At 44.3% G+C, this 144,179-nt stretch overlaps 3 protein-coding genes across 6 annotated transcripts; all 3 read right to left on the bottom strand.

The window, feature by feature from the left end:
* Window positions 1-22,800: 22,800 nt before the first annotated feature.
* dhrs13b.1 (dehydrogenase/reductase (SDR family) member 13b.1) lies at window positions 22,801-25,738 on the bottom strand. Its single transcript, XM_029000397.1, has 5 exons — window positions 25,551-25,738; window positions 24,426-24,544; window positions 24,208-24,331; window positions 23,774-24,100; window positions 22,801-23,372 (listed from the first exon to the last, which is right to left on the bottom strand). Exons 1-5 carry the CDS (start codon window positions 25,675-25,677, stop codon window positions 23,113-23,115), a joined length of 957 nt encoding a protein of 318 aa, XP_028856230.1. The 5' UTR covers window positions 25,678-25,738; the 3' UTR covers window positions 22,801-23,112.
* An 858-nt stretch (window positions 25,739-26,596) lies between these two features.
* Window positions 26,597-35,642, bottom strand: phf12b (PHD finger protein 12b). Of its 3 annotated transcripts, XM_029000016.1 has the most exons (16): window positions 35,618-35,642; window positions 34,243-34,465; window positions 33,894-34,072; window positions 32,725-32,797; window positions 32,263-32,650; window positions 32,067-32,187; window positions 31,845-31,977; window positions 30,907-31,062; window positions 30,659-30,811; window positions 29,417-29,936; window positions 28,972-29,091; window positions 28,708-28,866; window positions 28,512-28,610; window positions 28,016-28,098; window positions 27,814-27,943; window positions 26,597-27,702 (listed from the first exon to the last, which is right to left on the bottom strand). In XM_029000016.1, exons 2-16 carry the CDS (start codon window positions 34,294-34,296, stop codon window positions 27,419-27,421), a joined length of 2,652 nt encoding a protein of 883 aa, XP_028855849.1. In that variant the 5' UTR covers window positions 34,297-34,465; window positions 35,618-35,642; the 3' UTR covers window positions 26,597-27,418. The 3 variants fall into 3 exon arrangements, with proteins under 3 accessions (XP_028855849.1, XP_028855848.1, XP_028855850.1); XM_029000015.1 differs by lacking the exon at window positions 35,618-35,642 and having other exon boundaries at window positions 34,243-35,585; XM_029000017.1 differs by lacking the exon at window positions 35,618-35,642 and having other exon boundaries at window positions 32,263-32,647; window positions 34,243-35,585.
* Window positions 35,643-38,213: 2,571 nt separating this feature from the next.
* Window positions 38,214-141,820, bottom strand: sez6b (seizure related 6 homolog b). Of its 2 annotated transcripts, none has more exons than XM_029000014.1 (18): window positions 141,522-141,820; window positions 93,639-94,259; window positions 92,578-92,705; window positions 73,281-73,470; window positions 59,863-60,048; window positions 57,887-58,055; window positions 56,974-57,140; window positions 53,726-53,920; window positions 52,995-53,133; window positions 44,913-45,109; window positions 44,008-44,202; window positions 41,731-41,922; window positions 41,044-41,238; window positions 40,929-40,967; window positions 40,277-40,385; window positions 40,094-40,193; window positions 39,816-39,819; window positions 38,214-39,423 (listed from the first exon to the last, which is right to left on the bottom strand). In XM_029000014.1, exons 1-17 carry the CDS (start codon window positions 141,598-141,600, stop codon window positions 39,817-39,819), a joined length of 2,904 nt encoding a protein of 967 aa, XP_028855847.1. In that variant the 5' UTR covers window positions 141,601-141,820; the 3' UTR covers window positions 38,214-39,423; window position 39,816. The 2 variants fall into 2 exon arrangements, with proteins under 2 accessions (XP_028855847.1, XP_028855846.1); XM_029000013.1 differs by having other exon boundaries at window positions 39,816-39,824; window positions 141,522-141,819.
* Between the last annotated feature and the right edge of the window lie 2,359 nt (window positions 141,821-144,179).

Below are 144,179 nucleotides of genomic sequence, written 5' to 3'. Positions count from 1 at the left end.
CAGGGGTGGTGGGTGGCACACCCCCTCCGACGGCCGGAACGGCACCACACTGCCGCAATACGGCCGTTGCCCTGTGCCGCTGTCGGATATGCAAGCCTGCTTTACCTGCTGCGATTCCATTACCAGCCTGCCTGTTCCGCTCTCGACTGTTTCTGTGGCATATTAAACAGATTAACAGAACAATGCTCCGGGGACGGAGCGGGCCTGTCAATCCGAGCTAAAAACACAAAAGCAGAAAATTAAAAAAGCCCATGGCTGAACTCCAGAGCTGATAAAACACGCTGGAATCTGGTGTGTGCGGAGGTGGGGGCGGGGTGGGCGCGGCTGGTGCGGGTGAGTGGTTGCGGGGAGGGGCACAGATGGTAAATATTTATTCTCGGTCGCTTGCTGGCCGCGAACACGCACACAGTGCACACGAATGCGCTGCGCACACGAGAGGCAGAAAAAAAAAGGCTGCTCAGGCCAGGCCCAAAAAAAAAAAAAAAAAAAAAAAAACATTTAAAGGGTCAAGCAAGCCACGGGCACCGACGAAGCACCGTGCCGGAGCAACGTCTGCATCAACGTCTCCAGACCCGGATGTGATGCTGAAACAGATGTGTTAAAACGCTCCACGCTGCACCTGCGGCTGCGACTGGGCCGACTGTGGCGAAGCATGTAAATGCAATCTTCACTCCGCGCGGCCCGCGGTACGACCTTCCAGCCATAACTCTAGCGCGTGGCCACAGGGGCGGGACCAAGAAAGCGTGATATTCACAAATGCACGGCACGATTTCTCTTTTCCGGAAGAGCAGTCATCCTTGGATATTTGTTTTTCGGCGGCGTAGCTCGGTGCCTTTCCCATGTCCCGGGGCTAGGAGCTCAGGAACAAGGCAGTTCAGCGGCCGAGTGCCTTAGCAGGTTAATTGCCCTGTTGCAGCGCCCGCAGGGTCGCAGGAGAAGCCTGCGCTGCCTTAATAGCAAACGTTGGCCGGTACTGTAAACCCACCTCTCCGGGGCAAACGCTGACGCTCCATGTCCGTAGCGCGGAACGCCGGAGTCCAGTGGTCAACGTACAGCACTGCTGCACCCCCCCACTAAATCACTACGTATGTACCTTCAATGTTCATGTCTTGGTTATACATGCATATTCAATCATATCTTATCCCCTTTTCCAAGTACAGGCTCCATCACCGGTAGGCTTGTGTTTATTAGGGATGCAATGTTCATCCGTGGCATTCAGACAACTGTGTGGGTCGGGTGATTGATGGCAGAGTTTAGGCAAAGTAGGTTACAGACAAGCTAAACTGTTGGACTGAAAATATACAATATAATACGTTCATAATATATGAGGACAATATTTTCATGTACTGATACTCAAAAATGTTCCGAATATGTTGAAAACGTAAAAAAAACTTGATGTAGTGCTTAAAAATGTCAGGGTCTCATGTATCACTTTGAACCAATGACATACATTTTTTGTCATCGGGTAAGATTATTATAAGTTTTATTGCAGCTAAGCGATGGTTTTTTTTGAGAATACAAAAGAGCAGTGAGAATGGTCCACCGCAATATCTAAAACTAGAATGTGTAGCATGATCGCTCTGACACTGTAGATCATAGCCGATGACATCGTGCTACATGGACTTATCGTGTCGAGATATGAGTTTATTCAGCCACAACAGACCCCCCCCCATAGTCACTACACATTTTCACTAGAAGATTGGTGTCTTTAGAAATTTAACAAATCGCTGAGAGATGAAGCTTATAGTCCTTGAACTTGTAGTTCGCTTGGATGTCTTTATTCCAGGATCAAAAGAAGAAGATTTTAGAGAAATGAATGCCATGGTAGTGAGTGAAACGTATAAGAAAAGGTAAATCACAATTCAACCCAATACGCTCGTATTATTAGAGAATCACTGGATCCATTTTGAGGGACCAGGCTGGAGGTCCTCATTCAGTCCAACCTGTCAGAGTCAGGAGCTCCACTCTCAGCAGTGACCGTCCACAGCTCGGCTGGATGTGACCTTCGCAGATGCCCTTTCCCTCCCCGTCGCAGCGCTGCGTCCACCCCCCACCCGCTCCTCGGCAATCCTCCTCCACTTCGCCCCGTCCAGTCGTTTGCATTCCTCTCCTCCACCGCTCGGATCATCCTCCACTCGGCTGCAGCCCGCACTGTCTGTTTTCATTCCCCTCCGAGAGGACAAGTAATTTGGGAGAGAGGAGAGCAGATGACCACTGGCTTCTGACCTTTTCTCCCTCAATTTAACTCCTCGGTGTAGCGCGGAGAAAGTGGCAATCAGACTAGGCAGAAGTGACACCCTCATCTGAGCATGGCGGAGCCCCGCACACAATCACAGTGTCACTTTCCATCACCGCGCGTTCGCCGGGCAGGGTGAGAGCAGGGTTACAGCCAGGACGGGCCGGCCGAGCCGCAGCCACCTCCCCGCCAGGGGCGGCCATTAATGAAGCTGCCGGCAGACAGGGCCAGAATTAGCACAGGGGAATTAGCACAAGTGCTGCTGCATTTTTCCGGGAAAAGTCCCGTCTGCCTGTCTTCTGCTTTGTTTTGCCAATGCAGGAGGACGTGTCCAGCAGCTGCAGTCAGGAGACCCGGTCTCCTCTGTAAACTCCACCTGGCGGATGTTTAGTGACAAACGTTGCAAACGTTGGGGCAGTGGTGGCCTAGCGGTTAAGGAAGCAGCCCCGTAATTAGAAGGTTGCCGGTTCGAATCCCGATCTGCTAAGGCGCCTGTCATGGCTGCCCACTGCTCACAAAAGGGTGATGGGTTAAATTTCACTGTGTGCACCGTGTGCTGTGCTGCTGTGTATCACATGTGACAATCACTTCACTTAAATTCATCATGCAAGAGAGATCCAAACAGCAGTCCAGTTCGGGAAATTGAGGAAACGTGTAGGAAAGCAACACCAGTCGTCTTCAGGCAAGGGTTTATGTGATTTAAAAAAAAACATTAAAAAAGGAAGAAAAAAAAAAATTAAATGATGATATGCCTCTGAGGGGGTATTATCATTTGAAAAGATCAAGTCATTGTGCTGTTGGTCCCCTCTGTGCTGAAAATGAAATTGTCTGATGTGTAAGATTTACCTTTGGTGCGATTGGCCCTGATCAGGCGAGAGGGTCAAGGCTCAACGTGTCATCCGACTGCGCCATTGCGGTGGCTCCAATTTACACACAGAGCCGTTCTGCATTTCAAAGGAGCTCGGCGCGAACCTCCTGTTAGAGATCGCTATCTGGACCCCGCGGAGACAAGATTAGGCCAGCTGGAAAAACCGCTCGCTGCCTCCCCCATTTACATTTTCATTTTCATATTAGATTTTCTTTTTTTTTTTTCCCCCTTCTTCTTCGGGGCCCCCCTCCTCTTCACCTCCCTCCCGTTCTCTCCTGTAACTAGCCCCTCCACACACCTTCCTGCCCAGCCGTTCTCTAAGCAGGGCCGGCCAAACAGACGCCAGCTGTTCCCAGACCCGAGCCTCGTATTCCAGCCACGGTGCTGCCACTAATGGAATAATTAATGGAACTTTTGATGTAAAAACAAATAATGACGGCCGGTCACTGAGCGGCTTTCAAGTGTTAACATCTCGGGGAAAAAGAACGCGTGTTTCAGAACAGAAATAGATCAAAGACATCAAGGCAGAGGGGGAAAAGAAGAACAGAACGCAGCGCATTCAAACAATATCCCAAAATTAAACCAGTTGCAGGTTTCAAAGGATGAAAGAGGATCTACAGTTAACAGGGGTGTGCCAGTGGTTAATAATAATATTAATAATAATAATAATACTGACAGTAATAAAGTAACTTTAAATACATAAACAAATACATAAGGAACAAACATCATTAGACATGTTATATTTATTCTTCATATGTTAAAGATGCTACTTCATTTACTTCAGATGTGCAATCATTTTGGAGACCACAAGGGGACAATATAACATATATAGATTTAAAATACCAAGATATCTTACTCATCCAGCAGCTGGTTTACACGTTCATTAGATTCAACAAGTTCACAAGCTTGAAAGAGAAGAAATTATAATGCATCTTTGCAGCTGAGAGTTCAAATTATTTTTGACAACTAATTTGTGTTGGAAAAATAATCATGATCGTAAAAAGTTATCGTACAGACACAACTAAGTAAAGAGTGGAGAACGTCTAAAAGCCATTTGAGATTCCTTCTGTAACTCATATGCTGTGCTCAGGAAGCCAACGAGAAGAAGCAAGCTTGAAAAACGGAAGGTAATACTAATACGAAGAAGCGGAAATGTGAGAACTGGAGGGAGATGCGCAGTGGAAAAGCATGGGGGCATGCGGTTGCCCCCCCAGCATGGCTGGCTGTGCTCACGCCGGGGGCCTATTCCCCCAGAAATTGGCTGTGCGCTAATGGAGAAGAGATGGCATTATTATTTGGGCTGGGGAATGCTCTCGGCGATTGGCTCTGTCTCCGCGGCAGATCTTGTTTACCCTGCCCAGGCGGCAACCTCATTCAAAGTGACGCTCAATGGACTTAAGGGCCAGAGAGGTACAGTGATGCATTGTACACATAAATGCCGGTGACTTTCCCTGCATATTAAGGCCAGGCGGCCACACACACACACACACACACACACACGCCTCTGCATCCCCATCACTTTTACCTTCAGCCAACAGTGGAGGTAGCCGGGGGGGAGGACCAAGCCAGTCCCAGTCGTGCCATAGGAGGCCATGGAGCACCATGCACTCTGACTCTATACAAGTAAGCCCACTATGTGATTAATGCAGAATAATAACACGATCAAGGCCGATCGAAATGGCTGCGAAGTAAAACTAATGGCACCCAGAAGGGCCACCTTTTTGGAAGTAAAGCTTCTTTATGTTATTATATCTTAAATCTCAATTAGCTTTCACTCCTAAATAAAAAAATTAGGATGCAATCCAGCACCTTCATCTTTCACTTCTGGCTAAAATCAGATGGCATAGGCTCCAAATAATAAAAGTGTTTACATACCACTTTTTCTGCCATACACAAGTTCATTTCTCCAAAACTATGCATCCAAAATGTATTCATATATTTTTCTGAGACAGCAGTACAGGCAATTTTTCATCTTTATTGATATACACATTAGTTTTTACTTACTTACAGTTTTACCTTCCCTGCGAAAGCAACTCATATAAAATCAAATTCGGTGTGTGTTTGTTTGCGTAAGAGAAGCACGGGCTGGAGCCAGGGAAAGAGACTAATTTAAAATTTTCTGCATGTTCCCAGTGGCAGACAGCTGACCTTCAGCACAACCACGCTTGGGTGGGTAACAGCGCTCAAATTACGTCCGTTCCAAAGGAGTACATGAAACAGGCGCGGTGCTTTAAAGTTGTTCAATTAGATTATCCTTTTCATTTCTTTCTTCTACTGTGCAACCGGGAGACAGACACACCAACGTCAGGAAAACACGACAGTTCAGATGCTGTCTGGCATGGGAGCTAGACAGACAGAGACAGACTGCATGAGTCCACCATCCAGAGATGAATCTGTTTGTATTATCCTGCAAATGGCAGAAATATAGAAATAGCAAATGGAATATAAATGCACAATTGTGTTAATTGGCCGGATTGAAGCAGTAGCCTATGGAGACCACAAGGTGGCGATATATTTTAAAGCATGTTTAAAACTTGACATCTAGTGGCGCTTCCTTGAATTACACATAGTAACAAAAGCGTTCGAGTTAGGGTACATATATTTATTTGCACCTATTGCTTTCTGCCTGAAAAATACTGATAGATAATGATAAAAAATCTATCCATCTAATCTAAATGCCTTCCTTCACCCCCTGTTTTGACTTTCCTCTGCACATGAAGAGCGCAGTGGCCCACAGGAGGAGCAGAAGCAGATCGCACATTAATATTCAAACCGGCTTTGTGCGTGTGGCTGCAGCAGGGGACGGGAGGGGGTGTATTTTCAGGGGATTTACTATAATTATATGACAAAACGCTTTGCAAATCTCGCCGGGTGCAGGACAGAGGCACACGGGTCAGGGGAGTTGAGCACTTTCGGCTGGGTAATTTGTAAATGTCATTCAGGTGGGCTCCTCTGTCAAAGCCCCGGCATCCACAGCAGCGTTTCTCATGCAGATTATCTTAAACAGGCGGCAGCTCTGCTTTCCAGGGGTTAATTCTGCTGTGCTGGGCTCTCCTAACGCGTGAGGGGTTGGAGAAAAAATGGGCTCAGTTTCCAGAAATATCATTACAAGACGTTACACTCATGCAATGATTCATTCATACTTGATCATGCAATAATTTAGAAATAAGAAACATATAAACTATTTAACTGAAAATTCAACAATCCACAAAATTTTAAAGATAAAGAATGAAAATGGACCCAGACAGGTGCTCGACGCAAGTGCCCATCTACATAACAATGAAAAAACAGCTGAAAGGCAGGAGGCTCTAATTCTGCACCACAACCATTGTTCACATGGAGCGTTTTGGAAAGGGGTGGGGGGATTTAAAAAAAAAAAAAAAATACACCATAATGGTAAACCAAGAGGAGGAGTGTAATATGATGGGCAAAGTGGCCCAACAGAAATACAGAACGCCTAGAGTATGTTAGCTACTTCACGGCACAAAATCACCGTGCCGTACGGCTGGCCCAATCGATGTTCTATTACCATTATCTTTTAAAAGAGCCGGCTCATTTTCCCTTAAGTGGCCGATCAGCGTCACCTCCAAGCAATCCATTAGGAAGGCAGGCCCAAGTTGGAGTCGACCCGGCTGAAAAGGCCACGGGACCCCCAATGCATTCCAGGACTGAGTTACACTCAACACACATGAGTGTGACAATCACTGTGGTTCCTCCTCAAAACAAAGGGTCAAGGATTTAAATTTGATTTTCTGCTGAGTTGCTGTGCCAAGGGGACGCCGAGGCAACATCTATTCATGGATATTTTCAAAAAGCATACAAAGAGCACAACCACGCAATGAGAGGCTTGATGAAGGAAGCTTTAATCAATGCCCAACACAATGGCCGAATCGTTTCTTAATTAACGTTTAACACAAACAAAAGCTGGGACGAATGTCATAGCAGCGAATTTGACAAGAGACGACTGAACCCGCTGACTCTCAAGCTTTTAGCCGGGTCTTTAGGGCACCGATGCTGGTCAGCTGCAACAACAGTATCCACCAAGATCAAGGACAAAATGAGAAATGAACCAAGCGTCCCTCAGTAGACAAAAGCCCAATCCGACAAGGTGGCAGCCCCAATGCAAACGGCATCTTTTGCTGGATAGGAGAAATGCCGTGTGGCATTCCTTGCATCGTTCCAATGCGTCCCTCAGGGCAGTAAGTTTAATTACCATCGTCTCATTCAGTGTGTGTGAGTGTGTGTCGTCGTCCACCCCCCGCCCAGGAGGCTCCTTCAGATAATGTCCAGGACCTGGCCTGCGTCGCGGTTGCCTTGACCACCCGAACCGACTCCAGGTTGTGCAGTCAGGCTTGCCTCCATTTCATTCGGCTCCTGTAGAAACATCCACTGGTAAATTACCCAAAAAAAATTTTTAAGAGCCACTTCAAGTTAAGAACACTCAAATTAACCCCGGGCTAATTGGCAGTTGTCACCAATATTTACACCGCAGAACTCCAAAAACCCAACACTCGACAGCTTTTCAACCAGGAAGAGCAGCGTGCCGCCATGTTTTGCCGGTGTTTACTCCAACTGTTCCAGTGTCAAGGGGGGGGGGGGGTTAAGCCCTCAACAAGCGGTGGTCCCCTCCCCAGCAGCAGCTCTTGCTCACCAATGCCATAAGAACTTAATGCCATCAGAGACCATCCCATTTAAATATAGGGCCTTTTTTTATCAGCAGCACTAGCGATGCAGACAAAATTGGCTGGGATTAATTTGGGTGCCGGTGAAGTCACGGCTGGGATCGGCGCTCGTGGCTTTCTCCGGAGGCGCTGCTTTAATGCCGGGCTTGTGTGCCGCATTTGTTGAATACGCTGGGGCTCCCGTCGACGTTCTAAGACTCGGACAAGTCAGTGGTTCAAAAGGCATTTGAGGGGTAACAACATACGTGTACAAAGCGATAAGAAAATGAAGCCTCTCCGTACCACACGAAACTAGAAGAATTTGGCTTCAGCCGTGTCCTGCCGTCTAAGCTTGGCCGTATCTGCATGGAACACATGGGATCATCACGTGGCGAGGTGAGTGCCTTATAAGAAAACGGCATCGGAAGAAGGCCACAAAATTCCCTCCCCGGCCTGTTTGTATTTATTTAACTCAGCACACTGGCTTTAGGTAATGCGGATAATGGCGCGTAGCGGCGCTCCCTGCCGCCGGAGTGGCCGGTGCGCTTTGAGCAACAGTCCACAGCACATGGCTGAGCCATCGTCTCTGTCCTGCTGGCCGTCTTAATGCTGATGACATCAAATCAACGGGAGTAAAAGCGCTCGATGGCCGCAGCTATATGGACCCTCGTCGCGGACACACTTGAACAGTCCCTTCCAGCAAATGTGGAATGCTATGTGGAAAATGATATCGAGGAGCGAATCAAACACGCGACACCAGCGAATGAGGGGGTAGAAGAAAGTTTCCCATTTCAAAGTAATTTCCTCAGTCAATGTTATTCCAAAGGAGTTTATGGCGGAAGCTCTTTTTATGCCATAACAGGACACTAAGCCATCTTTAGTGAGCCTCCCCGAGGGTGGAAAAAGACACAGCGAGTGTCAAACCCCCCGACAACCCAGCGCTGTCACACCTCGCAGCGTTATTGCCGATTGGAAAGGTTACGTTAAAATGAGCTTTGCATTGGTCATACACATGCATGTACGCAGGGAAATGAGAGGGAAAATTCCCAGGGCAGGACACCGTGTCGTTTTTTACAGCACATCAGTAAACTGCATATGGCTTAAATCGGCCCAGTTCTCCCAGATGCTGAGTTTTTTTTAAGTGGGGGAGGAAAGAGGAAGAGCATTCTTGACAAATTGTTGTTACAGGTCGGTTTCATGCACTAAATTCACGTCACAGCACCCGTTCACACAATGTCTATAGCAGTAGCCACTACATCATCAAATACATATTCCAGGAAGATGGCCTATGAATAACTGCCTGAGGTTGAGGTTGAAGTTTAAGTACAGCGTACAGAGCACAATTAAATTCTTACTTGAAAACCCCTCCCACGTAGACAGAACATAGAACATGACAAACATAGAAAAACATAGAAGACAAAGTGCAGCAGCAATAAATAAATTCACCTGCAAATGAAGTTGGATCACAATTTGGGTGACAAGGATCTCAAAGCTTTACAGGACTGTGGTTGTGTCACATGACTGTGTGAGATGAGGTAACATGACTCCCATAAATTGGCACGATGGTTCTGCCAGCTGCTCAGTCATTGATTGCTCGGTGTTTGCAACCGAATAGGCGGAATCACCTCTTACCAAGTCAGAAATATCCAGTTTTGTCTCCTCACCTCTCAACTCTTTCCTCTCGCCCTGTCCATTACCCGATCCTACCAAAAACGCGAACGTCAACATCCGTGGGGTGTTGCGACTCATTCGCAGATTAAACCCACACTTCTAACCACTCATTTTCTGGTCCCACGCTGGTGAAACGGACCGCTGGTTCTCATTGATTATCAACATTAAATCACATTTTCTAAGGGGCCTATATGGTGCCACAATCACTCCAACCCTACCGTTATTAGGCTCCGGTGTTCATTATCTGCCTCACAATCAACGTGGCTGGACGTAAAACCAAAAAAAAAAGAACAGGACGGATACATCCAGGTTCATGAAGATCAGTGGGACAAATCAAATGATCCGTATGAATATGCATCGTTACCACTTGTCGGTTTCATTTTCTTTACTTGCTCCATGGTTGACATCAAATTTAGTTTCACTAATAATGCCATATATGGCCTCCAACACCGAGAGCACAGATGCAACGCTGAACACCGCTTACTCTGTCCAATCTGTTGTCATATAAGCATCACTCTTATGAAATGATACTAATCAATTTGGAATTTGGTGAAATTGGTAAAACTTGTCAACCCTCAATATGATCAAACGGGCCAATAATGAGTAGTGACGTTATTCTACTTTTTACTATGGAGGAAAGTAAGGTGGTAGTAGCCTGGTGGGTAACATACTCGCCTATGAACCAGAAGACCCAGGTTCAAACCCCACTTAATACCATACGTATAACTCTGACAGTGTCCCTGAGCAAGACACATAACCCTGAGTTGCTCCAGGGGGGGACTGTCCCTGTAACTACTGATTGCAAGTCGCTCTGGATAAGGGCGTCTGGTAAATGTTGTAAATGTCAATGAAAGTTGTGAAATTGACCAAAAGTCATGAAATTCAGCATAAAGCGTTATCATGATGTTCCTATCGATTTTACTGGGATTTCTGCTTCTCTTCAAAGCAGTTAAGACAGACAGAGAAGAGACAGTGTGAAAGGAGTGAAAACAAAGGTAAGGGAAGAGAAGCAATGGCAGGCGTGTTGTGGCGTGCATCCTGGATAAAGTAAATGTGTCTGAGAGGAGAGGGCGTCTCCCTCCCGTCTTAGACAGGGGCCTGGTTCATTTCGGTACGCCGCGCATCGTCAAGTGAAAATTGGCAGAGTAAATAGGAACTGCTGTTTATTTCCTACTTCCTCCCTGTCGCATTCGGGCTAAACGCTGAGTAAAAGAGCGCGCCATTAGCCCGGGCGGAGTCCACAACCGCCGCAGAAATTACTGTCAGCGGGCAACCGGCGGCAAACAACGGAGGCCGTCCAAATTAAACTGCAATAAATCACAACGTGTTTAACTGCGCTCCTCTGGGGTGGTCAGGGGACCTGAAAGGGGGGACGAGTCTGCTGGTGGAGGAAGAATAAAGGCATTTATTGTGGCTTCGTGTCAGAAGACCAGAAATATGAAATGTTCCCAAAACGTGAGCCAGTATGAGGAGAAAAAAATCAATAAATTCATCTGTGGGCCAGAGTAATCACCTGAGTTTATTTTAATATGTTAATTAGTTATGCCCTTGTTGTCATTGTGATGAAGCAGGATTGCTTAACAGTGCAAACCAATACAGACTGTGGCGGCGCAATACAAGTTGGATGGACAAGATGTCAGTCTTTGAATTAAAATTCATCTGTGATTGACACTATTCCAGACTGCCCAGCCCATTTAGTTTATGCTGCAAAATAAAACTTCATAATCTGTCTTCTATTATCAATTACACACATGATTATAATGTATTAGAGCATGCAGTTTTCGAATTGGGCTGTATATTATGATATAATATATCGTATTGTGAGTATGAACATTCATTCTCATCACTTTGAATCACTTAGGCCAGAAATGTATGGTACATAAATTCCATCAAAATATGGACCATCGTTATCCCGACAAACATCTATAAGTAAGACAATTCATCATCAAGTTTATCAGAACATTCTGATAAATATGAAAATTGTGAAAACATCAGGTTATTGTCATATTGCCGATTTCATTTCAAAATGTTATTTGATTCCAAGAACACTAAATAAGACAACAGAGAATGGAAGACATATGGAATAATAAAAATGATCCCTCAGCCCACTGTTAGAGTAAATCAGTGGCCGGAGCCAGTAAAGCTGCCATTCCCCCGTTCTTCTGTACATAAAATAATTGCGTTACGAGTTTGGGTGTAGTGAACCGCCAACGTGTAACAGCGTTTTGACAAGAAGGACAGAGGAGCATTTTATATCATTTTCCAGGGCACTTCTGTGTTTTTACGAGGGTCCTTGTGGTTTTTCAATCACGAATAACAATGTTTTTTTGCTTGCCACCATTCACAGAGAGGCTCCAACAATGATATTTGAACTCAGGGTTCAAAAACCATTCAGCCTCACTTTTTTTCACGTTGCATGTTCACTCACTAACTGAATTCGTCAAATGAGGCTGAACTGAGGCCTTTCACCACAGGCCTGGCTGCTATTTTTAAAAATGATGTCTTTTTACTTAAAATATATTGTCTTTTAAATCACAAAGCCAGTACTTCAGCTTCTGCACTTGCTGGAGAAGATGGGCAAACAATTTTGGAGTCTTCAGGATGAAACTGTCAATTTGAAGGCGTGATTGTGGACTGGATGTTGGGGGTGAAAAAATTGTCCTTTATAACACAGACCCTCAGCATCGCCAACCTGATGACATCCATGTTGCTATAGGTACACGACGCCTTAAAGAACGTTGAACATCTTTCAATAATCTGGCTTATAATGATGTTACATTGTAGTATAATGTAATCACTACTGACACAACATGGCATGAATTGTGAAAATAGACTTAATTACTCTGTTCAACACGGGTCATATCAGAGCATTTCTACTAAAGAGAAATTCCCGCTGAATTGCCAGCACCTATTTTTTTTATCCAAGAAGTGCAATAAAGGCTGAGAGTAATCAAACTCGGCCAACATAAGTTTTGTGAGTCCTGGCTGCATAAACACAGGACCAGACTCATAAGAACATGTCCAGATCCACAGAATAATGCATTGACTACAAGTTAACTTTTGGTGCAGTGTGTGTGTGTGTGTGTGTGTGTGTATGTGTGTCATCTATTCTTTGTTTATAATGAGATTTGTTTATAACAGATTTTTTACTTGATTTATTAGTTTAACTAAGTTATAAATTCATAAGGAAACAAAGTTCTACAACAAGGTTGCACTACTGTTTTGCATCTGAAACTGTGTCTTTAAAAAAAAAGACAAAAAGTAATCACAGCTCCAAAACCCAAACAGAGGTATTTTATTACTGCCGGCATCAACGTGAAGATTGTAACTCATTATACCATCAGTTTGCCACCCGCTCTGATTAAGCAAACTGCGGCTGTCAGCGCTGTGGCTGTTTACAGTAAAATGTCTGACAGTGATGCATCTGATACATAATGCAGGCTCGCTGATTTCAGACAGGTTTCCAGGAAGCTAATAATGCTTTCAGAAGAAATTCTAAATGATGACTTTGTAATTTCTAATCTGCCATTACGATGACAGCCGGTGAGGACGGGCTGGTAGCTTTCCCACTCACACCAGTGGACAGGCAGTTAAGTCTCTGTTGTTTCAGATTGAAAACCATACAACCCATGTGGAGTCAGGAATTAAGGGAGTCCATTCATTAAAAAATTAATAATTCAACTTTTTTTTTTTTTTGACGGAAGGGATTTTTCCCCCACACAATAGAATAGGAATGGTTAATGAAAAAAGTGTTACAACTTTGAAATTTTACTTTATAGCAAACCAACCAACCAAACAACAAACCAAAGACCCCCCCGAATAAAAAATAATAATAACCTTGACTGAACAAAATAAGTTTGTAATAATGTTAGTATAGAAAGAGCTTTTTGCAGAATTCTATACTCCGTACAACTCTCCGCCCTCTGCTTATGTTCCAGCTGCAGATTTATATATCTGAAATGATGGTCCCTGTTCAAAAATTCAACTTGGGACTGTCTGTGAAGCTCAAGTATTCAGATTTTCCTTCAACATGAACACAGCGCCACCTAGTGGCAGAAAGAAAACAATATTTTTAAATTATTTTTTTCATCTCTCCAAGTACATATTTGTGAGCATCAGATTTTCTTAAAATCATGCAATTGCATGATTGCAAGATATGCAATAATTTTTGTGATCTGGGTTAATTTCCAAGAGAACAAATGTTTAATTGACACATTACTGCGCAATATGCATCCGTTAAAAAAAAAACTAGCAAAATGCATTCTAACTTGAGCAGCTGTCTATAAAGTGGACACAGTATGTCCTGACATGACCTGGAATGACACTGTTCCAGTTAAAATTAGCAGCAAAATGTTGCGACCAGTGCTACTTAACCCTGACCCCGAAATGACATTTCCCATTTTAAAAATGAGAGTGTGCATTACCTAACTGGAGGTAATGACTCTGAGCCTGGGGTCAGTGGGAGAGCGTGTTGCCATGGCGACTTCAGAGCCAAGGCTCAGGTCTTGGTAAGACACTAGTGGGTCTTGAGGAGCTGCCATCAACTCAGACAGGTGTTCTCAGAAACTACTGTATCGCCATCTGTGCCAGCAGCAGATTCAAATTGTACAGACAAGTCAATAGCTCTGAAAGCTAAAAAATAATAATAACAATAATAATGACACACATCAATTTTGAGGACAGCATCATTTATTGTTTCAGAATTCAAATCCCATGCCATTTTAGAACAGATCTTCAACAGATCTTTTTTTTCATTTTCATTTTCATTTTGGAAAGTGCCACATGGAGACACATGAAGTGCAGAAAAGTCATACATTTATAAAGATGCACATCCAAAACTATTAAACCAAATCCTGGAGAACATCTTCTATTCAAAGACAATAATGTCTCCCAACATGACAATAATGAATACAGCTTTTATTATTGACTGATTGGGAGCTTATCACATAATAATGCAATTTTTCTTGTTTAATGTTGGTCTGCTGTTTTATTTATTGAGGTATTTTTGTGTGTGTATGTAATTTAAATGTGTATGTAAATGGTATTCATGCAGTAATCAACAGCAGCCTTACACATTCAAATTTTCCCTGTCAAATTTTCCTGTCCAAAGAACAGGCCATGCTGGAAAATGGGACCCCATACATGCAAGTGCACACACACACACACACACACACACACACCCAGACACACACACCTCTCCACCAGCTGAGTTCCACAGTCTGGTCCTGCCGCACCGACAGGAAATTTACATTTTAATAGGCAGAGCTGCTTGCTGCCTCCGAATGAGGGTATATGCTCAGCTGAGCAGTGGGAAATGCACCCCACAGCAGAAGTTTCGAATGAACCCCAAGACAATTCTTGGTGCACGCAGACAGAAAATGATATTTTTACACTCCCTCTGTACACTGTGCAATATACATATATATAGAAATAAACGTATACATGCGCACATCTGAGTATTGCAGACGGGGCCTATAGGTTTAGTGCCGTGGGCTGGACTCACAGATGGTGCACAATGTCGGTTACTTTAAAAATCATCACAGGTTTCTGATCGTAGAGATTTTGAAAATGCAATTTCAAACCACACAAAAAAACTATTAAAACAATATTTTTGCAATATTCTGCAAATATTGTTAATGTTCATTTTACTTAAGGCAGATCTGTTATATATCTGTTGCATATTATAAAAGAAAAAACAACGGATGTTAAAAGTAATGAAGACCAATGAAAAAGGAATAATTCATGTAAAACAGTCTGAAATAATGGAACAATAAATCTTGCCCAAATGAAATATTCCTAATAAAATATATTTCATCATTTTGGGCCCTTCTGGGTATTTTCACCATCCCACGATCATGTGACCTTAATGACAGGCAGGAACGGGCAGTCAGATTATGATTGTCATTATGAATAGGTCATTGCTGTGACTGGCATGGTTGAAAAAACGAAAATACAGAACATTTTGATTGACCCTTTGACAAAATTATTTCAATTCAGTTTCAACTCATGTAATACATTTTTATCAAATCATCCTGAGAACACAAAGAGTTATGTTTTCATGAGTTCAGCCTCATTATATGTGTATGGCCTCATCGTTTTTGTAAACATAATAAACCCACACTCGTCCACCGCAACATCCCATCACATTTATGGATCGGTTCTACACCCTCCTGAGCAGGAGCGCTGATGGTGGAACGTAAGCCAGTATTACATCACTTTTCATCCATGCTCATAGGGAGCATATTTTAATCTAAAACAGCTCCATAAACTCGGTCTTTATGGATGTATAGAACAATTCAAGACCGTGGATAGTTTAACCGTCGTGATTAACCGGTTAGTCTTCTGCCATCTGATACAAACACAACATTTTGTAAAGCCATGAACGGGGCTCTGAAAGCTCCTCGGTGGCGTTACCATGGAAGTACAGCGCCGCCAATTCCTCGCAAACATCCTTCCGTATGAATCTTATTTGTTTAGATTAAAAGGCCCCACCCCCCCTCCCATGCTCAAATCTCCTTTTCTCCTCTCTGTTTTCCCCAAACGGCGTGTCACACCAGAGTGCGAAACAGCACGAGATGTCACAGCTCCAGGCAAGCAATCAAGTCGAGGGCCCCTCCCACCCCTAATTAATAACTATTGAACACGGTAACAACAATCAGCGCTAATTAAATACGCGCTTGTTGACACGTGCGAGAGGCTTATCAAAAACCCCAAAACAAGGGGTGCGGAAAAGAAGGGGGGGGGGTCGTCGGGCAACTTCCACTTTCCGTAATTAGTTAACGAAGTGCCCGAGGGCATGCTTTCCATTCACGAAGCCCGCGTCCTCACCCCGACACCATGAGCGGCGTGGGGGGACGGAGCTGACCCCCTCAGAAGGAGGTGCGCTATCCCCAGACGACGGGCCTTGCCCCCCTACTGCTGCCATTCATCCTCCTCGGTTTCCACCTCCGGAGACTCCGGAGCAGGCCGGACTGTGAAGCATTCTGGGTATTATCACGTTCCTCAGATGAAAATGCCAGGCCACTGACCAAGACAGGACAAGGTGGACATTGCTACGAAGCCTCATAGGCCTATTGGGCAAGCTAGTAACTGGCCACTTTATTAGACACACCTTAAAGGCAACAGTAGCAGCCTTAAACACACCTAAAACCTCATTATAACACCAGACTAAGTTTAATGGGGCAGTGGTGGCCTAGCGGTTAAGGAAGCGGCCCCATAATCAGAAGGTTGCCGGTTTGAATCCCGATCCGCCAAGGTGCTACTGAGGTGCCACTGAGCAAAAACACCGTCCCCACACACTGCTCCCCGGGCGCTTGTCATGGCTGCCCACTGCTCACTCAGGGTGATGGGTTAAATGCAGAGGACAAATTTCACTGTGTGCACCGTGTGCTGTGCTGCTGTGTATCACATGTGACAATCACTTCACTTAAAAAAAATAATAAATAAACTTAAATCTGCAGCTCGGTTCAAGACCGACAACACGAGAGTCTGTTCCACAAACAACAAGGTGCACCCACAGGGTAATCACATGGTGGGTGGGTGTAGATGCCCCACCTTCAGTGTGGCCGGCCGGGGGGTGAGAGGCCGTCCTCTCCCCTGGCCTACTGACCGCACCCGGGCGCGCACCTCCAGACCAGGAGTAATTGTGAATGACAGCTAGCACGGGGCGCGGCCCCCCTATCGACAGCAGCCGTTTGTTCCCATGATCGGCCCCTGATAGGCAATTGAATTTGTCAGTGACCCCAAACAATCGCTCGGACGGGGATCGGCAGACCTCCCTTCCCCTGGCCCAGCTGCCCAACCTGATCAATAATGCCGATCAATAGGCAGCGACCGATATTGATGACTCCTGTCCTGTCTGCTGCCTGCTTTCCGACATGGGGCCTTCTCACTTGTTGAGCAACCCAATTTCGGGGCTTGAATCGGCATGTAAATAAAAAGCGGGAAAACATGAACACCCCTCCTGGCGGAGGAGGGCATCAGGTGTAGCGCCGGCCGGGCGCCATGTGCCCAGGCCCACGGACACGTGAAGGGCCCGGGTTAATGGCACACTCGCTCCAGATGTGAAGTGGGGTGGGGGTGGTCGGTGGTTTTGGGGGACGCCGAAGACCTCGGTTGAAAAGCACATGGGACACTCGGTGCCGCGCTTCCCTGGCACATGTGGTCAATGGTGCTCCAGCCGATGAGTCCAATCCGGCAGACGGGCAGCGCTCCGCCAGGAGCAGCACTTGTGCTTGAAGATGGGGAGGGGGGAGCAGCTGCGCCAATTACGGCTGCTTACAAGAGTTGGGAGCGACGGACATGGAGAGACATGGAGCCTTATCGGTCCCTCCCGCCACGTCATAGCCGCTTAAACAGGAAACAATTCATTAAGAAAACTTTCAAGAAAGGCGGCCGGAATAATTTCGTTCCAGTTATTACACTTCGCATGCATGTTGGCAGCATCAGTTAGGTCAGTGGAAGTGATACACTGCAGCACAGCACACGGTGACGCGACAAAATGCGTCCTCTGCATTTAACCCATCACCTTAGTCAGCTGCCACTAGGCCGCCACTGCTGTGATGTGCTGGAAACAGGAAGGCAACAGGAGCGCTGGTGGTGGATCCCATATGAGAGGTTTTTCATTGAATGGACAACAGCAAACGCCCACAACAAAGGTGACCTGGACGTTGCAGGGGCCACATACAGACGTGAAGTGATTGTCATACTTTACTTTACTTTATACACTTTTTTTAGTGACTGCCTCACACTTTACAAATTCTCTAAATGAGGTCTGGATCAGAAATTACACTAATGTGGTTAAAAAAAAAAGTCACATCTGTTTTTTTAAGCTCATAATGAGCCTTTCAGATAATTCTGCAGTATACTTAAAAAATGAGGCAGGTCTTCAAACCCCTCGTTTAATTATATGTCTAAAGCTTCTGAAAGGAGAAGGTTTAAGGAAAGGTGAAGGCATCACTCCGCAAACTGAGGGTAAATGACAGCACCATGCCGCATCGTTCATGTGTCGTTCAGTGGCTGTACTCTTCTTTACATTTACAGCATTTATCAGACGCCCTTATCCAGAGCGACCTTACAATCAGTATTTACAGGGACAGTCCCCCCCTGGAGCAACTCAGGGTTAGGTGTCTTGCTCAGGGACACAATGGTAGTAAGTGGGATTCGAACCTGGGTCTTCTGGTTCATAGGCGAGTGTGTTACCCACTAGGCTACTACCATCCTACTCCACCCAACCCAAATGTGAACTTGATTTCATTTGGAGATAAATCGGTATGGAATTGTGCCTGGCCTAACCACCCTCGGCGCGTCCTGGTTACGTATACAAGTCTTGAACACATCTGTGTCAGCTTTCAGGATGGAGGGGGGGGCCATTAATTGGGCCACTTCAGCTCACCATGTAAATTCAGCCGAGGAGACGATTCATTGTTTGTCTTCAGTCAGCGGGGGGCAGTGAGCAGAGACGTGCATTGATTTCTTTGTTTTGCATTTTGCTGGCATACAAAATCGGTATTTGTTGCTTTGGCATGTTCCTCCCGTTGTGAGAGCCAAGAGGAGTTAGTTAAGCATTCTCATTAATTAACACGCCGGGCCTCTGGAGACCGCAGCGTGCAAAAATGCATTTTCAAAAGCACAGCTTTCCACGCGCCGGAGCCGGGCTGTCAGGGCCTCGGTGACATTCTCTCCGGACGCGGTGACGGCACCGCACAGGATGTCAGGGCACGTTTGAACGGGCAGAATATGGAGAAAGATTCTGATCCTGCCACTTGTGAATGGGACGCTAATTGCACCAATGACGGCCACTCCGGCCTGGCGGAGGCGGCACCGCGCCTTCCTTCGGCTCCACAAGAAAGGAGTGAAATTGTCAATAATCGCACTTCCTCTGTGTTTCTCTACCAATTTCCAGAGGATGAGCCTTGAGCTGTCAAAAGGAGCAGTGTTTACTTTTCCCCTCGACGTCAATGCTCATACGCAGCGGCCGGCCTGAAAGTTGTTTGAAGATAATTGAAATTCTTGCATTGTCTATGAATAACAAGGCAATCTGCAACCCGAGTGGACGCTCTGACAAAAAGGAAAGGGGAGAAGAAAAAAAAATGAAAAAGAGTATCTGTTTGGAGCATGTGATTGAGAAGTAAAAGATGTTTCCCAGAAAGTCAATTCCTATTCAGCTGTTTATTCCTTTCTTCTAAAGGGAGGGGGAAAAACCATGACAGCAATATCAGCTGTGGGTTTCTGTGACACCAACAATATATAAACACACACACACACACACACACACACACACACAGAGTGAAAGTCTCAGCAAGTGGCTCGGAAATCTTGCTGCGAAAGATGCCTCCAGGCTTCAGTATTGATGTTTCAATATATGAATGCATAAATGCATTACAAATACTGTTGCTTTTAAAAAGGGCCAGACAATCTTAAAAAAAATAATAATAATATTAAAAGGTAATAATGAGGCCAACATTATAACAGTCATTTTTACATCTAATTTATCTAAACATGTTCAGAATTTCCTCTGTTGCATTTTTACATGTTTATAATGGTTTTATGGGAGTTATTTGGGAGTTATTTCTCTACTAGTAGGACTATGACTGTTCATGTGCTAGAACTGTTCTTCCGAAATTCCTCTGGCGCCCAACATATGTTCCCTCAGTGGGACGCTGGGACGTTTTATATGTCATATTTGCACAGCCAGACGCCCCATTTGAAAGCAGAGGACCATCACCACTGTAATGACCTTGATGTTTTTTTTTCCGATTTAGTAAATTCACCCTGGATGCTTGATATCAAACAAAGTGATTTTCTCGTCTGTACCTAATTGGCAATTAGTGGAACAATGACTGAGTGTTGTGGTAAAACTGCATAACTGATATATGCTATAATCGCAGAAATCTTCCTGTGAGTCTGATTTCATAAAGCTTTTTTCACAGCAAGCCATGGCTCTTTATTAGACTACAGCAAGTTGTAAAAAAAAAAAAAGAGGTACATTTACTGTCCCCGTGCAGTGCGAGCAAGCTTTATGTTCACAAAGCATTAACATGTACTGTGTCTGATTATTGTTGCACCAAACCCCCCATCCTGGCTTCGCCTGCCTTGCTGCCTTTACCGCTGCTCTTCGGCACATCTGCTTTATGAAGTGGGCAATTTATATGCATTGTTTGTAAATTTCAAGTTTGCACATCCTAAAATAGTGATAACCCTATGGGCGTAAGTGACATTTTGGCAAACAATGACCATTTTTTAATCTAACTTTGAGCGTGGATGTCATTTTGTTTTTAAACGCATTTTCTTTTAACATTTTATTTGATTTTTTTTTACTTTTTTAATTAGGTCACAACAGCCTTTTTGGCACCAACAGCTTCTCTGTTCTCAGCGTTTGATTTAATAACTCTAAAATTATTTTTTTTTTGCAAGTAAAAAAGAGTCAACCAAGAGCTTTCATTTGATATGTAATGTCAATTTCGCTCAAAATGTCACTTACGACCTCATGATTCTCACCCTTCGGTGTGTACATATGTACAGCCCATACTGTATACATAAATACCGTATGTATTTTTCTTATGTATATGGTACCTATGAGCAAAGTAATAATTAGAGGATTCAATAAAATCTGTCCCACGTTGTCCCCTCATCGTCTGTAAGTGACTGATAAAATGAATGGCATGCAATTTTAATGTTGTGATAAAATTTAAACACCACTCCAAGCTCACAAGGCGGTCCTAACTTCATTTCATGCATATTTATTGCCCCCAAAACCAAATTGTACCTGATGTGACCTTTGCATCCCGTCCAATGGAATAAATTTACAGTGAGTGAGTATTAATATGTTTTGAATTATTTAACTACATGTTTGACGGGAATCATTGAAGTGATTTTTTTTCTTTTCTTTTTCAAATCAAAACCCTGCATTGTTTTAACACACTTCAACTCTAATTATAATATAACGGCCATCAGAGAAAAAAAAAGTCCTCTAATTGGTAGTGGCATAATGCAAAAGTCTCAGGTGACGTTGTATATCTGGTGCAGCAGCTTTCTTGGGTGGTGCGAAAGAAAAGGGGGGTTTGGAAGGAAGGAGGTGTGATCAGTTTTCCCAACACCCCCCCCACACACACACGCACACACCCACGCCCACGGAAGCATATTTGTAAACATCGTTAATTACAGATTAGCAGATGGGGACGCTAATTGCACCTGCGGAAATAACGTGACCCACGCGAAGAACGAGTCTATTCGCCGGGCGCCCCGTTCTCGCACAGGCCCCCGAAGACCCCCCGGGAGACGGCGGTCCTGGGTGAGACGGGTCGTTACTCATCGGGCCGCGGCGTGGAATTATTAAAAAGAGTGCCGCGTTAATACGGACAACGCGCCGGCTCTCGTATTTCACAGCGGGCCGCGCCTCGCTGTAAAATAACTTGCGTGCGTGTGGGAAATTTCCCGCCCTGCGTGACTGGCCACGCCCCTCCCTCAGTTGCCGAGGAAACTGGCGCGACTCGGGGCCGCCGCGGAATTAGCATTCTGGATCAAACCACCGCTAATTGACGCGCTAATCCAGTCGTTAAGTAACTGCGCCGCGGAGCCGCGGAGGGCCGAGCGGGTAAACACGAGGCGGCGGCCGCCGTCGATGTGTTGATTCTGGAGATGGATAGTGGACTCGGGCCGGGGGAAGAGCCTCTCATTAGCGCGGAACCGAGGCCTAGCGGACTGGTGCTGATGGAGCAGACCTGTCTGGCGTCAGGATACCGCGCTGACGAGCCCATTTCGATTCCGATCGAGCTCGGACCCCGCGACTCGAGCCGCACACATCCGACCTCCCCCCCCGCTCCTCCATTACCCAACAGCTTCGCTGATACTTCCGACGGTGTCGATTAATAAACTGGAGATTAATAAGCTGCAAAATCATGCACGCATTCTATAGTTGTAACCGATGGTATTCAGAGGCTGGGCAGGTTGAGGTCCTGCCATGACGCATTAAAAAAAAAAAAAAAAAAAAGATGGACGGAATGAGACAGGCAGGCAACGGTGGGACACTACTGCCCTCCAGTGTTTAACACTGCAACAATAACCAGTCTGGGTGAAAAAAAGCCAAACGCATCTGACGAGAGCAAATTCTGCTAGAAAATAATAATATACATGCACGACAAATATAATGTGGAATCCATTTGTAATATATATATTTTTTTTGTTGTGTGGAGTTTTTCCTTGTGTGCAGAAGGGTCAAGTGTGGGGGTGGCAACTGTAGGGCCTGTCAAAGCCCATTGAGACATACTGTATGTGATTTTGGGCTACATAAGAAATAAATGTTGTTGTTGTAATATGGGCTCATTTCAGGGCTGGAGAAATGGAAGGATACATAGGACACTTTATTGAAAGCAGTGGACTTCTCCAAGACCATTTAATAAAAATGAGCAATTATGCAGATTCAAATGTTTGTAAACCTTCTACAGGAAAGGTTATTATTAGCAATTTCATTATGTAAGATGTCAAATTTTACGAAACTATATATTTGGCTTGACACTCATTAGTTTTATATATGAGAATAAATGGGGGGGGGGGGGGGGGGGGGAAGCTGTGTCAAAACAGTGGGAAACAATAAAAAGCTTCAGCATACATCAAGCGTCATGCATTTAAACAAAAAAAAGGCTGTTTTGCTGTTGAAAAGTCGTACAAGCTCCCGGTCAGGCCAGAGCGCACAGTCGCTCGCTGACCTCCCATAGCTTTTTGGCTAAAGCATCGTCTCGCCCGCTGGCGCTGACTTCCCGCAGAGCGCTTGCAGAGAAAAAACGGCCGCTCAGGGGCTCAATGCCCTCCTGCAGGGCACAGTACAGGGTGGTCTGGGCTCCGGCTTCAGAGTTGAGGAAGAACAGCTTGGCTATTGGCAATGTGAGCATCCTCAGCCATGGGCTCATGTTGCGGCCAAAGTCCGTATCAATCACTCCTGGTTGCAAAGAGATAAGACAGTGAAGGTAACTCCGGAATAGTTCAGGAAGGAACTGTCTAAAACTGATTAAAAAGTGAAAGTGGTAATAAATGTTCATGTTGAAGTGTAGAGATGTTCTAGAAGAACACGGTGTTGGTCTCTCCCAATTGGTGAATCTCCTACAAGCAAAAGTCTACAGACAGAGAACAAAGTCTCTTCTCTACACACACATTGTCATTGTTTCATGAAATTCTGTAATTAACACATTAGGTAAATCAATAGTTCATAAATGAGTGACGTGGCTTTTTTTTTTTCTTTCCATCAAAGCTGCTTAGATAAACACTGGTTGGTAGTGGTGTTTATGTACCAACCATCACCTTAACCAGTCTCACAGATGGCGCTGGGGTTACATGTCTTACCCGGGTGAAGGCTGTAGCTGGTGACACCGGTCCCCTCCAATCGGTTGGCCAGCTCTCGGGTGAAGAGGACGTTGCACAGCTTGCTGTGGCAGTAGGCCATGAAGGAGTGCCAGTTGGACTGACCGGTCACCAGGTCCTTGTGGGTGTTGAGGGTCGCGAAGTCCACAGAACCCAGTTCGTGGAGCAGAGCAGACACGTTAATGACGCGGCTCTCGCCAGCCTGCTTCAGCCGCTCGAGGAGAAGACAGGTCAACAGGAAGTGGCCAAGATGGTTGACCCCAAAGACCATCCCAAACCCATCCTCTGTTCTACCTGGTCCCATCAGACCTGGGTCAAACAAGGGGAAGATTTTATTTCATTTTTATATCAAAGGTTTGTGTCCCAGAAAGTGCACGTAGTGCCCTGCTGTGAATGCCACGGAAGAAAAAGCGGACCTGCGTTGTTGATGAGCAAGTCCAGTCTCGGTTCCGTCTTGAGAAAGGTCTCCGCGAAAGCCCGCACCGATTTCAGACTGGCCAAATCCAGCTGCATGAAGAGCACTTCATTGTTCCCAGTTTCCTGGAGATGGGGGGACAGAAAGGTGAGAGTTGTGGGATCTCTGGGCACCAAGCACCACGTAAGCTCCAAGGCACGTAGACAGAGACACCGTTACCCTTCTTATGTCGTACACCGCAGCTTCTGCGCGCTCCCTGCTGCGACAGGCCAAAATGACTCGAGCGCCGCGTCTGGCCAGGTCCATGGCAGTGGCTTTCCCAATGCCAGCATTGCTGCCTGATGGAAGGAATGCACTGAAATGATTTTTCTGATGGACTATTGCCAGCATTACTTATTTTTCTTTATTTCTAATTAACATTGAGGGAAATTATTTTGGAGGCAGTTCCATTTTTTTTTTGGTTGAAAAGCACACAAAAAAAGTCACTAAAAAGAAAAGGCTGCATAAAAAAATTAAAACCATGATCCCGGAACATAGTCCTTTTTTAAACTACAGTAGTTGATAAGAGCTTTTATAATGCATCATTCACAAATAAATGAATAATAGTTACAGTGCATAATATATGGCCTAGCGGGTAAGGGATAGGACCCATAATCGGAGGCTCCCCTTGATCAAGATCCCATCCCCTCACACTGCTCAAAATGCAGAGGACACATTTCCTTGTATCACCGTGTGCTGTGCTGCATGACAATCACTACACTTCACTTACATGAAATCAAATTAAATAAATTAGCTATAAATAACTAAAACAGATGTGAAGGTACAGAGTCTGCTTTGTAACAAAGATAATGATTTAACCATTTATTTTTAAAATAATTTTGTCTTGGTGTGTAAGAAGAAAAAAATATTATTAAAATGTAATAATAGATTCTTCTAAGATGTAACTTTGTTGCTCCTCATACCACCGGGGGGAAGTCGTTGCTTGTGAAAGTGAAGTGATTGTCATTGCGAAACACTGCAGCACAGCACACGGTGACACAACGAAACGTGTCCTCTGCATCTAACCCATCACCCTTGGTGAGCAGTGGGCAGCCATGACAGGTGCCCGGGGAGCAGTGTGTGGGGACGGTGGCACCTTGGATATATCGGGATTCGAACCGGCAACCGACTGATTACGGGGTGGCGTCCTTAACCGCCAGGCCACCACTGACCCACTCGTTTATGCTTGTGAGCATAAACGAGTGACATAATGACATTATAGTGACTTTAAAAGCAAAAAAAATATATTGTTTTAAGTTTTATCACGTTAGCATTTAGCCCTCGGGGGCGGGAATGTAAACGCACCGGTAACGACCGCGGTCTTCCCCTTCAGCACCGCCTTGCTTCGGCACCACGGAACTCTGAACAGCGCGTAGTACACGAACAGGTACAAGGCGAGCGCCGCCGCCAACAGCGCCAGGAAGGCGGACATCGTGCCAGCCGGACGCTCGTACACGTGGTTTTGTTTTTGTATGCGCACTTCCGGTAGGCAGCGTGCAGCACGGTCGGCTGCCACCAGGTGTCGCTGGTTCGGTTCTTTTTTTTTCAGACTGAACTGGCTGTACCCTGTCTGTACGTTACACAAGCTCTACAAAAAACCTCAGTTTCGGGCTAAGTTAAGTTTTAGACCTGGATTTGAGGTCTATACCTGAGGTTCTGTGTTTTTTGTATTTGAATGGACCTAATTACCTACAGTACAGGCCAAATGTCTGAACCCACCATCTCTTTCAATGTGTTTTCTTTATTTTCATGACCATTTACGTTTACGTCAAAACTATGAATGAACACATGTGGAGTTATGTACTTAACAAAAAGTGGAGATCTGGCCTCCACAGTCACCGGACCTGAACCCAATCGAGATGGTTTGGGGTGAGCTGGACCCCAGAGTGAAGGCAAAAGGACCAACAAGTGCTAAACACCTCTGGGAACTCCTTCAAGACTGTTGGAAAAGCATTTCAGGTGACGACCTCTTGAAGCTCATCGAGAGAATGCCAAGAGTGTGCAAAGCAGTAATCAGAGCAAAGGGTGGCAATTTTGAAGAAACTTATTATCAGTTATTTCACCTTTTTTGTTAACTATGTTCATAGTTTTTATGCCTTCAGTGAGAATCTACCAATATAAATTGTCATTAAAATAAAAATAAAAAAACACATTGAATGAGAAGGTGTGTCCAAACTTTTGGCCTGTACTGTATATATAAACACCTACATATTATAGTAATCTTATTTAGAATTGAAATTAGCTGCACGAATATTGTTTTAATTTATTTAGCAAATTCAACCTGCCATAGAAGAGCAACTGAACTGACTAGTGGCTCTTCATAACTAGTCAACACAACGATACAGGCAAAATCACAATGCATAATGATTTTAAGTTGCAGGAATGTCAAAGAAAACGAGAAACACAACAGATTTGAACATGTTCTTAAAAATGTTATGCATATTTACATTTACATTACAACTGAGGGCATGGCCCAACCCATAGCGGGTGTAAAACACTGGTGGCATTTACAACAGCTAGACACATAGAATGTGACAGACCACATTATACATACCCTACTGGCACAGAAAAATGACCTAGGAAGTGCTATTAATATTAAATGTACATATAAATGCTGTGCTCCGATTAACCAAAATAAAATGTTATATGATTGTACAGAATATATATTTAAATCACATGTACAGGTTATAATGTGCAGACATGACGTAACTTGCAGTGGTGCAAACAAAGCAAAAAAGAAAAATGCAAATAATGCATATTATATGTAACACAAAAATGTCAAAAATTGACAAAAAGAACGGACTTACGGAGGTTACTAAGAAATCCAGTACTGGCACTTTATCTGCCTGATAAAGACGTACGCAACTGAGTAGAAAATGTCCTATCTGGCAGCGTGGAACACTAACCCATTGCACAAATCAATAACAGTTTACATATTAAAAAAGAAAAGGTGAATTAAGGAAAAAAAAAAAAAAAAGCAAACGTAACGTGCAATATTCAAGGTTCAGTGTGCCTGAGCCCAGAGACTTTACATTCATGCAAACTGAAAAATAAATGATTGTAAATGAGCTTCCCTTGGTCTCCGAGGTGTGAGGTGAGGCAAGTGGACTGGAGCGCAGTGCTGGCACTTGGTGTATTTGTCCGTGTGTCTGTCTGGCAGCCCTGTCCCCCTCCTAGCTGGGGCCGACTGGCTCCTCCTCTTTGGGTTGCTTGGCAGATTTCTTCCCAACGCTGAAGACGAACTGCAGGCATCCCAGCTTGACGTAGCTGCCGTGGTGGAGGAGCGCTGTTCCCTCCCAGCCCGCGCCGCTGCCCCCTATCAGGCTGGAGCTGCTGGCTTTGCAGTTGCACGAAGCGGAGGAGGGTTCCCCCCGAGGAGCGCTGCTCATTACGCCCCCTGCTGGCAGGACAACTGTCTCTGCGTCCTGCTGCTGCGGTTTTCTCTTCCTGCAGCGTCCTGAGGGCAGATCGCATTTCTCACATCACCCATCCAGCTCAATTTGCATCACTGGATTATTAAGTGAAAGCACTATTGGCCACAGCAGTTGTGTGTTTGGGTGGCACTCACGATTTACACCCTGAACCTTGCCGCCTGGAGGACCGGGGTTGGGTTTCACAGAGAAGTCGCAGGAGTAGAGAACGTTGTCCACGGTGGTGCCATGTTCACTGTAGTTAAGCAGCTCGTAGTGCTTGGTGTTCTGAGGACGGAGAGAGATGCTTAGATGCGGGAGAACAACGTGCTTTATATTGATCAGGGAACATGAACTTGCCTCGTCATAAAATATGCAGGCATGTTTTGCCGAAATGTAATCACAATGACCGTATTTTGCGAGGCACACGTCCATGTCAGTGTCTGCAACAAGGGGGAAAAAATCATACTAGACATGTACTGACACGGTAAATAAATATCAGTGTATATAAAGTATACAGATATGCATGCTAATACAATGCATCTCAAAAAACAAAAATATTCTGAAATTATTTAATAATGAAAAAAACAAAGAAAATGACAACAGTACAAATTACGATTTTTAAGAAGTCAGCCATTTCTGTATCGTTAAACCGGCTTTCAATATTTACTAGATATCTGATTTCCCTGAGCTATCAGCCATAGTTATGAATATAATATAATCAATCAATACAATCCGTTCGTTTTTTTCTGTTTACTAGTGCCACAATATTACAGTTATTTTTTATATTAACTAGAAAACCCACATATTGAAATCCCAATAAAAAAATAAATAAAGTTTGTTTAGTGTGTCGTACCAGTTCCTATATACAGAGTCCTGTAGCGCATGCTGACAGCCGATCCGCCTCCGGTTATGGGGTAAAACGTGGCCCGGGCCTGAACGTCCTTTTTAAATGCTGCAATAGAGAAGGTGACACAACCAGTCGTTCAAAATGCAAGTTGCATCTCTGGCGCGGGTAAAGCACGTCGCCGGACCTGATGCTGGGGCTTCACCTTTAGGGTTTGATAACGGGAGACTGCCGGGGTCAGGGGTCAGCGGTCGCCTGCCACTGGTGCTGGTGGCCTGTGGCAGGCCGGATGACATGATCTGCTGGATCCTCTGCAACGCCAGCATCTTCACCAGATCCTCGTCCTGTTTACTCAACTCAGGATCTGGATATGATCGAAAATGCCACAGTAAAACACACACAACCTCTGAAGTCTGAATTCCACGTATTAAATGAAGCTCCTACAAGAGGGCTGTAGATTCAGACTCACCCCCGTTTCCTTCAATCGCCCTCTTCAGCGAGTCGGAGAGCTCAACTATAGATGAGGATCTGGAGCCGAGGAGCACAGTCCCACTTTGAGGAGAAACGGCGCCGGGGCTGGTCTTACCATCTGAGTGCAGAAGACAGTGGGTCAGGTACTAAACCTGGAAACTAACTGTCACCTGTGAACTGTCACCAGAGGCAGTGGTGGCCGAGACGGTAAAGAAAGGGACCCGTATACCGAATCGCCACACACATTGCTCCCCGGGCGCCTTTCATGGCTGCCCCCTGTTCACTAAGGTGATGGTTAAATTTTGTTGTGTCACCATGTGCTGTGAATCACAATGGCAATCACTTCAATGACAATGACACGTGAATTCGTGAAATAACGGACAGGGAATTTCAAAATAAATATTTATCAAACAGAGGTTGAAGCAATAGACAGTGTGCGCCACCTGATGGAGACAGCGGGGACAACAGGCTGCCGGAGGTGGAATCCTGGGACTCTCTGGCCAGAGTGAGGGCGCTGGCACCGGGTACAGGAGATGACACGCCCACAATCTGCCCCCCGGTGGTGGTGCCTGTGCCATGAGGTCGAGATGCCGCACTGGGGGTCTCTCTCTGCAAACGGGCCACGGGGCTGCTGTCTTCAGTCTTAACATCTGCTGCTGGTTCTGGAGGTGAAGGACGGGCAGGTTTAACCTCCAGGTCAGATTTCACACACCTGACCAGCAGGCCGCAGGGGGCTTGGCAGCTTTCAGACCGCCTTTCTGAAGTGGAGCTGGACCTCTCTGGTTCTGGCCCTCGGGGGCCAGCATGGGTACCGCTGGGTCGGCAGCAGCGGAGTGACGATGCCACCCCGGGCCCTTCACCGGGCTTCTCTGTCTGTTCACGGTCCCAAAATGAAGGTGGCCTCTGCTTGGCAGAAAAATGTCTCAGGACGCTGCACTGGAGCGCAACGACGCTGTGGAGCCACTGCAGAAAAATACATGCACGTTATAGAAAACGTGTTGAGTGTGCCATACAATTTATGTAAAACTTGCTTAACATGATCCTACCAACAATAGGTGTGAAAATCCCTTTATACTGGCATACGTTTGCTTAAACATTTAGGGACCTGTTGAATTTTCAGTGTAACTCATTTTGAAACTGGCAACTGCGCACTGGGCCAAATTTACATTTACGACATCAATCAGACGCCCTTATCCAGATCGCCCTACAATCGGTACTGACAGGGACAGTCCCCCTGGAGACACTAATGTCTAGTACGCAGTAGGGTTGAGGGTAAGTACCCTAGGGTTAAGTGTCTTGTTCAGGGATGCAAGGGTGGTTTGAACGGGTGACTTTGTGGTCTTCTGGTTCGTAGGCGAGTGTCATACCCACTAGGCTACTGCCAACCCGTTGGATGGTGAGACATTCAAGCCAAGTACATACCTGCTAACATTTAGGTTCCAAAATACCTGCGTTTTCCCACCGCTGCGCCCTTTATTCAACCCAATGGACCTATTACCCGACTCTGCTACAAATTGCAGGCATATCTGGGACGATCTGGTAGAACAGCATCCATATTTTACAGTAATTAATTTTAAAGGAAAAAAAAAAAAAGTGTCTAAAAGCTGCTTTTTACAATGAAGCCATCGCGAGGATTCTAAATTAGCGCAAGCGGAGGACTAACTGGCGGCCGGCGTGAAGCCTACCTGCTGCTGCTCCGCCTCGCTTGCTGAACGTTGATGTGGGGGGTGGCGGCGCCTGTCAGGGCTGCCCTGGCAGATCAGCTCCCCTCTGCGGATCCCTGCAGGCTCCAGAATGGCAGGGGGTCGGCGGTACTGACACTTAATAAAGTCTGGAACCTGCCGGTGTATTCGGGGTTAAATATCGTTTCCTTGGGACTGCCAATGAACGACTGAACGAATTAATTTCACATCCTGAACAGAAGTAAACAGACCTTGACCGTCTTTTTCCGAATGGGGCGGTCTCCATGGATGTCTGGCGAGGTACGCTGCTGGACCCAGCGGAGAAGGTCCACCTTGAGGGCGTGCTGGCACGTGTGGTCCTGAAACTGATCAACTAGCTGGCAGCGGTTGCTGAACGTCATCTGGTCCTGCAACACATTTACATTTACAGTATTTACCAGACGCCCTTATCCAGAGCGACTTACAATCAGTATTACAGGGACAGTCTCCCTGGAGTAACTTAGGGTTAAGTGTCTTGCTCAGGGACACAATGGTAGTAAGTGGGATTTGAACCTGGGTCTTCTGGTTCATAGGCGAGTGTGTTACCCACTAGGCTACTAGGCTACTACCACCTTAACACAAAGCAGCCCTCCTCAGACCACCATTCACGCAATTTTGAAACGGTGGATGACAAAAACTCTTACGTGGCGATGCGGAAACAAGTAAAATGGAATCCGTTTAAATCTGTTGAGGTGGGACTTTCGCGCACACACACATTTACATTTAAGGCTTTTATCAGATGCCCTTATCCAGAGCGACTGGGTGAGTGTGTTACCAACTAGGCTACTACCACACCAACACAATGTGAACTTGTGGCCAGCGACAGGGAAGGGAAAATTTGACCCTTATTGCCGAGCTTGGAGCTGAACATCATTCAAATTATCTTTATGAATCAGAAAAACAGTTACAGTCAAAAACTCATATCATGCAAACAAATTAGCCGATGCAAGATGTGATTTTATTAACACGGTTCCAGTTTATTATTCAAGTGGACACAATGTTTTTTTTCCCAGGCTTATTTTTTGCCATATTGCATTTGTCCCCCCCCCAATCCACTCTATAATCACACCGTTTTTAGTTGAATGGGCACATATATATAATGGAAAACATGGAAAAAAAATTTTATCTGATTTCATATGGGCCTACTTACTGCCGGGTACTCTGTGTGTTTTGGGCACATCCATTTGCCCGTTGGCATGGTGCTGAGGGGCGGCTCCACACAGTCCAGATGGAAAAGCAGGGGACAGAAATCGCACTGAATCAGCGGAGCCATGCGACAGCCCCTGCGGAGAAGAGAGGAGAACCGCATCTCTTCACGTTACTCCACGGCAACCTGAAGGAAGGTGGCCCTTGCTGCACCTCAGGTCCATACCTGTTGCAGGCGAAACAGACCCTCGCTGGCAGGGGGACCAGCCCGCTGCGATCCAGCTCAAGCTGTGGCCTCCTAACTGTCCATTCGGAAGCCTCTTCTATCCTTCTCCGCTTACTGCTTCCTGGACATCAGACATGGCATTTTAAACCCGTCGAATGGCCGCTGCATGAAAATGGCCTGATTTACTTATATTAACCTGTAAGTGACGTGCTGGTGAACTCCCTGGGCAGCTGGAACTGGGTGGGGTGACGCTCCATCGCGGCGGCAACGAGGAGCTGAAACGGCCTCTTCAAACACGGCGGCGCGCTGTCGGACTCCGAGCCGGGCGTGTCGTCCTCCGCGTCCAGCAGATCCTCGTCCACGTCGTTCTGCTCGGACGGCGTGGGCGTGTCCGTGGAGACGTTGGAGGTGGGCGTTCCCGAAGCCCTGCGGTCCAGAAGATGAACTTGGGCATTGGACGCCTGCAGATCTCCAGCCGCCGCCGGGGACGTGCTGCGCAGCCTCAGCGCGTCCAGCTCGGACGATGAGAGTGACGGCCGCTTGGAGAGTGGACGCTGCAGCCCGCCATTCACCGGCTCGGCCTTCTTTATGGAGAAAGATTCTTAAAGAAAACCGCATATAAACCTGCAAACAAGGGTTGAAAAGTCGCAAAATGTACCTTTGTGCGAGCAGCACAGCGATGGCACACCCACTTCCCATCAGGCAACATCTCCTCGCTGAGTGGTGGGTTACTGAATCAAAATGCAAGTAAAAATAAATATAAATGTGTGGTTTTGCATATCCGTATCAACCCCCACTTCTGTATTAGAGTAGAAAAAAAAAAAAAAAAAAGCAGTGTGATACCCTCTCAGGATGACACCACATCAGAGCTGGTAATGACAATGACAGAGTAATTAAGCTGCCAGGCGCACGCTGAGCGGGGAACACTTTGAAATAATGCACTTTTAATGATCTAACAGAGGCCGACACAGGCACCAGTACACAAGGCGGGGGAAAAGTGAAATCACACACTGCACGCAAACTGCATGGAAGAGAGATATGCAAATCGCAAAGCCATCAAGAAAGAGATGATTAAAAAATAATTAAAAACTAAAGCGATCCAATTCCTCGCATGAATGGCTGTCAAATTGCTATTCGTCCCGTCCACAAAGACCAAACACGACACTCCACTATTTAAAGCAGATTTTTTTACAAAGTTTCTTTAGAAGTTGAGTATTTCCGTGGACATTTCCACCTATGAAAAATGCAAACAGTTCAATGGGTTCATTGAAAGGTCCCCCTATTATGATTTTTTTGGCTTGTTCTTGTTGGTCCACTAATACCGTATCTGAAGCCTCTTTCCAAAATTCAGCCTCGGTGCAGAATTAGCTTTAAATGATAATGAGGAGGAGAGAGGGGCGGGACAAGGAGGAGAGCGGCCTGTAGAATTTGAGGGGGCACTGGCGGAAATGACATCATCAGCACCATTTACAGACCACAGTGTTGGAAGTCGTGGTAGCGTTTTTCCAGAAAAAATAAACCTACTGGTTCCTCAGAGTCTCATGTGACGGAACCAATAAAATTATTTGTGCTAATTTTTTTACATCCAATCACCAAGCAGCTGCAACGCTTTGCACGTTTGGAAGCCATGGTGGTCGGTCCAGTAAGCTATGAGACCAACACACTGCTCTCCAGGGGCATGTCATCAAGGGTGATGGTTAAATACAGAAGACATGTTTCGTTGTGTCACCGTGTGCTGTGCAGTTTCTCACAATGAGAACTTCACTTTACTTAAAATGGCAGACATGAAAGCATGCAGCAATGCCCTTCCTCCACGCATCATCTCACCAGCACTGCAGATGAAAGGCAGCGGAGCATCGGTCGCACCTCTGGAGGTCCCCACCCTCCTTACAGGCCTCGCAGGTTCCCTGCTTCGTGGATCTGCTGCCTCGTTCAGTCTCCTTTTGAGGATTCTCCTTCTCCTCATCATCCTCAGACTTGGGCGGGGCAAGCAAGGTTTTAATTTTCTGAAAGAGGAACATTGCTCAGAGGACGAAAAACGTTGCAGGAACGTTGTGTGATCAAAACATCTGGCAGAAGACGCATTGCCATCTTCACAACAGAATTACTGCCTGGTGATGAATCACAAGATTGGTGTGAAAAGGGAATTTCTCTCATGCACGCCAGCAGGCCTCACCTCCATCAGACCCCCAGACGGGTCCATGTCGTAAACCATGGCTGATGCCTCCATGCTTCTTCTCCCAGGTCCCCTCCTGGCCTGGCCCAGCTCCTGGTACCCTTTGCTTAAGGAGTGTTAATGCGAGCTGTTGCCATCAAGAACGAAAAATGGTTCCGCGTCCAGCTTGAGGAGGCGGTGGTGGGTTGTGAGCAGTCAAATGTTCTGGTTTATTCTGCGCTGCCTCATAAAACGAAGAGTGATACGATAAACAACGAGGCACACGGGGCCGATCGCGGCAAAAAAAAAAAATGTTCACAGGCGCCCTGCGGTTTAGACGTGCATTTCCTGGTCAACGGGACTTTTCCACGCGTGCTCAGCAACACACACAAAAACAGCCTTTCCCTTTATTTTTTAAAACGGAATGTTAGCGCCGATGGCCTAACCTACACGGTTCTTCTTGCTTCTGCAACAAGATCCTGCAAGGATGCTGGGAAAATGGGGTTCCATTTCCGGCTGCAAATGCGTCCGCCCCGGGAGACGCGGGAGCGACGAAGCTCATCCCAGCCACCACCAGCCCGTTGTTGTTGTTGTTATGAAGAGGCGACCATGATCGCTCACAAGCATGGCTGAATTCTCCTCCATTGACTCGGCGCAAACGCGACGGAGCTCAGTCTGAGCATGCGCAGTAGACTGGCATTGTTGCCAAGTCGGCTTATTAAAAACCACTCGACTCGACGTCTTTTGGGGATCTGTGTTGAATAATCTTTAAGGGTTGCGTCAACATTTTGTCTTGTTTTATGTATATCATGGCCGGCTTCACATAATTTATTAAAGTCTGAACAAGCGATTGACAAAATTGTTTTTAGCAGACGAGTATATTTTATCTCGCTACCTGGCAACGTTGACAAACAGTCAAAGGAGACGGCTCGCCTCAGCTAGAAGCGCGACAAACGCGTTCTGTACGTATGAGAAAACCTAATATTGAATAACATTCCGCAGAACTTCTCTTTAAACATACGTATACTTGGGAGCTGCATAACTCATGTCCCCGAAACGAACAACGTTCTCCCCATCTCCCGTTTTCTCGCCCACATGCCTTTGTTTACGTCAGACATAAAACATAAGACACCCGGCAGATTCTTAAACGTCGCGATTACAGTGTAACACGACGAATGATGGCGTAATTTCGTCGTGTAAAACTAAACTATTTATCAACCTTCGAGGAGTCGATCACGGAGACGATTTTTGAAAAAATAAAAACAAAGATCGATTCACAGACATTAATAATTGAAGGTCGAACTAAATTTACATTGTACGCAACATCGCTAATTTATGCTTTAAAAAACTGTCCAAGGTGAAACAATGACTCTCATACTTTAAATGCCACAAATACCTTGATGTGTGTTGCCAGATTTCACAGCGACCACTCCCTACTTTTAAGCATGGCGCACAAATTTCGAGCCCCGGGAAAAAGCCCCCAGAATGCCGATATCTTACACTTGACAGTGTAAGGGGCGTTTTAACAATAAGCGACGCAAAAACAGGATTGAACGCGAGTTTTAAGTCGTTTTCATGTGTTTTAAAAACGCTTCGTGAGCTCGGAGGCTATTGTCCCCGTCGTCTTGCCGTAGTGGAGAGTAGTAGCCTCACAGAAAAGTCACGTAGTATTATGTTACTACTACGACTTAATAGCCTTTACAAAACAGGTAAATTGGTGTGGCCATTCAGCCTCTCAGCATGCGGTAATAACGTAATGCCGCAGCCGTATTTGGACGGTCTTCCAGGCTCATTCAGCCGCGTTTCTCTGGCGGTGCGAGCATAACAATTTAGAAGTAAGATTTTGTTTTATCATCTTGTATGCTACGAAATAATGTTATTCATCCACCCCATAGGAAAGACCCAGCTTCTGTACTGACTGCAATTCTTGACAAATCTACAGTACAGGCAAAAGGTCTAGACCCACCTTCTCATTCAATGTGTTTTCTTTAATTTCATGACCATTTACGTTGGTAGCTTCTCACTGAAGGCATCACAACTATGAATGAACACATGTGGAGTTATGTACTTAACAAAAAGTTGAGACCTGGCCTCCACAGTCACTGGACCTGAACCCAGTCCAGATGGTTCGCAGAGTGAAGGCAAAGGGGCCAACAAGTTCTAAACACCTCTGGGAACTCCTTCAAGACTGTTGGAAAACCATTTCCGGTGACGACCTCTTGAAGCTCATCGAGAGAATTCCAAGAGTGTGCAAAGCAGTAATCAAAGCAAAGAAATTAGAATATAAAACATGTTTTCAGTTATTTCACCTTTTTTTGTTAAGTACATAACTCCACATGTGTTCATTCATAGTTTTGATGCCTTCAGTGAGAATCTACCAATGTAAATGGTCATGAAAATAAAGAAAACACATTGAATAAGAAGGTGTGTCCAAACCCTTGGCCTGTACTGTATATGTTCCTTTTTTCACATAAAATATATAAAGTATTTTCCTTGCCTGAACTATGTCTATAGTTCTCTACAAATCCATATAAATGCCTGTTGCTTTGGATAAAAGTATAAATGTGTGAGTGGTAAAGGCTACGGGGCTTAGCATAAGGATTGTCAGGGTCTTCCAGATAACCTGTTTTTTTTTTTTTTTTTAGATGTTTGTATTTGCATTATTCTGCATGTAGTGGGAGTGGAGTTTAAGTTAATTTCGAATGAAAAAATACCTATATGCAGATTACAGTTTGACCATAACATTTATTCGCAACTCGTAAATACATGTCTGACATTTGAAACGAACCAAGACAATAAACATTGCTTCTCAAATTTGCGGGTTTATGGTCCTTTAATTCTGTATTCAATGCAATGCTGGGTGGTAGTAGCCTAGTGTTAACACACTTGCCTATAAACCAGAAGACCCAGGTAGTACATGTGCCACTTACTACCATCGTGTCCCTGAGCAACTTATCCCTAAGTTGCTCCGGGGGGGGACTGTCCCTGTAACTACTGATTGTAAGTCGCTCTGGATAAGGGCATCTGACAAATGCTGTAAATGCAAATTTATTCCACCTTGGCCGTGATAGAACATTTATTAATTTAAAAGGAGTGCTACACCGTCACTCTACTCCCATTCACATCTAGTGTATATATCTATTTATGGTAATCACTCAATATCAAACACCACTTTTTGATAAGCTGGATTTTCTGCTGCTGGAGCCCATTTCGCAGGTTGCAATGTCGGTTTTTAGTTGTAAAAATATGTCAGGATCTGGTCCGGAAGGGGCTATTCCGGGTCCGGGGTTTGTGTTTTCCCTGAGTTTTTATGTTTGTTTGCACCTGTATAAATATGTCTGCCCGTATAAAGCTGCCCTGTTTGTGTCTGTTTGCCGTGAATAAAGTGAAGTGATTGTCACTTGTGATACACAGCAGCACAGCACACGGTGCACACAGTGAAATTTGTCCTCTGCATTTAACCCATCACCCTGAGTGAGCAGTGGGCAGCCATGACAAGCGCCCGGGGAGCAGTGTGTGGGGACGGTGCTTTGCTCAGTGACACCTCAGCGGCTCGGGATTCGAACCGGCAACCTTCTGATTACGGGGCCGCTTCCTTAACCGCTAGGACACCACTGCCCCATAGTTCATATAAGTGTATATAGTTCATATAAGTGTAACAAAGGGGCCTAGCGGGTGAGGAACTGGACCTGTGATCAGACGGTTGCGGGTTTGAATCCCGAACTGCCGAGGTGTCACTGAGGTGCCACTAAGCAAAGCACCGTCCCCACACAGTGCTCCCCGGGCGCCTGTCATGGCTGCCCACTGCTCACCAAGGGTGAACAGCGTGTGCTGTGCTGCAGTAACAATCACAACAACAATCACTTCACTTTCAACAAAGTATAGCCACAATTAATGTTTGCTGTGGATGTTAAATTATATTTTTTAATTATGTAATAAATTTTATTTTCTTTTTGTCAGCAGGCACTTCAATAAAGTCAGGTAGGAAAACGCTCATTAAAACAATGCTTTACTTTATTATATAATAATTTAACAATAACTACAATAGTTTAAAATCAGCATCGTCATGTAAATATGGAATCATGTGCATCCTGAGAGTGAAGGAAATGAATCTGCTTTGTTTCGTTGGCATTTTCTCAATCTCATGGACAATGAAGACGAGTGAGAGTGCACACTACATTGTGCTGATATTCGTGAAGATTTTACGCTTATTATGGCCACCGGAACCACGTAGACCGTATTGTATAAAACAGTATGGAGAGGTAACACCGCGAGTCGATCCTGACGTCCGGGTCTGGGAGGTGTGGACACGGTTCACATGGTTCAGTCGGTGCTCCTCCTCCTGCACTACTATTGGATCCCCTTTAAAAAAATGTACACTGTTTTGTTGTTTCATGTTTCGTTGAAACAAACCCCCTCATCACGAAATAATAAATCAATAAACACATGACACAATTGTTGGCACCAGATGGAACTTTGAAAGTCAATGATTTCCTGATTAACCGGGATGCACATATGAGGAGACACAGTATCAAATTAAAAACATCATCATGACAAATGCCATCTACAGAAAAAATGGCCATCAACTGGAGCTTGACCCATATTTATTTCATCCTCATGAACAGTGGTGGAGGCAAAAAATATGTCCAAGGATCATTTTAACATCCAGACTTTCTTTGAACAAATTATTTAAAAATTAGTTTTTGCTCATTTTTACACGGGGTGCCAGTTATAGTGTAGGGCACTTGAGCCATATTCAAAACGATCAAAAAAAACAACAGTCGCCAACAAGCTTCTTCAAAGCTTCAAATTAGGAAGAAATAAAGAACTGAAATAATCCTCTGGTCATCGTGTATATACAGTATTACTGGGTATTGTTCTTATTATCTGTTGGGAATAATCGCCAGATAGAAACTGTACAAACACTGCTGCTAGGTTGCTGCTATTTAAGCTCTACAAAAATAATATCCACACACTCTTTGCAGTGCTCGCTGAAGTCCTGAAGTCCCCTGGAGAGGACGGGGAGGGGGTTATTTACAGCAGGTTGCTAAGGAGATGTGGCTGAAGGGGAAATCGTAGAGGGGGTGGGCCACAGGAGAGAAGGAAGGTGCCAGAAAAACAGTTCCACAAGGCAAAGATAGGCTTGAGTCCCTCAGGGCTGAGAACGCAGCTCTATATAGACACTTCATACTCTCTTGTCTCCTGCAAAACACGAAGACAACAGCAGAACAGTCAAAGCAAAGTCCCTCTAGTTTCAGAAACCAACCGATTGCTGCTATTCTGTTTTATGCACATATGGTATTATTAATCTTTTTACTTATTACCTTTTAATGAGCGCTGAACCAATTTTGTTGTATTTATTGCAATGACAATTACAGGCCTTTAAATATATAAAACTTCATTAACTGTGATGACAATGCTCTAAAAAAGTTAAGACCAAACATAATTGTGTTCCTTTTTAATGAACAAATTATGTTTTACAAAGAGAAAATCCTCAAAGCTTATTATTGCCCTCTTGAGGCCGTCAGCTTTCATAAGATCCAGATTTGAACAAAAATCACTTTGCTGAAACTGTGTTTCAGAGAAAGACTCACCTCACTGTTCTTCAGGAACAGGCCAAAAGAAGGGAGGGCGACAGAGAGACAAAAAGTAATTAGTAATAAAGTTGAGAAATTGAAACAATGATGAAGAAATGTGTAGAGAGCTAATTTTATACTTGGATAAGCCATGTAAAACAAAAAAATATAATAGTGCAATGTATTGCAATAAATTTAAATAAGCAACATGCAATTTAATCAAATACTAATGTTAAATGGGACTAGGCACAAAAGGTGAAAAACTCCTGTTTGAGCAGCACGTTGGCAGTACTTACTGTATTTTCATAGGCAGGGTTATCGTAGGCTGCCTCTGCACCAATGTGCTCATATCGCGAGGATGTGGACACTGCAAACTGTAACGACTTCCCCTGTATCCTGATAAAATATGCAAGATGTGTGTTTAAATCTCCTGACACGCTAAATCATTCCATCTAACAAAAAAAAAAAAAAAAAACTACCTTGAAAAGTATAAGTAGATCCCTAAGACGACGATCACGACGATAGCGACAGGAATGAAGACCGCTATGGCCACGCTCACACCCTCAATGGTGACTTGTGTACTTGGAACTGGTTAAACACCACAAAAAGACAGAAAAAAAGCACCAGTACCTGTATTTACTTTGTGCATATGTAAATTCATGTAAATTCACCGTTCCTGCAGAACCAGTTCTAATAGGTAGACGTCCTTTACACGTGCTCTCTTCTTTCGAAGCAGCTTTGTATAATCATGTGTTTCAATTTGACAGCATGTGTCCATTAGCTTCAATAGTTTCAAGTGTGACTTGCTAATACTGTAAAATGGTAAACAGCATTCAGCTTCGGGTGCGGAAACTTAGCTTTGTATAAATACATTATAATTTTTCTTAGTCTAGCACCTAACAATCTCCGAGCATGCTCTTCACTGACAAGTCTAAGCCTTATCAGGGCTCTTAGTTTGTAAACTCAATATTCTATAGAAATCGAACGAGAATTGCTGGTGTCTTCCTCTTGTAAGTCGCTTTGGATAAACGCGTCTGCTAAATAAAGTAAAGTAAAGTAAAGTAAAGCTTTAATGCTATGATTTACTCAGATGACAGGTTCTATGGACTGTTGTCTGAAAATGGCACTCACCATCTAATCTGCGTTCATTTATGTACTCCTCCGGAGTCCCTTAAAGCAAATGCAGAAAAATCTATAAATATATCTGTCCAGAAGCACGGCAGGCCAAGTCCAAAGTGGCTCGTACCTTTGCAGACCGGAGGCGAGTTGCTCCACCGCGAGGGGTGGCCGGGGATGCAGCGCATTAACGGCTCCCCCATGAGCTCGTACCCCCTCTGGCAGGAGAAGCGGAGGGTCTCTCCCGCCTGGTAGAGCCGCTTCTGTGGACTCTGGGTGCTGAAGGACGGCGTGCCGGGGTTCTGGCAGGGATCAAATGTCTCCGCTGAGGGACGCAAAAGGAGCTGATATTATCGCATTCATGATCGCAGGCATGAAACCACTGCAGCATCTACTCAGGCTGGGAGAAGTTTAGATGCGTTGTTGTATTGTGATTATGAACATAATCCGTTTGAATATATGGCAAGGTCATATAACACAATCTTTCAAAATGAACAGTTATGATGTATGATTATATTTTTTTAACAAATTACGTTGAGCCTGTTGGTGTAACTTATTGTTATACTTGTCACATGATCATAACTATGTGAATTATACATTTATAATCTACATGTCACATTTTGCTGTTGTCCACGTGGGATTTTTTTAATATCGTTTTATCAATACTTCAGTGTTGTTTAATCCCATAACAAAATTCAATTACTTTGTCCAGAATCAAATCCAATGCTGGACGTCCGGATCAAAACCCACACACAGAGAGACTCGCAATCGTCTTCTACAGAATCGAAGAGGAAAATATTGCGAGAGTGGTACTCACGAACACATTTCGGCAGCTTCTCGGTCCACTTGGGCCCAGACGAGTCACGGTGGTAACAGGTCAGGAGACTGTTGCCGGACAGCAAGTAGCCTTTGCTGCAGATGTACTGGACGGTGGAGCCCACAGTGAGACGTGGGCCGGACATCACTCGTCTGCTGTGCTCCACAAGGCCAGGATCCGAGCAGGACAGCACTGGTGGAGGAAAACAAAATCAAACTCGTAATGTTCTGAAACGTTGTTGTTTTTTACGGTAAATCTTCCTGACCATAAATTCAAGTAAAAGTTAATTTAATGGTGCAACCACCGTTAGCGCGCAGTGGGCCGCAGTGTGTGGGGACGGTTTCTTGCTCAAGGGGACCCGAGTGGCACCTTGGCTCATCCAAATACTCATAAACAGCGATGTTATTTCAATCTGTGCAGTTTACATTTACATTTACATTTACATTTACATTTACATTTACATTTACGGCATTTGGCAGACGCCCTTATCCAGAGCGACTTACAACGTGCTTTCAAGTTACCATCGATGAACCATCGGTTTGAAGTATAGAGTTGTGTCTGTTCTGTAATCTGGAAAAGTCTAAGAGGGTGGAGAAGCCACAAATTGTATTTTTCACCTTATCTTATCTATCCCCCTTGGAAACACGGCCCAGGATCTTTCATCACGGACCTAAAACAACACAGTACGTTACGTATTTTACACGTTTTACATGAAGAGCTGACCTGGTGCGCTGAGACGATTATGATTGCATATCTAAAATCAGGCAAGCCATCGCAGGGGAGGGGTGTCACTCTGATTCTGAATGATCATGTGAAGCTTTTTTTTTTATAACGTCGGGGTCACTGGGGTCTGTTTTCAAACTGCTGAGCGCAGTTTGTTTTAGCCACCAGCAGGCGGCGCCCACATCTCACTGGCGAGGCTGCGGGCCCTGCCGTATTGGCATTCTCCTCGTTGTCTCGGTATGTTAAAAGGCCGTCGAAAAAATTAATCACGACTCGGCGCTGGAATGCTTGTGTTGTTTTTCCATTACGGTTTGACTTGTGTAACGAACTCTTGCGTAACAGAAATGCATTATTTAAATGAAAATTGGAGTGGCACACCACCGCTGACGAGGGCTGGCTCCAGTTTTTTTGGGTTCAAGTGTCAACATGAAACTCTTCTCGAATTTGAGGTTAGAAAACGAACGGGCGACCGAACGGCATGGCGTGAAATCCCAAGCGTCTGTGTGTTTGTGTGTGTTGTGTCTGCCCATCTCACTTGTGCGGCGCACCCTGCTTCACTTTGTTCGTCGGCCCCGCATCCCATGGGGACGTCTGCTCAGGGCCAAGCTTATTCGGCAACAACACAGAGCGGCGAGAGGTTCCACCGAGGTTCCCCGGCGCGCCACCACCCCTAAGCTGAGCCCAGGCGCCCAGAGAGCGGTGTAATAAAGAGCTAATCTCTGCCGGCGGCGGCAGCGACCAATTTCTCTCCCCGGCAGGAGAGGGGACGGGTGTATAATGAGACCACCAGCGCTGTGCATGTACCTCTCCATTCAGGTTCACTTAAAATGATAAAAAAGTAGTATTATCTGGGGAATGACTGACTCAACCACAGCAGAGACACTTTCATCTGGACAGGGACTGGACAGGGGAAGGGTGGGGAAGGGGAAATGCAGGGGACGGGTGAAGGGAGGCTGCCATCAGCTCGGAAGCCTCCCCACTTCCTATTGTCCTTGACTGCACGTGTACTGGGGGCTTAACATTTACATTTTACATTTACGGCATTTACCAGATGGCCTTATACAGAGCGACTTACAATCAGTAGTTACAGGGACAGTCCCCACCTGGAGACACTCAGGGTTAAGTGTCTTGCTCAGGGACACGATGGTTCATAGGCGAGTGTGTTACCCACTAGGCTAGTACCACGGAACTCAGAGAGCCCTTCTCGTCCCGGCACAGACCGGTGCTGCTGTTACACCGCCGTTAAAGCAGGAGGAGAAATGAGGACAAAAAATAAAAGATGAGAGCAAAGGCAAGATTGAATAATAATAACCATAAATAACAAAAACCTCATAAAAAAATTATATTTAAAAAGAAAAATGGTCTGGTTGTCCTTTATTGCTTTATTGTATTGGTTAATTTACGCTATTATATTCTGTGTACCATTTATCTATTTTATTGTTATTACTATATTTACCGTTATTACAATGCAAATTATTGTGTTCTCGGGCAATTGCTGTAAAAGACCATGAAGCATATAATCTTTTATACTGAATAAGCTAGAAAATGTCTCACTTTTCTCACAGCTTGGCAGGTCCCCGCTCCAGGTGAGATCCCACTGGCACATGAGCGTCTCTGTCCCCACCACCTCGAAGCCGGGGTAGCACTGGTACGTCACCACGGTGCCGTGAACCAGTTCAGGGTGGGAGGTGGTCTTCCAGCCGTTAGTTATTTCCGGAAGTTCCGGGCAGGTGTCATTTCGAGGCACCTCTGTCAGACAGAGACACACAGATGGACGGGGACGAGATTAGACAGTTGCAAGAAACCGAAATAAAAATAAATAAATGAACGTTGTGCCGTTATGAACGACAGCGTACAAACTCCAGACAACGTTTAGTTCCTGAAAGGCGAACCACGTTTTGCATGCTATGCAACGCCTTCACTCGGGCCGATAATGGAATCAGCTCATCAGCTCATTCGCCGCACGATAACGGGCCGAGCGGCTCTAATCAGTGCGAGCTCGCGCCGCAATTGTCCGAGCCACCGGCAGGCCGCACCTGCGCTATTTGGCCAGAATGCCTTTTCTTGTCCTGATAAAAGGCTTCTGAAACATCCTGCCGGTGCCGCGTGGAATTTGGTTCTGATTACCGGGTCTTTTTTTTCTGCAGTTTGGCACCCATGGCGTGCTGGCTGAGTGCCCCGCGGGTTTCGGGGAAGTTTTATCTTGGGGCTCTGCAAACCCAGTCCTCTTAAGTTCCACTTGTCCTGGCTTTCTGCGTCCCAGCTCTCTGTACTCTCTGTAACGGCATCATGTTGGGAGGAGAGCATCTCCCTGTGGTGCTTTCTGCCGTACCGCTAACTAGCCTCTAATTAATGTGCTTCGTTTTGTAATTAGTTTATTGAACGGGGTTGGACCACACCCGCTGAACGCAGAACGACGGAACCCGCAATGTAAAGAGGCTGAAAGGAAGTGGAGGTACCGAAGAAGTTGACCACGAAGCCGTTGTTGTAGCCGTAGATGTTGGTGGCCGGGTCGGACTGGAACTGGAGGGTGACGTCGGCTGTGGTCGTGTAGAGTTTGAAACGCGGCCGCGAGCCGCCGTACTGACCCAGGATTTTGGCGGTGAGGTCATCTCCGTCATAGAACGTGAGGAGATCGTTTGTTCCCATGTGGAGGCTGGAATTAGAGAGAGCGCGTTGTCAAAATCCAGTCATCGAAAGCAAAGTAATGCCTAAGTACTTCTTATCCTACCATAGCCCCATAAAAACATTTTTCATTTTTCAGAGCCACTTTCGTCAGTGCACCAACGGTGAATAAACTCGTTTATTTTGCTCTTCAAATCTAATTTTTAATCATGTTTGACATTGGGTGTGTACTAGAGAAACATTTTTGAATATGCAGCAACCTCAGCCGCTCATTTGTAAACACATTGCATTTGTTTCTGAGGATGAGCACAAAGCCGCCATCGCGCGCATGTGTAGGTTAAAGCAACATTATCGCTATGTCGAAGGTGAGCTGAGATCTGATTACTAGGTCAGGTCAAGTGATTTATTGCACCGTCAGACTGGCAAGCACAGTCAACCTGGGACCAAGTACATTCTGAAAATCTCCACCGGTTTGATCATGTTTCCTCTTAATATGTTACATTTGCCAGAAATAGACAGGAGGGGCACCGGGAAAGTAAATACAGCTTTAAATGGGAAATTCTTCAGTTAATAGTGACAAACTGCTGAAAAGAGGAAGGGCACGCCTCCGCGGCCACAATCGAACATCGGCCCAGCCAAGCCACCTTCTCCAACCACTGTTTACAAATGGCCAGAAAATCAATTACACTCGGTACAGAGCCCTGCAGAATCCCGCTTTATCGCAGAGATGTTGCCATCTGGAGAGGAGCGCCGTCCCGAAGAATGGTTTGTTGCTTTTCCTTTTATCCCCCTTGCTTTTCCATTTATCTTCGGAGACGCAGTCTGCTGGCACTGGTGTGGTGGCCTGAGCTTCTCTTCATTCAATGGGCATCACCACATGGCAGGAATCGTGGGCATCAGTCAAATCCATCAGATATAATGCTGTTCCAGATATAATGCAGCTGGAAGGCACATTTCATCATAAAGGAGCTGAATAAATCAAAACCATGAAAAAGGCAGATTACTTTCGAATCAGCAAATGGTCACTGACCTTCAAGGCATGGTAGAGACATCACATGTTCAATAGGTTTCACTGTCACTGAGAAGCAATGCATCCATTTTCCTGAGCCCAACCTGGGAACATGGGGCATGGGAAGCTGGAGAGATGGCAGTCCATCACAGGGGACACATGCAGGTCCACTCAAGCATCAGCATTTCTCCTAAATTCGATTGCGACTGCCCAAACTGCCCAAACTCCCAAGAGAATACCATGCAAACATGGCAAATATATTCAAAATAAACTGGGACACTTTGCTTCAGCACTAAACACTGGACCACCAAGCTGCTCCAGACGAAACAGTGTGTTTATATCCATCCAGGAGGTAAGAGAAGTGACCACCGGGGACAGGGTGTCACATTATAATGCTAATTCTCTGCGGGAAATGGACGAACTGTGGAATTAATGGAAATAGCAGTGGAGAAAAGGATATGGAGAAATGAATGGAAATGGCTAATTAAGCCCCAGGCCCTTTTGCACCATTTGTTTTGATGGCTTCAATTTGCTTCTCTCTACAAATAAAAAAAGTAAAAAAAAAAGGCTTTTAACTGAATAAATGCATTAGAGCACTTTATTGTGCTTTTTCTGAAGAGGATGTTTCAGTAAGACAAAGAGTCCACAACAAAGGTTGATGTGAAAAAGGTTCAAATGTCTTATTAATGGAACACCAGGGGCAAAAATGATCTCTGACTGGACAACTCTCACATGACCTTTATTCTGCAAAGACACATTTGCTTATTTGCTGTTTTTACTGGATTAGGCCTGGCATGAATGTCCAAAATGACAAAATTCAAAAGTCCGTATCTAACGTGAATATAACTGTAAATTCGTAAAAAAAAAAAAATAGATGCATAACACAGACCCCATGTTTTCCAGCGTAGTGCATTTCTCTAAGGTGGGCAGGAAACGGCTCGCTCAGACAGGGGGACTGACTAGCTCTATCTTGTCTGTAATTAATCACGAGGGGCCAGTGATAGAACTCATTATGGGGGAAAAGAGAATAATTAATCACTCCCTCCTTTCTCCCAGTTACAGCCGAACTCGCGCAAAATTGAGACGGGAGTCTCAGACGGTGTAATGCCTTGATGTCCAGGGATTCTAAAAATAAGTAGGCGATGGCAAGCCAATGTGGTTCTAGGACTGTAATGTGGGACAATTGTGCATGCTTTTAACTTCTGCAATTTATTATGATGTTGCTACTGTTTAGACCATAATGTCCTAGACTGTCCTAGAGAAACTTGATCAGAAATCTGTGGGAAAAGGTGGTTCAACTGACATATTGTACACACACTTATGGAACGTTGTTCATGCATTTAAGCATAACTGGCTTTTTTTTCATAAGCCGTATTCAAAAAGTTGAATTTCCTGCCATGATATCTCATTTTGCACCTAGCGTCAATTCATTTAAAATCATATCTTTTCTAAATGAGGGAATAATGTTTAAAGCTCAGCTTTTTTAAATGCGATATCAGTCACACATGGGCCTCACCTACTTTATGTCTTGAATATAACCGCATAACTAGTAATAAAAGTTAATCCAAATATTTGTGTTATAAAGTAGAAAAAAATTTGCACCTTCTTATTACTGATGATTTTCCAGAGCTAATATTTATCTTGTTAATAATAGTTAATTGTTAATTTCATATTTTATTTATAATATTTTTGGTAAGTTGCAGCAGTACTGACAGACGGTTCAGTAAATCCATACTCAGCAAAGCCATGCTTTACATAAAAAACACTATAAATCACTGTTTAAAAAATGCATTTATTTGTACTGAACCAAATGAGACTTCAGAACCAAGGTGATGTTGGTGTACTCCTAATCATTTCTTCTTCAGCATTTCTTGTTGCAATCACCCACGGCAGTGGGGTGCATTACTATAATAAGACCGTTCTTGATTGGAGAAAATCAACAGAGGAATAAAACAAGTGATAATTGAACTGCCCCACTTCCTCTTTTCTTAACTCTTGATGTGCAGGGGTCACAGGAAAGCCATCCCCTGTCACCACGACACATCCCTGCACACACATGATGCAGCACCGCCAGTGCCTCTGACCTAATTGTCTTCAGACTTTTTGAAAAATCAGCCAGCCTCATTTTCCATCATAAACCCGCCGAAGCCTTGAGCCCCGGGCCAGGCTCACCTGCGCTGTGGACGGGCTAGAAAAACTGCTGTCGGCTCATATTGAATTTGCTGTGATAAAGTTAAACAAGGCTTTTACGCGGCCACGCGCCGTATCTGCCGAGAAAATCAATCACGCTTTCCATTTGCCGGCAGTAATTTCATTTTGTTTAATCAAAACAAAAATGCATCTCCGCTTGACTCGGCCCACGGCACAGCTGCCACCTTGTGCCTTCAGAATGCATTAAATCTTCAAGCTGTGAATTTGGGGAGGCGTCTTACTGTCTTAGAGGCAAGAGGGAAGAAGAAGTCGGACATTTGTTCAATTTCAGCATGGCACACGCACACTGTGCCTGATATTTCTGAGACAGCTCGAAAGAAATAAAGGTAATTGAAGATTTTTTTATCTTATTTTATTTCTTTATTTTCACCAATCACCTTGGAGCAGGAGCCAGAAACGGACAGCAGGACATATTAAGTTTTTCCTCATCCCGTAGTGTGGCGGATGGGATAAGGTGTGTGAGATATGAGAACCTCCAGAGCATCGTGAGAGGAAGGCCAAATCCTCTCAGATCCATTAATCCCTCGTCCTTCAAGATTCATTCAGCCACCAAATTGCATTTGCACGGTGGTGCGTGCGACTTTCTGGGAGACGGCTTCCCGGGGGACCTTAACGGCCGTCAGAAACACTTCACCCTTCCTAATTCTTTGTGAAGCATCGGCCTGTCAGAACAGCCAATTTTTTTGATCAAGGCCTCTACATTCATATCATCTCAAGGCGGGTCACACTCATCTCTTCTAACACTGTCATCAACTGTCATCAACACCAACCCAATCAAATTATTCTCCAATGTAATAATTGTCCTTTTGCTAAATAATTGCCCTGTGTTTCGTAGCATCACTACCTGAAGTGTTGAATTCTCGACTGGTAACAAGTCAGAAGGTAAATTTTTTTATCCAAATTAGGCCAAAATGAGGGGAACTGAGAAAAGAGAAGGTCGAGTGGAGCCATCCTCTAGCCTCATGCACGTAATTCACCCCGGGCAAACAAGAGTTCCATCTGAATGATCAGTGAGTGATCAGGGGTGATGCATTAAATGAGTTTGTCTCGTCTGAGAATAATGAATTTTTAATTACAAAGTTAAATATTGGTCCAGCTCAGGGCCATGTTTTGGCCTGACGCCCGGAGCGAAATGAGTCTCTTGATTTATTACCGGCCAGCAAAATGCCAGCCATTTAATAACAAGAGTTGTCTCTGTGGACGCCTTGTCGGCAATGCCGCCCCGCACTAGGTGGCAGCCGCTGCCCTATTGAGGGCATTCAGGGCAGAAAAAATACAGACAAGAGCAAGGACAGCAAATTGCAAATATCTTTTTTAAACTCTTTTTTAAAAAAAATTCTGATATATTTGGAGTGAGGACAAAACACTGGATCAAGTGAAAAGCAGCATGGAAAATGCAGGGCTCAGGCAAACTAAAATAATGAGGTGTGCAAAGTACACCATGTCACCCGCAACTGAGGTGCAGCTTCTAATTATGCAATTTACATCCTGCCATTCTGAAGAAAAGAAGCTTATTGTGGTAACAGTCACAAAAAATAGATAGATGCATGAGAGATTCCGGCACATAGAGGCGTGGCATTTGGCCAAGAAGACCTTCAGAATAAGGATATATCTAAAGAATAGCGTAAAAATTGCATTATTGCCCACACATCTTAGAGATGTTGTATGCGGACGATTGGCAGGTGACGATGCATAAAAATTTGACAAATGCATTTTTTTGATCGCCTAACAAAAAGAGATGTTATTGTGAAAGTAACCATAGTTTGCACAATTTATTATAGTTCAATGATTTTCATCAGTCTGGATACAAAGATATGCTAAGGCTTCATTAAGGCAAGTATCCCCATAAATATTATGTAATAATCTGTCAGAAAAGTATGTAAACTGTGGTGAACTAAGGCAGTCTTTGAAAAAAATAGGTATTTATCCAAAAATGCAGTTTAGTCTGAACTCTAATATTAACCATAAGCCTTAAGAGTGCAGCTGTTATTCAGATGGGGTTATCGGACCATCGGTGCCCCTGTCTCTGCCAATAGAGGGCGCCAGCACCTCAATCAGGGGATGTTTGATGGCACCTCAGCTGCCTCAGGATCTGGATTAGACTGCAACGTGGGCCCGTGTGCAGGTGTTCAGTCTGTCACCTGCGCACCCCCACCCATGCAGCACCCGCCCCCACCCCCGCCCGGCAAACGAGATGCGGCATGAGCCAGAGTCGGGTGGGTGTTGCTGTTTCTGGCAAATTAATTAATCGGCTGTCATTACGTGCCATGTTCCCTCGTAATTGCAGATGTGTGGCGCACGTGAGATGAATGATGACAGTGGAGAGGTGGCGCGCTCATTACCACGGTAAAGAGTCCTCACATCTACATAATGAGCCTGCTGACACTCGACCCCCACCCGCTGAGACCTGTGGCCTAAGCAGCAGTGGGATCACAACCATGGCGGTAGTGCAACGGTGTCACATGACCCCGAGAGGAGAAAACGAATTTCCCCCTGGAGAGTGAAGATTATTTGCTATGTGAGCTCTGTCATAACCACAGTGGATCCCTCCCCCCCGTCCTCCACCTTCCGCTCCTCCTCCCTCTCTTATTCTCCGAGGAGAATCGGAGGCAGCCGGCCTCCCTCCCTCCCGCCCGTTTTCCCATCTGTACAGCTCATTTGATGCGCCCGGCTGATAATGTCCCGTATGCTGTTTGACAAATTTGGTAATTTACAGATGAAAGAGGAGGGCGGCTGGCGCGGTACAGTGAGGCGTGCTGACCTATTCAATGCCTCCTGCTCTTCAGCTGCCTCTGCCCGACCGCTTATTTGGCTCATTTCTGAGTGCACTGGTGCTCCACAATACCAAAAAAAAAAGGTATTAGCACTGACAGCCTAAAATATGTGGAAAAAATAGTCATAGAAAAATAGAAGTCTATTTTTAAACGCTGATGAAGGACAGAAAGGTGGCATTAAGCACCGTGGACAAAAGAAGTTCTCCTTTTAATGCTCCAGCAGGCATCACACAGGCTGCCGAATTGTCGTCGGCGGGGTCCGATAACAGGCGTAACGCGCCCAGCCGTCCCTGAATGCCATATCGGCCCAAATCACTTCTCCAGCAAACGAACGGGAAATTAATTATGTTGACAGCAGCTCATGCAAAAAAAAACCATCCAGCGTGCCATTTATTACAATGCTACGGGATGTGAAATCGGAAGAGAGTGGGGGAGAAAAAGGAGCGAGCGAGACCGCAGACGGCGCCAGGCAAATGCATGCAAATGAGCGAATCTTAATTAAGGGAACCAAAATTATTGAATGCATGAATAATCTACCAGGACCTGACACAGCAGGGCCTTGTGTTGCCATGCATCACCTGACAGAGCAATTGCAGCGAACACTTGTTTTGCTCCGCAGCGTAATTGATTTGGTGTTGAACCCCCTTCATTGCAAAAAAAAAAAAAGCAGAGGACAGAATGAAATGAAATAATTACTTTTCTATAGAGTTTGTCATTAACCTTTGTCGGTCTGGTACTTAAGTTGCCGCATCCGCGTGTGCTCGACTTTATTTTTCTCCACGCCGCACGGCCATTAGGCATTTTTTCACCCTCTCCAGCTCACGCCAAGAACAGAAGATGTAATGATCTCACTTCTGTGTTGCACAGCGGAGCTTCTGCCAAAAAATACAAACTGCCGTGTCCTTTGTACCTTTTATTATCGTGCTGGTTTAAGACAGTTGTGATAAGAACGGCCTTATAAATTAATGGCACGTCACAATGTTCGGGCCGAGTTCTATAAAATCCTTTATGGCCCGCTCGGGCAGATTATACGCAGCATGTCACATCCCGTGATAACGACGGCCTGATAAATCGTGACGACACCAGTCTGAGGCAGAGGGTCACAGGCAATTCAACACCGACCGATAAATACTCTGAGACTGTCGATCAGAATTTCTGACAGTTCCGGCAAAAGGGACATTGTGAAATGTGCCAGAAAGCCTTCTGGTTGTGCAATTCTGATTAATACTCCTGCATCCAAGTTACAGCCCATTCGCCCAAAGCAGCACTGTTCTTAATACTGAATACTAAATTCCTTTTTTTTCATATGCAAACTTTTCGCAAACATAGAGAGCAGCCACCCATCCTGTATGTAGGTCTACAGGGTACTAAAAGTTCATTCAAAGATGCGTTCAGAATGCCATCAGAGAGAAGAGGAAATGTACGCCTCTCGCCAGATGAAATGCAAGATAATAATCTGTCCAAATGAGCACAAAATGACAGGAAATGGGAACACGCATCCTATGTCCCAGTTATATACTACACACCAGATTCTGACTGCTGGGACAATATGCACAGTGACTATGTGGTAAATCAGACCCATTTAGTGGAATGCCGCCATGGCTTTTTTCTAAACTGGACGTTTGTGAGATTTGCAAGAAAAAAACCCAAATAGTTTGCAGTTCAAATTCACGGAATGGATCTGAGGGTGTACGTCACAACAGTGTCTGAAATTAACAAGGTCTGTCTTGTTGAACAGGAACTCCCTGCAGAGAAAGGCTTGCACTTACAGTGACAAGCAGAGCTTGGACTGTGAGAAAATACATATGGACAGACAGACAGACAGACAGATGGAGGGAGGGACATCACAGAGAGGAAAAAATGGCAGGCTAACGGGCTGAAAGACAGACAGATGGACGGAGAAGCAGGCTGCGTCCACATACACTTGAATGTCCAGCATGATCCTCTTGTCCTCCTCGACATGAATTCCCCAGATGCAGTCCTGGCCCTTGTCGTAGGCTTCCGGCCAGTTGGGTGACAGGACCACGCCGGCTGAGTCTGTGATCTCTCCACTGCAAACAGCTGCAGGCCGAGAGAGAATGGGCACCAGGTCTTAAAATCCACACCGGGTCACTGAGGAACTGGACTGCTTCCACACCACCACAGAATTATCTTATTTCTTTGGCCTTACTGAAAAAATAGCAATGGGCTAATTATTAAGACCAAGAACGAGACAATTCTTCACTTTTTAAAAAAAAACAGAAAAATGCCAGGTTCAGAGGCCAAAAACGATTCCGTTTTGAGCTCCGCAAAAAAAAAAAAAAAAAAAAAAAGTTAGGGGAACAGACACCTACAGCTCATTACGGCTGGAAAGCTGTGTGAGCAGAGACGAGATGCAGAGCTCCACTGGGTCTCTCTTTAACTGCAGCCGGAGTAGATTATCCGTTTATAGCGGCCGGCACCTCTGCTCATTACTGTACCACGACGAGGTACTTCACGCAGCAGCTATCCCTTACAGGTAAAGTGGGCGAGCTGCGCCCCGTGGGCCATTATCTTTAAAGCCACTTCGGTCTGGGAGTTGACGAACCTGTTGTCCATCTGGATTGCTTGGTAAAAGGCATAACGCTATTTTACATTTACTTATACACACACACACACACACAAAAACACACACCTCTGCAGGCAGGCTCTGTCTCATTCCATTGCGGGTTGTTGGGGTCCATGCACTCGATGATGACAGATCCCTGCTCCAGGGTGTATCCGGGGTCACAGGTGAACTCCACCACGGCACCCACCGCGTACGAGCTGTCACTGCTGGTGAAGTTGCCGTACTTGACAAATGGCTCGTAACAATGACCTGGTCCGAAGGCTGAAAGGACAAAATGCATTACCTGGAGCTGCAGGTTTGTTTTGACCCCTACTTAGGGTAACTTCGTTATTTGACATAAGCTGACTTTTCAATTAAGTGTAAAAAAAATCTGCTCATTTATGCTCATTTGACAGTTCCATCTAGTGGTGCTTCCTTATATTATCCTGAATGCAATAGTTAAGGTAAGTCAATTTATTTGCATCGAATTATGAATCATTGCATGAAGCTTAAATGTGTTGTAACATATTAAAAACATTATTGATGCATGAAAATGCATTCTTTCCAAGCCTACTAAAGAGTAATGCAGACTTATGTACAAAAGGTTACACTCACAATGCTAAGCACACATAAAAGTAGTGTGGGGACGGTACTTCGCTCAGTGGCACCTCAGTGGCACCTTGGCAGTTTGTGGCATGCTAAGCGAGCGCTGTACCATCTGAGCTAATTCCCTGTGTCAAAGGAATTGTAAAATAATGCAATTTCAAAGGAGAGCAAAAGGAGCACAGATGATAAGAAACCAGCGTTAAAGTGTCCAACTGGGTTTGATCTGCCTCCACATGCATATTTTCAATGCAGAAAATATGTTGTCCATGTTGAGCTTTTCATTCCGTCCTGCTGTACCACACTCAGACAAATCCTTCTCACTCTTGGGCAGTGGTGGCCTAGCGGTTAAAGGAGTGGGCCCGTAATCAGAAGGTTACTGTTCTGAATCCTGGTCCGCCAAGGTGCTACTGAGGTGCCACTGAGCAAAGCACTGTCCACACACACTGCTCCCCGGGCGCATGTCATGGCTGCCCACTGCTCACCAAGGGTGATGGTTAAAAGCAGAGGACACGTTTTGTCGTATCACCGTGTGCTGTGCTGCAGTGTCTCACAATGACAATCACTTCACATTCACTTTTGACTTTCTTACCATGGTATGCCTTATTCACCTCAACCACTCTTGGTCCACGGATTATTTCCTCCTTTTTTGGAAGCAAAATTCTTTTTTTTTTCCATATCCATGGTTGAATATGGAAAAAACTCATGACATTTGAATCATTTAGACTGATTGCTACTCAGGCAAATGTGTTACTAGATTTTGAATGAAATATGTATGATGAACTGTCTGTATTGTGAGCATAGCTAAATTTCATGACAGAACCTCGGCAAGGCTCACACAGAAAGTAGGATAAGCAAGCAGGGTCACTTCCAATGAACACAGGTGATAAAGCTCTGAATTCAGATGTGAGCGAATGTCTGAATCCCTTATCTATTTCACATGAAATTATGCAAATATAGATTACAGTTTGAACTCAGTAATTAAACTCAACACATAATCTTCACTGTGAGGAGACTGTTAAAAAACTCTAATGGGTTTTGTTGTGAAAAGTGAAAGTGAAGTGATTGTCATTGTGAAACATTGCAGTACAGCACATGGTGACACAAAAAATGTGTCCTCTGTGTTTAACTCATTACCTTGGTGAGACTACTTTTATTACATAATTCTTCAGCAAAAAAAACACACTCTTAAAAAATACACAAGAGAAATCAAATAATAAACAGTAAGACAGCCTCTCTCTCAAATAACCAATAAAAAATTACTCTGACTGAAAAGCCCGGGGCAACATTTTTTATCTAACAAACAATAATCAATTATCTCAAAAATCTTTCCAACAGTCTATAATAATTAAATTGCACATTCATCAAATAATAAAATAACATGATTTTAAACATTTATATTACATTGTCTTAGATTAATGTATTAATTTTTTTACACAGTTACCAGTAAATCACCCTCTGAACCAACAAAAGTTGGTAAACCCTTAGCTCCTCCCCGTCCCCATTACCCAAGAATCATTTAAAAGTCCCCAGAGACATTTCCTATTGATAAACAATGTTAGCTTGTTCTCAGCCGACAAACTAGCCGAATGCTTATTATCACATAATATAAGCACATGTGATAAGGCAATTAATTAATGACTAGACAATCAATTAAAGTAGTTACTGTTATATGGCTGTTTGCAATGTTTAGTACTGGTAACAGACCTCAGCTCTGTTACTATATATATATATATATATATATATATATACACACACACACACACACACACACACACACACACACACACACACACAAAATAGCACATAATATAAGCACTTTTCTTGTATAATCTGCAGGCCAACAGTAAATTCTTTGCAGCTGGAGGCCTAAAGATAGAATTTTTGCTACAGGTTCTGTGGTGTGCATGAGAGCAGAGTAAGAAAAACATAACAAATGGAAAGAATTTTGAAGATGAAAATCTAGGGGGGATCCAGTCGCACTCCCGTATCTGATTTACAATTCAATTAAACCCTGATAAAGGTCACTCCCAATTCAAAATGTCAGTGTCTTTGCCCAGGCATTGGAGAGCATGTTTTTTTAGCAGTATAGAAGATGGCCTGGAGCAAATCTTTTTGTCTACAGAAATGCCCTGGAGGGGTCCACAGGGCAAGAGTTTCTAAAAACCCGGAAGCCTGACTCGTGACAAACTTTGCTGAGCGCGTCCACTAAAAGGAGCAAGCGGTCCGTGACCCCAGCTCTCTACTCAAGGATCTACGGTTTCTCGCCATGCTCTGAGGAAGATCAGGTCTTCTTGCCTGCAGCTTGGGGTTTGTTGGGGCACACAACACAAAAAGCAGAGTCCTCACCCAGGAGACCAACACATCCAAGGCCGAAAATTGGCCAAGTGCCATTTCAAAAGCACCTTAAAAATGGCTCAAACATGGCAGGCGTCCAGAAGGACATGCTGTTCTCTGGCGGATTGAAAAACAGACCAAAACTCTGTTTTATGTACATAAACAGTATTAAAAAAAGCAAAATAAGTAAAAAAAAGTTTTTGGTGACACAATAACATGTGTGTTCTCTATATGTAGATGAGAATTCTATAAGAATACCGCCATGTTCAATTAATATAGAATATACAACCTAGACTCCAAAATGACAGTATGGCAGTATTCAGCTTTTATCATGCCAGCTTATGTTAATGTTGCTTACGTTTATGGATCTACCAACTCAGGGCCACATAGCTTACCTTCATATCTGAGGGCAGCGCCAGTGGAGGTGCCCGAGCCGTCTGTGGTCAGTTCAATGAAAAGGAACCTGGAGCTGCTGGTGAGCCCTTCGTTGGGCAGATACTCCACTTCGTACGAGTCGTACAGCGGTGGAGAGTCGATGTGGTTCCCGTTCTTGATGAGCAGCCTGAGGGAAAGGTGCAAACCGGTGACATTATTCCCATGATGGTCTCTTCTGTTCCTGCACAGCCACATCCAGCAGACGCCCGGCTTTTTTTTTTTTTTTTAATTTTGACATATGCTTGTCTGCGGTTAGGAAGACGCTTGTTCCATTATTGTGCTGTGATAAATCCAGATGATGTTTGTGACATCTGCGACAGGCAGGGAGAACTATTGAGCCAAATGAACGTTTAACATGAGAGCCCCCTGATTGCAGACATCTTTAACCGTTTGCGTAAAGACAAGAACAATGGCTGTGAAAGCTGGGCTGTAAGCAGGCTCATTAAAAATCCATTAGCTGATGGCGCTTTTCAACTTGGTGCACTCTGTTCGTAAAAATATGAAAAAAGAACCTAATCTCCGTTCCAAAGTCTCGAAAACTGTCGCTAATTACTCACTTCGTTTTTACAAGCAAGCTTGATTAGTTCAAATAATTTTTTGAGCGGGGCAGAAATATTCCCAGCTGACGGCTCACGAGCGCAGATGTTGCTTTCAGGGCTCCCTTGTGGAAAAGGGGGACGCCTCGTTCAGCACGTACTGTTGTGTTTGTGAGTGCTGATCAAGCAACAGCAGCCTTTAGAGAGGAACTTGTCCAACTGTCTCTCCCTGAAGCTGATGAGACTAATTAGTTTCCCACTGTAGTGGGGGTCTGTCGGTGGCGTCCCAGGTACCGCGCGTTAATGGGTCATTAAATGGAGCGTGGCGAGAACAGACCTGTCGTCGTCCTCGGCGAGGGCCACCTTCTCGAAGTGGATGTGCAGACGGCGTCCCTCAGGGCTCTCCAGCACCCAGTGGCACGTCAGGTTGTTGCTGTAATTCCCGGGGAAACCGGGAGACACGATGCGGCCGACGGTCGCGTTCCGAACGACGCCCCCACAAGCAGCTACAGCAGAGAAGAGGAGGGCACAGTAGGAGATGAAGAAGAATGGAGACTGAAGGAGATGGGAGACATCGTTTGTAATGCAGCAGCGAGATATCAGTTTTTTAGACTTCTTTTCTCACTCAGAGCTGCCTGGCTAAACGATACATTTAGAAATAAAATGAGCAGAGATAATATAAGAAATAAATAAATGTTTAGCTCAGCAGCGACTGTAATGTAATGATGATGATGTCGGCTTTCAGGAAAATTTAAATAAGAGGCTTCAAAAGAAAAAAGAGGAAGAATGAAACTGTAAAATACAAGTGTACCTTTCAGGAGTAAAAAAAGGCAGCTATGACTGAAAGAGAGATAATCTGAGATGTGAGCAGTGTGTATTTGTGTGAAATAGCCTGTGTTTAAGATATGTATGTGTACGTGTGTAATAGACGATTGGCTTTTAGTCTAAATGCATCAATAAAGTTCATACAATATTGTGTGTTCATGTGTCTATGGGTGATAATGTGTATAAATGTAAGTAATTACATTTACATTTACATTTACAGCATTTATCAGACGCCCTTATCCAGAGCGATTTACAATCAGTAGTGACAAGGACAGTCCCCTCCTAGAGCAACTCAGGGTTAAGTGTCCTGCTCAGGGACACAATGGTAGTAAGTGGGATTTGAACCTGGGTCTTCTGGTTCATAGGCGAGTGTGTTACCCACTAGGCCACTACCACCCATGTAATTAATTACATGCTTTTGAAGATGTAGACGTGTGTGTGAGAAGTTTTGTGTGTGTGTCTGTGCCCATATCACATCTGAACCGAGCTTAGTTAAAGTAGGAGGTAGGAGTGGTGTTGGTTGGTGGCGCGCCTGCTGTGATCGGTAATCAGGCTGCGTCGGACCCGGCCTTCTGTTGGGACCCGGCTTGACCGCAGCAGCGTGGCAGGGGGGTGTTTTTTTTTTTTAATGCCATGTTTACGCCGCTTTACGGCGCTCGATGTGCCCACTAATCCCCCTGCCACTCTGCACCGCCTGCCCCCGGCTTAGATGGCGGCTCGGCTATTCATCCGGCCTCGCCTCAGATTCACCGCACAAGGTCCCGCGTCAAGACCGCGGCTCTTCAGGGACCGGCAGCTTGTTCAGCGTCAAAGACGATGGAGGAGGAAGAGGAGGAGGAGAAGGCGGCGGCGGCAGAGTTCTTTCCTTTGATGAAACTGCGCAGTGTTTTACTTTGTACCATTGGGAGCGAGGGGACGGTGGACGGGGGCTTGTTTGTTTACATTCCCCACTTCCCCCAAACCAGCACCGCGGTTGACACCAGTAGAGGCAAAAATCGATGATTAAACCCCAATTAACTTGGGAGGAGGAAGGTGGACGTTGCAGTAGGACCTTATTCTAGTCAAATTTAATTGCAAGTGAGTGGACAGAGAATTTATGCAGCATTTGGCCTCACTTGTTCGTGAGATGAATCCCTGACTCCTGGAAAGGTGCACCGACTGACATGAAAACTGGCCTGTGTGTGTGTGTGTGTGTGTGTGTGTGTGTGTGTGTTTGTGTCTGTACAGCAGAAAAAAGAACAGCAGAAAACTGAAGAGACAAGAGACGAAAGTGAGAAAATATGCACATACGTGAAAGACGAGGTGTGGGTGTGCTTGGTGATGATGCATAGTCATTTGTTGTTGACAGTTTTTTTAAATTCATGTTGTGCGTGTTCTTTCTACACCACGTATGTAACAGAGGTATTAGCCTGCAAACAACTGAGTGAACAAATCTGAAATTAACATGAACAAATAATTGCGTGAGTGATTTAAGCCACACCCCCTCACCGAGACACTGGGGCTCCCTGCCGCTCCAGTAGGGCATGGTTGCGTTGTAGCAGGTGAGGGTGGATGGACCCTGGAGCTGGTACCCTGTGAAGCAGTAGAAGAAGGCCTCTCCTCCCGCATGCAGGCTGGTCACAGACACGTCGCCGTACATCGGCCGGCCCGGAAACGGGCAGCTCAGAATATACGCTAAAGAGAAAGGAAACAAAACGTTCAATGTGAATGTGGTAATGTCTGTGCCGGGGCGTGGCCACCCGTAACAGAGCTGTTAATCGTCTTTGGCACCTTAATATGTCTGTGAAGAATCTCAGTCATTGGCACCTTAAGGTGCTCTGGTCTAACTAAACTATTGAACTATTGACAGTTAGAATAACCCCACACACCCTTTTCCAGCATCAAATACTCTCCTTTCTAAAACAGGACATGAGACATTTTGCGCAGGTTGCAGTCTAACTGTAACCCAGGCAAAGTTGCACTGTTTCAGCGCCAGCCTAGAACCCAGTTTCAACACCAATTTTCAGGAGCAGTTAGATGAAAAGGGCTGAACGTGTCCATGTCTGTTCCTCCCATGTCTACTGGGATGTATGGAGGCAATCATCAGCTGGCCCATGTGATGGATTATGCCCACAGTGTGGCTAATGAAGGCCATAAAACAGCTTCCTGTCTACTTAAAAAAAAGAGCACTGTTCATATTGGATAGAAATGTGATGAAGGACCTTGCCATAAATCCTGCTCCAATGGAGAACGATACAGTGGTGGTAGCCTAGTGGGTAACACACTCACCTATGAACCAGAAGACCACAGGTTCAAACCCCACTTACTACCCTGAGCAGGACACTTAACCAAGAGTGTCTCCAGGGGGACTGTCCCTGTAACTACTGATTTATACACATCACTGCTCGTGCATAATTCAGACCAACAAAAAGAGATGTTAAACAGCAGCAGGTTAAATCCTCAGCCATGTTCGCTCAATAATGCTCTCAAGTTGTAAAGAGCAAAAAGGTTTTCGGGAGGAGGACAATATTTTCCACATCAGACAAAACAAATAAAAGACCTGGAAACAAGTAAATCCAGGAAGGCCCACAAAAGGCCATTTAACTCCGGCCTGTTTTACTACTGGCTGTCACCCCCAAGGGTGTACAATTTACAACTGAAATATTTCTACTGCTTGTTCTTCCCTGTCTTGCCGTAATTGTGCTCAGCTTTATTGTGGACTTAGGGTCGCAGGCGTCGGGGCTGTGGCATTGATTTTGTTGCCAAGAGACACCTCAGGCAAGAGAAATATGTACAGGATTAAATAGGACAATAAATCACAAGCTATGAGCGTCTTTTCACTCTGCAGAGCAACATGAGAACACGAGGTCGTTCCCAAAAAAGCCCCCCAGGCCCCAACAAACTGCATTTTGCTTAATGCAGCATCAACCCCTCACTGTCCGGTCACCACAAATGGCCACTGAGAGCCACTCTCCATCATTTGCACACCCGTCTGTACAGAGTGGTGTAAGAGGAGTAGTGAATTACTGGGCCAAGAGCCCTCCTCCAAGAGAAGAACTTCAATTACCTCAATGCAGAGTAAATAAGAGGCGAAACGCGAGTCAAGTATTATCATCGACACAAAAAATGACTGCAGAGTCTTCGCCTCACTGAGTACAAATAACCCCCAGTGCTCAGTAGAATATCTCTGTACTCATATCCCAATATGTGAATTTCAAATGTTCTGTGGTATTTAAAGCTTCACTAGAGTACTACACCAATGGCTAAAAAAAGATATACTAATTTTAGTTAACCCCAATCAGCCAAATACCTGAATGCAAAGCAAAGGAGCTTTTATTCATTGGAAGTAAAGTGTGATGATGCACTAATTTATATATATATCAACACTAAACCACGTTTATTTCTTATATAGCTCAAAATCACCTACAGTATGTCTCAATGGGCTTTGACAGGCCCTACAGTTGACACCCCCCACACTTAAAGTTTAAAAGTGAAGTGATTGTCACATGTGATACACAGCAGCACAGCACACGGTGCACACAGTGAAATTTGTCCTCTGCATTTAACCCATCACCCTGAGTGAGCAGTGGGCAGCCATGACAGGCGCCCGGGCAGCAGTGTGTGGGGACGGTGCTTTGCTCAGTGGCACCTCAGTGGCACCTCAGTGGCACCTTGGCGGATCGGGATTCGAACTGGCAACCTTCTGATCACGGGGGCGCTTCCGTAACCGCTAGGCCACCACTGCCCACACTTGACCCTTCTGCTCACAAGATAAAAAACTCCACACAAAAAAAAAACTCTAGGAGAGAGAAAAAAGAAAGGAAGAAACCGTGGGAACGAGTGATAAAGAGAGGGACACCCTTTCCAGGGTAGAGCGAGCCTGCAAATGGTGTCCGTGCAGGGTTTGTGTTTGCCACACTGCCACACTGCACTTTCATGGCCAATGAAAGTAAAGCTGAGGCAATTTACAATAATTGCATATAGACCAACATACAGCATTCACTATAGATTTTGTAATGAGTAAAAGTCAAAATGCAAAATACATAACATAGCTTTATTGCAAAGCTATTGCTAAGAGGAAGTTGGGTGCACGTTCCCGCTGACTGACCTCTCCACCACGGACTCAAAGTTTGTGTCACTGAGGAAAAGGGACAACAAGTGCGATCTCAGACACGCCCTCAACCGTTCATTTAATTTATGTTCTTTTACCACCGTATTAGCACAGCGGGGCCCGAGCATCGGCCCCGGCTTGTTGTTACAGCATTATTACCCCGCAGATTCTTTTTCAATTAGACTCATATGGAGGGGGGCACCGGAGGCTGGTTTTATACGTGGCCAGTCCCCGCGCTGTTAAATCACACACATTCCCATTCCGGAGTGGCCTTATTGCTTCACAGGACATAAAGGCAGAGTGTTTCGGTGTTGAATCTGATGATGCCATGGCAACTGGCTCCGAGGAGATTATAGCTGGTGAACGTGGGCAACAGATGCAAGTCTAATGTGTTCCATTAAGCACCCTGGTGGAGGCACCAAGGAAATGATGGCAGGCTGGTGGTGAGACTTGCCAGGTTATCATGGTGAGCTAAGCAACATGTTTAATGAGCGTTCAGTGAGATGCCTGAGGGTGGAGCCCATAATGACACCAGACAAGACACTGACACCAGAACCAGTAAAACTGCTGATGGACGAGTGAAAAACACCAGATTACACAGCAAAGCACACAAAAAAAATCCTGGAAGGTTACTGTGCAAAACGCAACACAGTCTTAAATTGAGAGCAGACTCCTGTACAACACGCATAAAACTAATGTGTCAAAAGGTCCAAAGACGTGTCAATTTTTAAAACTCCTGTTTTGCAAAAGGCTATTGCCATGTCCTGTGGAACTTCTCTCATATTTTTCTGTTGGGGAGTTATGCTATAGTGTGACCACGCCATAAGCATTCACTCCTGATACATGAACCAAGGGAACTTACTTACTGGGGCAGTGGTGGCCTGGTGGTTAAGGAAGTAGACTCGTAACCGAAAGGCTGTGGGTTCAAATGCCGAACTGCCTAGGTGACAAGGGACATTTTTACTATGGACAGGGGGGGATAATGACCTGTTTGGTCATTTACATTTACAGTATTTATCAGACGCCCTTATCCAGAGTGACTTACAATCAGTAGTTACAGGGACAGTCTCCCCCTGCAGCAGGGACACGATGGTAGTAAGTCGGGTTTGAACCTGGGTCTTTTGTTTCACAAACGAGCGTGTTAACAACTAGGCTACTACCACCCTAGAGTGATGGTCTCAGCCATATATGTTTTGTGGCATTGTTTTGGTCATTCTGGCTTTTTTGGTGTCATGTCCCCTTTTTGATTTCTTTTAATAAAAGTTTTTCACCTGCGCTTGTGTCCTCATCATTGTGAAAACTAGACAGAAAGTGTGCCGCATGAACTTGATGTGCACATGATGCAGTGGTCTTGTGGGATTTTTTAAAAATATTTTTCAGCCTTTTCAGAATGTGGGTCATCGTGAGTCCTCTGCACAGAACCCTCTCTGTGGATCACGCTTAAACAAATACACTCGGAGCCCGTGATCACACTCTTAGCCACACGCACACATCTCGGGCCTCACAGCCACAGATCCCTCTGTTTCTCTACGCTGCACATCAAAGCGGGTTGGGGACTGAGGGGCGTGACGACTGGAAGGACGAGTGCAGCGGGCGAAGAGAGATTAGGTTAATCCATAACTTTCGAGATCACACACATATATTTTCAAAGAGAATGGAGTCAGGAGGTCATAATTCTATCTTTGTGTGTCTTGCAGACATCCATCCCACTTAATAATAATCCATCCCACTTAATAATTATGTAATAATAAAGATGAGCTGGTGCAGAGTTCATCTTTGGTGTAACGCCGCATCGAGTAACCGAGATACAAGTGCATGACATGGGTGGAAACAAAAAAAAACGATACGTGGGCTGTAACCATTCAAAACCAAAGTAACACAAGCACTTCCCCCAACACATATGTTCATTTTTTTCACATGTCCGGCTGTTCGTTTGTGCTAAAAAAATAAATGCCTCACTGAACCCAGTCTCGCTGCGAGAACAGACCTCTACAAAATTGGACAGCTCAGCGCTGGTGTCCTATCTCCAGCCCTGCTGCTGCTCTCCCTTTGATAAGGCTGGAGGAGCTATCAGGGGCCTGTGTGTCAGGCCACTCTGACAAGGTGTCAGGGACTAGTGGAACAGATCGTCTCCTAAGTGCTCCAGAGCCCAAGATGCCGGCACCCGTGCGCATTCGCGGTCAGCCCGGCACGGGCAGATCTGCAAATCTGGTGATAAGCCGCATCTCATTGGCTTTCCGGACATGGAGGAGTTACAGGAGGAAGCCGGGAGTCCCAGGCAGCTCCACGGTGTAGCAGCGGGAGCAGAAGCTCCATTAGACTAAGCGAGGAGAATTAAGATCGCTGTATTTTACATGAACCGATGAAAAATACATCCTGGGCATTAATTATGAAACACGGAGGGGACTCACTTACGCCCCCAGTCATCAGATCTCATCGAGGATAATTGTGTGTGACGGCCTCCGTTTGAGGGGATACACGCTTGTGGGAAAACTCATTCACGCCACCTCCCATTAACCTTTATCTTACGATGAGAGCAGAAGAACCCAGGAACATTCTGACCAGGATTCACACATCACCTATAATAAAGGTCCTATGAACTACAACTTCCTAAATTGTAAAGATATATATGAAGAGAAGACGTACAGAACAGCCTGGTATGGACATGCCTTCCCTATAAACACAAAACGGGAATTTTTCCTGCTTTTGTTGAAAAGAAATGAATGCAAATAGCAACAGTGTGTAGCCATAGACACAGCACGTGTTCTTCATCCCACAGTCTTCAGATTCAGACAGAGGTCTGCCCGGTTCCCATGGAAATAATATCGGCCCACATGTTTACCATTTGATCTGTCAGCTCAGGTAACAAAAGAACGAGAACATCTTCTGCTTTATTAAGAGAGAGGATTATTATCACTCGTGTTCTTTCATAACCACATTAGGCCATGATTCCACTCTTATAAATGTCTCCCTCCAGCAGTCGCCCATAAGTCAGTTCATAAGTGCCGGCAAATTTAATTTCATCAAAGCAAATAAAGTATCGGCCGCCAGCCACAGCTAATGGCTGTGATCGCCCGTTTTCATATGTCTTGGCTAATGATGTGAGGGCGGTAGAGAGGTCAATAAATGACAAAACAATGGCGAGTCCGCAGGGGAAGCTCATTTACAGCCCCAACACCATCTGAAGTTCAGGGCTTCACTTCTGGTGGCTTCTAATGTGCCGGCAGGCTTGACAAATGTGGAGTTGTGCAGCTCGTTACGGGAGCAGAATCCACAGCAACTGAGGAGACTTGCTGCATCTGGCAACACACCACGGAGAAAACGCATGTATGGTGGTGACGCCCAGAGCTGGAGGGTGAAGTTTGGGCCATAATCCTGCCACTACAGAACCTGTCCCACTAATCTTTTATAGGGGACCACAAACATCACACACCCAGACTATAATGTAGAACTATTACAATTACTAACTTAGAACTATTTAGTGTCAAATTCATATATTGTTTCTTGGAAGAACAACAAATCATCTTAATAAAACAAGTAAACGTGAGAACCTGAGAAGAACGTGAGAAGAAAAAAAAAGCCCTCATGTAGAGACATGCTACACTCTGTACTCTTCCTTCTGTCAGGATCCGGTCTGGCAGGGGCTACTCCGGATGGGGAGTTCGGACCCCGAACGTGTTCCTCCTGTGCTATTATGTTTCCTGATTGTGTTCACCTGTGTCTGATTGTATAAAGCTGCCCTGTTTGTGTCTGTTCGCTGTCGGTCTGGTGATGTCTCCCCTGTTCTGTTCACCATGTATTAAACCCATGTTTGATGGCGCGTCCTTCTTCCTTGCCACGTCTAGCCATCGTTCCAGATCTCTCTTGCCATGTCAAACCAGCGTGACACCTTTACTTACAATGTGATTTGTTCATCATTTATTATTCCAACTCAGATCATTTCTGTGGTTAATTAAATTCTTCTACTACTGAACACCGTCTGCACGCTGCTCAGCTAACATCAGTTTATCACTATTAACATGCGTTATGCTAATATCTGCTGGTTTGAACAATGAAGTGGTCATCAGTTCATCATTTTACACCAGTTACATCACACGGTTACATCTCCTGGCATCTTTTAATAGAAACAAAAACAACAAACCAACGAATGTGGAATTATTAAATAAATGGGAACACTATAATCATAATTAGTCCTTAATTATTAATTACTAACAACAGGCATAAATTGGCTTAAGGACAATGTGACTGTTAATAGAAACATTCTGTTCCCCCAAGATTGTGATTAATGTTCTTTCAATTATTATTTTGAAACGAGTGTTAAACAGGATTAAATAAGAACTGATTCTGCAGTATTTTGCCATGTGACCTTGTGAAGGAGACTAATTGGATTTTTCTCAGCTAAGACTCACATTACCCCACAGCCTCAGCCAATTAAAACATTCTGGAACATTTTTGTCAAGTGAAAAGTGAAATGAATGAGATCTTCAGATGCTGATCTCATCATCTGTCTGTGGGAACGCTGCTGCGCTGACAGCTGCCCTGAGAGAAGGTTGTCCAACAAAGGCCACAATCCTGCCAAGTGTGTCCAAGACAATTCTCCAGGGCATCTGCAGGCCACGGGTGAAAAATAGAAGTAAGTCGTGTGATGCCTTCAGACAGCTTGACAGCATCCCAGCAGCCATCAGTCTGGACAGGATGTCCAAGGGACAGCACCATTTTACTAAACCCAGCATTCTAATCACCTTTCAACTCGGTTCTCTCCTCTCTTTCCCCATCCTGAAATGAAAATCAGTACCACTGACGCTGGGCAGGTCGTGTGAAAAACCATAAAAACGTGCAAAATCCGATCCTCCATCCAGGAAAAGAGCGCTGTTAAATAAACACACCACAGAAGGTTCAGGATCATCCCAAGACGAGGATCAATCTCCAGCAAAAGAGTTTGCAGGGAGGCAATTAATGAGAACAAAGTGTGAAACGTCCCGTGTGTGTCGCTGAGATCGGATGTGCGTATTGAACCGCTGTCAGAATTTATTCGGTCCCACTGAAGAAGAAACCTTGCACAACTGCAGAGTTAGACTAGCTGAATATGATGAATAAAAGAAACGAGAATATAAATGTATAAAATGCTCAGATGACCCGTGAGCAGACTGTGTAACGCGTGACTCAGTAAATAGAAATGTTCTGAGGATTGTGGAGCTGCACGTCTCTCATTAAAGTCGAGCTTCTGACTCATTACTGTTAATAGCGGCTTCAACCCACTGCTGACTGCATCACCCCGGCGATGGAAACAATGGCTGACGTGGCTCCGCACTCTTTATTCATCACTAATATCAGGCCGAGGAACGTTAATGCCGCTCGCAGCCCCGCTCTTGTTTTGGGCTCTGAAGTGAAAATGGCAGCGAGAGGCTCATCCGTCACTAATAACTCCACAGTCGTCAGGACGCTGACACGCGGCGGGCGTGTGTATCACCGTCGGCTGCTCACACACTCATTACGTTTTAATAAACAACAGACCGCGGCCCTCTGCACCTGCTTTCTTCTTCCTTTATCATCTTTATTAAATTAGGCACCAGACGTGAGAACACTGCAGATTCAACGTCTTTCTTCATTCATCGGGCCTTTTCTTTGCTTTGCATTCCCAGTGCTTGCAGAGAGGTTGTGTGATTTATAGTTCCTGTTATATAGCCGCCATTTATTATCAGACATGCTAATAAAACCCGCGTTACTTGATTTCCATGTTTATATTACAGCCACGTCTCTCTCGTTTCTTTAATAACTTTACCGACCTGAATAGTTGCCCGCATAGTGCATTTATGTATTTATATGGACGATCTGGTTGGCGGGACGAGGCTCAGGCTCGGGTCGATGAACAAGGGCATTTGGCAGCAGCTGAAGGAAATGGAATAAGCCTCACAGGGAGGGGGACAACGAATTAAGACCTTAAGTCGAGGTTCCTTTTGATTTCTGCAGCTTAAAAAAATCAAAGCTTGTTAGTACGTGCTCCTGCCCTTAGTGTTCTCTAACAGGAGTAGCAGTGCAGAGCTTTTATTTATTGCCTCCAAACACTCATGCAGCTCCTGCTCAACCAATAACCTTCTACAGTCAGACCTTCTACAGTCAGAATCAACTTTTTATTAAAAGATTCAAATGAGGATTACTGTATACACGTTATACAGTGCTGTTTCACACTGACCCCCCACGGTGCAACTGTGAAAGAAATACACATTCACCTATAAATATCTATACAGACTATACAAACTATAAATGCGGTTCTGACAGACAGGGTCTTGTGCCTGATGGAGACCCCAGACACTCCCATATCCACCTATCAGACCCTGGTGGTTTAAATGAAGGAGTGCAGCTGGTCTCCTGTGGATCCAACAGCTGATGTCACAGGGCGACACAAACAGATGCAACTGTCACTGCTGAGGCATCAGTTTGAGTGACAGGACACTGGACCCTGAGGAAGAAGTGGGTGCAGGTCACACACACACACACACACACACACACACACACACAGCCCAACACTCCATCCCAGCAGACCCCTGGACATGCCACAGAGGGACAGATAGAGAGAATCTCCACACTTCCTGTCTGTCTGGATGATGCCAAGACAACAGCTGCCAGAAGTGTCTGTTGGTGTGAGGTCTCAATCATCTCAAATCACCATGAAACAGACTGTCTACCACATTCAGTTCCCCTCTCATCACGAGATTTTATTGATCTGCTCCCCAGAACTGTGTTCCTGATGACATCATGGCATTATTTCCAACCCGTAAAAAAGTTGTTTAGAGCGACCACAGCTCCATCAACTAGCGGCCAAATGTAAGCTGTAGATCAGACTTTCAATTTCAGATCTTCTTCAGCGCCGGTAATGAGCTCTCAGAACTCTGCATCAGTGTCAGAAGAAGAGACGTGAAGCGACTTGCACCTTCCTCTAGCGACTCAGGAGGGGAGCGAAACACACACAAAAACACACAAAAATAGTTTATACAGAGGAATTGAGAGATGGGGGACAGCCGCTCTTATATTATTCAGTAGCTGTTATTAACTAGGACACTAGGAAAAAATACGGGAATAGGTGACCTGCGTCGGTCATCGTGGGTCAATCTTTAAAATACAAATAGTCCAAATGAACATTTTGTGTATTCATTTAATGATGTCTATGTGGATACCATGGGGAGAAGCACCACACATGACCAGAGTAACTCTGGTAATATCACGGTGCTTTCAGAGTGCTGTCTTTAACATTTGTACTCGATGTGATGCGCTGTAAAATCTACACCCGTCAGCACCGCGGTTTCCACTCGACTGACAGTTTCTGTTTCATCAACCAGTCGCCGTCAAGGAGAAAACTGATTAAGGGCGAATGTGTCTGTCTGTAATCAGATCTACTGCGTCCTCAACGCCTGTCTGATCAGATTTGTCACACACGATTACTCGGTACAAGGTGAACTTGTTAATCAATAAAACTGAAACGTAAGAGTCACCCCTTTTTAATGCGTCCACCCAGGAATGTGTTCATTTATAGGTTTTATTCATAAAGGAATAAAGGGGAAGTCAGGGAAGCTTCCTCATTGGATAAAGGTTAAATGGAAGATGAGCAGGACTGATACGCACACTGTAGATTGGAGGGGATGATGGTCTCATGGACATGCCAGTATTTTGTATTGTTGAGAGAAGGGTTTCCTGAAACTGAATCTGTTCTGCCTTTTTTTGGATCTCTAAAAATCACAAGTGCATCTGTTTCTTTTGCAACAGATTGATGGGAGAAATAAGGTTTGCGGTTCTGTGTTGTGCAGTCAATTTATTTTAAATCCAGCAATAAATGGTGACACATGGATCATACATTTTTACAAATGAAGAGCGGTACCGAAATGTTTAAAGACGTTTTGTCTTTAAACATGACATCTGTGCCTGATCTGTGTGTGCATTTGCATGTTTTACAACGTCAGTCTATATAACTAATGTGTAAATGTTTTTAAGCCCCTGCCCTTCCTGTGAACCTTTTTCCGCAGTCAAAGGGCTCAAACAGGCAAGAAACTTAACCCTGAGTTGCTCCAGGGGACTGTGACTGTAGCTACTGCTCTGGATAAGGGCACAGCCTAAATGCCAAAGAATGGTTTAGCTGATTACATAATACACATAAATTATACATATATTATGTATGTTTCTAATGCTTTTAAAAACTGAAGCATAGATTTATGTACATATATTCAACTGTGTTACATTATCACATAAAATGTCTCATGACAGTTATTCAGTTAAATATCATATGGTTGTGTATGCAGGTATGCTTGTATATGTTTTATTATGTATTAAAATGCTATTCCCACCTTCTCATTCAATGTTTTTTCTTTATTTTCATGACCATTTACGTTGGTAGATTCTCACTGAAGGCATCAAAACTATGAATGAACACATGTGGAGTTATGTACCACAGTCACCGGACCTGAACCCAGTCAAGATGGTTTGGGGTGAGCTGGACCGCAGAGTGAAGGCAAAGGGGCCAACAAGTGCTAAACACCTCTGGGAACTCCTTCAAGACTGTTGGAAAAGCATTTCAGGTGACGACCTCTTGAAGCTCATCGAGAGAATGCCAAGAGTGTACAAAGCAGTAATCAGAGCAAAGAAACTAGAATATAAAACATGTTTTCAGTTACATAACTCCACATTGAATGAGAAGGTGTGTCCAAACCTTTGGCCTGTACTGTATGTTTAACTTAAACATTTCTAAAGCAGAGCTGTAAGCGATGCGAAGCTGCATTGATAACAACCGCAACACTCTGCATCCCTAATTTTAAAAAAATGCAGAAATTCTTTAAAGCTCCAGTGATAGTCCCCCGTATAAAAGACTTATATCTGATTTGCAGCAGAGTAAATCTCCCAGGGTCATCTCTTGGCTGGAGGGGTTAATCCCAGCAGTGCTGGGGATCTGCAGTGGACTCCTGGTTCCCACTGATCACAACAGCACTGATCCCTGTGGTAATTACTGCTCAGAACATGGCTGCACTGAACTTCCCGTCATTATGCATGTGGTGTAGCCTCTTTACATTTAATCAAATTAAAACCATGCAACATGAATCCAGAAGCTCACGTGGCTCCTACGGAAACAATTTTTTTCCTACTTCTACTTCTTCAGCGTTTCCTGTTTTTAATCAAATTCTTAGTTTTTCATTTCCTCTCAACATCTGCTCCGTAAATGAACACATCATTTCTGTTTATCGGTCCTGGGGAAAATGCATCAGCGCAGCGAGCCTCCCCTTGACAGCCGCTCGTGGCATTTCAGCAGTAGGCAGACTTTTGGGGAAATGATGAGGGTGGACTCCTGAAAAGGCCAGCCTGCCCCACCAATTCTCATTCTGTTCAACCTCCCCAACCCCCCCTACTTCATCAATCCTGCGCAGATTCTATTTAACCTTTACTAAATCTGAATGGGTGCAGAGGGGGTGGCTGGGCGAACTTCTCATTTTGAGTTTGAATTATTGACGGCCTGAATCTTTAATGCGTGCCACCCGAGCAGGCTGACATTTAGAGCGCTCCTCTCCTGCCTGGCCTGCGTGTGCGGATGCCGTCGGCTGTGTTTTTGGGTAATGGACAGGTGGAGGGCCCAGCAGAGGGCCGTGCGGCTCCGTCGGTGCAGCCAGAGTGGCAGGAGGGACAAACAATGCCTCATTAGTGCCAACAACAGGATGCCAAGACACTACACACACCCCGCTATTCTCGCTCCCTCACACACACTTTACATAACTGTAAAACAAATCCGGTCGTCCGTGTGGTGCAGCACTCCAGTGTGGGAGGTTCCTGCTGACATTGTGACCCACTGATTCATCAGCTCATGTCTGCAGCGGCCAGATGCATGATGGGCCAGATGGATGTTCAGAAAACATCTGCAGATGAGGCTGAGAAGTGGAACAAGTGGGTGCTGGGTCCTTCGTTAGATTCAGGGCAGCTTCCGTTGGCCTTTTAACAGGGGCGAGATGTGTCGATCAGGCCTTTCAGAAGGGACTGTGCTGATGTCTGCTTCTCCCATTCATGAGTTTAAATCTCCACGGTGACACCGGCAGATCCCGCCCACACGGATCTCCATGCTGTGCAACTACAGACGTATTAAATTGGACAGGGCAGTGGAGGGGGGGTCGGCAGCGTGAGGTAATTGGGAGTTTGTAAAGAAACAGAAAGTCATTATCGGTGCCGCAGGGCTCTGTTCCGATGAAAGCCTCTCCTGTTAACCCCTGAGCTACTGCTCTCTGGTGGAAAATCAGTCACTACCGCCCACGTAACGAGAGAAGGAGAAGAGAAGAAGGACAGAGAGCAGAAAAATTCTGACCAGGGCCACATTAGGGCCCCACCAAGACAACATCATGTTGGAGATACTCACACACTTCATTAGCTAACCACTTACCTCCCCCAAAAAAGGATTTAACCTATGATTGTTTTCATCATTACACAGAGAATTTCATTACTGAATGAAATGACATCCTGAAATAAGGAGACATCCTCTCAAGAAGCCCATCCCACTTTTGAAACGTCTCTGTTAATAAGCAGTTAAGAGCTGAAATGTCTCGCCCATTTTTCTGCAAAGTGATTGTTGCCTATTGACATCAGTTGTCATTTCAGGCTGACATGAACATTATTGTGTAGACAAGAGATAAGAAGTGACATGCGGGAGAATAATAATATCTTAGAGCCTCACAATCATGCCTGTTTATCTAATTACTCCTCATTTACTCCATGCTCTGATTACTCATGTTACTTACTTATGTCTATATTGTATTTTTAAAAAAAAGCTCATCTGGGAACATGGGCACCTTACCTTGGTACCGGAGCTGGAAATGGCCAGGTTTGGGTCGGCTGCTGTGAAAACGAATTCCGATCTGGTTACTCCAGCTGCGGACCACCAGCCCCTTCATCAAGATGGACTCATTGGCAAGCACTGAGGGCTCTCGGCCACCAAGGTCCTCAAACGTCACCGTGTCCCCTTGGGCCAGACTCACATTCATGACCTAAGAGGAGGCACAAAGAGGAATTTGGATGCAAAACCATTACTTTAAAAGTTTAAATATGCATTTAATTTATGAAATTGGAAATCTTACAGTCTGTTGAAGAAGAAGATAAATTTGCACAATTGACTGTAAAAACATGAAGCCACTAAAGCTTTGAGGCGATTTCAGATTTTTCTTTGATTTTCTAATCTAAACTGTTGATGCTGGATGCTTTTTTAGGCATTTTTGGGCACAGATGCAAAAAAAAAAACCTGAATACCATTACTATATACAAATCTGGGCCCAGCTACAGTGCTTTCTATTTGAGTGATCTCAAATCATGTAGATTCATGGTTTCATTTGACATCTAAAAGGTGGGGGAAAAGCAAAGTAAACCTCTACATAAATATGGATATGAATGAAAATAACCAAGATAAATGTTTAAATGTTTCTGAATATAAATATTTCTGATTGCTGTAATGTATACTTTAACTTTCTCAAGATAATTATTGGATATATAATATATGTACATTATTTGGGTCTATTACAAAAAGCTAGTTATCCTTGTGTTGACTTTTTTGCCCCCTTATTCACATTATTTCACTATTATTCTACTCTTATACTGATAAGCTGGGGCAGGTAGACCAAGGATTACAAAATGGTGCTGAAATATTTGCGATTTTTCTGTAGATCTGAAGGCAAAGGAGCCAAAGTGTTTTTAACCGATGTTATTCGCACCAGGTTGTTCACAAATGCACATTACAACTTAACACACATTTGGCCATTGTTTTGTCCTTCAAACTCAATCTCTTTTCAGTCTGAGTTTCGTACAACGAGGACGTTTAAAAGACAGCCGCCTGCAGGAGGATCCAGCATCTCCTGCCCACTCCACAGCCACCTTTCTCTGGGCAGAGGCGCCATGTTGATTTATTTTTTTCCTCCCCTGGCTGCGCACTGATTGCAGTGGAGGACAGGCCTGTCACATCAGCCCACCTGTCTCAGGACGTCTGTTTACACTCAGCGGTGGCGGTGGCTCTTATCAGCCGTCACAAGATCACATCACTGCTCCTCCTCCTGCGGATCACAGCACCAGCAGCGCTGCATTCAGCCGGCTCACCTCTTCACACATGCTGTGTGGAGAAACATTCAGGCATGGCAGCTTATTTAGAGTAAAGACTGGCTGATGGATCTGAGTCACCATCAGAGGACAAGAAGTTGGATGCTGTAGCCATGGGAGACAGATGAGGCGGAAAATCTTCAGCAAGAAGATTTTACATGGATTTTACAGACGGAATGTCTTTAATTCTCTTGGGGTGACAGAGACCTTCAACAGGTTGATCTCCAAGATGGAGAGTAGCGTCCCTGAGACGTGACCTCCATCCTCAGAGATAATGAAAGGGCTTCCAATCAGACCTTGGCAAATTAAAATGAGTAGAGGTGCTCCCCAGATCAGAGAAGGATAAGAGACCAGTTCAATAACGTCTGTCTGCTGCCGCTCTGACTGAAAAGATCTTCAGACACATTTAAATATCATCTGGAAACTATAAATCTGAGCTGATACAAAAACGCTTCCTGCGTGCTTTTTATATAACAGGACAGGCAACAAAGCAACCAAGAAAATATCCACTTTTGTCAGAATGAGGACCCAATAAAACACTGCAGACTAACGGGTGAACTAAACTACCCAGAATTCTTTTCATGCAGTTGAGGAGAAAGCATGAAAATCAACAATAAAGCTTCTGAAGCGCATCGTTGAACTTCATCTAAATTCAGTTTTACATCTATGATCTGCAGGGGGTCTGATTTAAATTTAGAAAATGATTGACAAACTGTTAATAAACTGCATATGCATGCTTAATAAATATTACAGACAGACAGACGGCATGGGATAGTAACCACTGATATCATGAATTGGAACTGAGGGACTGAGATTTTTTTTTATACTATACTTTATTTATTTGTTTATTATTATTTTTTATTTTATTTTATTTTTTGCTATTTTATATGAGCAGGCAGAGGAGAGAGTACACAAAAACAAAATTCACTTTTTGTTTTATAATTCAGTGATGATTCTGTACATGTTTATCAACCATGGACATTTGTGAACAGACATACATTGGAGTGGACTGTGTTCAAAAACACCAAACACTCCATTTTCAAACACTTCTTGGGGGGAAGGGGAGTGACACATTCCAATCGGTCCACCATTTACAAATGAATGGGAGCCATTTGTCGGTGATTGAGTTGTTAGTTCCCAACCAAGGGGCCATTTGGCCTACCTCTGCTAGAGCTAAGGGGTCAGAAAAACATGGGACTTCTAGTGTTAACATGCAGAAGAAAATATTGTCTACTGTATATGCAGTAAAAAAAACCCACACCCAAACGCATACACATCACCCCACTCAGAGCCAAAACAGCGTTTCATAACCCCAGAGAGATCTCCACCTGCCACCTGGACTCTATTCTGCTGTGGAGCTATGAAGTCAGGAGGTCTTCCATCCACAGTTGCTCACCTGCAGATTTTCACGACATGAATGAACGTGATTTCCTGATATGAGACCCAACGCCAGCGAGCGTTTGTATCACTGCTATAAAACAAAGTGCTTTACAAACCTAATCACATTACGCTAAAAGGCTTCTGATAATAAAAAGCTTCCAGCACATTCCCATAATCCAATTATTGCTGGTGTAAGTCCCAAACGCCTGCTACCGGCCGTATGTAATCTCTTGCATAAACAGGCCTGTCATACACCTTGTTACTGCTACATTTATGTGGTGAAATTAATGCACTTAGGGTCACTGACAACGCAGCGCTCTGGTCTCCATGTTTTCCGCAGCATGCTAATGGGATTAGAACAAAAGGCAACAGCACCTGCACTTTCACAGTTTAAAGCATCGCTCACGAAAAAAAAAATGAAACTAGTACAATGCGCAGGGAATTTTAGGAATGAGCTTGCTTCCTGAAGAGCACAGAGACCCAAAGACAGCTGAAGCATTCGATCCATTTTGATGCAGCCTGAGCAGAACAATCAAACTCTCACAAAGCCACTATAACACCCATCCATATGATGGAGGCACCATCAACCAGAGGAGCTAAATTGGACTTTCCTTCTTCTGACCTGAAGCTCAAAAACAAGACAGATGCTATATGAACATAAAACACAAAATCAATCTGTTCATACAGTTGTACTGGCTTATATAGTTTCTGCATAGTGAGAGTGCAGCAGTCCGATCTGACATGCAGAGGGATGACAAACCCGGACAGCTCTGACAGGAATCATTTGATGATGGTCATGAAGGTCAGCGGAGACTCCGCCATGGTGAGAGCAGAGGGAGCGGATGTCAGGATTCCCATTCCTCTCGTTCGGGTTCTTTTTTTAATAGTATGGCAATTGTGAAGCTTTCTGACTGATGTGAACATTGTGTGTGTGTGTGTGTGTGTGTGTGGTTCATTAGTATAACTTTTGGAAGAACGCTGAGAGGAATTTGAAACATCGGCAGCAGAACATTGTTGTGATTACAGATTGTAGAAATTCACTGTGTTTATTTGTCAGCGTGTCCAAATGTCCATTTGTCAGCGTGTCCATGTCTATTTGTAAAAAAAAAAACAATTTAATTAAAATACTGAATGAGTTTGGGCAGGGTGGAGGAGGGTCATATAATAATGAAGAAAAAGAGGCATGAAGTCGTTTCTAAGACATGCAATTGGTCACTTGTCAGACATCTGCCGAAGAAAATGAAATGTCAAAAGAAAGATGAGTAAATGCAAACAATAAAAATAGGCACAATGAAATATTTGCAAAATACATCATATCAGTGACCAGACCAGCGCGAACCAATGGAGGCATCTGGATAAATTTAGTGGGAAAAACTTGAATTTCCATATGTTCCATACATATTGGTACAAAATGACTAATATTGCTAAACAGGGATGTGGCATTAAGTTTGTAAGATGGAAAATTCCAGGTCCATGGCATTTTGTGCTTCTGTCTTTGGTGAAGAACCCCCGCTTGTATCTTTATCAAACTGCAAACCTCCCCCAAGCAAGAGGTGTCAGAAGCCAGCGAATGGCTTGAGGTGCCGTGATGGGAAAGTCTTGCCAGGGGTGGATGACCACTGTCAAGGTGGAGACATCAAAGGCCAACCTGATTGGTCTGTGGCAGCTTTTCTGGTAGTCAAATGCAGAGTACAAAAGAGCTTTCTCTTTTGGGCTTCGGTCTCATCTCTTCCTCCTCCATCGGGGGGCTCGGGGGGGGGCCTCCATCGGTCCGTCTGGTTCTCCCCCAGCTTCTGGCCCTTTCTCTCTTTCCCCCTGTTTCTTAGGCTGCTTCTCTGGCCCTTTCTCTCTCCCTCTATCCCTTTCTCTTTTCTTTATTTCCTGTACCAATTTTGTATACAGTATTTACATGTAACAATAACCTACCTGTGTTAATCAATTAGAAACTGTTCATTCCTGTAACCTCAGTTGTGCCACGCCTCTTTATGTCTGGGTAGCATCAATTGAGTTTAAATACAGTGCTCTTTTTATGTCTTTCTTCTTTTCTGTGTTTATTACATTTGCGTTTACATGCTCAGGTCAATCGGAGTGTGTCGCATGAGTGGAAATGTCCAGGACAGAAACATGGGTGAGAATGCAGGGGCAGGAATGAATCTTATTCAGTCTCCGCACACACACCGTGTTCATGTCAGAGCTCTGGGGGCAGAACAACGGTTAATTAATCCAGAGATGCACGCTGTGTCACATTAAGAGAGAATTAGCACACGGACCCTGAGGCCAAGACCAAGTGACAAAAGGTGACACCTCCCCCCGTCACTGAGAGCAGAACCGTGCCGCTCCCACCCTCCATCGCTGCACACTGTGATTTCAGAGCTTAAACTCTGCACGTGGAGGCATTACGGACGTTCATGTGAATCACCGCCTCCAACTGTAACACAAACAGAGAGATGGAAAGTGAAGGATGTCGATAACGAGAGTCGATTTCGGGCGAAAAGAAAGCGGGTTTGAGTTCTTCTTCGCCCAGACTGAGAGAACAACTCCAATCACCATTGGATCTGCGGCTAATGTGAATGTGCGATCGGAAACTCACACCGGCAATGCAACTGGACTAAAGACGGGGAGAACAAAAGAAAAGTATTGACCAAGCAGCTGGGAAACGTACACTGTGGTAGAACAGAGCAGAGCGCTGCGCTCAGCGTGGGACTGATCATACAGCGTCAGTCTGCAGGTACAACAGTGAAGAGGAGAGCTGAGTAAACATTTTACACAATTGTTTCTGAGATCCTTTGTAACATGAGTGTTAATGTGATTGTTTTGATGACTGGCAATGCATACCTGCGCACAAAATAATGGCTTCTGGGACAATTGTCATGAACTGACTCGTGTGTGCTTTGTTCATTGTTATCCTGATTGTGTGCAGCTGTTGTGAGTGTATAAATGTCGCCCCTTGTGTCGCTTCCCAGTCGGGTCCTTGTCTGTAAGTCTTGATCCATGCTTGTACGAACCCCCCTGTTCGTGGAGCCGCAGCTGGATGTCATAGCGTTGTTCGCCGAGCGCCCGAGGATGCCTGCACCATGTCACGTTGCTTGTGGTGGGTGACGGTAAGGAAAAGCGGCTTGTCCTGGCGGGGTCTTTGAACCAGGAAAAAAACGAGCAGGCCGTGGCAGTGCCAAAGGGTTTCGGCTGGAAGACTGCGAGGGACCCGCCACCACTGGCCCACGACGGACCCTGGTACCTAAGGAGTCGCGCCTCTGGGGCTCAGGGGCTCTGTCATGAACTGACTCAAGAGGGGACATTCCGCCTTCGCTGATCGGGCCGAGCTTTGTTGTATTTTGTTCATTGCTACCCTGATTGTGTGCAGCTGTTGCGAGTGTATCAATGTCAGCCGCTTGTATTGCTTCCCTGTCGGGTTTTTAATCTGTAAGTCTCGTTCCTTGCGTGTACTTGTTCATTGTATTAACCCCCCTTGATTGTGAAGCCATGCAAATGTGTCCTTCCCTGCACCATACCGCTGTGACAACAATATACATGGGCCATGGTGGCCTAGCAGATAACGAAGCAGACCCATTATTGAAATATGAGGACAATTACATATGGGTCTAATGTGGGAGTAAATATCTTCATCTTCCCAGAGACCTTCTATGGAAGGGTGAAGAAGATTCTATTCCCTCTTTTCACCCATAACCTCCTGCTGTGATGGACACAGGCTCTTCCCCCTGGTTCTACTTCTTTTTACTATGGTAAGAGGAAGGAAATCTATGCTAATTAGCCGATGGGACAGGGAGGGGCAGGTGGATGTCATAGCGTTAGGCCTGCTAATTAAAGGGTGCAATTAAGAGAGAACAGAGGAAATTATGTATCTCAGGTAGCATCTGTTCCACGCTGCAGATCTAGGCCATGATTGTGTGTGTGTGTGAGTGTGTGTATGTGTAGGTGTGTGGGTGGGTTGGTGGGTCAGCTCACTGGAGCTAACAGCCCTGTAGTTGATGAGCCCATATGGTCCGGTACAGCCCCACCTGGCCACAAGACTTCCAGCAGGCCAGCTGCCCGACCAGTGACAGCCCACACAATAAGGGAAGCCAAGTCGAGACCCTCACCTTCACCACCTCAACCACCAGGGTTAGGAGCAGAGGACTAAGGCAGCAGCATGGAGAAAAAAAAAAAAAAAAAAAGTGAAGTGATTGTCACACGTGATACACAGCAGCACAGCACACGGTGCACACAGTGAAATTTGTCCTCTGCATTTAACCCATCACCCTGAGTGAGCAGTGGGCAGCCATGACCGGCGCCCGGGGAGCAGTGTGTGGGGACGGTGCTTTGCTCAGTGGCACCTCAGTGGTACCTTGGCAGATCGGGATTCGAACCGGCAATCTTCTGATTACAGGGCCACTTCCTTAACCGCTAGGCCACCACTGCCCCTTGGTGAAGGTGTCGATTATAACTCTTTTGCACGACTTTCATCAGCAGGAGACGATGGTGCTTGAGAATTCAGAGAAGCAGCCGCGGGATTCGCAGAGCTTCTGAACGTGCCGTCACTTGTTATTCCTTCAGCTTTTCAGGCCCCTGAATCCCCCACATTCCAGAGACATGCTGAATACAGAGCCTGTTGAGAGGCCTGGATGCAGGAGTGGGGAGATGCTGCACGACTGAGCCTTTACACACGATGTCAGTGAAGAGGAAGTGAAGCAATAACAAAACGATAATAATCATAATAAAAATGACCTGTTGTCATGGGTATAAATGCATTCCTGCTGCTATCACATGAACATGAAGTTCATTAGTTATTAAGAGTTATTAAAAAAAAAATTGTATTAAGGAAAAAAAAAAAACACACTTTAGATCATTTTAACAGCAGATCTGCGGTCAGGTTGAAGACTGGCTGACACCCCTCACAAGAATCTACTTCACCTGCACTGACCTTCCTAAAGCTGCCAAGGTGTGAGTTGCATCCTGCACACACACACACACACTATGTTTATCTCATTTTAACATTCCCCTCACCCGATTCCTTTTCATTATCGCCACAATCCCTACACGCCTCTCAGAGAATTGGTTTTATTCGCCGCGCCTGAGTAACACGGGAAAATTGCAGAGGAAGGGAAATGTGACGGCAGGAAAACAAGGGCAGGAAAATGGAAACAAATAAAACGCGCCAGACAAACGTGCCACATCGTATGAGGGAGAACACACAGAGTGTGCATAAAATGAACATATAGCGACGGCAACGTGAGAAATGTGAATTTGGAACAAGATCGGACCCTGATTTCCTCTCCAGTTCTTCATTTCCACTCTAACCCAAGTTGTCAGATAATTAAGGGGAGGTGTCAACTAGTGCTGTTTTCATCAACGAAATTTAATTCAAAATATCTTGAATTTTATATTCTACACGCAATGTGTAATCTTCATGTGACCAGCATGTATCATGTAATATTGTTGACGAATATTAAATTCGAAAGATAAAAAGAAACTATACAAAAACTTGTTATTTTCTTCTTGTTTAATCACTTTATTACATCACAGTTTCTGTTTCCTGTATCTCCCATCTGGTTTCACGGATGACGTCGCTACCAAAATACGCGATCGCTGCATTATTTCATCATATATTTCATTGTGTCAACATCCTGAGGTGGGCGGATTCTGCAACATCAAAGTCAGCGGACACCTCTCAGCATCACTCATCCCATCAGCCGCCGCCCTGACATGAGCCCAGACACCATCTGATTAGAGCTCAACTCAGACTTAGGGATTTATTACGTCTCGGTGTGAAAACATCTCCAGTCCCGTGAATTTGCACATCCAAATCTCCCGAAGTCCAGCCACTTTTTGGTCCAGAGCTGTTCTTCTGACAATATTTCTGGTTTGTAAGTGAATCTGAAGATGCTGTTAAATTTACTAAAACATAGCAGCTTCTTTTTTTTGCGAAAGCAGAAGAAAAAGTACTGCAGGTACTACAGCAAAGTTTACACTCCTCTATTTAACATCTTGGGGGGTTAAAGACTGAAATATCCTTAAATCTTTAATGATTTCAATGCATTTTCTTTAATGAAGCTAAAAATGTATGCAACATGTTCGTTCATGGACCTTGTTAGGGTTTTTGGTCACAGAAGACAGTAGCCGCTCATTAACAGACCCCTGTCTCCTGGACGTAAATGTACCGTTGACAGCAGATGTCCAGTGTAACGCCCATGTTGGTGATGACACTTGGACTGAAGATTGCGGCGAGATCGCAGGCCGCTGCTGCTGTAAACATCTGCAGGTACAGCTGCTCTCCGCTCCTTTTGCCCTCTGCTTAATGGAAGCTCATTATAAGCCGCCTATTCACCACCCCACCTCTCTCTCTCTCTCTCTCTTTTTCTCTTTCACTCTCGCTGAATGAGTGAGCGAATGAGTTGGCCCGGATGTGCATTTTATAAGTGGCAAGAAAATGGAGGCTTGAAAATCTACTAAAAAGGCGACCTCGGGAGGAAGGGCGGGGGGGGCGGAGCCGGAGAAATCAAAGGCAGCCTAGAGGGCTGCAGAGAGCTGATAGCTGACCTACTCGGGTCATCTGAAAAAATGTAAAAGGAAGTGGACAAAAAAAAGACCGTCACCTGGAAGGACGGTAAAGTGCGGCGCAGCTTTCTCCACGTCCTTAAATAAAGACAGTCGTGCCTCGGACACATTAGCAAACTTCAAATCCTCTCACAACAAAAGGGAACGAGGGAGCAGGGTGGAATAGCGGGCGGTAATGGACTCTCCGACTCTACAGAGCCGCAGCTCTGATGTCGTCCGTCTGGTGATGCGCGCAGCCGCACGCGTTTATTAAAGTGCTGCGGCCGTGTCGCATGGTCTCGAGGACCGGACCGCATGGAGCTGGCACCGGCCGGGCAGCAGGACCATCTGCTAGCCTGACAACGGGGATTAAGCCCATTTACTGAAATGAAACGAGCATCAGGCGGTGAACTGACAGGAAGGGCGGCCGCTGTCCAATGTCAACTGGTCCTGTTGAGCAAACGGTGGAAATCCAATCCTCCTTCAAAGGTCATGAGTCAATCATCCCATAATGGAGGACGATTAAATCTAATTTTCACCATCTCGGAAACATATTTTCAGTCTACGTCGTGCACGTAGATAAGATAAGACAGTTTTTACAGTACTGGGGACACGGTGGCACGTAGGCGTTCCCCAGCCGGAAAACACCGCCAGAAACGTTAATGGCATTTCAAACTGTGCACAGTGCATTCTGTTCAGCGACCTGTTGTGAGACCTCCCTTGGTACAGAACATTAGTGTCAAATGCAATTTTTTAAAATACAGGTGAGTGCTCTGCTAAACCAATAAGAAACAAAAGTTTTAATACAAATTTAAATATCACTTTGCCATTCACTTTAGTTTCTCTGTACTATATTTGGCCTTCCCTTGAAATTCACAAGCACTTTACGCTGTTAAAAGACTGCTAATGTTAGAGAGAATATAACACCATGAGGCCCTCCTGATCCAAGCGAAGGTCACGGAACATCAGCCACCATGTGCCTAAATGATTTTTTTACACCATCAAACAGGTACAGTGTACTTGCTCAGCAATTCTGACAAGAGAAACAATTACGGTGAGGCGAGAGCAGTGAGCGCACAAACCACCTTAAGAACATCTTCATGTTCTTGCTCCCTCAGCGCAGCGCTGAAGGATGCATCTTGTAAACTGCTAATTGCAACGTCTTTCTGCCGCCCCGAAAAGCCTGAAGATCTCTGGTGGAGCAGAACCAAAGCATGAAGATTGTGGGTTGAGAGAAAACTCATCTGACACAGCCTGGGAATGTTAAGGTTCATGAGGTTCAGGCAGCATTTTTGTTGAAGAAAGCTCATTTCGGTCTCTGCCTATATATTTGTACCTTTGTATATATTAGAGGTGTGAACCTTCACTGGTCTCACGATTCGATTCCATTACGATTAGCAGTGCCTAACGATCGATGCATCGCGATGCATCCCAGCCATTTTCTACATGGTCACATGATATTTCCAAATACCAGAGTCACGGTCTCGTACGCCTGTGTGGACGCTCTGATTTGCTCCTGAGCAGAAATCTTGTTACTTTTATTATATAAAAGTATTTTGCCTATCAGCATTGATCATTCACGGGAGGTATTCACTCCAATTTGCAGCATTTCCAATTTCATCCCAAGAGAAACAATCATCAAATGATGACAATTTTAACAGCCATTTGTGGAGAATATGATGGAAGGCGGTATTTCTCATTACGCGGTGACTTGTATTAAAACTCTTCAACTAACCAGCACACCGGTACACTGATTGAGGCGCGCTATGCAATGTAATGCATAGGCATCTGCATCCAAAATGAATAGTTCACACCTCAACAAAAGCACAATTTGTCCTGGCGATGATGCCAAAGACTGCCGTTTGTACTGCAACAGTGGAATGAGAAACAGCAAACAATTACTGAGAAACTGTAATTTCACAAATAACGGTGCCTGGCGGAGGAATGTGACAAGAAAATTCAGGCCTGTGAGGCCTGAGAGCCCTCCGCGCCATATGTTTCCAAAATCATCAGACTCGTTCGTCAATCTCTATGCTGCGAGGCATCGCAGGCTGCAGCGCCGGGTAGTTTTGGGTGGCGATAATTGGACATCAGTCTGTCTGTCATTGTTTGTTCTCATCCATTAGGGCACCTCAGGAACAACACAATGACAAGCCAAACGTGCGAAAAGCACTGCGTTTCGAGTGGATTTTCCAGCCACTTGTTCTGTTAGCACATTTACTACATGTAGGTACTGCATAAATAATGTACATAATAATATAGATGAAGTCTACTATGCTAATTCCTGATGTTCTAAGAAAGTTTGCCAATGTTGTAGTTAACCAAGTGACATCAATAACCATGTTTAGCTGTTTAAATAAATTTACAGTTGCATTTATCAGACACAATGCTAAGTGGGGTTTGTACGTGATAGTCTTCTGGTTCATTGGAGAGTGTGTTACCCGCTAGGCTACTACCCACCCTGAGTTATAAACTAGTAGCCTAGTGGGTAACACACTCGCCTACGAACCAGAAGACCCAGGTTCGAATCCCACTTACTACTATCGTGGCCCTGAGCAAGACACTTAACACTAAGTTGCTCCAGGGGGGACTGTCCCTGTAAATACTGATTGTAAGTCGCTCTGGATAAGGGCGTCTGATAAATGCTGTAAATGTTAATATTCAACTGTCAAAACCCTGATTTATTTTGGTTATGCCTGCATAATCTCATCAAAAATCTCAGTTGCATTAGTAAAGTCCATGCAACTCCAGACTCTCAGGTCATGGTGGTCAACAGTTGGAGTGGACTGTGCTGTCAGCCACTTCCCAGTAAGAGCCCCTTATCAGATTCGACACCCTAATACTTGGTTTTTAGAGCGGTCGATGGCACCGCACCTCACTCCATCCAGTCAGTGTTTCAGCCCACCAGCTGAGATCATAATCCAGAGAACAGCTGGCTGTTCCTTCCCTGCATAGTGGGAGAGCCGCCTTCCACACGGCAGATTTCTCGCCCACAGAATGACCCGTCACCTGGCATCATATTCCAACAAAATAACCCCAGACCAATATATAGTTTCACGAATAGTACAATTCATTGATCAGTCATCCAAAAGGACTCGTGCTTTTGCATATTTTTTTTTTATTCTGACCCGTTCAATGCTTATCAAAGCATCTGGATAAAACTTCTGAAGCACTGCATTAACAGAAATGTATAAATGGTGAAAATGCCTCTGGTCGCACCAATGTTTGAGGTTGATTGATGTTAGCGTGTTCTCAGTGTGATGCTATTGTCCATCTAAACCATGATATTGTGGGGCCCATGGTTTGCAATAAGCAGAAATGTGTCTCTTTAAAACTCATTGAGATGCAGCATTACCCCTTCTGGCTTCCACTTGTCAGTTATCTGCGACAGAAACGACAGAACCAATCAGTCACCGTGAAGAAAAACATCAGCAATAAGGCCAGAACAGAATTACATCGTCACACACACACACACAAACACACACACACACACACACACACACACACACACTAGTCTAGTATACACCTTACTCTGTTTTAGTCAGCCCCCCCCCCCGAGGACAATGACCTGTGCAGAGAGTCAGTCTCTCACATTCCTGAGCTGTAATTTATTCAGATGGACACTGATAAATTAACTTTCTCTCCCCTCTCGCATGCCCATGCATCCTAATGTGAGTGTTTATTGTGCACGAGAACATCTGCATTAATGAAGGTCACGAAGAACGAGACACCGGCGTCAGCAGTGAAGGGTGTCCCTCAACAGATTACAAGAGCACACAGTGAAATATTAAATTATTATACGGGCTTAATACTGCTTTTCCAGAGTTTGCATTCAAGTAGAGAATATAACTGAACAAGACCCTGAAATTGTAAATATGCAGTGTGTGTGTGTGAGTACATGAAAATGTAATTACTCTAAGTGGGAAAAATATTATTATTTCTCTTGCCGTAATCTTCTATAAAGTAAGACTAAAGCCATTGGCCAAGGGCAAAAATATGACACTTATTAAAATAATGATATCTAAACACTACGGATGCATGAAGAGGCAAGTGGCTCGGATAAAGTGGCTTCAGAAAAGTGGCCTCAGAATAATCTCACTGTCTTCCTCCTCTAAAGTCCCTCCCACCTGGATGAAACGGGAATGTTCTTTTGAACACGTTTCATCCTGAACCCAGAAGACTTTAAGAGATTAGGGGTTGAGTGCACTCCAAGTCCTGCGTTTTTTTCCCCAAGTGTTATTCTAGGACAGAAGAATGAAGAAGACACTCATTAAAAGCTTGTGGCACTTTAATTAGCATGGTGAGAAAGGGGAGGTTTCTTCTCCGCACATTCTGCCGGGCTGACGGGCTCTGGCTGCACAAATGCTGCAAGTCATCCAGAACGTGACAAGTAATTAACAGGTCCTTGTTTTCATTTACCTCTGGGCTCTGTGCTCTGACGAAGCCGTGGTTGATAGGAGACGGCGGTGTGCCACGTGAGGATGTGGCTGTCGGGGAGAATAATAACGGCCCGCATTACACTCTCACGCGTGATCTAATGATTTTTGCAGGACTCACTAATAAATATATTTTTTTGAGACTTTCAACTGTACCAATTTAATTTCAACCAATAAAGAAAATTTATCATTAGGGAAACCCCTAATATTTCTAAACATTTGTACATTATGATCATATTAGATCATACATTTATCTAATCCATTTTAGATTGTAAAAACCACATGAAGACCATGTGGTGTTGGGAAGAGAATAGAGTGTGTAGAAAAAACTCTTTCTCCCTCCACACAAAGCACTGTATTCAACCACTCCAATTTGATGTTACCTGGCAGAAAGAAGCAGTAAAACAAATGGGAAAAAAGTAAAAGCAAGAGGATTTGCAATAATCTTCAATAGAATATAAAAAAAATGTATATAGTATACCAAGAAGGTATAGTAACCGCTACCCATCCACTCCTGCACAATATATTCATGGTTTTAATTGACTGGATTTTCCAAAAATTTACACAGGAGGTGTCGTTCATGTCCTCAAACCGCTGATAATCATGTTGACGGCTCTTCCGGTCCAGCAGCAGTACGCAGGTTCCTCACGATTCTTCAAAACGGAACCAGACCGTTACACTCGGGAGGTCTGCATTACTCCTGTGCCTCCTTCAGGTAAAATCTTTATTTGGAAGTGTAAAGGGTATATTTCCTGGCAGCGGCTGACACCGGGGGGGACCCTGACATGTTTTAAATGCTGAAAGAACAAGGGCAGCGACATGCCGAGCCCCCAAGGATGCTGTTTAAATCTCGGCCTGGTTCTACAGCACCTCCGTACGTGAGATCCTGCATGACACCGAACCATCGATCCGCTGGCCAGCAGGGACAGCGCTGCACTGTGCAGTAATGGGTTTAGCCAACCTTGATTGTCTTCAGCAAACTCCATGCCTGGGTGAGATGCACGGAGTGAGACAACAGGAAGAAGAGCTGATCCTCAGTAAAAAAAAAAAAAAAAAACGTTCGATCGGGCTCTGCACATGAATGTAAAGTTTTCAATCATGAATCAACCCTGTACAATGGGACCAGAAGTCGTTCTAAAATCTGACAATCAAAAGCAATAATACTTATCATATTCCCATTTGTTGACTCAACATCCAGAGGTACTACTAAAATTATAACTGTACCATGATAAAAAAAAATTATATATGCAGCATTTACCTCAGAACAGTCTTTAACTTTTTATGATGACAGATGCATCGACATCAATCACCTCAGTCAGCCACAGGAGATATAACTGTATTTTACAGAGCTGTGCAGGCCATCACTTAACTTACGGTGGTTGAGAATATTGATTCTCAAGTCGATGCCTGTGCGCCATGACTGAGGTGAGCTGATTATACAGACGATATGTGAAGGTCCAGAGGACGATGGGCTAAAAGCTCACTGCTTTTCATGGACTCCTTCTGGCATGTGCTCAGACAAATACAGTTACTCAGGGGTACAGTGGCTTGTAAATGGTGCATAAATTATTGTTCTGGACTTCATATCAGCAGACTGCATCAGAGCCGATAAATACATTATAATTTTTCTTAGTCTAGCACCTAACAATCTCTGAGCATGCTCTTCACTGACAAGTCTAAGCCTTATCAGGGCTCTTAGTTTGTAAACTCAATATTCTATAGAAATCGAATGAGAATTGCTGGTGTCTTCCTCTTGTAAGTCGCTTTGGATAAAAGCGTCTGCTAAATAAAGTAAAGTAAAGTAAAGTAAAGCCGATGCACATTTACCATGTGAGTCTATACTGGTGTTCAAGTAATTGCTTCTGATGAGCTTTAATACGAACAGTCATGGCAACAGCCATGGCTGAGAGCTCTGCAGAGAGACCTAAATGGAAAACGTCTGCCATAACGCCTCCTCTCACCTCCTCTGAAGCTTAAGAGACAGGGTACAATGTGCTACAGGGAAAATGAATATAAAAGTCTTTCAGTGCCATTGTAATACACTGAAAGCTATAATATATATATATTTTTCTTTTTACTGTCAGGCCTCCAAACGTGCATCCATTAACACCCCCACATCTACAATCCTTGCGGAGCTCTCAGTGCAATTAATTTCAAATACACTTGTATGCTAATCACAGCATGAATCAGACAGTATTCCCATTCTAATAACGGAGGCTAAATGGTATCAATGCACCAAACTGTCCACTTTATTAAAATATCATAAGTACGAGCAGAAACGGATCAGTGGGACTTGAAACTCGAACAGAAGAGTACAGTAGTCACAGCCACAAAACTGGATCACAGCAAACTTTTTCTCAAACACGTTTCCAAGGCAACTGAGAGGCGAAGATAATAAAATTCTTCTGAAAGTGATGACAGCATTTTATGAGTATGCCTGGTTTTATGGAGCATTGATAATTCCCCCACTTGATTTGACTGGCATAGATTTTTTTTAAAATCTAATAAAATTAAATGGACATCACGGGAGCCGGCTTTTGTGTTGCATAACAGCTGTCTGCAGGGGGAGGTGTGACATTTCTGTGTGGATGGTTGTGCGTGAAGATTCGGCACCCCTGTTTTACATGCCTTTTGTCTGACGGCAACGTGTGAAGTGCCAGCCGTCAGGACCGCCCACCCTCTTTGTCTTCCCTAAATGGGAGGCACCGGGGGCGTGACATCAGAAACAACAGGTTCTGATTGGTCAGTGACAACTTCCTGTAGGCCAGGGGTATAAAGGTCTGCTCACATGTGGAAAAGGGACCTCTGAGCTTTCTTGCTCAGGGGGTTTTCCATCGGAAGCCGGAAGGCTTCTGAGTCTTTCTCTCCCCCTCTTTTTCTCTTCTCCCTCTTTACTATTTCTCATTTTTATTTTCTCTGTAACCTTGGTACCTTATTACATTCAATATTCACATGTAACTACAATAATTATTTACCGGTGTTAATAAATTAGAAACTGTTCATTTTTAACCTCTATTGTGCCATGCCTCTTTCTGCCAGGTAACATCAAATTGGAGTGGTTGAATACAGTGCTTTGTGTGGAGGGAGAAAGAGTTTTTCTACACACTCTGTTCTCTTCTCCCACACCACATGGTCTTTTTTACAGTACTGATCAAAGTCTATTAAAGGGCACAACTCCCAAAAGCTGAATTCAGTCTGTTCAAATCTTCAGCTGCTTTTACTATTGTAAAATGGGAAATTCTAGATCCATGACTTTAATCTAGACCCCAATGTATCTCCAAGATGTAGTTTCATGTTTGTGAGCAGTAAATGGCCTGATGGGTGCTATGATGGGAAAATCTTGTTGGGGGTGGATGACCGCTACATGTTCTGCTTGGACAAGGCAGACACATCAATGGACAATCTGATTGGTCTACGGCAACAAATGCAGAGTATAAAATAGGTTCTCCTGATGGCTTCATCTCTATCTCTTCTTTAGTTTGGATTTTTCTGTAACACTGGTACCATTTTACATACAATATTAACATGAATATTAACAATAGTAATCTACCTGTGATATTAACTTAAAAACTGTTCATTCTTGTAACTTCTATTGCTTCTTGCTTCTGTATGTCCACACACATAAGATTAGTTTAAATACATTGCTAACAATTAATGGAATCAGATAAACAAGGCCAACGCAATTCTCTGATGTCTACTACTTCTTCCCTTCATTGCTGGAAATTTCCATTGAGAGTAAAATGACTGAAAGGAGCATCAACGCATAATAGATTTTAAATTCAACATTTATCCTATTTAACTTGCTTCACGGCTTGCATGAGAAGATTAAAAGAATGTGACAAAAGAAAGTCCTCTCTAGCTCTCAAAGTTAAAAAATATCCAGTTTGAAGGCATCCATTCTGATGGTTATACTCCTGGTGAGTATAAATTTTGGTGGACATTATAATGACTATAACCAGTCATTTTCCCTCCAGAAAAAGAGCAGATAAGAGACTCGACCCAGAGGAAAACTGTGACCGAGGGTTCCCAGGCTGGCTGTTTAAAGCGGAGCAGGTTGTGACCCGAGCGTCTCTGTGGAGAGATGAGGTCATGGAGATGATGTATTTTGGGTCAGTAAGCCGGGCCTGTTGAGCGTTTCTGCCCCTACCGGCTCCCTGCAGATGGAGGGTCAGGCGTGAGCAGACATGACCATTAATGGAAGATCTCAGGCAATGATGAGGACGATGATGGGATTCTGTGTCTGACAGGTCCATCAGCAGAGAAAAAAAATACAACCAGCATGACTCAGAAATCCTCTTTTATCCAGCGAGGAATTAAATCCTGGAAGTGTTTTAAATCCACTGAAGCTCTTCTGAGTGGAGGAGCTGAGGAGCAGCAGGTTGAGCAGAAGCATCTGCAATCAATTATACACCCTTCTGAGAAACTTCTAGGTCAGAAGGACTTTTTTAAGGGACAATGTGACCAATTGTCTAAATTAGGTCATAAATAAGTAAATTCCACATTTTCTGAATTAAAGATGATTATTTCTGGTCTATCAGCACAAGCACAAGGCATCTTTAATTAAGTTAAGAGTTGCTTGAGAGACATTTTAACTGGGGGGCATTAAAAAAGCCCCGTAAACAAACATAAGGAGAGGACAGATAATCCATAAGCAATTAATTACAGAGCTTCCTCACATATCAGTCACTTTGAATAACTGCAGTGAAAAGTGAAAGAGAAGGAGGGAGAGGAGGAGAAGCAGCTCTGTGCCCTGTCCCACACACATGAGAAGAGACTGAGGGCTGAGAGATCGTCTCTCCATCTGCTTCTCTCTATTTCTCAGGCCTTTCTGACTTCTGTCTCTCATGAAGAGGAGCTCAGTCATGATGGATCTGATGCTGAAGGGTGAGTTCAGTCTGACATAAATAATTAAGTAATAATTTTTATAAAAGAATAGGCACGGCAATTAGGAATTCATCTACAAGAAACGTCCCTCTGAAACATCAAACCTCTGAACCTTCACACTTCAGTCCTGACTGCAGACAGTTTGACTCCCGTCTTCAATCAGAAAGAAAAATTGAGAGGAAAACCCACATGATTTTTCTCCCAGTTTAACCCCAAACTCATATTTGGCATCCCTGTGTCAATCTGTACTCTGTTGCAGGTTGTAAAGACTTCATAACCTCCAGATAAAAAGGCTGGCGCCTGTTCGTCCAGATAAGTGCTGGCAGGAGATGCTCTGGATGGGAAACGCTGCTGCCAATGCAGCCCAAACACATTCGTATTCAGAGAGCAGCAGCTTCCTCAGACGCACGGTGCTGGTGCGGCAATATTCACCAGCTACAGTAGCAGCACCTCGCTGTATGATAAGACCCCTGAACATGAAGATAACACACATCCCCAATTGTACACTGCGTATAGCAGCAAGTTTAATGAATTCTGAATAAAGAGCTTACAGCGCGTCCCATGCAGGGACCAGTGTAACCGGTAATTACAGCCCAGTATTACTGCCTTTATAATCAACGTGAATGTCAAAACTCTCTAAAAAAGCATCCAGGATGTCAACAAAATTCTGAAATTCTGAAACACAAATAGCCCATATTGGTGATCTATCGTGACCACTGACACGTCACTGTTCAGGAATAATAGCAGAAACACAGAAATTATGTGATTTTTGACTCTGACCTGTATCTCTACTCCATAGCCCATGTAGGCAGTGACAGAGTAGCTGCAGTCCACAGTAGACCAGGAGCCAGCCTGTGGTGGAGACTCTATCAAGCCCTCGGGTGCGGTGAGGTTGGCATGGCATGGAGCTGTGAAAGAAAAGCAGGAGATGATGTCAAGACCAGAGAGTGTCCCTCATTCCCTGGATCCCAGCTCTTCACTTTAATTGTCTTTCAAGGTTTTCTCATTTTCTGCCAGGATCAACAGAGACACTTTTGGCTTCAGCCCAGGGGAACAGATCAGGTGGACTGTGGGGCTGGACACAATTTTCCAGTGGCCTTACGTCCTTCCACTCGACTGGGCTCTTGAAATCCCTTCCCTGGTTAACAGGTTGGGGGTCATCAGGCCACAGGAGGACATCGTGGATGAGATGGAGGGACTTCTGAATCTACAGCGAGGAGGTGCCAGTCCAGTTCTCACCTCAGACCACATGAGTCTCACTCACTGAAACTGTGGCAATACTCCAATCTGCCTGTCAGGACGGACCCCAGTAGAGCTGCGATAAATTAAACTGGGACACAGACACCATATGGTCCGAGCTGTAAAAGGCCCTGAAGAAGACCACCAGCCCCCATCTCATCTCACATCCTCAACTCCATTTCAGAGCCACTTAACTGAGAGGGACCGTAGAAGGCAAAAATTGTAATGTTCTAATTAATTTAAACCCCACAGCAGGAACTGGAGAGGAGCTGAAAGTGTCAAGGGAGTCACTAATAAAACAGATTTGGCTGTTCTCAAGTTTTTATGTGGCCTAGTGGATAAAAAATCGAACCCGTTATTGGAAGGTTGCCGGTTCGAATCCCGGACCACCAAGATGGGTTGTAGTAGCCTAGTGGTAACACACTCACCTATGAACCAGAAGACCCGCGTTCAAATCCCACTTACTACAATTGTGTCCCTGAGCAAGACACTTAACCCTAAGTTGCTCCAGGGGGGGGACTGTTTCATGAATTTATTTTTAATAAAGTAACGACAACTGGTAGTGGTGAAAGCAGAGGCAGAAGTATTTACTATGCAATTACCTGGTGTGTTCATGGTGGGGAAGGTGGTGGCGAAATCACTTTCGTCATCCGAATTCCTGGAAAGAGACGCTGTCGCCGTGGTGACGTCACTGTTAGGCCAGTTGTGTTTCTCCACCTTGGACTCTTTTGTCTCCATATCTTTATTTTCCACAGGGGTTACTGGTGGTTTGAGAGTGGTTGCCTTGATGACGTCCCCCTGGCCTACAGGGACGACCACGTTGGGGCTGCTGGAGCAGGAAGGAGGGGTTGAGGTGAGTGTGACTGTAGTCAGGGATTCTGCTGAAGCTGGGAGGGTGGAGACTCTGGTAGAGGTAGCTGCAATGAACTCATGAGGCTCCTTGGTAGAGAGGCCCTCAGCCATATGGGAGATGGAGGCCGGCATTGAGGAGTGAGTAGTCACGCCACCACTGTCTTCAAAATAGTGCGGGTGGTCCTGCAGGTCCGTGTGGAAGGACTCATGGGGCAGAAAATCTTCAAAATGAGGATGGTGGTTAGGAACGTTGAAAGGTGACGCTGTGGTGACAAGCGTGGCGTCTCTGTCTGTGTCTTGTGTGGTGCGGTGGACGTGGTGCCCAACTTCTTCCTCCAGATAGTCTTCCCTTTGGGTTATGGCCATTGTGCCTAAAGAAAATGAACAAACAAAAGCACTTTTTTCACTTTTTTCTTGTTGGTATGTAAATACTTCTGAAACACTTACTGAAAGCATTCTCCATTTAATGATGCCTTAAGTGTAAAATGACACAAAGCCTGAAGGCACGACTCGCAACTCTAACACAACCTACTTTCACATTTCATCAGTTTTGACAGACCATATATACTCAGAATAAAAGGCACCACAATCCGGTTAAACCTGAGGAACTGCCTCATTAAGCATACACGATAACAGATAGCTACACCTGAACCTGGTGAGATCTAATCCAACAGGAGGCAGCAGTGAAACCCTGACTTTCTCACATCGCCCCATTTCTCCACCAAGAGCAGTCATATCCCAACAACAACAGGTCTTCCCTGCAGCTCCGCTTCCAGAAGACTCTATACAACAAGAGCAACAGGGTTTTAATTAAAGTTGGATTTCTCACATCAGACAGGATCCGATCTTCGTCCCATGTCACGTCTGTCAGAGTGACACATGAAAAGAGCTGCCAGAGGGAGAAAAGCCGCCGGTCCCGTCATCATTTCATGTCATGGTGTCTCAGTGTGACGCGATTGTATTGAAAATCATATGCTTCACAGTTCACGTTCACGTCTTTGTTCTTCTTATCTTATTTTATTTTATTTTCACTCACTCCCTTTCCATAACCTCTATTCATAACCTCTACCGGAGCCCATTCCAGGGATCACACATGCACACACACACACACACACACACACACACACCTACAGACAATTCAGAGTCAACAATTCACCTAGTTAACTTGCCTTTGGAGGAAACTGAAGAAACCTGGAGAAAACCCACGCCAAGATGGGGAGAACAGGGAGACCATTTTTTTTACAAGGTAACTGTGTTTTTTCCTTTGGTTTAAGCCATTTTTGTGACTGGTATATAAATGCACTAGTTCACAACTCCCCCCCACCATATTTCTACACGAGCCTGGAGGAGCATGCAAATAAACTTCGGGGGGAAAAGCTGTAATCATCTTGCGCCTCTTTGTGAACGTTGGTTCATTTAGAGCAAATGGAATAATAATAACGTGCAGCTCCACTAGAGAAATATGATGATGCTCTGGGCTAACTGGCCCACCTCGCTCCTTTTTACTGGATCCTGTAATTAAAGACACGTTTCTCAGTGAAGGGGACCTGCCGTGGCACTAAACACATCGGCACAGTTTGGACGAACACAGATGCTAATGGCTTCCCTGTGGCGCTTTCAGTTCTTTTCCGCAGCTCTGGAATGCATGAAACAATAAGGCTCGTGGAGTTAAAATGTGCTTATGAAATAACATCATTAAACAAAAGTAACATGAAGGAGGTCAGGATTTAAAGTCTGAAAATGCTGATGCATTAATATAGTAAATGGACACATTTTATTTTATAGAAATATGAACCACCATATTTGAGTTGGACTTTTTTGTAGTGCATCCTCCCCTGTGTATTCCTCCCCCGTGTTATCAATAGTACAAAAACACACATATGCACACATAGGCTGCATAGTAGCTAATTAATAACAATTAAAGTGTCAAAAGACACACGTTGTAGGCAAACAAACATATTTTAATAAGATTTGTCCAAAAGTTACTTTTTAAAAATCTTTTCTCTTTCTCCATCGCGGTCTTGGTCGTCATCAGTGCCTCCCTCACATTCCCCCTCACTCATTGTCAGCAGTCAGCACTTCCACCAACACAAAAGGAACGGCTGAATACGAGTAAATGGCCTCGAGGAGCGCTTTGATGTTTATCTCTTGGCTTTTCAAAGGCTGTAACAGAAAATGGGCTTATCTGGAACAAACCCCTGAAATCAGAATAAAGGCCACTGATTAAAGTTCTGAGAGTCCCGTTCACCGAGGCTACAGAACCTGCCGGACCGACAAACAAACCCTCAAAACTGATTTTAAAGGCTGGAAAATCACGGTGTACGACCTCACGGGGCAGTGGTGACCTAGTGGTTGAGGATGTGGCCCCGTAATCAGAAGGTTGCTGGTTCAAATCCTGGCCCGTGTGCACCGTGCACCATGTGCTGTGCTGCAGTGTATCTCAATGACAATCACTTCTTTTTTACTTTCACATGGCACCAGCAGAGCTGACATGCCACTCGTCGGGGCTTCAGACGATCATCTTAAGGACTCTTCTGTCACCTCATCGTCACAAAAGACGGGACATCCTGTCACGACTAGGTGCAGCTGGAGACTCACCTGGCACCAGTCTGCATGACAACAGGACGGTTTTAAGGCCCTTCTGAGTGGCCATTCGGAGGCTGCGACATTACTTGTGCAACTTACTTGTGTTGTTTTAAGTTAGTTTTTGTTCTCCCCTCTTGTTTCCCCTTTTTTTGGCCCTAGTGCCGGTGTACTTGTGTTTGTAATGAATAAAATCCCATTCCCAGTACGTGCCGCCTCTGCGCTTCCTTCCCCCATCAGCTCGCGGACGTGACACATTCAGACTGGGAAGAAGAGCAGCATCAAGGAGAAAAGAGATGATGAGTTACCAGGTACACAAATTCAAAAGGATCAAAAGGAGACAGGACCATTCTGCCTCAAACTGATGTTTCTATTACTTGCGTCTGTCACCAAACATGCATGTAGCAAATCCAGGGTCCCGTAATTAGTCTATTTGGAGGGTGTAGTTCTGGCTGTGCACCGCTGGTGACGTCCAATTACGTTGAGGAGGAGAGAGGAGAACACTGGTGAGCAAGGGAGCTGTCATTTTTAATGCCTAATACAAAACACACACACAATAGTTCTGTATGATTTCCCCCCCAAAAATTAATACATACTATACTGTTACAGCTGAATTATAAAAAAATGTTCTGCCATTCTGAAGATAAGAACTGAATAAGTTTGCATTATGGTCTACTGATTATGACTACCAGAATTATAATCTCATGAAAAGAATATGTATCTGCAGTGGGGTTTAACTGTGAAATTTCAACAAAACAAGAACAGTGTCATGTTTTTTGAACGAGATAATGCTGCCCCACTGGTGCAGAAATTAATTAGACCAATTCTTAAGTCTTAATACTCAGGGCCAATTAGCAGATATGATTAATTAATTAAACTTTCTGCAATTAATTCATTTAACTAAGGCACCATTTTTATTAAAATATTGTCAGTAAACATTGTAAATATTGTGCCCTAGACACTCAAAAATACATCTGTTTAGGAAGGTTAAATCAGTGCAAATAAAAAATGAGGACAATACAACATGACAGCAGCTTGGTGTTTGCAGGTCAGATGATGTTAGTCACGTCCACATGTCACTACAAATAAAATTTGTTCAAAGCAGCATTTCTAACAAAAGGGTATCAGTAAAGGTTGTTTTGCATTCTGTGCAGGTTTTAATCATTGCATGATTTCTTAAGAGCAGAAGAATTCGTGTCGAATTTATTTACAAGCTGCATTGATTTAGGACTTCAGTTTTAAAAAGCATTACATCAATGCATTTCATTTCTGGATCTTTTGCATGTGCCCAATACAGCTTTTACTCTGGCAAGTATTTATTTTTACTGGAAAAGCCTTCGGAGTAGAGCTATATCAGGCGGGAAAATTTAGGCCCGACTCAACCTTTTTTAAAAGCCTGGCATGCGTGACAAGCGCTATACATCACACTCCAAGTGTGAAACACTTTTACCAATCACCAAAATAAGTTTACAAGCGGAATCATCCAGAAAAGATAGACTGTAAGTTTGTGTTTGCTGACCGATCAGTTACTGTGCTAACTCATCTGACCTGACCCAAGCCCCAAGGGCTCGGGCCAAGATTTACAGCTCTGCTTCAGAGGACTAGCACTGAGGTTCACACACACTTACAAATCTGGACTCACCGGTTTACCACCACTGCTTTGGATATCACAGGGTTATGGATAGTAATACAAAGAACACTGAATGAATATAAAAACTGTGAGATGAATCCTTGTGAAAGTTTATGCTTAAAAAGAAAGTAAATGCTTAAAAGTCTGTTTACTGTAACTCATGGCGAGCCCCTGATGGTCTAGAGACTGTAGTTACTGTATATTTACTGCAGTATTTATGAGGAGAGGACAGGAAATTGCTTCTGGCTAAACTCTCTTACTTGCAAGGAGTTGTATAGATCTCCAAGTGTTCCATCTCACGTAGAAATGTTAAGAAAGTTAAAAATAGGCCCTGTTTGACTCTTTTGTTTGACTGTTTTAAAGACTCAAACATAGAGCAGCAGTGAGGAAAGTTCAGTTGGACGATTCGTGCGCTAAAGTAAACAGCAGCAGAATAAATCTGCTTTCTTTTCTTTCATTCTTTCTTCCTTTGTGAGTCGAGTTTGACACGTCGCGCCGCATCACCCCGACACGTTCAGCACCCGTCATTATCCTCAACCCAGTCACACGTAATTCAAAGTCCTTCACAAACTTCAAGACAGCAGAGAAACACTTTCCCGCAGCCTTATTCTGTCACTACAGGAGACGCCCCCAGTTTGTACAGAACCCTGCACAGCGGCGCCGACGTCTCCCACAATGCATCTGGGAAAACAAAGGCAATTTACAGCAGTCGAGGAGCGGTAAATCTGCAGCAGTTTCTCAACATGCAAACCACACGAGCAGGTGAAGCAGCAGCGGCAGAGACTGCAGCCGATGTGCAGCTCCCACCGTCTACAGACCATCAGGCTCCCAGATTACAATCGGTAATGAGTTCCTGCTGTCTGACGTTGTCTGCAGCTGTGAAGATATTCGTATCGCTGCTTTACGAACACATCGCGATGCACAAGCAGCACAAGAGATGATATCAACGTCCACGAAACTCGGCACAGAAGGAACGCAGCTCTGGCTAATTGGAGTTTTGGAGAAAGCAATGAACGTAATTGTGCCTGAACAAGATTGTTGCCTCAAGGCGGATGTTCAAGCATGAAATTTAGCTGCAAAAGTGTCATTAGAACTCAATGGGATCTGTTGCTTCATAGCCACATCACATTCAGCCTAAAGATCTCATTTTCTGAATCCCAACAATAAGAGGGCAGACACACTCACCCTCTAAAATAGTAATAGAAATGAATAAATGCATTTTTATGCATGTAAGAAAAATTGAAAATCAATGGAAACACATATTGGTCCTTTTTTAAGTAAAAATTGATATATTAATCACTCAGCAGCACATTATTCAATCAATACGTAAATATATTGAATAAATATTTTATTTATTATTTTCTTGGGGGAAAAATAATATAGATGTATGGAATAATCACACTGTAGTATAAATTAAAAGAAAAAAAATGGTTATTTTTAATTTACTTCGATGTATATTGCCATAACTGAAAATATGCTTCTCTTATACAGTAAGATCCCCTTTTCCCAGGTGCCCTATGAAAGAGTGTCGCTACATTTGCACAGAAACCTTTCGGAAAAGGTCACTCTTTCATCTCTATAATGACCCAGAAACAAAGAAGCGGCAGGCCGGATCAATGTAGGGGCAGCAGCTATCAGTGGCCTCCGATCGATCGCTGTGGCGAGATGCGCTGAGACGCCGAGATCCACCGGAGTCGTCTCTGCAGGGAGTGTGAGGATGTGTTCTGCCAGGCAGATACTTCGATCCCCTCTCTTAACGCCGTGTGAAGTGCATGATGGGAGATGGGCACTATTCTCAGACCAGCTGGAAGCACCTGGCCGTAACTCTGGCTATTCAAATAACAGAATGCACTGAACATATTACACACATACACACATGGACCGACTTACTCATCAACTTAAAGATAGAACCGACTTTTTTTACTCAAGATAATAAATGAAATGAAACAATGCACCAATCCGGACTCCCCTGCCCAAAGGCAAATTCCTAACACAGAAAGTGTTTATTAACGCTACAACATTTGCGATGCAGCAGGGCATGGTATAAAACCCTGGTCTCACTATTAGACTCTCTCTCTCTCTCTCTCTCTCTCTCTCTATATATATATATATATATATATATATATATATATATATGTGTGTGTGTGTGTGTGTGTGTGTGTGTGTGTGTGTGTGTGTATATATATATATATATATATATGTATGTATGTATGTGTGTGTATATATATGTATGTGTGTGTGTGTGTATGTATGTGTGTGTATATATATATATTTTTTTACGTCACTTGGCACAGTGCTCATTATTAGTTCTGCACTTCAGAGCTGAAAAAGCCCACAGGCTGTGTAAATATGAGGCGCGTGCACGATGTTCTTAGAGCCGGGTTGTTCTAACTGTTTCAGTTTGTAACATCTGTGACCCGTCTCACCAGAGGAGGAAATCAAAAAAGCAATTCTTTTATTTCATTTTTTTTTTTCCAAACCAAGAAAAATCCATTTGCAGCGCAACATTCTGTGCTCCGCTCATTATAAAATTGTGGAGGTTTGTGCCAGTTCCTGGAAAGGCCTTTTCCCACGAAGCTTCAGTTTGTGATATTCTTTTAAAAAATGGCTTTTTATGTGGATGCAAAAATGATTCAGCCCTCAGCAACAGATTAGTGATGGTGGCTCTTTGTGAGTCGGCACAAAGACGGAGCAATTAAGGCTCTTCTCCCCCTTAACAAGCTTTAATCCAGACATGCTTTCATTTCATTTGATTTCTTTCTTGCCGTGCCAGGAACACTGAGCGACGTTGCCGGTGCGGCTCACACTGTGCCAACTGCTGGCCAGGATCCTGCGTCTGTGTTCGCCAAAACCGAACACAGAGAACGATGTCAGAAAGTTTTGAACATCTAAAGCAGGAATTAAGAAAGAAAATGAAGGAAGCTTCAAAAGTAGGATTCATGAATTCCTGCCAAAATTAAACACCGTAAACGTGTTCCATAAATTGATTACATAATTTCAGGTTGATGATCAGCTGTACAGACCATGTGTTTGCTTCTAGAACTGAGGAGATTAAACGCGTCCCACTCGTTTTCATGGATGCCTGTCCATTTAGGCCCGCATGTGAACAGTCCTAAGACAATTTGGCGTTTTTTCCCCTCCAGTGTTGCGCTGTAGGTTTTACGCGATGTGCTGCATGTCGACGCTTCCTCCACATGCTTCCTCCACACCTGCGTTTCCTTCAAGGAAACGCAGGCTAATCAGTCTCTTTGGGCCATGCGCAGGAGGAAACGATGAATAAAAAATACAGATTTAATTTCCCGCCTTCATTATCTCATTATTCTGAAAAGGGAAAACACGAAAAAAAAAAAAAAAACTAAATAATAAAAATCTCTCCTGATAGAGATTCATTTGCATTCAAGCTTTCTGTCTACCCACTCCAAAGACCCACTCATACACTCATTACAAGGTCTAATAGAAGAATTCATACATAAAACATAAAAATGCTCACATTAACACACAGCAGACCTAAAGTCACGACCTATTGTGATCTAAAAAGGATTTCAGATCTGCTTATTTACACATGTGTTTGACTTGGGGGCAAGGAATATGCAGAACAAATTTTACTATTCGGTCTTTGGGTCTGAAAGGGACTTCCCATCACCGTGCCAATCAGCAGCCCTCAGTCCTCTGTAAGAGCCGGGTCTCTCTGATTGCTCCGGATGGGGCTATTCAGAAGTCCGGGCTGTGCGGAGCTCGAGGTTTGATCAGACTGATGGATTCTGAAAGCTCCTCCAGCGCCGCCATTGTTTCAGCAGCTCTTTATCAAAAGGCTGGTCAATGATCTACACTCTACTGGACACCTGAATGGTTAAGAGGATCAGGAGGAGACTGACAGGCTGCATCGATTCAAAGCGCGGTGAGAATCTCTGCAATTTTTAAGCAACGCGGTTTTACCCTTCGGTCTAGCCCACACATGCACAGCGGGTCCATCAGCGGGTTCCAAATGAAAATGAGTCCTTCCCTCTCCCACAGACCTCATTGTGCCTGACAGGGGACGCCTGGGTGCTCTAATACTGATAAATACATTTGCTGGGCCTGTGAATGGTTCTGAAACGCAGCCAGGCAGCCGGCAGATGGGAAATGTCAGGCCAGGAGCAGAAGCTGGGCGTAACAGCGAATCACATGTCCTACGTTCTTTTTTTTCATTCTTTCACGACGACGATGATGCTGCATTAACACATAAAACACTTAACTCAAAGGAAATAACTTATTCCTGTTATAATCAGACCAGGACCAGTGAAGTGAAGTGATTGTCACATGTAATACACAGCAGCAGAGCACACAGTGAACACAGTGAAATTTGTCCTCTGCAGTTAACCCATCACCCTGAGTGAGCAGTGGGCAGCCATGACAGGCGCCCGGGGAGCAGTGTGTGGGGATGGTGCTTTGCTCAGTGGCACCTCAGTGCCACCTTGACAGATCGAGATTCGAACCGGCAACTTTCTGATTACGTTGCCGCTTCCTTTACTGCTAGGCCACCACTACCCCGATAGATGGGTGATGAGTGCTTCTAGTAGAAATTTACCAGACGCCCCTTTTCCAGAGCAACTTACAATCAGTAGTTACAAGGACAGTCCCCCCTGGAGACACTCAGAGACACAACGGTAGTAAGTGGGGTTTGAACCTGTGACTTTGTGGTCTTCTGCTTCATAGGCAAGTGTGCAACCCACCTGGTTGTACGTCTTATATAGCACCTTCCAGTACAACTGAAGATGATGGAGACATGTTGTGGAAGCAGGAAAGGTGACGAACTTCAGTATAAAGACGGCGCCAATGGATGAAGGCCCCGTTGGGCTGAATCAGAATGACGTCTTCACCCCAAAAATGAGGCTCTGAATGAGCAGCGACGTGTTTTATTCGCAGACTGACAGACGGGGAGAGACGGGCAAGAACGGCCAGTGCCAGGTCACACCGAGAGGCCGAGCGCCAAGATACAAATTGGGTCCTGACAGCTCGCAGTCCCGTTAAATGAAGAAATATGGCGTTGTGCAGGTGGGGACGTGAGTCCCATCAGTCCCTGGCAGCTTCACGCATGATCAGGCCTCACTGCAGTCGAGCCACTTTGCTTAAATAAATGATTGTTCCGTTGCCAAAGCCACCATCGTAGTGAAAGTGACACGATTGTCATTGTGATACAGAAATAAGACGTGTTATGAGATGAGATGTTAACATCTAAAGCGAGGGCTCCCGGATGGCTGATATCTGTCATGACATTTTTTATTGCAGAATATAAAATGGATTAAAATCAATTAGCCAATTGCCTCCATTTTCCAGAGTTTTATTTTAATTCAGCAGATTATTCCCAAAATAAAGAATTAAAGTGGATCTGTTAACCTTTAGCTGAATGAGAGCGGAGAATAGATCTCCTAGAAGTCATTGAGGAGGGCGGCGGGGGGGACTCAATCTCTGGCCGCAGGGCTCTCTACCACCTCCTCTGTTCTCGGTGAAACCGAGAGCACGAGAGCCATTAATTTCCACGAAAGAGGGAGAAGATGAGAAAGAGTGTGTGTCCATCTTCTCCTTTCCCTGAGATACCATCTCCACAGAAGTGAAAGCAATTTCTTCATTCCGTAAGGAGATGGAATGGAGGCTTTTGAGGGGTGAGGGGCTGAAGAGACAGGAGCCATCGGAGACTGTCTGCCTGGTGGATGCGCTTTTGGTGATGAGGTTGTTAAACGACTGCTGCTGTCGGCAGAGACGGATCTACTGGGACGGAGGGTGGAGGAGCATGTGGTGTAAAAAAACATGGCCTCCAGCTGTCCAACAGCGTCCTTGATGTCAACTGGGATTTGGAATTGAAATTCATAATTTCAACAGGCTTCTTCTGTTTCACTGACATTTTAAGGTTACTTCTAAGGTCTTACTTAAAAAAAAGAAATATTCTAAACATACTGCAGTCAGATACATTTTCTCACCATATTTCACTTGCATGTCTACTCATTTCCTTAAAGCAATATCTAATATTTGTATTTTTTGTAATTTAACTTCCCACAGAGTACCATCTATTATTTTAAATAAAATGTGTGATGTATTTTTATATAAAAATTGCACTGTATTACAGACATGCAATGACAAGCACAAAATACATGATAATAATTAAATTTAATGGCAATGTTATTGGTGTTGTTGTGTTGCTATGAATATAGCTTATGAAGAAAAGATTCTGTGCAAGAACCCACTTTTTAGAATGAAAAGAGCGCTTCACTTGTGTCCTGATGCTAAACAGCCCTGACATTCCAGCGAGTCATAATGCGCTGCACGTCTGCAATCTGCTCGGGCATCTCTCAGAAAACATGTGAAAGAGACTCATTTGCACTGAAAGGTCTGAAAGGGCTGAGAAATTCCAGAAACACGGTGCACTGGGGTGACCTGTAGTCAGCCAGAGCAGCTGTTTTCATTTAATTCTTCCTTGGAAAAGGCTTCTGTACAATGATTCGTATGGTGCATGTGAAGTGATCGTCATTGTGATACTTTGCAGCGCAGCACATGGTGTACCCAACACAAAATTTCATCCTTAGTAGGATGTGTGGGGACGGTACACAGTGTCTAATAAATGTGTAATGTGTAGTGAATACAAAGGTTGCAATCCCCAGAAAGCAACCAGAAGGTCAAATCGAAACATAAAAAAATTTAGCAAACAATCATAATTGCGAAGCACCTAAAATAAATTCAGCTGGCATGGTTTCAAATGAAATGGTTTAAGACTTGACAACATAATGGAAAAAAAGGAACGACTTTAAATGGCTTTTGAAAAGCTCCTCTTGTGGGTAGAAGCAGACCGGCGAAAAATGTCCTTTTAACGCAGCTCTGTCCAAGTAATAGTGTTAATCTCTGTTACATAAACACGGCTGGTATCTCATAATTCTTCCCGGAGCTCAGCCTCCCCCGGTGCTCCTGGGCCGCCGGCAGATTATTACAAACAAGCCGCGGGACGTCGTGTCCCAGCGCGGAGCAAATGAATATGGAGCCTGGAGCACCAATGGACTGTAAAGACCTGTCGTGTCCATCAGATCCACCTGTCCCCGCATGGCTGAGAGGGACAGAGAGCGCAAGAGAGGTGGAGTAAAAATGGAATAAAGAAAAGGAATATGGGAGCGAGGCTCTCTCTCCACTGAAGCTGGGTGACGGGTGTGAAATCGGTGTGTCCAGTCATGTGAAGACGACATCACAGACCCATCAAACAGGGGCTGAGGTGAGACACCGCGCTGTCCTACGCACCAGGGGACCTTCAGAGCAAGGACTAAAGAAAAAAAATGACTAGTTGCTCGTGAAGCATTTTGTTCTTGATAAATGGCGGCAACGCATCTTGAGCAGCTTCGCTGGAAGGCCCCAGATTGACTGAATGACAAAGACAAGGCGGGCAGCCTTGAGACGCCCGTGCGGCTCCTGACACTCTCTCTTTCTGCATCCTGACCCTGAACAAGCTCTCACGTGGCTGTGCTGACGGAGACTCAACACACTTCTTTCTCCTAATGGACGGCAGTCTTTATGTATGTGTAATGGAAAACACGGAGGAGTCAAGGTTTTATCACCGCAAATTGTGTAGTTTGTCTGGGATCACATCCTTTAACGTAAATTTTTTAAATTTTGATGCATTCTACCTTCTAGATGAGGGCACAGTGGAGCCCTGTTATTCAAACTGCCTGCATTTTAATACTGCTAGGATGATAAAAGAATTAAAAATACAGTCAAACTTTAAATGCAAAGTAATAGTTCTAGTGAGCTCCTCATAGATCCCATGTAATTTTAATTAACCTGAACCTGGCTGAAAAGGGTCCCATCGAGGTGGGAGACACAATCGTGTCTTGTGGCAGCCATCACACTCTTATCTAGCAGTCAGACAGCAGGACACCGGCAAGGAGACGAGCCCCTGTTCACTGACACATGTAGATAACCAAGACAGGACACACACACACACACACAACACAGTGGAGCTGGGAAAGTTGCAGAAAATGCTGCTAAACTTTGAGGAAGTACGAGCACAAGCAGTAGTGGCCTAGCGGCTTAAATAAGTTGATCCATAATTGAAGGGTTGTGGGTTCAAATCCTGATCCACCAAGGTGCCACTGAGGTCCCCTTGAGCAAGGTACCATCCTCACACACGGCTCCCCGGACAACTTTCATTTGCTGCCCACTGCTCACCATGGGTGATGGTTAAATGCAGAAGACACATTAAGTTGTGTGTGTTGTGCTTGCTGTATATCACAATGATCACATTTTCAAAAATGTATCATATTTTTTTTTGTAGGTCTCTCTCTATGAAACAGGTCTCTCTAAGAACTATTAAAGAACTGCCAAACAGCATTACACGGATGATGAATTTTTCACTCATGACAAATAAAATGATTGGTTATTAGTCTATTTACAGATGAGTTAAAAAGTAAAAATTTCAATTGCATCTACAATGAGTTTAAATTAATATGGGACCAGATGATCTGTCAATGTTTCTAAAATACAAAATAATAAATCAAATTAAAATTAAAAATACAGTTAACTAAATATTGAACTAATCTTTAACCAGAAAGACAGTCAACATTTCGCTATATTGGTTCTGTAAACCAGTGCTCTTCACATGGCTGCTCCAGCGGGTTAGTCTGTTTGGTAAATCTGCTCCACTGAGGAAAAGAGAAGTAAACAGTGGTGTTAAACACCAGACTCAGGCTGCAGTGGGGCGGCTCGGCGGTGAAGATTACACGTCACCCTGCGTTTACAACCGGGCCTTCAGCCTCGGCCTCAATTAAAAGCGACGGAACTGAAACTCTGGGAGGCTTGGCTTAATTCACGGGATGTGGAGGAGGAGAGGAGAGGGGAATAAACCGAGACGAGCAGAAAGACAGGAAGAAAGGTCGTGCGATGGAGGGGAGATTGAAAAGCTGTAGGTGCGCGAGAGGGGAGGGCGGCGGCGCTGCCTGACAGTAAATGATGTGGGGTTTACTCTGCAGAAACAGCGGGGAGCACAATTCACTCCGCAGGAAATAATAAACATGATCCGAGGACCCCGTGCCATCGCCACAGCTGCCCTCTCCCGCCTGCCAATACAAATGTCAGGACGTGCAGGATCTGGGGGGCGAGGGGGGTGATGAGGTCTCGGCGCCGCACTTTTATTGGTTCTTTTGAAGGCAACGTCACTTTCAATTCTTTACACGTCCCCACTGCATGACGTCTTATCTGACTCTCTTACAAACATCTCTCCATTCACAGTTCTGCAGTAAACCAAACCACAGTTATGAAGTAAGACGATTCATCCATAAATCATGTAGACCAGGGGTCAGCATCCTGTGGCTCCAGAAAATAAATAAAAATATTTTTTTTCTGTTTTTTTTATTGTAGTACAAAATGTGATCTTGTAACATTAAAATGAAATGTGTTTAATTTTTTGTTGCTCGAAATATGCATCACAAATGCCGTATATGCGTATATGCCTGCATACACACGCATCCCCAGCAGAGCTGATAATAAGTTTGCTCAATATGAGCAGCGTTTCAAAATCTGACGCCAATTGTGGTGAGTAAACAGTTTTATATATATATATAATATTTAGTGTCTAATGATTTGCATATGTTGACTTTAAGTAAGTTGTGTAGAATTAGCATAGCGCTTAGATCTTTTCTGTCCGGCCGGGTTTTTAGACTAGTCTGGGTGATTAAACATTAGTCGCGTCATCAGCTCCTACACGCATGTTGTGACGTAAAAACAACACCGTTCAGGCAGCGTTCAGCCCCCCAACCCAACCGCACACGTCCAGTTTCACACGCAACACACTATCCTAGTTCTTTTATACATAAAACTTATGCAGTGTTTTATCTTCACTTTATATGGAAAAAAGAATTGGCAGCTCCCCCTGCTTTCTCTTTTGTGGAACCCGGGTTAAAGGTTGCCGACCTCTGATTCATGTGCTGTGTGAACATTGTAATGTTCCTCAACCAGCAGGAAATGAATGATTCAGTTCTTGCTCGGCCTGTCTACTGCGTGTGAAGAAAGCAAACAATCAATTAGGCTGCTCTGATTGGCTTTGATTTATAATTATCGAGCTCCGCGCCCCGTCCGCTTTTACTTTAATTCAATAAGCTTGTTTGGCGCCCAGCAGCTGCTAATTTGCCATTCGGTGGCATCACAGGTGCACGTCTCCGGCAGCGCGCCACCAAACTCCGTCCTCATCGCCGCCCCTCCTCTCTGCCGAGTCCGTGCCTGCGTCCTGTACTGCCCCACCCCGTCCCTCAGGGAGACTCAGCCCCCACCTACAAGCCTCAGAAGCAGGAGGCACTTCACCCACCACACGTCACCTGGCCGACACCGATTCATGAGGTTCATCTAGAGGACACCCAGAAACTTCTCCACTAGCAGAAGGAAGCTGGAGAGGGAAGCAGGGAGCTTCAGTCATGCAACACCTCACTTTACCCATAAACCTGGGGGGGGGGCAATTCTCATTCGGTTTCCATATAAAAGAACTAGGACCTGCACAGATTCACAGATGTGCCCAGTTTGTAATGGAACATGGAAAAGGGAGAGATTTTGTTGGGTTTAAGAGTAATAAATTTTAATGGCATAATAATTAGCATATTTCTACAACTAATGTTATTACAACCATTAATACTTTATGATAACCATAATGTTGTTGTGTTTGTAGTACTTTTTATATCTATGCTCCTCTGTGGAGTTATTGCTTGGTTCGCTTTTTGCAACCTCATTTAACATATTTTGTATTTAATGCATTATACCAAACAAAAAAACAACCCTGCTAACGGGAGACATGAGTGTTTTGAATAAGCAGAATAAACAACCCAAATAAACCAGACGAACACATTCTCATTACTAAAAAATGACTAAATTACTAATAATGTGCCGCCATCACTCTGAAAATCCGGAGCTGCACCACGTCTTCCTGTTTACATTTTAAAAAATAAAAATAATAAATGAATTTCTGATGCATGGCTGCTAATAAGGAATGTTTGCATTGTTAATTAATCTAAACCCCGATGTGAAACGTGGCCTGTCACCATCAGTCGTGCTGCTCGCAGGAAGATAGGCAGCCAGCGAGGGGCGGGGCTAAAGCTACGAGTGTCTCTGATACTGACTTATTGTGTCTGGCACCCACTTCTGAGGCCGCCATCTTCAAATAAAAAACTTTAACACACACATGAAAAATGCATGGCCGGGTCCCACGGTTCGGCTTTGACTCCGGCCTTTTCTAAAGAGATCTCTGGAGACGAGACATATGTGTTTCTCGGAGCACAAGGTGCTGGTGTGGCAGACGCTCAGTAGAGAACAGCAGCAGCAGCAGCACTGAGAATATGTTTCTGTCTCTAAAGGGTTCACTTGGAGGACCCGTGTTGCAGAAGAACCTCAGCATACAGAATCTCTTCACTCTTGGAATTCCAAAATGCAACAGATTTAAATAAGGAATTTTACTTAAAATTGGCACACTCTAAATTCTATAAGATGGGAGAAAAAAATCAGAATATGTCAATTTCTGTCCATGACCTGCCTTTGCACCAATTTCATTATTATACAATGAATTATGGCGACACTTGCAAATCTACTGAAGATTTCTGGAGTAACAGTCTGAAGCAGCAAGCAGAGAGGAAAGGAGAAGAACTCCAGATTAGAGTGGAAATAACAGATAAAAAAAGCTTGAAAAAGCATCAGCATATTAAAAAAGGAGGGGAGGTGGGTGAACTGATAAGCTGATTGATTTCACAGATACACTGACCAGGAGATGCCCTTGAGTGATGCGATGCCGATAAGAAATATTGAATTTTCAAAGCTCACGATGAAAAGCAGCTCTCAGAACTCAAAGTCCATCTGGGGACTCCCACTCCACAGATTCACCACGGTTTGCTTGAGGCTGAATTATGGGTTAGACCAGTGTGAGGATTTATGTTCTATCGTCAGCTATTCATACGCAGCTGATTTCTGCCCAACACTCTATGGCAAGTGTTTTTTTTTTATTATTACATGCAGCAAATTTATTCATGATTCCTTTCAAAAGCAGTTCACTGAACAAAGCTTTAATTGTGCAGCGTGTTTGCAAAGGATAATATTACTTCTAATTATGCCAGGCATGGCTCTTGTAAAACTAACGGCTGACCTTAAATGTGCCTTTAATTGGCTTCAGTTCACTGGAGGAGACTATTGTCCTTCACACTGACATCTGCAGACCCAGTTATCTCCCAAAGAATGAAGCCAAATTTTTTATATATTGCAACCACGGCATATATAAAAATGACACTTTTTAAAACTCCGTTGGTACAAAGGCTCTCATGAAGTCACATTTAACCTGTGACATTGGAGCATATGTAAAAGTAAAGTATGTTTTCAAGTAATAGTGCCCAGAAAGTGCTGAAGCAACAGCTGTAAAAAAAATTCATCCAGAGAATCCCCAGGCACTGCCACTGATAAACCAACACAGCTCAGCTCTCACATTCATCTCACTTATCATCTCCTAACACATAAATAAAATGGTGACACAAAAAAAGATTCAAACATTTGCACAGACCAAACTTAGCCTCTTCTGCACATTCAGCTAGGGACCTGGTCTGATTTATGAAACCATTAATAACTTAAAGAGGCAATAAATTAGAACAATTAGGCTGTCATGAAAAAAATATATATATCCAGCAAGTTAAAATAAAAGCTCTAGTTTAATACTTTAAAATTATTCATGATGCAAATAACCGCATGGTGCATTCATCAACACAAATCAGGTATGCACTGCATGCCGCTGGAAATGAACACAGTTAAGTAAGAAAGCGCCAGAACTCGGCTTTCCTCCTCTTCCAGTGTGTGTTCATGTCTTGAGACCAACTGAAAATGATGTTGGGGTCGCCGGACATCGAACCTTCAAAAAGCAACACTCTCTCAGTAGTAACATCAAATGAACTCCATGGGAATTAATTAGAGATTCCAATTTCCTTTAAACTGTTGGTTCTTTTGGGTACCTTCTGGTACATTATGTCTGATGAGGACTGTCTGTACATGCAATACATGCTTATCGCGAAACGATCTCAACATTTTTGCCTGTTTGTTTATTGCCATGTACTTAAAGCTGCATGGTGATGGAAGCAATTCTCTCATATGTGGCCCCGCACACCAGCAAAAGCTCAGTGACAGATGTGTGCGTCTGGAATTGAGTGTTGCTACGGCAAGCAAAATTAATTAACACATCCACAGGGCTTCAGAACTTCGCTGCATAACAATGAGTATTACGCCCGAGCCATTAAATTTAATAATCAGGGACTATTTGTTTTAATATTTGGATTCCTAGGCTGCACATTTGATTTCTCTTTCTCTGGTGGTTCATTTTACAAATGATGCATTTGGTATGTGAAATGCGACTTCTTAAGAAGTGCCTCTCGACTTGTGTCTTTTCATGCGTCCCGTCTAATGCTGCTGCAGTCCTGGACGTCCTTGTCTTCAGGGTCCAACGCAGGAAATAATTCAGAATCAAAAGCATAAATAAATGGAATGCGGCAGACAGCCCCCGCCATGGCCCGCCGCCTGAGGAGGTAATGGAGGCGTTACTGTGAGTGATGGGCTGGGCTACTACGGTACATCATCTTCATCATTACTTGCACTGCCAGTATGATGACCCTGTGAGACGTCTTCATTTAGTCAAGCTAACCTTCCCTGGGATCACCAAAGGAGAAGATATAGCTGCAGCCCGTAAATTCGTCCCATGTTTCTGGGGGCTTGGACCAATGAGGTGGGGTCAATTTGTCTTTGTTGCGATGCCTCTGACATTCAAAAACGGGGCCTTGAGGCTCAACACCTGCCATCACCACCACCGCACATCTGGAACAGACTGTGGACCCATCCATGAACTCCACAGCATTTAATCAGCACCACAGTTTACGAGATAACAGACCTGGACCATTTGCGAAACCTGATGCAAATGAGACCGACTCCCCCACCACCAGGCGAAATTACAGCCTCAAACCCCAAAACCCATTTACCACAGATTGCTTCAGGCTCTCTGATGTTGCTTTAAAAGCCAGAAATGTGACCCCCATCTCGGTGCTGATTACGTTCTGATGAAATGAGGAGAAATGTGGGATATGGCCTCAAAACGTTCTTCCCTCTCAGGTAGCAGACTTCAGAATGTCATGCATAAGGCATGAGAAGAGGAAATCTCATAAAATTCTGATTAATTTTTGACCTTCCTACAGTCGGAATGCTCAATGCTGACTTGGATTTCAACAGACAATGATCAAGACAATGAGATGACGCCTATTCTTCTAACCCAAAAAATGAATCAATGAAAGCAATGTTTCAGGTCTGCACTGAGAAGAGGGGAGAAGGCCGGGCATTGTTAGGGTTGTCATCAGACAGGGGTCCAAGGCAGAGAAAGTACAAGTCCATGATCATTTCTGCGGGTGAAAAGGCCAATCTGTTACCAATACCATGGTAGCAGCCAACGGTTTAGGATCCTCATGCTCAGAATACTGATCTTGTTCTGAGATGGTCGGTGTTTCTCAGTATCAAGGATGTTTACTCCATACCTCTTTTTTTTTAGCATAGTGTATGAAAGAGCAATGTGCAAATGTGTTTTATTGGGAAAAAAAATCCCATCCTTGCTGAGGTTATACAGTAGACACAAGCCGCTTTGATAAATTGGATCAGTGACTTGGTCCTTGGTTCAATTTTAAGGATAGGAGTCCTTTGGTGAGATCTGCTGACGATGCAGCCAGTCAATGATACTTCCTTGGCTTTGAGAAACAGAAGTCAGGGCCGGCAGAAGTGCTTGACAAACTCTCACAAACTCTCATTTAAAATGACCTTGTCTCCCTACGGAACAAAGGAAAATGCTTTGAAATTGTGTGGTCAGAGTTTTTAGCAGACTGGTTATGTGTACAGTCATAACATCATAGCAATCCAAGTTTTGAGATCAGTTATGAACCCAGTGGTGAATTAAAAAGACACGGTTGAGCCACCGCCCTTGTATGCATTAATGGATGTACTTGATGTTTCAACAAAATTAGTTAAGGTCCGCTGATTGTTCCATAACCAAACTTGTGGGTGTTCTCAAGTGTCGTCTTCATTTGTGTACCAAATTATAGCAGAGAAACCGTTTCAGAGGACTGGAATTTGAATATGTGGCATTAATTTGAAGGACTGGATATTTGACAAAATATTTAATTTGAGTATGCAAAACTCATTGCAGTGGTTGCAGCCAAGTGAACTTGATTGTTTTCATCATTATGATACACAGCAAGCACAGCACACAGTGCACACAACAAAATTAAGAGGACACATTCCGTTGTTTTCAAGACCTTGAATGTGTCCTCTGCATTTAGAAAGTGACGTGATTGTCATTGTGAAGCAGTGCAGCACAGCACACGGTGACACAACAAAATGTGTCCTCTGCTTTTAACCCTTAATCACCCTTGGTGAGCAGTAGGCAGCCATGACAGGCACCCGGGGAGCAGTGTGTGGGGACGGTGCTTTGTTCAGTTGCACCTCAGTGGCACCTTGGCAGTTCGGGATTTGAACCGGCAACCTTCTGATTATGGGGCCACTTCATTAGCCGCAAAGGCCACCACTGCCCTATTTAAACCATCACCTTGTGAGCAGTGGGCAGCCATGAAAGGCACCCGGGGAGCAGTGTGTGGGGAAAGTCCCTTTCAGTAACAAGTTCACTTCTTCATCCGCTATAGTGTGTGGCCATGGCAACAGTCTAGAACTGATGTCGAACACCAAGTGCAATGTGTGCAGGTGCAATAGTTTCATATCTTCCATGACGAAAAGGAGACAACTGAAGACGCTGGTAGATGATGCAAGTGTTCATCAAACGCTAAAACATTCCATTTTCCAAAAATCACCATGCAATCGATTCCCCATAGTGCCACGCCCTCCGCTGCCGCATTAGCCCTATCCAGCGTCAAGTCTGTGAGGAGGATCCTCGCTGGGATAATATTTGAAGCCAAGCTGTGACAGACGACAGAGCGCTAATCTGCTGGGCTTGCAGCATCTCCTCGTGCTCTGCTGGAGAAAACAGCTATTATCTCGGCAGCCTCCACCCTGAACCTGACGCAGCAGAGGTTACAGGAACCTGCAGATACGCACGTTTATGATCAACACGTCTCGCAGGACTGTGTATGCTTATTTCACCCGTCACCAAAGTGTCAGCGTGGTGCATTTGAATGGTATGTTAAAAAGAAGGAGCTTACACTTTATCTATGGCATCCTGTTTCCCATAATTCTACAGGAGCAGTTCAGTCTTAAATTATAGGGAGCGGTGTCATCCGAAAGATCTTCAGCACAGTCGGATGTAATCAACAGTCCTCCATGTACGGGTGACTCCAGCCTTGATGGAGGGAAATTGGCCTGAGAGCTTGGACCTAGAACAGTGAGGCGCTCTTCACTTCCAGGCTTTGTTTTCCAAGTTGATGACTTTGTATTAGGTGATGTTTATTTCAAAGGCCTGCATGCTTTCAATAATAGAGTGAAGTGATTGTCATTGTGATACACAGCAGCACAGCACACGGTGCACACAGTTAAATTTTTCCTCTGCATTTAACCCATCACCCTGAGTGAGCAGTGGGCAGCCATGACAGGCGCCCGGGGAGCAGTGTGTGGGGACGGTGCTTTGCTCAGTGACACCTCAGTGGTATCTTGGTGGATCGGGATTACGGGGCCACTTCCTTAACCTCTGGTCCACCACTGCACCATGCTCCGTGCTCCAGGTATACAAGGGAGCAGAGCAAACCATGAATAAAATTAAAAAAGCAGCATAATAGCCCACATAAAACACCCAGCCGCCTTCACGGATCAGCCAGTCAAGTTTTAAATGATGCCGGCCGGCGGGCAGGTGACCTGGTGGACTAGAGCGTCTGGCACATTCCGACAGCAGCCTGGCTGGTGTCATATACAGACCCTGCCCCGCGGTTGGAGAAGTAGACTCATTTTCCGCACCTCTTCATGCTTTATTCACTTCTGGCTTACATTTTTAATGATGCCACAGGGAGAGAAATGCAGGCGCTCTCCCTTCTTGGCTGAGTGTAGCCTCGGTAAATACCCATGAGGGACGGTCTTAACATGCAGAGCGCGCAGGCTTACAGTGAATTACTTGTTGCAGAGCTCCCATTCAGATAATGTGCACACGAGAAGGAGACTATTTCTCTCTAACTAAAATTTTATTCCAATACAGGACTGACATGCTGAAAATGTGAGGCTGTATCCCATCTGACAAGCTAAGTGAACTGATTAGCGCTCGCTTTGTAGATCTGATCAAATTCATTATGAGGCCCATCAAAGCAATTACCTGTGTGCAGCCAGTCGGTCCCAGCAGAGCGCGTTTGTGGGAAATCTGGACCAGGCGCTGAAATAATAGTAGGAGGTAGCCAGGGGGCACAATCGGGTTTCATTTTCAAACCATTTCTTTCTCCCTCAGCATTGTTTAAGATAAAAACAGCCATCCGGATGGAGAGCAGATGAAAAGAGGGGACGGAGGACGGAACATTTCCAACCTCTTAACTTCGTGCGCCTCTGCTGCTAATCCAGGATTTGCCTTGAAAAGCTGATGCCAACACAAAACTATCAGCGTGAGATAAAACAGTTCAGGGACGAAACAAAAGGGACTGATTTACTATTCACTTAGGCTTCTGATCGTTGGAATTTTTGCTCTCGGGAGAGCTGGCAGTGCAGCACCTTATCAGCCCAGTCGACTCTCCGTCTCTCTTAATATGATGTTAATTAAGAGCCACAGTGCAGCCCTCAGAGCAGCTGACAAGCATTCACTATATATCATTTATGATCAAGAGCATTTCAATATCGAGATAAAGAAGAGCTCCGAAGCCAACGCCATCTTCCCACTCCTCGGTAATTGGGCCACCTTTCTTTACCAAAGCCGGAAGGTCGGGGTCGAGAGGCTCAGCAGAAACAAATACAAGCAATTAGAGAGGTGACCTGAGTTACCTGTGTTCTACTGTACCAGCACTGTACCCTATAAATCGCAGAGATCAGAAGAGCAGACATCTTCCCAGGAACCATTCTGTACCTACATGGACATAACACTTAACTGGATTGACTACATGGGGTAGTGGTGGCCTAGCGGTTAAGGAAGCAGCCCTGTAATCAGAAGGTTGCCGGTTCGAATGCCGATCCGCCAAGATGCCACTAAGCTCCCCGGGCGCCTGCCATGGCTGCCCACTGCTCACTCAGGGTGATGGGATAAATGCAGAGGACAAATGTCACTGTGTGCACCGTGTGCTGTGCTGCTGTGTATCACATGTGACAATCACTGCACTTTCACTTTAAACTTTACATGGAAGGAGGCTGAGCCATAGTTAAACTAGAGAAAAGAAATGTGGTGTTCACTGCTACGCTGCTCAGTTGTGCCTGATATTTAAGGACATTAAATCAACAGATGTGCTAATCTTTTTATATGTGCATGACTTACTTACAAAATGATTAATGCTTGGAAGCCAACACAACATTCAGCAATAAAATGGCATGGACCATGCAGGAATTTCAAAAATCAATTTCTGAGCTGCTGTATGTCCAAAACAGAAAGAACCGTTTAGTGAGGAAATTGTTTTGTCTCAGGAAATATGCCGAGCTTAATGGGATTTCACGGCTGTCCTCCTGGGACAGATACTGCAAATCTCCTCCACATCCCTGAGGTTAGACTTGAGTGATAATGACAAAGCTGATCTGAGAGACTGACTGTACTCCAAAACCCGACGCCAAGAGAAACCATTCATAAAATGGGGGCTTCAACCTGGCCAAATTCCATGAGAAAAAACTGCGAAAAAATATGATCACCCTTAACAATTCAATTGTGCAATTCAATCTTTGGAGTAATCAGACATGGTCCAGATTAACTCCTCAGGAAGTCAGCCCTGTGAAATCAAGCCTGAAATCAAGTCGTCGGCGTTTTGTTTTTACCTCTGCTGGCAGCGAAATGACAGATCCGCGGAAATGTTTCTGCTGAATCTCAATTTTAAATGCAACAGGGTGGTAGTGGTGGCCTAGCGGTTGAGGAAGCAGCGCCGTAATCAGAAGGTTGCCGGTTCGAATACAGAGGACACATTCCGTTGTGTCGCTGTTTCACAATGACAATCACTTGGCTTTCACTTTCATCTCAAGACGGTTGCAATATCCACATGGCTGCTTCATTTATGAAATTGGCCTAATAAAAAGAAATGCAGTAGAGTAGGTATCATTCGGGACAGCAGAGCCTACACACGTTCATTTATTCGGAAAAAAAAAAAAAGCTTTTTATTTGTATTTTAATTTCGATTCAACAGAGTAAATATTCCTAACTTTAAGATATCGAGCTTTGTCAATACAAAATGTAATTTAAGGAATCGCCACAAGAGGGAACTACGTGTTAAGGCACAAATAAGAAAATCAGATCAATTAATGTACCAGGCCTACAGGTTTTTACATTGCCCCCATGTAGTTGCACACTTTTTCCTTTTTTACCCTCCTATTTAGAGTCACCAATACAGCAAGCATTCATGCCGGAGGAAACTGCTTTTATGCTGCATGCGCTGCAGTGATTGGATTTTCCCACATCTGCTTCACTGGGTTATTACTTGTTGAGCCTTAGCTTCTTGGCTATGCTAATTATTCCATGACTTCAGGATGTCTGCTCCAGTGGAAGCCTGTCTTATTATGTATACACCCGAGCACCGCAGGGCTCCTCTTCCCCCATCCTCCTCTCTCCTTCTCTCCTTCTCTCTCTCTGTTTACTTAACATGTCTGAAAATAGGCGAAGGAAGAAGCCGCTTCCTCATGCTCACCCTCACGCTCCACTTGCATGAACATGGGCCAAAATTGGAGCTGGGAAGCTAATGTTTTCCTATAGGGCAATTTAAAAAAAAAAAAAGAGCTGTGATGATGATGAATTAGACGTCTGCTATGAATATTTGTGGCCCTCCACCACCTCCTCCCAAAAGCCCCAGCATTATGGAGAGAGGAATGGCCCTGAGCTCCCTGTGCTGACGTTTCCAGCACTTGCTTGGATTAGTGGAGCAGCCGGCTCCATCGGCCGGGCCGTGCCGCTTAATCCCCCTGACATTTCAATAGGCCGCCGCCTCCACTTCCACAGCTCATTCTGTGCCTTTTTATTTCTTCACCAAAAAATTATTTATCATTAAGCCCACCGAGCCAAGGCAGGGATGGTCAGGAGACCCCAATTCATCTGCCAGTGGCAATTTCTTCTGCTCATTTCTTCCGAGGTTCCAGTCATCCTTCACTCAGGGGCACAGCCGAGAGGGAGATTAAAAAAGAGGCAGTAGAGGGAGGGCGGTGCTGCTAATAGAGCCTGATTTCACTATCATCTTTCCCAGCACCAGGGCTGCCTCCATCTCCATCTTATTTTCAAGCTGCTCTCAGCTCTTATTAAAATATCAAATTATGTGCAGATCTAAAGCATCAGGAGCACGTGGTCTCATAGTTTTACTGTCTGTGCGTTACTGTATTTCATATATCCGTCTCTTCTAGATATAAGCACGATGTGTGTCCTCTCATGTCTGAGGTCCTCAGTCACTGTGGGTCAGACAGCAGCCATTAAAGGTGAATTTGAGGGGCTTATGATTCGATCATTACGCCCCTAAAATCCAAGTTCTCTTCCTTCAAAAATCCCCTGGTGAAATTCATCTGTGCTATCGAGCTCAGCTCAACAAATTAAGTAAATCCTTCCCCAGTGCAGAGCTCCTCAATGATTTCCCTTAATTAAACGACCTCTGGAGCCGTCCACCCGGTCTCAGGGGAGCTGTGTCCCGGCGATGCAGCAGTACCACCTTTAAAACCCCCAAATAAGGAATCATGTCAGCATCACTCCCCAGAGAGACATTAGGGTTTAGTCCAACTCATATAGTCACATCCATCCTCAGCCTAATCCAGGAGAATTTATTATTAGAGGCCCAGTTTTCAAGATTTATGATTAATGCATCATTACGAGACCCCACACCCCACAAACACAGTTATGCAGGCTTCATGGTTGCACAGACCTACATTCCTGATGGGAAACCAATGCTTGCATTATAATTGTGAAAGCCTGAAAGCCGGAGTGGATTTGGGAGGTGCTCATCATACCCCCCATTATCGACCATGTCCACGAACGCTATTCACCAGCTGCCCGCGAGGGCAATCACATGGTCCGACCTTGAACAAGCCGAGTTCTCACCAAGGCCGCAAGATGCCTTCACCTATAAAAACACACATGCGCACCGGTCCTGTATTTTATCACGCTGCAGCTCACAGTGGTCATATTAGTGAACCCCTCATCATCATACAACAGGCACCCAGCCACCGCAGATACCAGACGACCTTGAAGCCAAGGTGCAACCCTGGAGAGGAGGAAACAGAGTTGAAATGCACAGATGCTTTCACTGCATGCAATAAGCTCTGTCTGTCATGCAGGCCAGCGCAGTCGACTTCCAAGCTTCTACAGGATAAATGCGGCCTGATGTTGCGGGAGAATGTAAGATTCAGACAGATGATGATTTTTGTTCCAGGCATAAATATGCACAAGCGAAATGTGCATTAAAGCAATTAAACAAATAAATTCCAGAGTCCTAGATGATTTGGGTTAATGGGCAGACTACATCTAAAGAGTAAAGGCTACAATCACTGGTTTATTTTTACGAACTGAGACAAGGCGTAGTATTGACTGATAATTACACTTTTAAGCTGCCTGGAATAGCAGCCGTTAATTACTTTTAATTGCCCACCGTTGGTCGCTGTTTTATTAAAGGCACCATTAGACTGTCATAAAAACAAATCCATTAGTAACAGAAGGGTAATAATTTATGTAAACTGTCATTTTGAATAAAAGTCCCCCATTTGGTAATGTGTTATTGATCGCCGCAATGGCTGCTGTTTCCCTTGCAACACGTGTACACACACTTACTCCACAGCCAGTGGGCCTTAATGCCTCATCCACATCATGGTAATTAAAACTAATGTGCTCCCATTAAGCGTTCCGCCATCCTTCCAAATTGACAGTTCTCGAAATTAATCATGAAATAGCTTGTAACTGCAGGCCATTACTGCATATAGGCTAATAATAATCAAGATGTTCTTTATTACAATGCCGAAGCCAACATCAATGGGTAGAACCAAGACCAACATCTAACGTTTACACCAACACGTCTTATTTGATAATTCAAACAGAAATTCAAAAATCAAGCCATATTACCTCATCAGTTGAAGTTTTGTAGGTGTCAGTATTTACCCCTCGACACTCCTGAATACCAATGTTAATACACAAACTTTTGTGATTATGTATTAATGAAAAGCTTTGGTCTTCTTCTGAATTCCTTGCGTATCATTCCTCCAACATTGTTTGCTACTTTTGTCCATTTTACATTTTTACACTAACAATTTCAGAATTTATCAGACCAGAGTGACTTAAAATCAGTAGTGACAGGGACAGTCTCCCCTGGAGACACTCAGGGTTAAGTGTCTTGCTCAGGTACACAATGGTAGTAAGTGGGGTTTGAACCTGGGTCTTCTGGTTCATAAGCGAGTGTGTTACCCACTAGGCTACTACCACCCCTGTCAAGAAACCCTGTCAGCATCCCTGTCAATAACAGTGAGAAAAAGCATGGGGTGTGTAGTTTAATCCATTGACACGCTCCCGTCAAAAGACAAATTCCTCTGTCCTCGTGGAAGGTGCAAATAAAACAGAGCATTGCCCCAGTCTCTTAAAGAGAGGCAGTGTTTACAGGGACGATGGGTGGAATCCTTCAAAAGAGTATAATGAAGCGCAGCGGTTGCTCTCCGCTCCCGGTAAACGCTCAGTGTAAGCAGATTACACGGCTTTGAAAGTGTGTCAGATAAAAATCCTTTCTGAAGCTTTGTCTCAAATCGGTCAAAAACGCACCAAAAATGCACCAAACAATGTGTGTTCACTGAGCACCAGGAGTGGGGCACAGATGTGGACTCCACACACCATCTCGGCGTGAAATGGGCTTCTCCAGGCAGTTTGATGAACGGCCTTCTCTCCCCCCAGAGACGCAGGGGAGAGCCTCCTTCCCCCCGGGTTTAAAGCCAGCTGTTAGGAGAGGGACGGAGGTGACACGCCACAGTCCCGATCACAGCCTGGGGGGCGAATCAGGGCTCTGCCTGCTGCAGCATCCCCAACATAGAGAAAGACGATAAATCAGAAGGATGATTGGGTAATGATCTGCCACGATGTGCCATGTCAATGACTGTGGTATTGATGATTGCTAATGCATACACTCAAAAAAATTATTTGTTGGGTTAACTTAATTCAATTATGACACCTATATCCACACATTTGAATTATGCTATTTGAAACTAAGGCTGCCTGTTTGCAAGGGTCCTATTTGCCTGCCTTAGTTTCAAATAGCATAATTCAAATGTGTGGAAATAGGTGTCATAATTGAATTAAGTAATGCAATTACTTAATTCAATTGAATTGAGTGTGTGCTCTGTGGTGGTAAAATAAGAATAAGGTTTTTAGGGGTTTTAATATGTTAAATTTATATGCCAAATGTGCTATATGTTAATCTATGATGATACATATCATAGATTGATCAACTTTGAAATCTAATGAATTCTGTGTAACTAGTGGATAGAATCTTTTCTAACTTGCATTGTACCGCCCCCCCTTCGCACTGAACTGCGGCTGCAAACATCGGTTAATTAACAGAACAGAATCTGTCTTACTGGCAGCAGTACCAGCGTGTGACAGCTGGTGGAACAGAGAATTTAAATATAATGTGCGTGTGTGTGTGTGTGTGTGTGTGTATACTCATCACTAAACAATATCCTTTACTACATCCCTCCTCCACCACAGTCATCAAACGTAGAGCTATATTAAACAGAAAAAAAAACATGTTTTTGCTATTAATGACAAACACTGACAGCATGTGATCTTCAATAAATTCACTTTCCATAAATAGTTATTTCAGATTATTCATTGTCACACCGGCATTTCAACACCAGGCACGTGGGGGCAACCGCTCGGAAGCAGTCGACGCCGGGGTCTCACAGATTACCCCTGGATGCTTCTTCTTCTGGCCCTGAGGAGTCTTCAGACCAGCCCTCTTATACCTCCTGTCCAGCCCCGGCCACCGGCCGTCCGAGGACACAGCTCTCCCCGGCGCGCCGACATTAGCACGCCATGGTTCCCTGATCTGCACGGCCAAGCTCCAGCCCTTTCTCTCTCCCTGCCTCTGCATGCCACTCTAAGCACCCGTGTCCTGATCCTCCCCGTCCTCCTGCTTCTCCCGCGGCTCCCACGTCTGCGAGCACATGCCTCAGCCCCGCCCATGACTTCCATGTATGTTGCCTGTATTATTAGTACTGGGTGCTGTTAAATAACACTTAATATTTATTATTTACTGTGACTTATAAAGATGGTGGTTGTTGTCTCCAAGTCCCCCCTCTCCCTCATTCATATCTCGACTTTCTCCCCAACTTCTCTTTTTTTCTCTCACCTTTTTCAATGTCCCGGTCTTTTTTGTCATGATTGAAGCAAGTTAAATAAGAAAACATTTATATTAAATTATAACAGATACTCATACACACTTTCATGTGTCAACTGTGATTAATATGATATGGACTTTTTTTTTTGTAATAAAAGCAGGCAGTCATTCTAAGAGTGAAATATATTGGGTTTCTTTTTAGGTCAATTCAAGCATCAAGTCCACTTTGTATTAATCTTTCATTTTCCTCGCTGCCTTTTCTATTACAGATAAAGAGGCCAGTCTGATCTGCAGAACATCTCAACGACTTCTTTGGCAGGGAGGTCACCTTGACCTGCATCAGATGAGGGCTCGAACCCTACATTGAGTTCATCCAGCCCATCAACAGCTCATCTCTTCATTGCACAGAACACAAGAATGATCAGACAAGGGTGACTCAACAGAACGTGGCGAGTTCTGTAATAATACATTATGCCAAAAGATAATGGTACATTAACGCTCCCGCACTGTGCTCAGTGATCAGGGTATTCGATTATTCTGTTTCATGCCCAAGTGTGTAGGTCATTGCCATTACCTCTCTGAGTCAGTACTGTCCAGCCAAGTGAAGCAGATTGCATTAGATGCAACAGAAAGCAGCATCTCACAGCAAGGTGCAGTATTAGGACTGGTGGACATCAACAAACACATTCACTTTTAACAGAGGATGTGAATTTCACATGCACTCTAAAAGGCTAACCAAGCAAACCATTATTCAGCAACCGGAATGCAGAAAAGTAAATTAGCATATCGATTGGACAATGGGCGGGAAAAAAAATAAACAGACAAGCAATTTTTCCATCATGTAAAAAACATTAAAAGATTGCAACTTGCATGTTTCTATGTGACTATACAGTACATTGTATAAGACATTTGTTTGCCTTGAAATAACCTAAATACGTGCAAAAAATAATAAAAACTGGCAACTAAATATCCAGTGATTTTCATGTTTTGATAATTTGCAAGCAATTCACAATTAATCAAAACATGGCATTTAAGAATATGATAATAGCAGTTCTGAGCCGTCTGCTGCTGTCACACTGGAAACACTATAATGGCCACAGTTGGATAGTGATTTGCAGCATTGTGCAGTTCACCCCCAATGGGGAACCAATCAAAGCCACAGTCTGGATGTAAAACAGCCGCTCTGTCACAGTTCAAAACAGCAGATATCTGTGCTTGTGGCTAAATAATTCATGAGCCCGGAAGTTGCCAATTACTTTACTCATCTGTAGGAAAAGAAGGAAGTGTTATTAATTATTGACATTGGCCTGTAGATGATCTAGATGATCACAGAATTCACGGGACACCTTTAAAGTTCTGAATGAACATGGCAAACAGAAAAAGATCTCTGGGGACCTACAGTAGCTATTAAAATAAAAAAATCTAAATTCTGTAGTGCAATGGAACTAAACCTAATGTGACAAGACTGCTCAACACACAGACAAGCTAATCCTTGCAGGAACATTACTGTGTAGACACAATCAATTATTTACATAAAAAGCTTTAATTATTCACAATCATTCCATTGCTTGATATGAATAATTTCTTTATCATTTCTTCTGAATCATTAATAATATATGATTACATTTAAAAAATAAAGAACACTATTCTCATTTGGTTAGAAACACTGCCAATTCTTTGTGTCATCTTTCACATATTCTAATTTTTGTAAAACTCTTTTGTAAAACCCACAGTGGTTCAAAGAAGGTTTTCTAAGCTAGATTGGTTGCATAAGCACAGCTGTGTTAAAACCATTTCCTCTCCGATGACAGTAGCAGAACTCTGGGGAAACTGTGTTTTCCATTGTAGTGCATTTATATCACCAACCAAAACAGCAGCAGTAACATTTTCCAGCTCTACTCACATTCATCACATGTCCAAAAGAAATAATGAGCCAGATGAAAGGTCTACTTCCAGCATGGATCAAGTTGGCCAATATAGACAATCTAGAAAAGTGAAGAATAAATGCCCATATACTGTGAACTGCATAGCTATACAGTGGGGCATCATTTGAGCAAGTTTGAGCACTTGCTCAATATGTAAAAAATCACACTGTATGATTTTTAAAGAATTTATTTGTATAATGGTGCACAAAATAAGTGTTTGGTCAACAGCAAAAGTTCACCTCAATGCTTTGCAATGTAATCTTGGTTGGCAATGACAGAGGTCAAATGTTTCCTGTATGTCTTCACCAAGTTTGCACACACTGTAGCTGGTATTTTTTAGCCCATTTTTCTATGCAGATCTTCTTAAGAGCTGTCATGTTTGGGGGCTGTCACTGGGCACATTTATATTTACAGCATTTGGCAGACACACACATCCAGAGCAACTCACTTTATCCATCAATGAAACCACTCGTTTGGTTTGCTAGGACCCGATCTGTAGATAACGTTTGCATAACAACTCAGAACCCAACCGTTTTTTTATTTTGTGCTTGAAGATCTTTAATGACTCGGCTGTTTGGATGTCTAGTGAAAGTTCTACCACCTAGGAGCCTAGACAGAAGAGTCTAGATAAGGTACAGAATCTCTATTGAGTTACATAGCCACTTCTCCATTACCCGTGCAGTGTGTTTGGGATCATGCTGTAAGATCCAGCCACATTTTATCTGTAATGCTCTCGCTGATAGAAGGCCCCATTCACCCTTTTCTCAATACAGATCAGTGGTCCTGTCCCCTTTGCAGAAAAGCTGCCCAAAAGCATAATGTTTCCACCCCCATGCTTCACAGTGAATTTGGTGTTCTTGGAATGCAACTCAGTATTCTTCCCCCTCCAAACACAAGTTTTGTTTTGGTCTCATCTGACCACATGACCTTCTCACAACACACCTCTGGATCATTCAGATGGTCTCTGGTAAATTTTAGACGGGCCTGGAAATGTGCTGGCTTAACCAAGGGGACCCTTAGAACGGTGCAGGATTTTAATTAGTGTGTTGCTAATAGTCTCAGCTCTCTTCAGGTCATTGATCAGTTCCCCCTTTGTAGTTCTGGACTGTGTCCTCTCACCATTCTCAAGTTCATTTGTACCCCACGAGGTGAGATCTTGCATGGAATCTCAGATTAAGGGAGATTGTTAGTGATTCCATTATCTAATAAATGCACCAACATATGATTTCTTCTTACCAAGATGCTTGCAAATTGTAGATTGTCTCATCCCAGTCTTGTGCGGGTGTACAATATTGTCCATGGTGTCCTTAGACAGCTATCTGGTCTTGGCCATGGTGGAGGATGGAGGCTGATTGTTTGAATGTTTATACTGAGTTTAAACAGGTGCCATTAAAGCAGGTAATGAGTGAAGGATAGACAAGCTTATTAAAGAAGAAGTAACAAGTCTGTGATGCCAGAATTCTTGCCTGTTTGTGCTAAATACTTATTGCAGGTAGTGTGCATAATAGACCTCCTCAGTTTGAAAAACAACATGGAGATCATAGTTCATCATAGTTCATCACATCATAATACATTAGGGCACAAAATGCATTTGTGCGATGTGAACCATACTACAGTGTAATCCACAAAGATCATATTAAACTGCAGCACATGACAGATCAGTGATTATAGCGAATTTAGTTGAAGAGTTTTCAAGGATTAAATAAAATGTTGTTTTGTTTGCTAAGAAAAGCTATGCATGGTGTTCCTCAAATAGTCTCAAACAAGTGACAAGTGTTCCCTGTTCCCTTGTAAAATGCAGGTGGGTTTTGAAGCTCTGAAGTGAATGAGACAGCAAGGCCACTGCCTATCACTTAATAAATCTTGATACTTAGTAAATTACCAAATTACTTCATTTTAGAAAGATTTAATGTCTCCAGTGAAGCTGAAACCCAATTTAATCAAAATCACAGCATGTTTGACATTTCCGGCACAATGGGGTTATCAGATGACACACTTCAATTAAACATCTCAACAAAAGCATTCAGGAATATTTCTTGACACACACAAATTTACTCTAAATGCTAATTTGCTTAATGCACCCATTGAGTTGATTTAACTGAAGTAGCTTTATAGGTACATTTTAAAAGAAGCTTCATTGTATCATTTTAAAGACGATGTTAAGAAGGTAAAAAAATTGTTACTGTTAAAAAATACACAAATTCTCTTCCATTTTAACCACCAAGAAATGAAAACTCAGAAGATATGTGAAATTGTGTGAACTATAATACAAATGACAGGGTGATGGGGAATTGATGGGGTTGCTTGCTCAGTGGGTCCAGACCCCATAGAGCACATATGGCCAATGTGCCATGAAATACAGGCTAATTGCAGTCGCTGTGTGTAAAAACAGCCATTATTCCGCTTCGGCCTCCCTTCAACACTGAGTTAATGGTTAAACATGTCATCTTCTAGGAGACAAAATTCTAACATGAAATGCAAAGATAGATAATATTTTTCCAATGTCCAAAGAAAATATGCCCCGACTTATGGCAATAATTACGTAGAAAAACTGGGAAATTGAGTGAAAATTTAAACATCTGATTGCTATTTCAACTGTAGCCTCTTATGACCAGATTTGAGCTTGTGAAGAACTGGACACCTTAACATGAGTCCATTTTTGAGCGGGTGTGGGGTTGCCAGAGATTCCTTTATTAGCACCAGGGGGAAGGAAACTGACCCACTAATGTGAGTGAAAGTAAATAGGTGTGTAGAATGCAAATGTTTAATCAGCTAAAAAAAAATAGACTATAAAAAAAAATCTCCAGGTCTTCAGAAAAGGATTTTTAAAATTCTAACCAATGGGTCACATTTAATACAATAACAAGATAAAATGCTAAATAACACTTCACAATCAATATTCTGACAAACGACTCAGAAGTAAAATGTTACAGAACAGATCACAAGCAACAGTACCGCAAGGACAGAACACTTTCCCACAGGCAATACAGCAACAGTGCACAGAAATATAAAACGCTACTGCGTTCTTAAGGATAGTCTAGGCATTGTGGATTTATTGCATATTCGCTGTCTAGAAGTGTTGAAGTTCTCACATTCATTCCTAACATACTAATGAATAAACCAGAACTCAGCATGCAAACAGCTCACACATACAATGTTAATAACATGATAAATGTAACTACAGAACAGAATAAGGAGTACCAATTTTGTGAAAAACCTTCACTTCGTGAAGTTCGATGTTAAGTGTGCTACAGAAAGGAAGTTCAGAATCTGACTCTCTCCAAAATTGAAACTATATGCAAAGCAGATTTCACCATTAACGACTGGATATACCACATTAATCCAAGAAAAAAATAAAGCAGCCCCATGGTCTGTTTAATGCACAAATGTGTTCCTCCCATCTCTGGCAATAACCCTCATCCATAAGGAGTGAGCGGATGAAATTTAATGAGGCTGAGCTGAGATCCCAACACCATTTAAATTAACAGTCCGTGGTAATTGATAAAATAATGGAGTTGGGGCTTCCTCTGCCTCGGGTCCTCGGCTGCCTTTACAGCCAGTTTCATTTAGTGAGGAAAAATTCAGAGCAAGCCTCTACTAAGCTAAAGGTCAAGTACAAGACTTAATTTGCCAAAGGGAAACTGTTTGGAGCATAAACGAATTGGACTCGGAGCAAATTTATGACACATGCTGACTATTTTTTCTTTCCTCACTGACTTTGCCCTTAAGAATCTGACTGGTGTTCAAACGATTGCTGTCAGCAAGTTAAAAAAAAGGTTCATTTGAACAGCACTGTGCACCACTCATGCAAATAACTCAAAAGTGCACCTTTACCTGCATTCACACAGCTCCTCTGAAAAAATTCCGTACTTGGAATGGTTACTCGGCACGCAGCTCTCATAACCTGTATACTAACTAACTAGAAATGGGTGGTTGTTCCTGACAGTTCTACCTTAATTCAACCCTGAGCCATTAATATCACAGACGTTATGGGGACAGAGCTGGCAGGCCGAATAAGCAGAGTAAGCTTTTCCCACTCTCTTTTGCTCACATTAACAAACACTTCCAGAGCATTCTCAGAAAGAGAGCGAGTGCGATGCAACCCTCCAGCCGAGCTTCATCTCGTGTTCGCCTTGTTCTGTCTGCCTACATCAATGGTGATTTAAAGGAATATTTACCAGCACATTTGGCAACAGAGACAGAGCTGCAGTGGAAGAGGCGCCGAGAGAATATCTGAGCATGTCAGCGCTTCAAAAGAATACTTCAGTACCCTCCCCCCCGGACTGCATCAAAGTGTGAAACCAGAGAGTATTATAATACACACTCCAAAGTCAATAGCTCGTGGTGAGGCAAGATACGTTATTTACAGTTTAGTGGCTCATCATATTGCACATTGGTGTTAAAAAAAAACACGACGCCATGATAACTGTGTTAGCAGAGACCTCATTGTAAAGCACCACCATCAGCTGAACACTCGTGGTTAAATTATGACATTCTGGGTGTTTCATCTCTCAGCCAAAGTTGGCTCAGAAGGATTCTTTATGTTTTTAATTTTTTCCCATTTGGTACCACTGACCACTTTTGGTTAATCCCATGTGGAAGTACTGAGAATTTAATCTGACAGCGCACCGCTGGGAAGATCAGAAAGATGGATATAGAATCTCTCAACAGCAGTGATTCACCCGCGGCACAGCAGGACCACACCACACTGGACCACTGAAGGCCGGATGAAGCGGAGAGGGGAAATTCTAATCCTCAACTTTGGCAGATGTCACTCTGGAAGTTATTATCTGGCTCCAGTGCAGAACAGTCACAGAGGGACAGAGGGACAGAGGGACAGCAGAATCTAAACCCAAAACCTTTCTAGTGTAAGAAAGTTCAGAGGTGGAGGTCAGTCTGGAATGCACCCCAGACCCCAGACATCCTGTTTAATCTCCTCCTGCACACTAGATGATCAGGTGATGAAGCAGTGAAGGAGTCACGCTGGAACCAATACAGTCTCGCCGACCGGCCCTTCACAGCTACGTGTCAGGGGCAGGGGCCAGCGCTCAGCTAATACTGCTCCAAATTGCCTTCTGTTCCACATCCTTACCTACCAAGGCTAGATGAAGAGGTCAGGGGTCATGAGATTGTGCTGCGTGAGGGAAACTTGAGGGGAAATAGTGTAAAATGGCAAGAAAAAGTGATATTCATCACTTTAATATAAAGTGATGAGGTGACTGAGTTTTTGGTGACAATTAATCATTTTTGTGATTTAATACATAAGGAATTAAAGCAGGATGAGTTTAAATGCATTGAACAGCAAAAAAAACAGAAAGGGTCTTAAGACAGTTCACCCAACACAAGGAAGAAAAACGGGCTTGGATAGATCTTTTTTATTTACTGAAGCTGTCAGCAGCACTCTCTGGAGTCAACCCGAGGAGATTTGTTCTTTCCCATTCGGCTGAGAGCCCACAGAAAGAATTGATCAGGAGCTCCCGAGACCACAGCTGTCTCCTGATACATGCAACCAAGAGAGGTGAACAAAAAAAAACAAGAGGCTCCCCTTATGAACAAGCTTATTTTTATCAAACTCAGGAATCGTTTATTTTGCTCATTTTTATGTTAAAAAAAGATTGAGATTCTGCTTCCTATCTCCAGTCGCTTGATCTGGCTTCAAGTTCACATCAAATCAATTTAAGATAATATAATTTTTTTGTTTGTTTTACATCTGCTGAAATCACATAAAAATCTACTGGGCACTGTAATTTTCCTCTCTTGGTCTTAAACATGAAAGTTTGGTTTTTGGTATAATACATCAGTGCTGCCAAAGTCAGTGTTTGGTAAAAGAATATAAAAACTTGCTGTTTTCACTCTGTGTGTTACAGTAAATCAATGAGAGCCAGAAAGCTCTGAGAATGCAATCTGTTGTTCCTTGTGGAAGAAAACTTCTTCAGAAATAGACACGTTTGAGCCACCCTCCGGCACTGTGTGTGTGGCAAGGGGGAACACAGTGCTCAGTCCTGAAAGCCAATAATAGACCAAGGACAATTTTATGGTCGAAATAAACCAATTCGTGGAAAGAAGAACATTCTATTATTTTTTTTTCTACTTCTTTTTCAAATGGACCCCATCCATGTGAGACCCATAGCCTCATTCCGTCCCATGCAATTTCTCTTGGCCATTTCAGAATGTCTTAAATCACCCTAAATAATTTTGTCCTACAAATAATAATAAATATGTCTTTATAAAATTACTAGACAAGATGGCGTAATAACTAAACGTAGCTCGTGTTATGTGGTTGAGGGAATATTTTGTTATTGTGAGCATGAGTTTGAAGTATGCTTATAATGAGTGGTCGTTAAGACAAAAATCTTTGAAAGATAGGAAAAAAGGCTACCCCTGAGAAGCAAGAAGAAAGAAGAGCTGAGAGATGGAATTTCAAGCAGCTTTTTTTTTTCAGAACTTTTCCTGGCATCCCCACTGAATCGTGACTATAAGCTAATGATATGTATAATAAGACTCAAAGTCCGCACTGCATTTCAATTGAAGAGATGATGGATTCCCTGTTACTGTGACTAAAGAGCCTGATCTTTAGCCATGTTGCTCATTTGATTCATTTTTTTATTAAATATCCCATGCAGACGTGTACTGTGACCTCTTTTTGCACAATGGTTCCTGCTGCTGAGTTGCTTTCTCAATATTTACGGGTGAAAAACTGCATCCTCAAGGAGTCTGCTTTTCCTGTAATCTCCCACTTCAGAAGTTCTTTGCCGGCCTCTGTAACAGCATTTATTAAGGATGTGTCTGCATTGCCCAGCTCTGGGAAAGACCTTTTACTTCCCCTTCAAGACAAAACACTGCCAGTGTTTTCCAGAGCAACTACTACAGCATCCGGGGGCTTTTAGCGCTGCCAGGCCTGGATCTTGACACCAGTTGAACGCGGGTTAGAAGGTAAAACGAGTGCCAGGGAGAGCAGTGAAGGTATGAAAAGTATGCCACATTAATAATTAATTGGCTGGCAGAAGGTTGCTTCCCCCCTCTAGTCAGTCCACAGGAAACGTGTTAAGCAAAAGAAAGCTGAGCTCACTGAATCCTTTTATAACACTGAGAATCAAGACAACCCGAAGACCATTAATTGAAGAAAGAAACTTCAAAAATTAATAAGAATTACATTTAAATTATTTAAACCATATTTAATCATTTGTTTTTTGATTTCATCACATTTTTAAAAATATTTCTTTCAATTGTTCATGTTCTGGTATTTCAAGACAAGCTATCAACAAACGTCTCAAACTGCAGCCAGCGACGGAGGTCCTGAACTTGACGCATGGCGCGCAGGCGTGGCAGCCGTAGATTGCATTGGCCAGGGTCACCATGTGGAGATGGCCGGTGGTTGACAACGGACGCGTTGTTTAATGGAGGTCCCACCGGGGACGGGCTGTAGGGCCATTGTGTGCAGCCGGCCAATTTCTCTGTGAGCTGAACTGCTCAGACCCCGAATTTCACAGTGTGGCCGAGGTCAGCGGGAAACCCAGATTACAGTCCGTGAACGCTCTCGCGGCACGCATTACTAAGAGCCTTTGTGCGTTTATGGGCCTCGGCAACAAGCCAGTGGAGTTTTTCCAAAAGTTATGGCAAAGCACGGTTCAACACAATGCCTACAAATTCTCTGCAATTTTCACTCAACTTTACACATGAAAGAGTGAAAACAGAACAAAAAGCAACAATTTTGGCATCCTCGTCTTCCTCCGCTTATCCTGGTCCGGGTCGCGGGGGCACCATCCCAAGTAGAGAATCCCAGACAGCCCTCTCCGGCAGGACCCCAAGGCGTTCCCGGACCAGACTGGAGATATAATTTCTCCAGCGTGTCCTGGGTGGACCCGGGGGCCTCCTGCCAGCAGGACATGCCCGAAACACCTCCCCAGGGAGGCGTCCAGGAGAAATCCCGACCAGATACCCGAACCACCTCAACTGACTCCTCTACATGTGGAGGAGCAGCGGCTCCCGAATGTCCGAGCTCCTCGCCCTACCTCACCCTATCGCCTGGCCACCCTACAGAGGAAACTCATTTTGGCCACTTGTATCCGCAGTCTCGTTCTTTCGTCATTACCCAAAGCTCATGACCATAGGTGAGGATTGGAACTTAGATCGACTGGTAAATCGAGAGCCTTGTTTTCTGACTCTTCACCACGACAGATCAGTGCCCAATCTGCCTGTCGATCTTCTGCTCCCTTCTTGCCTCACTCGTGAACAAGACCCCGAGAAGCTTAAACTCCTCCATTTGAGACAGGACCTCTCTCCAGACCCGGAGTTGGCAGGCCACCCTTTTTCGGTCGAGAACCAGGGTCTCAGATTTGGAGGTGCTGATCCTCATCCCAGCCGCTTCACACTAGGCTGCGAACCTACCCAGGAAGAGGTGAAGGCCAGAGCCTGATGAAGCTAGGAGGACCACATCATCCACAAAAAGCAGAGACGAGATTCTCCTGCCACCAAACTCGACACCCTCCACACCATGGCTGCCCTTTGTCAAAATGAACAATTTCAACTCGTTTCAACGTTTTAAACGACCCGATAAACAGGCCTTACCAATCCAAACCGCTGACACAGAAACTAACAAGGTTGTCCGAGGCGGGTTTGTCCTCACCCATCACAAGCCAACATTCATGGTACAGTTAACATGCCAACCTGATCTTAACATAACACACGAAGTGGAAATGCACTGTGAAGCCCACGGCGGTGCTCAGAGGCGTAGTGTCCACAGCAACATATGGGTCCTGCAGTGATAAGTGCAGAGAAGCCCGGACTGCTGCTGCTCTTCATCCGTGTGATTGATGGTGCATCAGTGACTAAACATAAGATTGTGCGTGAGGATAAAATGAGAGTGATGCAAAAGTTGGAAGACCTTTATTCTCGTCATTTCCTTCATGGTTTTTTGCACCAATCACTACTAAATGCTGAACTGCAATTTTCATGTAAGTGAGAAAAGAAAACAGCACTAGGTAGGATGATGAAGGGACATCTGCTGTGCACATTCACATTTTAACTATGAATGCAGAAAAAAGATTTTCTAGCAGAGACTAGTTATATGGAAAATAAATCAAAGGCTGTAATGTGTCATGTAATGTTTTTATTTGAATAACAATCTGTACCAGAATGGATTGATTTGCTCATTTGACAAAATGTCAGAAATGCAAATTTAGAGCTCCTGTTGTGGATGATATGCCCTTTGTAACACCTCAGGGAGATCCGGAGAGTCCCAGAGACAAATCCACAACTGAGCTGGGACTCAATGCTGTATCAATAAAGAAAGGAGCACGTGCTGAGAGTGAAAGCCGTCAAAAGCACAGATTTCCAAAAGCTCCGTTGTGTCAGGTCTTCGAAGATTCTAGAGCTCTGGCTGGTTGGGGTGGATTTAATTGGATTCTAGCTTTCCTTTTGACTTCAGTGAAAAATAACTGCTGCTCCTATAGGGCCTTGAGAGGATGACATTTTTGAGCCGCAACCAAAACCCTACATGCATCAGGCCATCAAAATATAGACATCTGTACAACAGCAGACAGCAGCAAGAAGAACATGGATGACAGTTGTTGACGTCTGACAATGGGGTTTATGATTTTTCTGCCTTCAGATCAGAGATTTGAGGCCATGCTGAATGAAGTCAAAAGATCATGTACGCTTACAAACAGAGGGGCATAAAGAGCGAGCATGTGGCTGTGGAATCTATGAAATCCATTAGATAATAATAATAACAGGGGTTAGATGTCAGATCTCCTACTCAAGCTAAAACTAATAAGGTGGCATTCCAGCTGGTCCAGCAACATGGCTGTTTAGTTATCTGCTCAACATGGTTTGAATTGTGTTGGTGACAGTAGTTCATCTACAATTTCCCCTGCAACATTATCCTTCATATGATGAGCCGTTTATGAACACAAGCCAGAGTTCATTATTCCAGTGGTTCTATTTCCTATTCCTGTTACAATGTCAATGTGACTATTTCATTTCTGAATTCCCATGTACAACAGTACAATAACAGTACAATAGCAATACATTAGCTGCTTTCAGTGTGTGTGTGTGTGTGTGTGTATGAGAAAGAGCTAATGGTGCCCTACATCTGAGCACCACCTCTTCAGCTCTCTTCCCAATGAGCTAATGATCCCTCAGCATGGGGCTAATAACCGCATTCATTGGGCTCCAATCTGAGAAAATCTCACCCTGCGAAAGAAATATCAAGGATTTCAGCTTTGTGTCTTCCAGTCCTCATTGTAGTAATGGAGATAAATAGTCAGCAGGATGCAAGATCTAGAGGACTAGTGCATCACAACCTTTACTCTGTATACAGTGATTATTCCAAATGACTATAATCGCTTACATTTAAAGACATCCATGCAGTTATAGTTGTGCTGCATCCAAGCGCTAGAGTATTCAACACGATTTAGGACAACAGAACAGCGTTTTTCCTGGGGTCTTATTTTTGTAAGTAATGCACTCCTTGTGCGAAAGCGTAAAGGTAAATAAAAAGCCTGATGATCGGCACTGACTGGTTTGGCGCCAGGGTCTTGGATTTGCATGAATCATTTTTATTACTATGCAGCCTGCGCTGCTTAAGAGGCAGCCAATGGTTCTCCAGTTTATTAGCATGAGCTCCAAAGGCCCGGTGCAGTAAATTACAGGTCTGGAGCTTGCCGGCCTGCTGCCCCATACCTTGATAAGCCCAGAGTGATGCTGAGCACCATCCTTCTTGACAAGATGGTGTAAATGTGACACCTCCCAATGCATTTAATGGACATTTAAAGGAACACAGCTCTAGGATCCAGAACTTCCACAGGCTTTGGAAACTGGAAACAGATTTGTCTCAGATACATACATATGCAAAGAGACATCTCCACTGTTCTGGTGAAGAAGAAATAAACTGCATGAAAAGAGGTTCTGTTGTTGAAGACAATGCAAGATCCAGATTTTAACTGCAAAACAACTGAAGAGCTTTTGTCTTCAACCATGAAAATTCTCAAAATTTGAGACTTGGAATGCATCTTGGAATGTCCTTCAAATCACACCACTGCCAATAGTGTCTCCGGGGACTGCAGTCACAATGCAATTTAAATACTGTTAAGTTTACAATCTGCACTGCTACACACAATCACTGGCAAACTATCAATCAGCACTTTATAAGGGACGACTGGCTGTTATGGTAAATGCCAAGTGCGATGCGATATTGTTCCTCGCTCTCGGCTCGCTTTCCCCCACTCTCACTGTAAGTCTGTGCTCGCTTGACATAAGACAAATGGCAAGCCCAATCTCACATTTTCTTTCTTACCCCAACAACATTTCACACAGACATGCAAAACAAATAGGGGAATTGTCTTATCGCGGGAGAAAGAGAGATCGCTTCTCTGATTCAGGAACCCGCTGTCTTTTTCTGCAGGGGAACGGGGGAGGTTCTCGGTTGGCCACCTCTACTTCATTGTATTAGATTTGATCATTAATAAACAGTTCAATTCTGCATCTACAAAAATTATCCCATAATATATATATATATATATATATATATATATGTGTGTGTGTGTGTGTGTAAACTTCATGCCAGTCTTATTAGCAAGTTCACACAGAGACACATAGAACAAGAACCTCACAACCAGGAAAATCCCAAAAGAGAAGATTCCCAAACACTTCTGGTTCCCCCCTTCACCCTAAGAGAAGTAAAGTGAATTTAATTGTGAAACACAGCACAGCACACGGTGCACACAACAAAATGTGTGCTCTGCTTTTAACCATTGCCCTGAGTGAGCAGTGGGCAGCCATGACAGACGACCGGGGAGCAGTGTGTGGGGACGGTGCTTTGCTCAGTGGCACCTCTGCGGCACCTTGGCGGTTCGAGCTTACGCCAACCATCTAATTACGGGATCATTTCCTTACCCACTGGCAGCCAAGGCTAGAACCCAGGTCGCCCACGTCCTAGCCCAGCAACATAGCCGCTGGACCAGAGCAAGTTATGTATTCTGAAAGACGTTACAAAAATTAAATCATAAAAAAAAACATCAGCATCCCTTGTTTCATTTCTTTTCATTTAGTCCGCATCGGTGCGGTGGGCTGTTGAACCCACCTTATCACATCACCATCCGTCACCACACTGCTACATTTTTAGGTCTTTAGCAACACGACCTTCCGTCGTGGAGGGAGTCAATTTGCAAGAAAATCGCAGACAGAGAGACGGGAAAAAAGCACACGACTCGCTGACTTTATCGCCGTAATCACTAGTGCCGCCAAATCAGGAATGTTTCTGCACTGGACTCCCAGTCACTGAGCAGGATCTTGCATATTCCTTCACACCTACGCAGGAGCTAAAAACCCCGCTTTTCCTGTGAGTTCAGCACTACCTTCGTTCTCTGCTCACTTGCAACATGTCTGGACGGTTAAATCCCACCGCACACAGACGGGAGCGGTGCAGACTGGCGGCTGGCGTCGAGCACGTTAGCCGTACGATTACCTGCCGCCTGGTAGGCTGCACCGACAGGCCCTCTGCAGATGAAGTGCTTCTCAGATCAGTGTTGGCACTCTAAACGCGGGGAAGAGAGCCGCCGCTGTCTTCGGCCTAATCGCCCCGGAGAGCCCGTGACTCGGCATGCGCCGCAGACGCCCGGCCCAATTAACCAGAGGCGCCGGGCCTGCCAGCCCATGGAAAGCGAGAGGACGTGCGAGTCGCAGTGCTAACGTTTGCTTTCCTTCAGATGCCGAATCGATAAAGGGATCCGGTACTCGGGGGGGGCCGAGACGTATCTGTCACACCGCCGTCACGTGTACACAATGGACGACCTCTAGAAAATGGGTGCTGTTTGCATTGCCAGCCGTGATTAGATCAGAATTTTCTTTTTTATATGGGGGGCTTCATGCTCTGCTGGTCTCTCCAGACTCCAGTTCACAGACCTGATCTAGGAGCAGGAAAACATTATGTATTGATAATATTCTGCTCTTACCATGTTGTGGTAATTACGTAGAAAATGATGATCGATTTTCTTAAGTGGCTTAACAGACGTAGGAATGTTTCCCCACACAATAACTTCATCTGAGTAAAATCTGTGTGTGTGAAAGTGAAGTGATTGTCATGATTGTGAAGTGATTGTGAAACACTGCAGCACAGCACACGGTGTCCTCTGCTTTTAACCATCACACTTGGTGAGCAGTGGGCAGCCGTGACAGGCGCCCGGGGAGCAGCGTGTGGGGACGGTGCTTTGCTCAGTGGCACCTTGGTGGTTCAGAATTTAAACTGGCAACCTTTCGATAACAGGTCCGCTTGATTACCCGCTTGGCAAAACGCATACTGCCACACACTTATCGAGCCAAAATGATGAATTATGAATTATTTCTATGCCTTAATTCTATACAAGAGGTTTGAGAATTAATGAGTACAAAGGCAGACAAAGGGAGGTGACCTGAGGGATGAGAGTAAAAATGAAGCTGTCCTGGGTGAAGTGGAGGCAGGACCGGCCATCGATTTCTAATAAACACCCCCCTCGATCTGTCTAACCACAGCGCTGAGGGCCGAACCCCACCACACATTAACAGTTCACCACTAATGTCACCACCGGAGTCGGCGCACGTACGTCACCTCCGGCACTCCCTTCAATTACACAGCACGGCTGCTGCCGCCGCCATTTACGGGGACGAAAACGTGGCGGAAAAAAAGCAGCTCGGTGGCGGCGGCGGGAAAGACGGCAGGAAGCCGCAGCTGCAGGGACGGCGTGACTCAATGTTCTGCTGAAATGTCCTTTCTCTGTTCAGCTGGGTGTAATGGATTAATCATGCGCTGATTCTTCAGCCCATTCAGCCGCTGAAACAGACATTCTAAACGCAGTCTGGGGCATTTGGGGTTTTATAGGTGTGTGTAGCGCTAAAACTACATATACACACACAGGAAGGAAGGGCGTCGTCCCATTCCATCTGACCACACTTAACAAGGCCGCCTGCTTCACATGTCAGGAGCAATTCTGGTGTGTTTTTTTTACAGGAACAGCCGCCTCCGCGACACCGGGGACGCATCAAAAAGGCTTCGTTCAGAACGCACGCCCATAAGAGGCACAATAACATTCATCTTCAATTGAGCAAATCTCTGGAAAACAATTAGTGGCGTGCGGCGGCGCTGAATGGCTCTTGATGAGAACGGGGAGCACGTTGGAACAGGTTAATCACCGCTAATCCAGGAACGGGTGCTGGACATTTTCTGCCCGCTGACATTATACGATCATCATCGGAGCTCAAGAGCAGCGAGAGCATCAAGTTTTAATTAAAAGGGACGTCCTCTCCTCCCCAGTTTTTTTTTTTTATTTCCAAACCTTGAAGCAATGCTGATTGCGTCGGATCACCAAGAGCAAATTACTTTTCGTAACGTCTGGATGAGGGGGGCGGACGGGCGGAGGGTTTATCGGTTTTCACCAGCACCCTGCGATCGTGAGAGTTATCTGCAAAGGCTGCGTCCAATCACTTAAAAGCTCTTTAGCGTCTTTGTAAATAAATGTGTGTGTCAAAGCTGAGGTCATTCCGGTCCAGATCATGAAGTGAACCTCAGCAACAGGCAGAAAGCGACATTAATCTGCGAGTAATCGACAAGCGCCGAGGATAATGGAAGCAGGCAAGTGCACTCGGTCGCGACAAACAATTGTTTGATCAATGGTGAATCTTTTTAAATCAATTTAATAAAATGCATCAATGACATTTTTCCTAGAAAAACACAGAAATAAAAAAAAGAAGACAAACAGCATCGCAGACAGTGGATTGTGTCACATTTTCATCAGTTATGTCTGGTGGGCCAATAATGTTGAGGGCGATTAGTCAGGAGCACAGACGGTGGCATAATGGAAGGGATGAAAAGGAAGGGATGAAAACCACCAGGCGAGGCCCTTAAGACCCTCTGCCACACGGCAGGACCTGAATTCATCCCTCAGCTCGTCCAGTCAAAATCGAATCCAATACCGAGTGACTGACAGCATGTTCGATTCTGCAAACAAAGCGTCTCCGCATCCACCCACCCCACACACACCACACACACACACACAACAAAACACACCCTGAATGGAAAGAGCTACGTCGGCATCCGTAATGCAAAATCCTGTCCACACTCTTTATTTTATTTAACAGTAATAATGATCATTTCAAATTATTTATATGTTTTAGCAAAGTCACAGATCTGAATGTCCAAATGTTCATATATTTACATGTTATTTGCATAACATAGAATAGAAGCCATGCGTGTAACGCCATGTCTGTGTGTTTACACATTTTTGCTGATTCCAGCTACACCGCAGAACATCTACTAACAGCTGGAAGCCACCCTGCTGATGCTCATAATTCTCATATGGTCTCACGCCCCCCCATCCGTCAGGAGGCGTCCAGCCTTTAACCCGGAGTCGTTTATCTGGGCAGTAATCAAGAGGGAGCGGGAACCGAACCTGACCCCACTGCTCAGGAACCCCATCAAAGCCCCCAGTTACACCCCAGCCATGTCAATACGTCCACAAAGGCCTGATGTGTGGTCATACTGATGAATTAGAGCACCTCGGCAGCAGCTGTAGAGGACAGCGGTTACGCATGCAGCACCCCTGGGCATTCTGGGTAATAGAGCCGGTCCTCAAGGGGCTCACCCTCGCCAGGGCCGCTGTCTGAGGGCATGACGGCCCCACTGTGCCCTCTCTGACATCCCCCCATAATCACCGCGGCGCTGGCCGCGGCAGCCGGACCTCCGACAGCCCACCTGTGCCTGTCGCTGCTCCGTTCCGGAACACGCCCCAGTGCGGACCGCGCGTGCAGTTGTGTGACCTTCGGCCCTTCACGACAGCATCAATTAGTGATGGTGGTCCCAGCTTTTAGCTGGATCACCGCTCCCCCCCGGACGGGCGCACCTCTACATTAGCGAGAGTGCTTTTCAAGGTAGGACAGACGCACAGTTTCTGGGATGGGACAGGACTGAGTGAAGCTGACTGAAGGTCAGGATGGACAGAGGTGCCGCCCTGAGAGCTTAAGGTCAAGTTCTGAGACGTGCAATTAGACGTAAGAGGGCCTAAATACATAAAAGTCTCAAGCGACGGAAAATCCACCCCCACAAAAAAATATGTGAGCTTATAATATTAAATAAACGTGTGTAAACACAACAATAGGAAAATTAAATCTATAGCTCTTCCGAATGAGGTATATTTACTGAAATATTAGACAATAACAGATCTGTTGAATCTGTTGTAGTTAACAGCTGCTTGTTCGTTTTTTGTAAGTCTGCGCTGCACAACCTTTTAGGGACGTTTTAGGGACCGTGACATTCCCTGGCCAGAAATTTGCATCTCTTCTGACTGGATTAGAAATGAGAGACCATGAGCATGCAAGAACCGTTTTTATATTATTATAAAAAAAAAAATACTCAACGTGTACAAAGAACCAACGGAGACTTTTCGTCCTCAGATTGTCATGCATGGACCGGGAAGGCGTTGCTGGCGGTTGGAGGACATGAATGCGGCTTTTTGTCTGGTCCGGAACGACGGCGAAATAAATGAAATTAAAAATGCGTGAGGCTAAACAAAATGTTGCCGGACTGTGTGAACGTCGCAACGTGTGCAGCATGCGAATTCAACACGACTGAAAATATGTCAAGTCATACATTTCTTGTAATTTCTCCTGCACGGTTATACGTTAGTATACAGAATGAAAAGAAGAAAAAAATCATCTCCGACCGATTAGGAGACGACGCCACTTGCGTAAAAGTTCGGAATGTGAAAGAGCGATGGAAGTGATTGGAGGCGCCAACTTTCATCTCGACAGCCTCGCGTCTCCGGTGATCGGCGTCTCGTCACGGCTCTTGTCGGAGGTTCGGGCTGCGTCCACGTTGCGTTCTTCTAAAGAGGCTCTTTTTTTTTTTTTTTTTTTTTTTTTTTTTTTTTGATGCGACGTTCCGTCGACCCTCCTGAAAAATCCCTTTATCCCGATTTAAAAAAAAAAAAAAAAAAGAAAGAAAAAGAGAGACGTTCGGCGGCGCGGACGCTCTTACCGCCCGCCTCCCGCTCCGCATGTTCCCCGGCATTGTCTCCTTACCTCCGCCGCTGCGCGCCGCCAGCACCGCGGCGAAGACGGCCAGGAGCGCGGCGACGGCGCCCGGTCCGGACGCGTTCATGGTCCGCCTCGCTGTCTTCGCCACTTTCCGAACAGATCGACCGGGTGCTGGGGAAAGGGGGGGGAGAGAGACGCGGGAGCCACTCCCGCAAGGCTCGGCGGCTCTCGGCGCTCCTCCGACACTGACGGCTGGATTCAGCACCACGGACAGCTCCTAGCGTCCGCAACTGGAACAAAGTTTCCGCGCCGCGCCGCGCCGCCCACCCCACCCGCACCGTGGGATGGAGCGTTACAGGCAGAGACCGATCAGACCGGGCAGGGCAGGGTCCGCAGTTTCCGTCCTTTTAAGGCGTTCCTACAGCAATTTGCCGATGCTTGTAGTTCCGACTGTCCTCCATATAATCATTGTTGTCATTGTTACGAATCATAATTCTATTAATAATAATTGTTCTGTTTTTATTATATATTTTTTTACTTTATTATTATTATTATTATTATTATTATGGGCAGTACACTTCAAGACTGATGTAGACTGATTATTATGGGCAGTACACTTCAAGAGCAATGCAGTGGCACACCAGAATTCTCCAGAGCTCTGATGTGATCGTCCTGACATATTTCTCACTTAAATGTGAAATAGGGATTTTTTTTTTTTTTTTGGTTTGCATTAGGCCTAAAATGGGAGGAGCCATAGAGTGACAGCTCTCACACACCCCTTTTTTCCTCATTCTGGAACTTTGTGCAATTCAGCTTTTAACCAACCAAAAATACTTCAAAGTGCAGTTTGGTGGAAAAACTGGTGAAAGGTGCATCTGACAACTGCGACTGATCTTCCACAGTCCTGTGTGCTCTCTTCGGTTCGGTTGTAGTTAATGGCTGTTTGGAGGACCACATCGGTAGATAGATTACAGAATATTATTTGAGAATTCTGATTTGCTAAAAGTGAATCGTACATTTGCAAACATCCTCAATGCATTGTGTCTCACGTTATTTTAATCAGAAGAGTCTCTCAAATACTCAATTACAATTACTCAATTACAACTGATGTTAACAGTAGTCATTGCACAACTGCTACTATTTTAATTGGATATGTATGGTGCTCTGTGTGGGATAATGTCTAACTCCAGACCAATGTTAATTGTTTTTAAATGCCTTTCAAATCTGTAACAATAATCTGGTTCGTGAAGAAAAAATAAAATAAAATTCTTCCATGGTCTGTTCTGCAGAGGACTGAGTAACCTGAGAAAAAGGATCATTATGCATAGATTGTTTAATATTTATGGAGATTTTTTCCACTAGAGAAAAAAACTGAAAGTAGTGAAAGACCGAAAACAGGTTCTTCCTGAAACATTAGCCATACGGTGACCTCCTCATCAATTTTCAGTCTTACTAGGCCTAACTATATGTATGTGGGAGAGTCGAGGCTTCTTTGGAAGAAATATAGTTATGCTAATTTTTGCCATCAAAGGTTATGCTTTATGAATGCTAATGCGTGCCTTAATTGAGTGATTCCATATGGAATTAAGAAAAGCACAAGCTCAATAAACACCTACGTTGAATGTAAACAGCTAACCCAGCCAATTTATCACTTTTAGAATATCTTCTGAAACCCTTGCACCCTTGAGGAAGCCCTGTGCTGCCCGCTGTAATTAGTGACTGTAAGTCACACTTGGCAAAGCAACTAAGCAGGTGAATCAAATGTCATGTTCGGGGAATTTTTGTGTGCGGATTAATTAATTAAAAAGAGGTCTATATTAGAGGTATGGGGTCAAGGTCAAAGGTAAAAGTACAAGGCTTTGACCTTTTTTTTTTTTTTTTTTTTATTCATCAGAATGTCAGCAAATAATCTTTCATCCAATGTCCAGACTGAGGTTTCTCCTCATTGAGCCATAATGGCCAAATTTGCCCCTGAACGCACGACTCGCTACTGCACTGCACCGTCGTTGTGAGGTTATGGTAATAAAGCAAGCAGCAGTCGCACAGAGGATATATGGGCCCTGCAGCATAACCTGAATTTACATTCCCCAATATTGGCTGCAGGCGGGAGGCAATAAGCTGTCATTCAGAGACACGCTGCATCCAATCAGGACCTGGCGTGTTGAGCTGAGGGAACAGTTATCAATCACAGGTAACACAAATTGGCATGAGGTAATCAAATTAAAAGGTGCTTGAAAACCTGATTTAATAGTAAATTACATGGTGATCAGCCGTTTTGTCCCCATACATTCACTAGTACTGTAATATTTTGTCAAGCTTTGACGTCTTCTGCTCTCCTAAACAAGGCACACAGCCATTCTGTGACTCCCTCTGGTTCACATACGTTTGGTGCGCAGCAAAACTCATTCTAGCTGCAGACATTAATGTACGTCAAACGAATGCCCTGGTCATCAAAGGCAAGCAGTCCTCTGGCTGAGAGGCATGAGAGAGGTCATGGATTTAAATGCACCATTTACCTTTAAGGAGGCATCAAAGCCACTCCATGAAGTGCTTGAAGTTCCCCTTTTTATTCACGCTATATTAGCGTGTCTTAAAGAGGAGTGTTAGAAAGCATACAGTGACCGGCAGAGACTCTTCTCCTGTTCCACTAAACCGCAAATTAAACCTCTTTCTTCCCTGTGGGAACAGCTAGTGTGCTGGGAA

The sequence above is a fragment of the Denticeps clupeoides genome, chromosome 13 (assembly GCF_900700375.1).
Source record: "Denticeps clupeoides chromosome 13, fDenClu1.1, whole genome shotgun sequence".
NCBI classification, from domain to species: domain Eukaryota; kingdom Metazoa; phylum Chordata; class Actinopteri; order Clupeiformes; family Denticipitidae; genus Denticeps; species Denticeps clupeoides.
This window is presented reverse-complemented; position numbering and strand designations above follow the sequence as displayed.

Excerpts from the sequence above, each read along its gene's own strand:
- dhrs13b.1 (XM_029000397.1), bottom strand. The coding sequence starts at position 25,677 with ATGTCCGCCTTCCTGGCGCTGTTGGCGGCGGCGCTCGCCTTGTACCTG. Across the intron at positions 24,545-25,550 it reads GAAGACCGCGGTCGTTACCG|GCAGCAATGCTGGCATTGGG; the intron begins GTGCGTTTACAT and ends TCCTTCCATCAG. Across the intron at positions 24,332-24,425 it reads CGGTGTACGACATAAGAAGG|GAAACTGGGAACAATGAAGT; the intron begins GTAACGGTGTCT and ends CCCCATCTCCAG.
- phf12b (XM_029000016.1), bottom strand. The coding sequence starts at position 34,296 with ATGGAGGCATCAGCCATGGTTTACGACATGGACCCGTCTGGGGGTCTG. Across the intron at positions 31,978-32,066 it reads GTCTGTTTCGCCTGCAACAG|GGGCTGTCGCATGGCTCCGC; the intron begins GTATGGACCTGA and ends TCTTCTCCGCAG. Across the intron at positions 28,099-28,511 it reads GACTCTGTATATAGGAACTG|ACACTGACATGGACGTGTGC; the intron begins GTACGACACACT and ends CCCTTGTTGCAG.
- sez6b (XM_029000013.1), bottom strand. The coding sequence starts at position 141,600 with ATGAACGCGTCCGGACCGGGCGCCGTCGCCGCGCTCCTGGCCGTCTTC. Across the intron at positions 44,203-44,912 it reads CTTCGTGGTCAACTTCTTCG|AGGTGCCTCGAAATGACACC; the intron begins GTACCTCCACTT and ends TCTGTCTGACAG. Across the intron at positions 41,239-41,730 it reads GAAGCTGCCGAAATGTGTTC|CGGAGACATTTGATCCCTGC; the intron begins GTGAGTACCACT and ends TGCGTCCCTCAG.